The 144179-nt window shown below is 42.4% G+C and overlaps 5 protein-coding genes, 1 non-coding gene and 1 pseudogene across 8 annotated transcripts; 2 read left to right on the top strand and 5 right to left on the bottom strand.

Moving 5' to 3' along the window:
* The first annotated feature begins 10600 nt into the window (after window positions 1-10600).
* On the top strand, window positions 10601-15482 carry LOC131309466 (uncharacterized). Its single transcript, XM_058336095.1, has 5 exons — window positions 10601-10687; window positions 11986-12037; window positions 14436-14584; window positions 14676-14907; window positions 14980-15482. Exons 1-5 carry the CDS (start codon window positions 10601-10603, stop codon window positions 15480-15482), a joined length of 1023 nt encoding a protein of 340 aa, XP_058192078.1.
* Window positions 15483-15503: 21 nt separating this feature from the next.
* On the top strand, window positions 15504-17316 carry LOC131309467 (uncharacterized). Its single transcript, XM_058336096.1, has 4 exons — window positions 15504-15859; window positions 15970-16149; window positions 16353-16448; window positions 16536-17316. Exons 1-4 carry the CDS (start codon window positions 15504-15506, stop codon window positions 17314-17316), a joined length of 1413 nt encoding a protein of 470 aa, XP_058192079.1.
* A 22207-nt stretch (window positions 17317-39523) lies between these two features.
* Window positions 39524-39631, bottom strand: LOC131312252 (small nucleolar RNA snoR100). Its single transcript, XR_009195819.1, has one exon. It is a non-coding gene; the product is annotated as a small nucleolar RNA snoR100 (small nucleolar RNA).
* An 11040-nt stretch (window positions 39632-50671) lies between these two features.
* LOC131310870 (transcription elongation factor SPT4 homolog 2) lies at window positions 50672-64588 on the bottom strand. Of its 3 annotated transcripts, none has more exons than XM_058338116.1 (5): window positions 64353-64588; window positions 63842-63933; window positions 63647-63702; window positions 51476-51537; window positions 50672-50902 (listed from the first exon to the last, which is right to left on the bottom strand). In XM_058338116.1, the coding sequence occupies exons 1-5, from the start codon at window positions 64443-64445 to the stop codon at window positions 50852-50854; spliced, it is 354 nt and encodes a 117-aa protein (XP_058194099.1). In that variant the 5' UTR covers window positions 64446-64588; the 3' UTR covers window positions 50672-50851. The 3 variants fall into 3 exon arrangements, with proteins under 3 accessions (XP_058194099.1, XP_058194100.1, XP_058194098.1); XM_058338117.1 differs by having other exon boundaries at window positions 51476-51553; window positions 64353-64561; XM_058338115.1 differs by lacking the exons at window positions 50672-50902; window positions 51476-51537 and having other exon boundaries at window positions 62983-63702; window positions 64353-64568.
* Window positions 55512-59063, bottom strand: LOC131310869 (uncharacterized). Its single transcript, XM_058338114.1, has 3 exons — window positions 57741-59063; window positions 57534-57652; window positions 55512-57448 (listed from the first exon to the last, which is right to left on the bottom strand). Exons 1-3 carry the CDS (start codon window positions 58489-58491, stop codon window positions 57155-57157), a joined length of 1164 nt encoding a protein of 387 aa, XP_058194097.1. The 5' UTR covers window positions 58492-59063; the 3' UTR covers window positions 55512-57154.
* A 24198-nt stretch (window positions 64589-88786) lies between the features above and the next one.
* LOC131311257 (NAD(P)H-quinone oxidoreductase subunit 5, chloroplastic-like) lies at window positions 88787-90384 on the bottom strand (annotated as a pseudogene).
* Window positions 90385-94692: 4308 nt separating this feature from the next.
* On the bottom strand, window positions 94693-95178 carry LOC131309468 (uncharacterized). Its single transcript, XM_058336097.1, has 2 exons — window positions 94989-95178; window positions 94693-94892 (listed from the first exon to the last, which is right to left on the bottom strand). Exons 1-2 carry the CDS (start codon window positions 95176-95178, stop codon window positions 94693-94695), a joined length of 390 nt encoding a protein of 129 aa, XP_058192080.1.
* Between the last annotated feature and the right edge of the window lie 49001 nt (window positions 95179-144179).

The raw sequence follows: 144179 nt of genomic DNA on the forward strand, positions 1-144179 counted from the left end.
GAGAAGGAGAAAGAAGAAGGATTGATGTGTACCTTGACATTGGTCTTCCAATGTACTTTAAATCTTTGGTGATTTCTCTTCCTAGCCAAATCTTAACTCCATTGTCCTCCCTTGTACATCTTTCAATTGTTTAACACAAGAATCTTGTACCATTGTCTCCAAATCTTCCAACAAATCTTCCAAAATCCCATCCAAGGACTAACCTAGCCATGCAAGCCTACCAATTAGCCTCCAACCTTTCATTCGACCTTGACATGTGAAAGAAAAGTGAGACTTAGAGAGAGAGAGAGGGGGGCTGGCCAAAGGAGAGAGAGAGAGAGAGTTTGCCTATAAATAGAAGCTCACTCCAAGCTTTTAACTCACACCTCCAACCATTGTTCTTCCTTCTCTCTAGAGATTCTAAGTGTTCTTGCTTCCAAAGTTCTAGTTTTCTTGTGTTCTTGAAAGTTCTTGAGAGAAACCACCAAACCGCTTTCAAAACCACTTCTAGATCCTTAAAGTAGCTTAGTTAAAGTTAGTAAGTTGTTTCTAGGAAAAGAAAGTACAACTTTTTTCCTTTCGAAACAAACCGACGCCGTTACGCCGCCGAATTCCAAAATCGACGACCAAATCTTCATAGCCGACTACTACCGCCAAGAAGCAAGGTAGGATCTCCTTATCTTCCATCCCAAGTAGTTATCCTTACCTACCTTCCCAAGTATAGTCTTGTACCTAAATATAAGTTCATTAGGAAGTAACTTTAATCATTTCATTTAAAGTAGATAATGTTATCTTTTGTTGGAAACGTATGAAATGCATGATGTTCATTATTAAGTGATTCAAGCATGTCAAGTAGTTTAAAATGGATGATCTTGTTAGATTGCATATTACAATGAATGATATATCGTATGTGAAAAGTCTCACCGCGGAGTCTATGCATGAGAAACGAGACACGGAAATCGAGGAAGTAGAAACATGACACCTAGGGTGTGGTTTATGAAAGGGCGTGTTTTGAAAGTGTGAAATGTTTTGGAAACCCCAATGTGGCCGGACGTAGTAGCCCATTATGTGGTGTGTGTTTTGTGTGCCAATGGGAACCCGGGACGGCGGAACCATTGTGAGGATACTCTGGAGACCGGAACGGCGGAACCGAGGTTGGGTGTGTGGCTTGGTTATCCGCATTACGGAGCCAATGCAATGTGTGCCAATGGGAGCCCAGGACGGCGGAACCATTGTGAGGATACTCGGGAGACCGGAACGGCGGAACCGAGGTTGGGTGTGTTAAAAATGAGTTTTTGAAAAGGTGTTACGTTTATAAAATATGGAAAATGTTGACACGGTCTACGAGGAGTCACAAATCTTGGACACCAACGTTGATTGTTTATCGTATACGAATGTGTTGTTGTTAGTTAGACTGGCTAGATAAGCATGCTATGAAGAATACTTTGACTATGTGTTGTATCGTTGTAAGTTAAGGGTTAGAGGGTTTGGATTATTTCTATTGAGCGTTGTAGCTCACGGTGTTGCCTTTTTGGTGACCCTGACCTATTATATTGGTGGCGACGCCGGTATAATATGTCAGACCTCATAGATGAACAGGGTGAACTTTACACCTTGGAGGCCTTTGGAGCCGAAGAGCTAGCCCGGATGGAGGAACAAGCGGAGCAGTAGTTAGGAACCTTAGTTCCCTTCTGTTTGTAATAAAAGTACTTCTTTTAAGCTTTGTTGTAATAAAGAGACTGACTCAGTTTATTTTTCAATAAAATTACTTATTTAACGTACCGAAAATTCGGGGCGTTACGCTAACTTACAAGCCTAGATCTTGGACTAGATCAAGGCTTGGGGGGGCATTGTTTACACCTGTTTTTGGCACCCAATCCTGGGCAAGCGTTGGAGGGCCATTTAATTATCTTTTAATTAAATTGGGCCGTGAATAAAGATGTTTGGGTTTCAAATTAATGGGCCAAGATAATATTATATGGGCCTAATTAATTTTAGTTCAATTGGGTCATGGGATAAAAGCTTTATGGGCTCAAGTATTTTGATGGAAATAGAAAGGCCCATAGCCCATGGAAGTTGATAATGTCTCTGGAAGCATTTTGTGGGTTAAACATATAAGTAGGCCATTTAATTTAATTAAATGGCCCATTGCCCGTAAATCCCATGAAAAGTGGAAGGTGGGTAAGTGCCTGTTGTTGTGGTCAAATGGCTGGTAGTTTTTTAACCCACGAAAAAAGGGAATGTGGTGGCCCATTACTTGTCAACTGCCCATGGAAATAGGAAATGGAGGAGGCCCATTATCTTTCTAACTGCCCATGATCAAGAATAAAACACATGGGTAATAAATGGAATTTCGGGTAGCTACCCATGATCCCATGAAGTGGAAGTTACAAGGGACACATGGCGCCACGAGAAAAGGACAGCAAACCCCTTGCATGCAGAAAAATCGAAGACCCTTGGCCTATAAATACTAGTTCACAAGACGGAAAAAGGGTCCACACACCAATCAAGTTCAACGCTTAAAAACCAAAGCCTTCCTTGCAAAGCAATTATCTCACTTCTGTCTCATTTCTATCTCTCTTGTACCCCCAACTTTACTATTACGATATAGTAAAGTTATTCTGTCTCTCTTGTATCCTTAACTTTATTATTACGACATAATAAAGTTATTCTACGTTGTTACTTCTTTTCCTACGCTGTTAGGAAATTATTAAGTTCTCGCTCGTAGAGGCAAAACCACGAACCAACACTGCAATCTGGCCCTTAGGTTTGCAGCACTTTCGCCCTCACGGTTAAGAAGTCAGAAAAGGGGCACTCAGTCCTTTACGTTGGACGCGACAAGTCCTGGCATGCCCGCTCAGTCCTTGAGCCATTTCGGAGCCGAAACAGTTTGTCAACAAAGAGTTCATCTTATCTTTCATGGCCAACTCCCACTTGACTAAACTCTCATTCTGCAAAGCCTCATCATAATACTCTGGTTCACCAACATCAGTGAGCAATATGTAGTACAAAGATGGTGAACAACGCTGTGGTGGTTTGCTAACCCTGGAAGACAACCTTCTAACACCACTAGTTGGCGTACTCTGTCTCTCTTGCGAAATAATAATCTCTTCATCTTCTTGGTTGTTGTCTGGTACAAAATCCTCAGATAGCTCATCCAAATCGACCACATCCTTTTTCTCAATCTCTGGCACAGAATCAACCTGTTCTATCCTATCACGATCCTTGTACATAACCTGCTCATTGAATATCACATTCCGGCTTCTTACAATCTTTCGATTTTACGCATCCCAAAATCGATAGCCAAATTTATCATCGCCATAGCCAATAAAAAAACATTTATTAGACTTAGCTTCCAATTTATTACAAGCACTAGAATCAATATGAACATATGAAACACAGCCAAAAACTTTAAGAAACGAAAAGTTTACCTCCTTTCCGCTCCAAACCTCCTCGGGCAATCTGAAATTCAAAGGAACCGATGGTTCTCGATTTATCAAGTAAGCCACAGTGCTCACTGCATCAGCCCAAAAAGTTTCTGGCAACCCAGCATGCAGCCTCATGCTTCTTGCTCGCTCATTCAAGGTCTTGTTCATGCGCTCAGCCACACCATTCTGTTGTGGTGTCCCCGGATTGGTCTTCTCCATCCTAATCTCGTTGACAGCACAATATTTCGTAAACTTTTTGTCCTCATACTCACCTCCATTATCTGACCTTAGACATTTCAATCTTACGCCCGCTTCATTCTCCACCAAAGCTCTCTACTTCTTAAAAGTTTCAAAGGCATCAGATTTATTTCTCAAAAAATAAACCCATACCTTCCTGCTTGAGTCATCGACGAAACTCATGTAGTATCTTGACCTACCAAGCGATTAAACAGGAGCGGGACCCCACAAATCTATGTAGACCAACTCCATCTTCCTTGACCTTGGAGTCCTACCATTTTTCAGAAAGCTAACCTTCTTCTGCTTCTCGAAAACACAACTCTCGCACAAGTCAAACTGAACCGACTTCAACACTGGAAGTTTACCCTTGTAAAGAAGTACCTTCATGCCCTTTTCACTCATGTGACCCAATCTTTGGTGCCAAAAGTTTGCATCACAACTTGTATAATAGCAACTGCAACTGTATCCCTTGTGCTCTGCGTCATGTACAACGTCCCTGTCTTGACCCCACGAGCCATAACCAATGCTCCCTTTGTAATCTTCCATTGATCATTGAAGAATGAGATTGAATGACCCTCTGTATCTAGCTGTCCCACAGAAATCAAATTTCTCATCAAATTCAGAACATGTCTGACTTTCTATAGCGACCATGAAGACCTATTCGGCAATCTGATTCGAACATCTCCCATACCCACAATATCCAATGCTTCACCGTCAGCCAAATACACCTTCCCAAAATTACCAGCAACATAGTTCTCAATAATTTACCGGTGTGCAGTGGTATGAAACGAAGCTCCTGAGTCTAACACCCTAGAGTCTATCGGACTGTCAACTGAAAAAAGCAAAGCATCATGATTTTCAATAGCAACAACATTAGCAAAATAGTTATTTTGCTTTTTCGGCTCCCTACAGTTTCTCCTATAGTGGCCCATCTTATTATAGTTCCAACACTAAACCTCATGCAGAGGGGTCCTTGACCCACTCATTCCCTTCCGCGACCTCGACCTACCTCTGTTAGAACCTCCAGTCTGGCTCCTACCCCTCGTCTCGGTATTCAAAGCATAACCTAAACTAGACGGATAAGATTCTCCTGCATCTCTCCTACGAACCTCCTCACTCAAGATTAAATCTCGAATGTCATCGTATTTGAGTTTCTCCTTGCTAACGGAGTTACTAATAGCCATTCTCATAGCCTCCCAACTATTGGGTAACAAGGCCAAAACAATCAAGGCGCATATCTCATCATTAAATTCAATTGAAACAGTAGACAATTGATTTGTAATAATATTAAACTCATTAAGATGGTTGGCAACTGCGGCACCTTCCGACATCTTAAGATTAAATAACTTCTTCATGAGATGTACTTTATTGTTCGCCGAGGGTCTCTCATACATACTTGACAAGACCGCCATCATATCCGCAATAGTCTTCTCTTTCGCGACGTTGTAGGCCACCTATTTTGTCAACGTCAAACGAATAATCCCCAAAACTCTCCGGTCTAGGGTTTTCTAGTCTTCATTTTTCATCCCTTCCAGTTTCTTCCCTTCCAACGGTGCGTTCAAGCTTTTTCCATACAGATAATCCTCCATCTGCATCTTCCAATATCCGTAGTCTAAACCATCGAACTTTTCAATTTCGTTTACTTCTTCTCTTGCTATTGATGCTCCCACTTAACCTGGGTGCTCTGATACCAGTTGTTAGGGCAAGAGAGTGCAAACGAACAATAAATAAGCAATCAAAAGAACAAGACACGCGATGTACGTGGTTTCGACTTATGCAATTTGCTTAATCATACTCCACGGTGTGTTGGGGGCTTTCACTATGATGAGAAAATGAACAACGTTACTATGGGAGGCAACCCTAACTTTGCTTTTATAGTCCAAGCAAGTTAGCACACCAAAAAAACCCTAAAAAAAGGCATTTCTTGTGTCCCGTTGGTCCGGACCAGCTTTACCTTTGGTCCGGACCAAAATTCTAGTAGCTTCAAAACTGAATCCTGTTCGCGGTGGTTTGGACCAGCCCCATGGTGGTCCGGATCAAGATCACAAAAACTTATCGTCTTCACATTCTAACACTCCATGCCTTTCATTCCATTGCACTTGTCTTCATATTTGTATATAAAATTGGTAGAAGATTTTCCTACTGGCTAGTGTAGCTCAACCCTTCATCATTTTCAGGTACAAATCCCGGTCAATAGCCCGCATGCATTGAGTGCTTGGATGAAGAAGAAAACTTTTTGGAAGCTAACTTGTTTAGTTACTTAATCATCTTGTAATGACTTTCTTTTGGGTTAAAGATGCTTTTATAACTAATTTCTACAAATTTCCTTTTGACTGAAATAGTTGTAACCTCTAAACTTATTCGTACTCGTACTTAAGTAAATTTGGGCCTGAGTGCCACTGATGTAATCTCTCTAAACTTTGAAATTGGATTTGTATGTGGAACTTATGGGAACTATGCACTCTTTAGGGTATTATGCTAAGAAAATGCGAGTTTCTCCTTTTCAAAGGCTTATTTATTTATGTTAAAAATCGAGGGCGTGACAAGTAATGCAAGTGCTTTATTTTTTAAAAGCTTATTTAATTATGTTGAAAATCGAGGGCATGACATGGCCAAACCACCATGTCCGAGCCTAAAGAGAGCTTGAGTGTCAACCTCAACATAGGCCAATCGTTCGTACTTGCTTGTCCGAACGCCGTTTGTGCCGAACCAAGCTGAACCGAATCTAGCAACCCGGTCAATGCCTCAATCGGATCAAATAGAATCGAGGAGTTTAACACAGCCTTTCGCTGAGCGTAGTGACCGTTGCCGAACTAGCATATCCAGCCCACTGCAATAGTCCTTCAACTTCTTCTTGTACATTATTGGACAAAAGGAGTTCATTATGAGTTTGGCTGAATATTAGTGGCTGAACCGCCACATCCGAATCATGGAAGATTTTTGAAACCCTGGCATGGATTGACCGTTTGAACGTGCTTGTCCGAACGTTAGTGATGGCGAACAGATCTGGACCGAGCCTAGCAACCCGGTCAATGCTTTGATATGGAATCGATGGGCTCGTCCCGTACTTCTGTCGAGCTTCCGCCAAAGTGATTTTTCTAACGTTACGTGGGTACGGACTGAACATTTGCCGATCGCACCTTCAAAAGTCCTAGACCTTCTTTGTTCGGACGAACGCCTTGTGGTTCCTCCGAAAGCCTTGTCGTGAGAGAGTGTGGCTAACTGACAGGAAAGTCTTGATGGCAAAAGCGCCGAATGCCAATGGACCGTATCACCGAAGTGCGGTAGCCCCGGACCAACTTTGTCCAAGCAAACGCCTTGTGGGCTCCAAAAAGCGTTTGACCGTATTGTCGAAGAGAGAGTGTGGCTATCCGATACAAAAGTCTTCGTGGCGCAAGCACTACACGCTTACCAACCGTCAAAGCTTGTAACTTGTAGCTCCGGACCATCTTTGTCCAAGCGAACGCCATGTGGACTCTAAAAAGCCACGGCGTGAGAGAGTGCAGTAAGCCGAAGTGAAAACCTTGATGGCGCAAGCACCGAACTGAATGCCATATGACTCTATCGTCGAAGTGCGGCATGGCAAACCAAAGCGAAAGACTTGATGCTATCTGACCGTATTGTCGAAGCGTGGGGCAGTTAACCGAAGCAAAAGCCTTGATGGCGCAAGCGCCGCACGCTATCCAACCGTATTGTTGAAGCGTGAGAGCCTAGACCATCTTTGTCTGAGTGAATGCCATGTGGACTCTAAAAAGCCTTGACGTGAGTGAGTACGGCTTAACAAAGCGAAAGCCTTTATGGCGCAAGCGTCACATGCTCTCCGACTGTATCACTGAAGAGGGAGTGTGACTAACTGATACGAAAGCCTTAACACTCTCTGACCGTATCGCCGAAGAGGGAGAGTGGCTAACCGATACGAAAGCCTTGATGGTGCAAGCGCCGAATGCTTTTGACTATATCACGGAAGAGAGAGAGTGGTTAACCGATACAAAAGCTTTAATGGCGCAAGCGCCGAATGCTCTCTGACTGTATCGCCGAGGAGGGAGTATGGCTAACCGATACGAAAGCCTTGATGGTGCAAGCACCGAACGCTCTTCGTCCATATCGTCGAAGAGGGAGTGTTGCTAACCGATACGAAAGCCTTAAAGGCGTAAGCGCCGAACGCTCTCCGATCATATCGTCGAAGAGGGAGTGTGGCTAACAGATACTCGAAAGCCTTAATGGAGCAAGTGCCAAATGCTCTCCGACCGTATCGCCAAAGAGGGGTAGCTCCGCCAAACTTCACTTCCTTTTTGTGGATATGATCTAGTGGGCTTGAGCTTTTTCTTGACACTTGGCATGATTTTTGTCCTTGGATTTTTCTTAGCAATAGCTTGGTTCCTTCCTTTGCCGATTGTTAGTGTGAGCCTCACATTGAGCCTCGTGTGGCTCGGTTGTGTGCTCCACCACTTCATGGTCCGCATTGTCATGGTGTATGTTGCCTATCTTTTGCCGAACGTAGAAGGTGTACATTGTCTATGAACAATGACCTTCCCTGAACAACCATCTTCAACTAAAGGTGCGAGCCAATCTTTCGCCGAACGTAGAACACATTGTTTGTAAACAACGACCTTCCATGAACGACGATCTTCAACCGAAGGAGTGAGCCGATCTTTCGCCAAAAATAGGAGGTGCACTTTGTCTGTAACCAATGACCTTCCCTGAATGGCAATCTTCAACCGAAGGACTGAGCCGATCTTTCGCCAAACATAGGAGGTGCACTTTGTTCATAAACAATGACCTTCCCTGAACGACGATCTTCAACTGAAGGAATGAGACGATCTTTCGTCGAACGTAGAAGGTGTACGTTGTCTATAAATAACATTCTTTGCCGAACATCCATCTTTAACTGGAGGGAAGGGCCAATCTTTCGCCTAACATCGGTAGGTATGATCTTCAGGGAGATGGTGTATTGGAGGAGGCCGCCTTTCATGCCGCCTTTTGCCTCTGTTGAATCTTTAAGTTGATAAGGAGGTTTTGGGGACTGCCTCTTTGAGCCTTGCCATCTCCACCTTGAGGAGGGCCATATTCGTGCCGCGTTCGTCTAGTTGCTAGAGTAGCGACTAGACCTAAGCCATTTTTACATCTGAGGTGGGGGAGAGCCCCACGATAGGAGGGATGGAGACAAAGATATAGTCGCCGACCAAACGAGGAGTTGGTACCATTGAGACCAGAGACACCACCATCATTCTGTTCGCCATCCATTTCGCCGAACTTAAAGGTCGATCCAAACGAAGAAAGGAGGTTTCAGAAGGATGTGATTGGAACCACCGAGGATATGGTTTCTTTTCACGTCGGGTTCATCAATTGTGGGGTTGTCAATCAAGATCGATTAACCTTGCTTAAACCTCCTAGTTCAACGAGTGAGTTCGCCTAGCCCTTTGCCTGAGCCTCCTGGTCAACGACTAGGTTTGCCTAGCCCTTTGCCTGACCTGCACAAGCAAGCACGATTAACTGGAGGGACCCCAGAATGGTCCTCCAGCGTGAGAGAGATAATGCAGAGCAAGAAGGTAAAGCACTAGGGTTTTGAGGGTAGGTGACAATGTACCTCTTTAGGGTTGCTTAGCTTCCTTTATATAGAGCATCCTTGCTCCCCAAGTACTAGCATGTTCTAGGCATGCTTCGGCTCAGGTCGCCTGACATAACAAATAAGGTTGCCAACAACCTTACGAATGAGCTGGCAACCGCTCGGATGATGTCACCTTCCTCATACCAGATAAGATGGTTATATGCACATGAATGAGTTGGCATAATGTTCACCACCGTACCTAGTGTCCGAGCACTAGATCGATCGTAGTAATGTTCATCGCTGTGCCTAGTGTCTGAGTAGTAGACCGATCATAGCGACTCTATGTCTATTTCTGAAGGACTAGCAATCCTTAGTTGCCTACCTAAGCATCATCATTGTCGAACCATAATGTCCAAACCATAGAGAAGAGCATCGACCTCAGCATAGTTGGCCGAACCTTAATGTCCGAACCATAAAGGAGCATTGGCCGAACCATAATGTTCGAACCATAGTGAGAAGTGTCAACCTCGGTATGAGTTGGCCGAACCTTAGGAGCACCGACCTCAGTATGAGTTGGCAGTTGGATACTCCATATCCAAATGTTGCTGCCGCCGAGCCTATCTACCTGAACCTAAGAGTTCGATACTCGACCCGACCTTATTGCAAGTTGGCCGAACCACCATGTCCGATCCTAAAGAGAGCTTGAGTGTCAACCTCAGTATAGGCCAATCGTTCGACTTACTTGTTCGAATGTCATTTGTGCCGAACCGAGCCCGACCAGACCTAGCAACCTGGTCAATGCCTCGATCAGATCAAATAGAATTGAGGAGTTTAACCCAGCCTTTCGCTGAATGTAGTGACCATGGCCGAACCAACATATCCGGCCCACTACAAAAATAATGAAAGAATATATCAACGTTTTAAGCTTCAAAATCATCATTATGCTGCTCATTTATTCAATCCACCGTTGGTATCAGATCAAGCTAATTTTTGGAAGGGTAGCTTTGTCAACGAGAGCCAGGTTCTGATCATTATCACGGTTCAACACTTGACCAAAAAACTGGAGGAGATGGAGACTGGATGGGAACTGAGTTCGTGAAACGGATTATTATCACAAATGACAATGTGGGATTTTCTTACTAAATTTTTTTTCGTACCAAATTCAAAGATGTTATGGCAGTGATTGTTTTTAGTCGTTGGAATTAGTCTGGTTGGTCCATGTTCGAGTATACACCAATAGCCTTCTATTAGTCCAGCTTGTTGAAAAATGGAGGTGTTTGAGTTTTTTGGGATTTTGACCCCAAAATGAAGTGGGGTCTAAACACCGATTAAGGTGGGTCCAATTGGATTTAGATACTCCTAAGTAGGGGTTTAAACCATTGAAAGAATTTTTAAATTCTATTTAGAGATGAATGTGAAATTGTCTCTCAAAGGGGATATGATTGAAAAGGTGAAGACTCACCTCCATCCCACGATGCACAAAGATGAAAATAAAGTAAGTAAAACCCAAGTTGGACATAAAGGGCTGGTCCATTGAGGCACCCAAGTTTTTATAGAGGGGAGAGAGCAAGGAAAAAGTGGGCTTTGACCAATGGACTGTCCTTTCTATCACTTGCGCTTGCTTTTCACTTTCAAGAAAATGGTCTCTCTCTTCTACTTAAGGGAAGCAATTTCTTTCTGCTTCCCAACTCCATGAATATATTGAGAGTCAGAGAAAAATTTCATGTGCCAATATATCTCTCGGTAACAAAAAGGTGTTCGGGGAAGGATGAATTTCTCCCAAAACGGAATCTAGTAATTCTCTACCAATTGGTTGGACCATAGGTGCGGTGATTTGCTTCACTAGATTGTTTGGGTAAAACACACACACACAAACATACAGTCCGTTTCAAATGAGGACTCACTCATTTTAGTTAAAATGCGGACCTCTCTATTTGTCCTCTTTTCCGATCGAATTTCGATGATCCAAGCCACTCAATGTGATCAAAACGTGATTTTAACGGTACCTGCGAGAAATCAGCAAAAGAGAAAAAATAGCTGGGAAGGGTTTCATCCGAACAGTTTTTTAAAACTACTCAAATCAAGCCCTTCCCGGTCAATTTTTTTGCCAATTTCTAGCTAATACCCTTAAAATCACGTTCTGAACACATTGAGCAACTCAGATCATCAAAATTTGATCGGAAAAGAGGAGTCCGCATAAATGAGGTGGTCCTCATTTTAGTTAAAATGCGGACTTCCCAATTTTTCCCCTTTTCCGATTGAATATCTATCATCCGAGCCGCTCAATGTGATCAGAACATGATTTTAAGGGTACCCGCGAAAAATCAACAAAAAAAATGACCAAGAAGGACTTCACCCAAACAGTTTTTTATTGAACGGTTAAAAATAAACTACTCTAATAAAACCCTTCCCGGTCATTTTTTTAACGATTTCTTGTGGGTACCTTTAAAATCACGTTCTGAACTACTCTAATAAGCTTCCATTGATATTCGAAGTGACATCTCTGACATTCGCGCATGCATTCTGCTAGAGGAACAACTTATTTAATGATCCTGACACATGACATCATCCGAGCGGTACGGCGTGCGTGGGAGGCATGACCTACTTATCAACACTTCAAGCTTTGCCTATAAATATGGAACTATGGCCTTTAGGTGCAGGGGTTTGAAAAAAATCCCTAAGAACACTCTTGTTTCTCTCCTCTCTTTCTCATTAAACCTCTTTTTCCTCCTCCATTTACTGACTTGTTCGTCAGAGCTTCTACCTGGAGGAACATCCCCTTCCGGTTTGCAGGTGCACGACTCGCCATTCTACTCCATCGTTCAGAGGGAAGGAAAGGGTCCAAGTTTGCTTCAGCCCCCACAATATCATTTAAACTTTCTCTAAGAAATTTTTGAATATGTAGTTCTTCACCTTTACGACAAAAATTGAAGTATCTTCAATGTAATTTTTTTTTTAAAAAGAATATCATACTCCGTCTATCATTTGAATTTTCTAATTATAAGAATTCTTAACTATCATGGAATCTAGGAATATATCGTTCTTTGAACATGTATTGCCTGCCGCATAGATTCAAAGAAGAGTCAAGTTTTGTCAAGCCAACTTAGGAGATTGCTTGAAAGCAGTTGAGACCAAGAAAAGGAAGTTGATGATAAACCTAGACGTAGCAAAAGGTCTAATGCGTCAACATCTTTTGGTCCGGACTTCCTTACGTATCTGTTAGAAAATGAGCCTCAAACCTTCAAGGAAATTGTAAGCTCTCTAAAGGTCTTTATGAAAGGAGGTGATTAAGTTAGATTGACTTCATTCTGCATAACCATACCGAGAACAATTGGATCTTCCTCCGAGTGGTAAGCCTCTAGCTACAAATGGATCTTCAAGAGGAAGATAAAGGCATATGGGAAGAGGGGGCTTGTTGTCCAAGGATATAGACAAAAGGAAGGCCTAGACTACTTTGATACTTATTCACCACTCACAAAGATCACATCGATCCATTCAGCCGATTATTGCGATCGCAACATTGTGAAATCTTGAGATACATCAAATGGATGTCAAGAGTCAACAGACTCAAGACAGCTTTCCTGAATGGAGATTTGAATGAAGAAATCTACATAGAACAACCTGAAGGATTTCCTACTCCGGGAGGCTAGAACGAAAAGCTTGTAGGCTTGTTAGATCATTGTATGGTCTACAAGAAGCACCTAAATAGTGGAATGAGAAATTTGAGAGTTCTATGTTGTCAAGTGGATTTAAGATTAACTAGTGTTACAAGTGTCATTATGTCAAAGTACGCTAACAATGGGTATGCCATTTTGTGTATATGCATGTAATGATAAGAGTATCAAATGCACCAAGAGAATGTTGAACTTGAAGTTTAAATATCTATTGCATTTTAAATGTCTCGCTTTCTATTTTGGGATGACCCAAAATAATTGTCCCCTTTCCATAATCAACCAGCAAATTAGGAGAAACTTTCAATTTTGCCATTTAACTTTTGAATGGCAATATCAAGTAAATTGCTATTCCCCCCCACACCCCCACCCCCCCCCCCCCCCCCCTCCCTTAAAACATCCGGCCCCCCCTCCCCTTTTAAAACACCCCCACTTTTTAAATTTTGTTTTTATTTAATTAATTTTATCTTATTTGTTTAATTTCTACAAATACACTGGGGCGAAAATCGTATTTTTTTATCATTTTATTTTAAATGGCCATAATGAATTTTTTGCTCTAAGACCTTTCAACAAACACCCTAAAACTCATTATTTAGTTTCAAGACTCTCTTAGGGTGTTCATTGAAAGGCCTTGGAGGCAAAAATTTATTACGACCATTTAGGATGAAATGATCAGAAAAATAACATCTTTGCACCAGTTCAAACGGATTGAAAATTGAAACATTTATTTTTATAACTATATTTTTATTAAACTTGAACCTAGAATTAGACTTCAACCATGGAGCAAATATGGGGGGGGGGGGGGGGGGCAATATGGGGTGGGGAGAGAGGTCCTCATTTTTCTATAAATAGAACCCTTTGTGAAGCCATTCAATTCACACCTTGAATCTTTCCAACTTTTCTCTCTAGAAACCTTGTGTTTGTTCTTTGTTCTTACTTTGTTCTTGGTATTATTGAGTTTCTTCTTGAGTTCTTCAAGAAACTCTACCCAAGGCCGCCACCAAACCACCACCCGACTAGCCTCTCAATCCAAAAAGTTTAGTAGTTTAATCAATATTTATTTTCGAGAGAAAAAGAAAGTCTTTTCTTTTCTCTTTCGAAGCTACTGTAAGCTTACCATAAGAAGTCACTTCGTTCGATAGCCACATTCACCTTCCGTAGGCTACTGTAACCTTCTGTTATATTTTATTTTTGTGTTTAAAAATGTATATTAAGTAAAAGTACTAAAAATAGCTAGCAAACTTATTCTACTAAAATTACTAGTCTAAAGCATAAGTGGTTTCCACTCCAAAGGTGTCCGTCCATGTGGCACTATGCTTTATGATCGTTTTTACAACTGTGGAGTAATCTAAGGCTAACACCCTCAAAAGTTTGTCAACAAGTCTGGCTTCGTACCAACTAAGGAAGGAATGGTGATTCTAACTGGACTCGTCCGACCATCCGACCTGGGACTTTCCTGGTTATTTCTATGTCAAACATAATCCACAAAATTTAGAATAATGATTTTCGGTGAAAATTTAGCATGGTCACTTAGGCTTTCCTCACAGACTGTGTATCTGTCAAATTTTTTAGGAACGCCACAGCAGAAAATTCAGGACGGAACAATGGATGACTACAACTTTTCAATTTCAGATTGTTGGTCATTTGAGAATGATGTTCGTAGTGAGGAGAGCGTCTCCCATAATAGTCGCGATTATACACCAGAATTTACCACCAACCAAGTTAGTTGTTACTGTTATTGTTTTGCATATTCGTTATTTATGTTAAGACTGGTTAATATTGTATTTATACATATTCATTTTTTTTATATAGATTTTTGAAAGTAGAGAAGATATGTTAGCTTGGGCGCGGAGCGTTGGTCTAAAATATGGTATTGTGGTGGTTATTTTAAATTCTGCTAAGTTAAAAGGTGGCAAACTGACGAAGTGCATTCTTGGTTGTGAAAGAGGAGGAAAGTACGAAACGCCACGGTATCTGGTTGAAGGGCAATCCTTGCAAAGAAACACTGGGACTAGAAAATGCAATTGCCCATTTCAACTGCGAGGTATATCACAACATCCATACAGTATCAGGTGGGGTTTAGAGGTTATTAGTGGTGTCCATAACCATTAAATAGAAAAACATATTGAGGGCCACGAGTACCCGTCAAGGCTAAAACCAATACAGAAACAATTTGTGGTCGACATGGCCAACAGCACCGCTCCTCGTGAGATTCTTAATATTTTGAAGCAAAAAGACCCGTCAAACAATACGGGAATCAAGAGCGTTTATAATACCATTTTAGCAAACAAAGCAGCCAAACTGGACGGTCTAACTCCTATTCAGTATGTCATACGTCAATTACTTAAGAAAGATTACCTTCATCAATTTCTTACAAATCTAGATACTAACGAAATCACAGATATTATTTGGGTTCATCCTATGAGTCTAGAGCTATCTGTCAACTTTCTGTCCGTACTGATCATTGACGCCACGTACAAGACCAATGAGTATCGAAAGCCACTATTGGAGGTTGTGGGTATCACATCCACATGGCGAACTTACTCGCTTATGTTCGCTTATCTTAGTAATGAGAGAGAAGAGACACTGACATGGGCATTGGATAACTTAAAAAACTAGATGCTTCAAAAGGGGGCATCGATGCCATTGGTGTTTGTTTCAGATCGGGATTTAGCGCTTATGAACGCCATTGAAGCATGTTTCCCTACAGCACGTCACATCCTGTGTATTTGGCACATAAATCAGTGCGTCATGAAGAACTGCAGCCGTGTGCTTGGTCCGGAGTGGAAGCGCTTCATCACGTCATGGCACTCGCTTATCAATTCATCTACACCTTCGTCTTTCGAACAAAAGTGGCAAGCCATGTGCGACGATTTTCGCCAGTTCCCGTATGTCATAACTTACCTATGGCAAACATGGTTAAGGTCATACAAAGAGCGGTTTGTTTCAGCATGGACAGATACATGTATGCACCTCGGAAGCAATTCAAGTCAAAGGTATAATCACTTTTTGACTTTACTATTAAAATTTTGTGCATTTCTCTACTACACTAAGGAATATTTTTTGATACTTTCCTATTTAAACACATTGCATTATTCTATTACAGGACAGAGTCTGCACATGCGAGGCTAAAGCTATATTTGGGGGATACCATGTCATCGCTACAAACATCTTTTGATAAAATAGAAAATATGTTGAAAAATCAGTTCGGGGAAATTAAGAAGTCGTTCGAGAAATCATTGAACATTCCACGCCACAAACAATTACATGACGACATTTTGATCAGGTAAGGTGTTGCATTTCATTAGAGGCAATGGAGTTCATACATGATCAGCTAGAAACCGCTTTAGAAGTATCCCCCCACATTGTTGGCTATTGCAACTGTACGATCAAAATCACACATGGATTGCCATGCATGCACGATCTTGCATATTATCGCTCCATTTCCACTCCAATTCCGCTATGGAGTATCCATGCTCATTGGACTAGGTTGTCTATGCACGCAACCGAGTTTAATGAGAAAGGAACACGACCTGACAGGACATCTCAGGTCGTTGAGATATTAGATGGGATGGATCCACCTATGTGAGAGCATATCATAGACAGGATTATCGATATGGCAGATCCATCTCGTAGCACAGTTTGACCTCCATCGTACAACACAAAACATAGAGGTCAACCTGCACGTAGAGATGAGCAAAGTACACGTCACATACCTTTTTTCTCAGAAGCATCTACTTCAGGATCAAGGATTCCAACATCGCGAGTGAGAGGGAGAGGGAGACGTGGGAGGGGTTCGGGGGTTCGCAACACTCAATTTATAGTTCCACCCATCCCTAATCGCTCCATTCAGCGATTACCTCAAGCTTATCAGCGTTATATTTCCCACACTGTTGACGTGCTTGGTGATGGTCATTGTGTATTCAGAGCGATAGCTGCACTAATCGGGTATAGTGAAAATGATTGGAGTCGAGTACGAGAGGAGCTTATTGAAGAGATTCGACAAAATTGTTATCTATATAGTGTGATTTATCCAGTACATGATTGGGCAAAGCATCTACTAATTTTACTGAATTGGTTCGAGCCTACGGCACCAAAGGAATATTGGATGGAGGCTATGACTTTGGGAGTTGTCATCGCAACAAGGTACAACCTTGTACTGCATACATTTGATAAGGATGTTTACGGTTGTTTTACTCATTTGCCATTGAGGTCCCCTCCAGTTCTAGTCAAATACCGCCAGGAAATTGCTATTGCCCGTGTTAACAACAATCACTTTATGCAAGTTTTCTTAGACCTCATTACCCTGTACCACCCATCCCAACATGGTGGGAGGAGAATGCATCGGACGAAGCTAAAAAGGATGGGCTGCAAGTTATGGAACACGTTTGCAATTGTGGTACGAAATAATGGGTATAAGCACGCCGGGAGCAGCATTTGGAGGAGATATTGATTAGAATTTTTGTTTTTATGTATTTTCATATTTTGACAATATGTACTCAATTATAATAAAATAAAATTTTATTTCAATTTATTATTGTTCATTACAAGTTATTTTTATTATTCATTGTTAAGACTAATTAATTAAAATAATATAAATTTATTAAGTATAAAGTCAATTTTAATTGAAAATAGAATTTGAGTTAACCAAAAAAAGAAGAAGAAGGGAGGTAAATGGGAAAAGAAACAAATAAAGAAAATAGAAAAGATTATAAAAAAAATAAAAAATAAAAAGATTCAAAGTGGAAGGAAAGAAAAGGAAATAAAGAGAAATAAAGAGAAAAAAAACAAGAAAAAAAAATTCTAACAGAAAAAAGACAAAAGGAAATAAAGAGGAAAAAAGAAGGGAAAAAAAATATAAATGGGCGGAGGGGGGAAGCAGGAGCTGTGGGGGGTGGGGGGGTGTAAGATGGGAAATGGGGTGGGGGGAAGCAGGCCTCAATAATCAATCCAAATCAAATACAAAACCAAACAAAAACGTTGTTGAACTGAATTCCAAAGTACTAGTAGGTATATTAATTACACCATGTTCAAACAATACATATAATGTTCAAATACATCAAAATTAATCCACCTTCAACTTTTTCCGTCACAGCCTCTTGGTAAATTCAAAAACACGATGAATTCTTTGACCAATGCCATCAAAGAAGTCGAAAAGAACTAGAGGGCCTTCAAAAAAGATTCACCCAAAACTAGTTTTTTTTTTTTTTTTTTTTTGTTTTTGAAGAGGTAACCTACTATAGTTAACTCATATATGGGCGCCGCATTTTCAACGGGTCGTCCACAATGAATTTGAGAAGGAAGATTACCTACTGTATCTCATTAATTGGTTTTTTCCCAACTGCGGCAACTTGTTCGTTGTTTCCTCCATAAACCTTTAACAAGTCTGAATAGTTCGAAAAAACCCGAGATCGAGAACATTCGTATCCAACTGTTTGGAGGTTGACAAGACAGAAGAATATCAAACCTACCTTGCATCGTCTGGCTGAATACAGATAGTCTCCATTTGGAAATATCGTGGCCACTTAATTTGAATCGAAGGCAATACCTTCTCAATCATGCCTATGCGTTTAATGCCCTTTAGTCTCCGATGTTATTGCTTTCGTCTCTAGTGTACATGCAGAACGATTTTTACTACTCCGTTTAGTGTTCTATGTGGATGGGAAATTTCCTATCTTCGCGGAAAATACTTCATTTTTGTGAGCATCCAACCGTGGCCATGGCTAGCCAGCTGACCTGCTAACCATTCGCCTAACCACATGGCTCAAAAGGTTAACCTCAAGTTATACAGTAGCTGGTCGCCCTTTATTTATTAACCCATATATTACTTCATCCCTTTTCCCGTGTGGGATTGTGCCCGTGGATGGGCTCTTACATTCTATATATCTTTATCTGGTTCCATAGTGTAGTAGAAAGTAAATCTTTTCCTTTTATCTAGTTTAAAGAGCTTCTATTCTAGATGTTCAATCTTAAAGTTGCGGTGGCCACTCGCACTACAAATTGAATATCTAGAAATAGATTCTAAGTCTGAGAAAAGCAAGTTTCACATTTGTTATATACATTCACGTTTAGCAATCAACATTTCACTTAGCATTCACATATTGGATGCACCATAAGTTCCAGATTTACGATAACACAACAAAATCAATCATTACACTCTACTCTCTTATTTCCACACTAGATGTTCCTATAATACGACACACAAGGAGATCGGATAATTTTAAAAGGTCAAGTAGTTCGGTTAAGAGCTGAATAGTAGCAAGAACATATGCAAAGACAACACCATATCTAATTACCAGGTGCATTGGTAAAACATGCGTACTTCCCTTAAATTTCCCCATGTACATCTCTTAAAACCAAGATGCACATTTAACCCTTCATATATCCACCACATACATTCTATAGCCATAATTCATGGATTTTAAAATTTGGGCGCTGCTATTCGCAGCCCTTTATTTTCTCTCATAGCCCACTACATTTCGGTAAATGGTTGTTGAAAATCATACATAACATTTCGGTAAATAGCTGTTGAAAATAAGATTATATTTCGGTAACTACATGTCAAAAATATGTTCAACTTTCGGTAAACAACTGCCGAACATACATTTTCGATAAATAATTGTTGAAAAAAATATTATATTTCGGTAATTGGATGCTGAAAATATATCTCAATTTCGATAACTAACTGTCAAGTATATTTGAAAATTTTTAACGGACTATGAGAGAAAATAAAGGACTGCGAATAGCAGCATCCAAAATTTGTATCACACCAATAATCGCTCCTCTCCTCTCCGTACTACCAGTACTATGCACCTGTAATTTTGGTTCAACATCTTTGTACCTCTAATTATCACAATTTTCTCATAGAGCACACCTCAACGCATAAATTTCCACAAATACACATATTCGCAAAGCATGAAATTTCTAGTTACTACAATAGTTAAACAACGGAAACTACCAACCACCACATCACTATGAGGTCTGCCTCCAATTATATACACATTAACACCAAAAATTGTCCACATCATTATATACACATTTAAAGAACTCAATCACATATCAAAAATTGAAATTAAAGAAATGAATTATGGGTCTCTACAGACGTCATGTTTGACTCATCTGGATAAAGCAGCTAACCACACGTGGGTGCAAGGACGGAACCAAAATTTTACCCTAGCAGTGGCGAAATATATACTAAAAAACTAAAAAGATGCATTACAATATTAATAGTCATCGACCCCAGAAAAAATTAAATAACATAATAAAAACTATAGTAAATGATATTATTCATTTGCACGGAGTACCAAAAAAGACTAATTTTAATTTTGGGCATCGATAATGCCACTCCAACAACAATAACAGTAGAACCCATGTAGTCCCCAATCATTGGGGGTATGAGCGGGAGAGGATTGAAGACAGACCTAACTTTTGACAATATGTACAAAGTAGCTGATCTCAGAATACTACTTAAACAGTAGCCTCCCTATATGTGTTTTGTGTGGGGCTCCATTCCGAATGGTTTATGCTTTCTGACTGTGGTTTCGAGATCTGCTCCTAATCTCTTTCTTCACCCTGCAAAAATGAAGCACGACTAAAGACCACACCGGAGGTTCTCCGGGATGGCCCTCCGGTGCAAGAGTCAGTTCACTTGCAGAGAGAAAATGGAAATTAGGAGTTAGGGTTTTTTCTGTGCGTACCTCTAACAAGAAGGCATAATGGGATATTTATAGAGAACCTCTTAGCTTGATCCCCAAGATTGCACCAACGCTTGACACGCGTCAGCTAACGTCACTCTTACGTCACGTTTAGGGTTTTGTAACCGTTTGTAGGATGAGCTGGCACCTTCACGTGCCCCCTATCCTTATCCTGATAACCGCTCGGATGACGTCACGAACGTCACCACAACCAAGGTTGCTGTTCCCATGCAGGTGAAAATTATTATGTTTTACTATTGTTAGTCTTGATATTTGGTTGTACGTAGTTTGACAATCTTCAGTAGCTTTAGGCTTTAGTCTAAAAGTGTATAGTAGTTTGTCTGTAAACTACTGTAGCAATTATATGTGTGTTACTGTGTTGTGATGCGTGCAGTGATGTAAGCAGATGTCTTGGCTGCCTATATATAGCTGAGCTTCTCGCCGTTGTAAGTAAGTTAGGGAGATATCAGTTCAAGTTAATAATATCAGTGTACTCCTCATACAACTCTACTCTAGTATTCTCTCTCTCGTGATCCTAACCTACTTTGTGTTTGTACCCACTTAGTGTCTGAAAACTTGGTATCAGAGCCATGTCTTCCATTCTAGCTTAAACCCTGTTCTGGGAACTTCTTTTCCAAAACTACTTCAAATATTTTCTAAAAGAAAAACTTGAAGCGTATGCTCTGTGGTTGCCTTCACAGGATCCTCCACATCAGAAACTTCATCAACTATTTTGGTTAAAAGAATTTTGTATCGGTGGGTTAAAGTACCTTGAGACTTTTGGCTATTGAGCAGTGTGTCTCGGTTTATCTACCCTGGTATACAAAATTTTATTGATCAAAATTTGGTTGAAGTCTTTTACGTTGAAAAAGAAAAGGTTTGTTGTACTGAGGAAAAAGGAGAACCCAGAATTCTACTCTTAAGAATGAATCACCTGTTTACCACCCACTCCTCTGCTTCGTCATCCTTGGTCCCTTCATCTTCCTCCACTAGTAGAAATTCCTCATCTTCTTCTTCTAATCTAGAATATTTGTATGAGTTTGAATACCTACCTGATGAAAGTAAGGTTCCTCTTACTGATCTTCCTTTCCTAAATCCCTATAATGCTTTTGTCAGACCACAAACTTCTGTAAAAAAGACCGTCACCCAACTTTTCTCCACAAAGCGCCCAACCTCCATAAAAGAGTATGTTCAAGCCTCTAAATTTGATCAGTGCTTCATAGCAGCCACTGAAGCTGAACAACTTTTACCCTTGGAAATCCCGATTGATTTGCCTCGTCTTTGGCAACAACAAGGATTTACCCATCTTCACTTTGGAGCAATCCGACTTGCTGTCACTTTCCATGGTAGAAAAGGTTTGCCTGTTACGTCCAGACTTGCTCTGGTCGATACCCGATTTTTACAGTATCAGCACGCATGCATCGCTACAGTTCAAACCACTCTAAATGCTGGAACTGTGATTTTTACCTTCTACCCCAATTTCAACATGCCATTAGCAGATCCTCATCTGCTATCCGCCTTGAAGGTCCAAGTTCAAATTGGTGGTGCCTCCCAAATCTCCTCCACATATGCAGCCACCCTTCACTACCAAATGGCCTACCGTCTCCAAAACCATGCTTTTGACATGTCCTTACCATCCTCCACAGATGAAGCCCTTTTTCTCACCATAAACGCACCTCACCAAGCTTCTTGTGTCCATGTACCCCGACAAATTTCCCGTCCTGAGCTTCTCAAGCTTCTCCCAGAATCTTGGGTTACAGCTTATGAGAAAAACCAAAACAAGCCCATACCTGTCCAAACATCCAACCCAACTTTCATCACCAAACCTGATGGTACCGTGGAAATTACTTTTCCAAAAGAAACCCCTGCCTCATCTTCAACCCATCCTGTTATTTTTCCTTCGAGAATTAACATGTTTGTGGATGGTTCTAGGCCTGGTCCTCCAATTAAATATTTTGATCCCAGTGGCCTTCCAGTCTTCTATTTCAAAAATCCAGAAACAGGTCATTGTTATTTTGATACCTGTGACTGTGATGATTGTCTAGAAGACAGTCTCTTAGAAGATGACGAGGATTTTGAAGATCCAAGTCCCATATGTCCTTCTTCACCTCCCACTCCTTGTAAATCTCCACCTCTTCCTCAACCTCCATCTGATGATGGTTCGTCGAGTCAACCGAGTGGATGTTTCATGTTCACCTCATCCCCTTCCTGGACAGAAGCAGATTTTCCTCCTTTGGAATTTCATAATTCCCAAGAAAGAACGACCCATCGGCATAAAATTCCAGATTCTACTACTGTAGGGGGATGAAAACAATTGGTACTTCGAATCAACTGGATCGCAACGGCTTATTCGTGCCTCTTCACCGGAACCCTAGCTCGACGTCTGAACCCTAATCTGCAAAATAGACAGGGGGTGAGTGCACCTTTGCCTCTCGTGGCAAAGGCCCTCCGATGCTTTTGTTAGTATCACGTACTAGAAAACTCAGCCCTAATTATCAGTAGGAAAGCAATAGTAATGCAATATTGCGTACCTCTCACCTCTAGGTTTTCCTCATATTTATAGATTCATGGATGCTTGCTGTCCAAGCATCCTTATTGCCATAGGATTCCTAACTCGTATAGGAAACCCAGGATATCAAGGAGTCTCGTTTCCTTTATCAGTTTATGGAAAAGAGTCCTTTTAGGATTCTTTTCCTTTAAGAGCCGAACATCCCATACTCGTTGGGTATCTTTCTCAGATCCTATATTCTTGGGATCTTTATCCCTATATGAGACATGACTATTCTGGAATCTTCCAGAGTATTCTCTCTGCTCCTTCTCTCGATTGGAGTTCCATCTTTGTTCGGCCGTCTCATAGCCGAACAGACGGCTTGGACCAGTTACCTCACATATAACTGGTCCTTGAGCCCGTACAACCTTCCTGGACCATTGACTTCTCATGTCACTGGTCCATATTGCCGAACACTTGTTTAGCATGATGACTGTCCTGTCTATATTCAAACTATGGTCCTACGTACCATTTATTCGGATATCGATTGCATTGTTTTCAACCCGTGATCACTCGTATCACGTGCTAGGTTTTTTACTACATCTGTTCGGCTGTATCATAACCGAACAGTCTGCTTGAAGCCATGACTTCTCATATCACTGGTCCATATCGCTGTTCACCGAACTGCCCGGCGATAAGTCCAGTCGTATTTACCTCGTGTTCCCAAACATCACGTGTTTGGTAACTAAATGTATCTGCTCGGGAATACCTCCCTACAATTGCTCCCCAGCTTCATGTATTTACCACTGTTCGGGGGTAATATATGACGCTTAGAAACAGAATTCTATCAAGACCAAACTCTTTTGATCCCGTGCAGTCATAATTTCAATACTTCATTGATGCCTTTTGGCGCCTATGTCATTATACCATTTCGGGGTAAACGACTCCACGTGGCACGTTTTCGTATGCCTAGCATTAACTTCGAACTGACGTTCTATGAAACGGCGTCAGAACGGTTTCTGCTTTCCGTTACTTTTTCCTGTAACGGTGTGAGAGGAGACGTTTCGTCTCCGTCTCTTACCCTTAAACCCCTGAAAGGGCTCTCTTTGGTTTTTCATCCAAAACATTCAAACTTTCAGTTTTTCTCTTTAAAGCTTTCCGCCATTGCCGCCGCCTGCAAACTCGATTGCACTCCAGGGAATCGTCACAATATTCTCGTAAGATTCTTGCTCTCATTCCCCTTCTTCTTCTTAGGTTTCTATCTGAGATCTCATTCTCAGATTTGGTGGGTCATTTCTAGGGTTTCAATTCGTACCCATTTCCATCTTTTCTTCTTTTCTAAATATACTCATGGCGGACGACAACCCTCCTAGACCCAGTAAGTTTAGGAAACTTTGTGATACCCCTGCTGCCATGGCGGCATTTAGAGAGAAATACAATATCCCTGAAAACGTAGGGCTTGAACTCGCTCCATTAGAAGCGGATAGGGTTGCTGGATCGTGGGATAGAATGTGTATCCCAATCGTGTCCGTTGTCGAAGGCGGGGTCCGTTTCCCCCTTCATCCACTCCTCCGCCAGATTTTAAGCTGGTACCGTCTTACACCCATGCAAGTTTTACTTCAAAGTTAGGAGGGCAGAGAAGCGCTTCGTGCTCAATCTGCCAGATTCTGCTCGTGACCATGAGATCGACTTCCTCTATGTAACTGGAGCATTCGAGCCTTTAGGGGAAGATGGCCAAGTGCTGGGGCTCCATTGCCCCCACATATGGGGCTATCCACGTATGCTCTTGATTTTCCTCTTTTACAATTCTTCATTTACTGCTTTCTCGTAGCTTTTCGCATGGACTAAATTTGGTTTTTCAATTTGAATTTTGCAGCTGAAAACGTTAATCATCGTCCCAGACGTACACCAAGCAACATCCGAACAGAGGACATTAACAAAGTTCTGAAATATAAAGGCGTGCCTGGTACCCGAACAGCTGGTCGGGGTCGTGACGCTGACGTACTTCTGGGATACGATCCTGCATACAGAGGTGTCATCGACAGGAGGCTCGCTCATCCTAGCACCAGCGCTGCCTTTACATCGACTGCTCCTCAGCCTAGGAGCACAAGAGCTAACGCAGGAGTAACTGTAGCTGGTCAATTGGGTGAAATCCCTATTTCCGAAGGTGTTCCATTACCTCGAGTTAGAGTTCGAAGATCCAGACAGGTCATTCCTCTTCAACCCGAACAGCCAGTATTGAATCTTGACACCAGTCAATCATCCTCTTCAGGTTATTCTCAATTTTCTCCTAACTCAAGCACCATGACACGTCAGCCTTTAAACCTCAGCTCCCTCCTCACCGTCTCTTCTCGGGGACGGGGATCTGGTCGGGTAGCTTCCACAGGGAACGCCCCCCCTGCACCCCGTCGCAACAGAGGAGGTTCGAACCGCTCCACTTCATCTCGTGAAGTGGAGACTACCATAGAGGCCAGTGATGCTCACAGAGACAAACGGCCCAGATCAGAAGACCCAACTGGTACTGCGTCTCCAGCAGATACCGAAACACATCGCCCCGTTTCACCAACTACCCAAGTACTTCCTCAAACATGGACTCCTCTATTCACTAGAGGAGACCGTCCCGTTCACGTCGGGGACAGTGCTAGTTCGTCGGAAACAGCACTTGCTCTGGCCCAAGGATTGTTACTCCCTGTTGACTTACAGAAAGAGTCTTCGTCTCCCCCTGATCGGCTTGTGTCCACTGGTCTCGTCAGTGGAATCAAGGTAATAGAAACTTCTCTTCTTTAAAGCTTCATCTTTATAAGTTTTAAGAAAAAAGTTACTCACGTTCTGGTATTTGCTATAGTTTATCCAAAAAAATGGTCGTACTGGGCCAAAAATTCCAGGAAGCTGAAGCCGAGAGGATCAGGCTTTTAAATGACAACACCAGGTTGATCCGAACAGTCACGAGATTAGAGAGAGAGATAAAGCTAAAGCTGACTTGTCTGAGACAAAGGGCAAGCTTGTGACCACGGAGGAGAGTCTGCATCAAGTCTTGGCCGAGATGGACAGCACCAAAAAGGCATCCTTTGAAGATGGTTATCAGAAGGGGTTTGACGCCACAACATCAAGTTATGTCGAGCAGATGTCTGATATTCAAGACCAAATCTGGGTTGCTTGCTGGGAGGCGTGCCTTACAAAGGCAGGAGTTGCTGAGGATTCTCCCCTATGGGTTGAGAATGATCTGCTAAGTCGCCAAGTTGCAGCTCCAGCAGACGACGTTGATCAACAGATTGATGATTTTGCAGATGTTGATGAAGAAATGCAAGTTGAAGCACAAAATGACGTTGTGCGATCATCTGTTCTGGAAGTGACCACTGAGATCGTTATCCCAGAGGTACAAACTGCTACTGCTGTTGCTGAGGCTGATGTCCCTTCTGAGGTTCAGAACCTGGATTAAGATAGTAAACAGGTAGTTTTTTTTTTTAAAATCATCTGGCTGGTCTTGCATGACCATAGCCTTTTTCACCCTGCGTGGTACCAGTACTATCAATACTTTACTTTTAAAACAGGTATTCGGCCCTTCGTGGCATAACTTTTATGTTTTGCTCGGCGTCCATGTTTGCTGCATCTGTTCGTATGCAATTTTCAATCTAAGTAGTTCGTACTGTTTAAGCATCATTTGATTGCATAAGTATTTCGTACTTTTAGCAAATCTTTCACACAAGATTTGCTGTTCTGAATTCTAAGTTTCACGTACTAAAAAGCGTTCCACCTTGAATGGTTTTTAAGGCATATAAGTGTGCTCGCACTTAATCACACAAGTGTTTCATACTTGTGTTTAAGTGTCACGTACTCAACCGTTTGGAAATCACACAAGTGTTTCATACTTGTGTTTAAGTATCACGTACTTAATGTTTTTAAGTTTCTCGTACTTGAACATAAAGGTTTTCCTCAAGTTTCACATACTTAGGAACATCAGTTTCACGTACTTAAATGTGGCTTACATATAAGTCAAGCCAATATAGTTTCTCAAGTATCACGTACTTAAAATACCATATAAGTATCTCGTACTTTGAACGTCCATACAAGTATTTCGTACTTGTACTTTTTAAAAGAAAACATACAAGTGTTTTCATACTTGTGTTTAAATGTATACCCAAGTTTCACATACTTGAAATTCTATACAAGTGTTTCGTACTTGTATTCGTTAAGTGTCACGTACTTAAAAATGTATAATGCTTTTAAGTTTCACATACTCAAAAGGTATACCCTGCTCCCCAATACGAATAAGGAGAACCAAACTCGTAGTTCGTATTTAAATACCACAACAGTTTTTCGAAAGAAGTGATTGTATTCATAATCTGTAAAACGCAAGAGAGCGTTACTCGTACCCTTTGCAAAAATAATCAAAACTAGAACAAAGGAATTATATTCGTAATTCCCACACAATCACGTAGTGTAAATCCAAAACAGAATTTAATACTTCTAAACAAAGAACTTTCGTAAATTATGAACATTCCAAGGCCTCGGAATTGGATCACCATCCAGATCAGCCAATCGATAGGCTCCGATGCCCACGATCTCAGTTACTCTATACGGGCCTTCCCAGTTGGCCCCCAGTTTGCCCTCGTTAGCCACCTTGGTGTTGCCGAGCACTTTTCGTAGCACGAGGTCCCCAACACCAAATTCTCGAGGGTGAACATGCTTGTTGCAGCTTTTCATCAGTTGTTCTTGGTAAGAAGCAAGATGTACCAAGGCTTTTTCTCTCCTCTCCTCGGCAAGGTCAAGCTCGATTTCAAGGGCCCTGTCATTGCCTCCACTTTCAACCAAAGCTGTCCTGTTGGTCGGCAGACCCACTTCCAGAGGTATAACAGCCTCTGTTCCAAATGCCAACGAATAGGGGGTCTCTCCCGTAGACCTCCTAGGCGTTGTTCGGTGAGCCCACAAAACTAATGGTAACTCATCAGGCCATTTGCCCTTAGCTTTGTCCAGTCTTTTCTTGATTCCATCAAGGATAGTTTTATTAGATGCCTCTGCTTGCCCATTACTCTGAGGGTAAGCTGGGGTGGAATAATAATTTCTTATTCCATACTGGGCACAAAAAGTCTTGAATTTCTTCTGAAATTGGGATCCATTGTCCGTAATCAATGAATAAGGGACCCCAAAACGAGTGATGATGTTTTTCCACACGAACCTTTCTATCATAGGTTCAGTGATTTTGGCCAGTGGTTCTGCCTCAATCCACTTTGTAAAATAGTCAGTTGCAACAAGCAGGAATTTTCGATTCCCAGTTGCTTTGTGCAATGGACCCACGATATCCATCCCCCATTGAGCAAAAGGCCAGGGACTTGTTAATGGCACCAGATCTTCAGCGGGTGTTCGAATCATTGGTGAGAACTTTTGACACTTCTCACAAATCTTTACATACACCTTTGCATCTTCTTGCATGTGTGGCCACCAGTAGCCTTGAGTAATTGCTCGGTGGGCAATAGATCTGCCTCCAGCATGGCTCCCACATGTTCCCTCGTGGATTTCATGAAGGAACTTCTGTACCATCTCAGGATGTACACATAGCAAATAGGGACCCGTAAAGGATTTCCTATACAACTTACCCTCTGGGGACAGCCAAAACCTAGCAGATTTGACTCTTATCTTGTGGGCCTCTTTTTTATCAGAAGGGAGTATCTCGTCTCGTAAGAACTCCATTATTGGGTCCATCCAACTTGGTCCTTGGTTCACGTCCAAGACCAAGTCTACACTCCTCCCAATGCTCGGCTCGTTGAGGTATTCTACTGCCACCCTTCTTTTAAACTCTGTTGGTACTGCTGCAGCCAACCAAGCTAAAGAATCTGCATGAGCATTCTGTCCAGAACTTATTTGCTCAATATATACCCTCTCGAAAGTATCAAGCAAGTCTTTTGCTGCCTGCACGTAGGCTACCATCTTTTCATTCCGAGTCTCGTACTCTCCGGACAGCTGATTCACAACAAGCTGGGAATCACAATACACCCTGACCCGTTCTGCTTTAAGGGTCTTTGCACTTCTTAACCCAGCCAAGAGTGCTTCATATTCAGCCACATTATTCGATGCACTGAATCCAAGCCGAACAGAGAGTTCAATGAGAACTCCTTGAGGAGGAAAGAGGACAACTCCAATTCCAGAACCAGTATTGCACGCTGATCCATCAACGAATAACTTCCATTCTTTGGGATCCTGTTCGGCTACGGGTTGATCCTTCAAGGATGATGTCTTAGCTGCCTGTTCCTTTCTCGTAGGAGGCAAAGGAGCAACAGTGGGGGAAAACTCTGCCACAAAATCGGCCAACACTTGGCCTTTAATTGCTGTGCGTGGCTGATACTCGAGATCATACTGACTTAACTCTACGGACCATGTCGAGATCCGTCCTGAGAAATCCGCCTTTCGAAGCAATGATTTTAATGGATACTCAGTATAAACCACAACCTTATGGCTTTGGAAGTAGTGTGGCAATTTCCTGGTTGCTGTCCTAAGTGCCAGGACAAGTTTTTCTAATGGCAGATATCTCGTCTCTGCATCCAATAATGTCTTGCTAACATAATAAATGGGGATTTGCTCGATCCCCAAATCCCTCAATAAGACTGCACTAACTGCGTGCTCGGAAACAGCCAAATACAGAATTAAGGACTCACCTGGCTGTGGAGTTGACAATAATGGGGGTTCGGCCAAGTACTTTTTCAGGTCTTGGAAGGCCTGCTCACATTCAGCTCCCCATTCAAATCCCTCCCTCTTTTTCAGTAACTGAAAAAAGGGTCTGCACTTGTCACTTGACCTGCTGATGAATCTGTTCAATGCTGCTGCCATTCCTGTCAGCCTCTGGACTTCCTTGGTAGTTTTGGGACTCTGTAATCTCTGCAAAGCATCAATTTGTTCGGGATTTGCCTCTATCCCCCTTATGGTTACCAAATGGCCCAAGAACTTTCCTGAACCAACTCCGAACGCACACTTCGAGGCGTTGAGTTTCAACTTGTATTTCCTCAAAATGTCAAAGACTTCTCTTAAATCAGTGATATGCCCTCCTTTTTCTCGACTTTTCACCACCATATCGTCAATGTAAACTTCTAAAGTTTTCCCAATGAGATTTTTGAACATGATGGTTGCAAGTCTTTGGTATGTAGCCCCAGCATTCTTCAGTCCAAACGGCATGACACTGTAGCAGTATAATCCTCGAGGTGTGATGAAGGAAGTCTTCTCTTGATCAGGTTCAAACATAGCAATCTGATGATATCCTCGATATGCATCGAGAAAACTCATTCGCTCGTAACCAGAGGTTGCATCAACCAACTGGTCAATCCTGGGCAAAGGAAAACTATCCTTAGGACACGCTTTGTTTAGGTCTGTGAAGTCCACACAGACACGCCACTTTCCATTCTTCTTCTTTACTACAACAGTGTTGGATAACCACTCGGGGTAATAGACTTCTCGTATTGCTTTGGCTTCCAACAAACGATCTACCTCCTCAATCACTGCATCTACATGCTGCACGGCTGCCCTTCGTTTCTTCTGAATGATCGGCTTGTGTTGAGGGTCAATGTTTAAATGATGACAGATCACGTCTGCATCCACCCCGGGCATTTCCTCTGGCACTCATGCAAAAACATCAATATATTCCTTTAGAAATCTTATTGACTCAGCTTTTTCGTTTGCTGATAATGATTTCCCAATCAAAAAATATCTTTCAGGATCAATCTCGTTGATCTGAATCTTCTCCAGGCCCTCAACCACTTTTTCAGCCGGGCTTCTCCCAACATCCTCGATGGTTGGTTGATCTGGTACTTCTAGTGTGAGAACATGGTGGACCTTTGGGGTTGTTTTGATGATGGAAATCAAGCATTGCTGTGCTACCTTCTGGTTTCCTTTAAGGACTTCAATCCCATTTGATCCTGGAAATTTCACCATCTGGTGATATGTCGAGGAGACTGCTCTCATTTTGTGCAACCATGTCCTCCCTATAATCGCGTTATAGGAAGATGGGACATCGACTACCAAAAAGTCTGTCTTTAACACCACAGATCCAGCCCGAACAGGTAAAGTCACCTTTCCTAGGGGCCAAACTGCTCCTGCACCGAACCCAATTAGAGGTGTTGTTGATTGTTCTAAGTCTGATTGGGCCAGGCCCAGCTTCTTGAATGCATCATAGTACAACACCTCTGTACAGCTCCCCGAGTCCACTAGAATTCTTTCGATGTCGTATTCCCCAACTCGTAGGGTTACGACCAACGCATCATTGTGGGGTATTTGGACCTCCGCCAAATCATCGTCACTGAATGCCATGCTCTCGTTGCATGCATTAGTCTCTCGCCCTCTCTTGTTTCCCAACCGCATCACGTGCTGATCATGCTTGACCTGTCTTTGCAACAGCCTCACCTCACTCCTCGTATAAGGTGCAGCCAACCCATGTATCATATGGATCACGCCTTTAGGGTGTTGCTCGTAACCCAGTTCCATGGCCTTCCCTTTCTCTTTAGGGTCCTCCTGGATAAACTCTTTGAGATAGCCCCGAGAGACCAAATCATCAAGGTGCCTCTTGTATACCTCACAATCCTCGGTCATATGGCCCCAATCTTTGTGATAACTGCAGTGCTGATTCGTAGCACGCTTTGCATCTTTGTCTCCGCCTAGACTTGGGGGCCATTTGAAATATGGCTGATTCTTTATTCGATAAAGAATCCTGTATATTGGCTCCTTCCAAACCGTAGTGATAGAGAAGAAGGACTTGGGGTCAGGAGCTTGCTTGTCCTTGTATGGCTCTTTCTTAGCCTGCCCGTACTCCCTTCTGTCTTTGTAAGACTTGGGTTCAGGCTTATCCACCTTTTTGGCAGGTGCCTTCTGCTGTTCGGCAACCGTCCTGCCATCCTCACGGAGTATGTCATCCTCCATTCTGGCATGTTGCTCTATCCGTTCCATCAATTTAGCCAAGGTGGCTACTGGATGTTTATTCAATGAACGGCGCAGCTCTCCCCGAACAGGCAGACCAGTTTTGAACGTAGCAATTGCATACTCTTCACTGCAACTTTCAATTTCGTTAAAAGTTTCCCAGTACTTCTTTGCATAATCCCTGATCTGCTCGTTCTCCTCCTGCTTCATGGTGGAAAGACTCTCAAAAGTCTTTGGGGCCTTTCTGCTCGTTAAGAACCGAGCAGTGAATTCTTCTGCCAACTGCCTCCATCCTCGTATGGATTGTGGGGCCAACTTATGAAACCAAGATAAAGCCACCTTGCCAAGACTGGAGGGAAACATCTTGCACAAGATGGAATCATCCCCCTCATGCATAAACATGGCCTGTTGGTAATGCTGTATGTGAGCTACGGGATCCGTATTTGTCTCGTAAAGTACGAACGCACCGTGCTTCACTCTGCTCGGCAACTTTGCTTCTTGCAGCCTCTTTGTAAAGGGAGAGGCTGCAATATTACTCAGGGCCTTGCGTGCTGCTTCTCGTGCGGTCACTGTCCCATCCTCTTGCTCCTTTGACTTGTGGGCCGAAGCCTTGACCCAATCAGCATCAGGTCTCTCGTACCTGTCTCGATGATGCTTTCTCGTGTCCTCTTCCTCGGGGGTAGAACTCCGGTCTCTGCTCCTCCTTTTTCGTGAAGAAGTCTTTCTCTCCGGTGTTCGGCTTCTACTTGTTCTGCCCTTTTTTCGTGGAGAAGCTTCGTGACGCCTTCTAACAGGACTTCTGCTCCTTCTTCCTCGTGAAGGATCTTTTCTGTATTGTACCATAGCATACCTACTGCCTCTAGAATTTCCTCGAAACAGGCCAGAATCCTCCGGATGCTCCCTAATTCTTTCCAATTCTCTGATCTCATGCTCTCGTTTTTTAATCAGACGAGCATATTCCTCGACTTCTTGCCTCTTCCTATCAAGAACGTCGTCACTATGGTGCACACTCCTGGAGTGCGTGATTGATTCATCCCTTTGATGGGATTTACTCCTTCTCGTGGATCTTGAAGCCGTCTCTCCATCTCCTCTATTTTTGGAGTTATGATGCACGGTAAGGGGGCGGTCCTTACTCGTGTTCCTTCTGTGCCCACCCTGGGGCTTTCTCGGAGCCCCGGGTGGTGATTTGTCCCTTCCCTCGTCTAACACATCTTTTGGTTAATGCGGCGTTGCTGGAGTTACTTCCACCATGGTCGTATTTCAAAAGGGAATTCCTTCGTTTCCCACAGACGGCGCCAATTGTAGGGGGATGAAAACAATTGGTACTTCGAATCAACTGGATCGCAACGGCTTATTCGTGCCTCTTCACCGGAACCCTAGCTCGACGTCTGAACCCTAATCTGCAAAATAGACAGGGGGTGAGTGCACCTTTGCCTCTCGTGGCAAAGGCCCTCCGATGCTTTTGTTAGTATCACGTACTAGAAAACTCAGCCCTAATTATCAGTAGGAAAGCAATAGTAATGCAATATTGCGTACCTCTCACCTCTAGGTTTTCCTCATATTTATAGATTCATGGATGCTTGCTGTCCAAGCATCCTTATTGCCATAGGATTCCTAACTCGTATAGGAAACCCAGGATATCAAGGAGTCTCGTTTCCTTTATCAGTTTATGGAAAAGAGTCCTTTTAGGATTCTTTTCCTTTAAGAGCCGAACATCCCATACTCGTTGGGTATCTTTCTCAGATCCTATATTCTTGGGATCTTTATCCCTATATGAGACATGACTATTCTGGAATCTTCCAGAGTATTCTCTCTGCTCCTTCTCTCGATTGGAGTTCCATCTTTGTTCGGCCGTCTCATAGCCGAACAGACGGCTTGGACCAGTTACCTCACATATAACTGGTCCTTGAGCCCGTACAACCTTCCTGGACCATTGACTTCTCATGTCACTGGTCCATATTGCCGAACACTTGTTTAGCATGATGACTGTCCTGTCTATATTCAAACTATGGTCCTACGTACCATTTATTCGGATATCGATTGCATTGTTTTCAACCCGTGATCACTCGTATCACGTGCTAGGTTTTTTACTACATCTGTTCGGCTGTATCATAACCGAACAGTCTGCTTGAAGCCATGACTTCTCATATCACTGGTCCATATCGCTGTTCACCGAACTGCCCAGCGATAAGTCCAGTCGTATTTACCTCGTGTTCCCAAACATCACGTGTTTGGTAACTAAATGTATCTGCTCGGGAATACCTCCCTACAACTACCATTCTCCCTGATGGTAGTACCAAAGCAGTGTCAGCAGCAGAAGCAGCCATAAATTGGCAATCAGCAAATTCTCTGGCTCAAAACAAAATTCTCCAAAGGATTTCTCTCTCTCAGCAAAATTTGGAAAATGTTGTCCATAAGAAGTTATCAACCTTGGAACTTCTTATCAGAGATTTGCAGCAGAAAATTCAACAGGTTCACCAAGAACTTCTTCAGATGGCTTACGCCAACCAAGCATTCTCAGCAGCTTTTTCCCATAAGGATGCTGAAATGAGGCATCTCAAGAACCAGCTTCACTCACTTCAGGCTCAGCAGTATTCTCAACAGAAAAATCCATTTGATATGGTCTCAGCTTATCCCCAACAAAGTTTCTCTGGGTATCCTCAAATGTCTCAACCCTTACCATTAAATCCTACCTCAATATTTGGTGATTCAAGCCCCAGTCTCTTTGGAAACCCGTCGGCTTTCCTTCCTCCACCAAAAAGACCATCTCCACCAAAACTTCCTTTCCCAAAGCCCCAGATAAAACCTACCCAACCTCCGGTAGTCATGTTTCCACCATCTACCTCTACTACGGCACCAGATACCTTCACTTCTTCTAAACCATCAGATCCACCATCTGACCCAAATTCCAAATTACCCCAATTAATGGTTCAACCAACATCTAGCCCTGCTAAAAATCCAATCTCCACTCTCCTACATACCTTAGCCACTATACCTGAAACCCCATTTCCTGAACCAACCATTGAGTTTGATTCAGATACTGAATCCACAGACTCTATGCCCATTCCTCATGTTTTCATGATGAACCCTGAAAACCCAGAAGAAGATGTCGAAGACCCTATCATTGAAGAAGGTCCTGAGTTTGAAATACCTCCTGAAATTCCAACCTTTGATTCCTTCTCCCATGCCAATATTCATACCCAAGGATTCTCTTTTGATACCATTCCCCCATCAAAATGGTTGGATAAACTTTATGCGATTCATGCTTGGTGCACAGCTGCTATGCTCTCTCCTAATGCTACACTCAGTGATGTCATTACTAAGTGTACAGCAAAATTTCTTGGCCGTCTCCGTCAGTGGTTCTTAGCTCTCGGTGAATACCGACAGTTACAGCTCAAACAGCTGCCAACTCTTGATCAATTCATCTCAGTTCTGCATACTGAGTTTCTTGGAGACCACAATAACACAAAGGAATTCGTTCGAGAAGAATATCTCAGCATGAGATGCTGTTCATTTAAAAGGAAAGATCTCGAGACTCACTATGACCGTATGTCTCAGAGATTTTATCTTCTCAACGGAATGGATGATGTCAATCTCAAGCAAGCTTTTCTCAATTCCCTTCCTGAACCATTGGGAAATGAGACAACAAGGCTCCTCCAGACAAAAGGATTGACGCTGAACTCAACCTCTCTTGGCGGTATATATCAGCACTCTTTGATTGCTTTGGAAAAATTGTGCAATCACCAGAAATTCCTCAAAACTCTTGAAGAACAGGGAAAACTTCTTGGTAAAGCATGTGATCGTCCTGACCTATCTATAAAATGCAAAGACAAGAAGTGCACTTGCCGTCCTTCATACCGGAAGTCTAAACACTTTCAGAAATGGAAGTTTCAATCTCCTGGCAAGTTTTCAAAGTTTCCAAAATCTGGCAAGTTCCCACGCCGGAGAAAATGGAAATTTTTCAAGAAGAAAAAGTTCAGAGGGCAGCGAAAGTCTGATCGCTGCTACATATGCGGAAAGAAAGGGCACTATGCAAAACAGTGTCCAAATAAGGCAGCAAGAGACAAAATGGTGAACTCTTTGGCTCTCATTGATGATGATCTTGAAGATGCTGATGTAGAATCACTATTTTCTATCGACAATGAAGCAACAGATGAAGCAGTTCTTGCATTTACCTTTGATGATTCAGACGATTCCTCAGAATCAGGTGACTCTTCTGATGATCCTGACTTATTCCCTTATGAAGTCCAAACAATTGGGTTCCCCAACATCATGTTGGCTCAACCTTTAGCCAAGGTCAAAATCTTGCTTGGAAAATATGAGAAACCCATACCAGTTATCGCTTTCTTTGATACTGGTGCAGCAGCCTCCATTCTCAACCCAGCAATCCTTCCCAGGTCCTACTGGCAGTCTTGTTTCAGACCCTTTACAGCAGCCAATGGAGAAACATTTGTTATCACTCTGATAAGTAAGCCTATTATCATTCAACTCTTCCCTGGATACACCATAAAACATCAAGTCTATGGTTCTGATCTCCCAGGAAAAGATTTATTGTTAGGCTTTGATATTCTCCAAAATCTCAGCAAAGTTTCTTGGCTCAAAAAAGGATTGAAATACAAAAACTACTTGTTACCCTGGACCACTCAACCAAACCTTTTCAGCATAGAAACCTTTTCCTCAGTAAAAGAAGCCATAATCAAAACCTCTTGTGCTGAATCCCATTCCCTGTTCCTAACCAAATGTTCCAACCCGCTTTGGAAAAATCCAGATTTCTTCATTTCTCTTCCCTTTAAGAAAAATGAAAACATTAACCCCACCAAAGCTACCCATCATGGAATGAACCCAGAACACTACCAGCTTGCTTTTCAAGAACTTCAGCAACTTCAATCAGAAGGTTTGATTGAGCCCACAACCTCTCAGTGGGCATGTGAAGCATTTTATGTCAACAAAAGGACAGAGCAGATAAGAGGAAAGCTTCGTCTGGTTATCAATTACCAGCCTCTTAATCATTTTTTGCAGGATAATAAGTTCCCTCTTCCTCGAAGAAGTGTTCTTTTTGCAAACTTGCCTAAAGCTCAGATTTTCTCCAAATTTGATCTGAAAGCAGGTTTCTGGCAACTTGGCATTCATCCCGATGATCGTCCCAAAACTGGATTTTGCATTCCAGATCACCACTTTCAGTGGACAGTCATGCCCTTTGGTCTCAAGACAGCTCCATCATTATTTCAAAAGGCCATGATTCGGGTATTTGCTCCTATATTATCCACAGCTCTTGTCTACATTGATGATATCTTACTCTTCTCCCCAGATATTCAATCCCATGTTGTTTTACTACAACTTTTCCATTCCCTTGTCCAAACCCATGGCATTATGCTCTCAGAAAAAAAGATGCTTTTGGCCCAACCTGAAATTGATTTTTTAGGGATGCATATCTCTAAAGGTCAATATACCCTCCAGCCTCATATAGCCTCCCAGCTTGACCACTTTTCAGATGAAAACCTCACAGTCAAACAAGTTCAGCAATTTCTTGGAATTGTTAACTATATGGCTGATTTCATCCCCAACCTTGCTCAATACCGTACCCCTCTCTCAGCTCTACTAAAGAAAATTCCTCCTCCCTGGTCAACCCACTGCACTAAAGCCGTCAAAGACCTCAAAACCATAGCCAAAACCCTTCCACCATTAACCATACCTTCAGAAGGAAAGAGAGTACTTCAGACAGATGCCTCTGATCTGTATTGGGGAGCAGTTCTTTTGGAAGAAGATACAGAACAAAAACGCAGAATTTGTGGTTACAAGAGTGGTGCTTTCTCTCCAGCAGAACTTCATTACCACTCCACTTACAAAGAAATTCTGGCCATCAAGAAGAGCATTGAAAAGTTTGAGTTTCATCTAATCGGTCATCATTTCCTCATTGAGACTGATATGATGAGCTTTCCCAACATGCTCAAGTTCAAACAGAAACACCTTCCAAAGGCACAGTTACTCAGATGGGCAAATTGGTTTTCCAATTGGAGTTTTGATGCTGTTCACATAAAAGGAAAAACAAATGTCCTCCCTGATTTTTTATCAAGGCTCAAAAAAGAAATCAACCAGTTTTCAAAAACAAAACCACATTTCTTTGTTCCTAGTTGTTTTCCCATGATTTCCTGTTTCCATCCGGTCGATTTTCCTATCCACCTTCAGTGTCATCTTTTAGAGTTAACCCTCCTTTCTAGATGTGTTCAAATGTGTCAAAACCTTCAACATCTCTGTATTTTCAAGTATGGTCTTGATGAGTGTCCCATAAAAGGTCTACCTTTTCATCCTGTCTATCCTTTCCTTACTCCGTTTGAGATCTCCTACCATAATGTTTTTCATTTTAAGAAAGAAGCTTATCTTCTCTTGTGGTATTTAGTTGATGTCTATACTATAAGTATCTTTTTTAATAAATCAGCAGTCTTGGTATATCTGGCTCATGCGGCGTTCAGTCAAGTCCATCCTCCAGAAGATTACTTCCTGAAATTTCTTTTGCTCTTTGGAAGCATACCATTCTGGCAAAAGAAGTTCAGGAGCACCCCCAGCAATCCAGATGAAGATCTCCAGTTTGCTTTTTGGACAAGTCGCAACAACAGGAGTCACCCTAATTCAGATGGTTCTATCACCTGGCGAAAGGCATATCACACTATATTCCTTTCAACATATCCAGTGACCCAAGGAAAGTGGATCGACAGTGGAAATTATCTTGTCATAACCCAAACACTGTGTTCACTCAATGGATTGGCACTCACAGACGTTCCCTCATCTCTCCTCCATTATGAGTCTGCAAATTGGAAGTTCAATGATACTTATCCGGAAGAATGGCGCCAAAATATCCGCTATCTTTTAGATCAGTATCACCTTGCAGACAGGACCGAAGACTCTTTTGGAAATAGTGAATCAGAATAACACCAATGTGTTCAAGCCAGCTGTCCCTTTTGCGTTCTATAAAGTTTCAGCCTTTTCTGAACAGGGTGAAATTATTATGTTTTACTATTGTTAGTCTTGATATTTGGTTGTACGTAGTTTGACAATCTTCAGTAGCTTTAGGCTTTAGTCTAAAAGTGTATAGTAGTTTGTCTGTAAACTACTGTAGCAATTATATGTGTGTTACTGTGTTGTGATGCGTGCAGTGATGTAAGCAGATGTCTTGGCTGCCTATATATAGCTGAGCTTCTCGCCGTTGTAAGTAAGTTAGGGAGATATCAGTTCAAGTTAATAATATCAGTGTACTCCTCATACAACTCTACTCTAGTATTCTCTCTCTCGTGATCCTAACCTACTTTGTGTTTGTACCCACTTAGTGTCTGAAAACTGAAATAGAATGTTGGCTACGCTCGTTCGGCACCGAGCGTGTTATGCAATCATCGGAGGATCTCCAACCGAACGTGTTTCCCGTTCGTATGGGTGTTGGAGACTGAGGCGATTAAGCGAGTCGTAATTAACAGGACCCTCGGCTACGGAGGCCTTCGGCATTCCGAACGTCGAAGGTAAAATGACTTGGAGTTGATCGGGATAATGGATCACGTTCAGAAGTGGCACAAGCCATACTGCTCGGCCTGCTACATTTTGCTGCGGAACCATGCCCCCAAATCAAAGCCAAATGGCATCAGAGATGGCAGGCCTAGAGACCGAATTCAATTTATGTGCACATTACCATGCTTCCTTCATTGATAGTCTAGAGCATCGGTATGCACAAAGATAATGTCACTCCCCAAATTTATAATGTTACTCCCCAGATCCCTCCATGGATTTCCCAAATTGATAACCGCACTCCCTTTTGGGAGTGACATTATAAATTTAAGGAGTGACAGTATAATTAAATTCCCTTAATTTTTTAGGTTAAGTTATTTTAGGGTTAGAATTAATGTGGAGTTTTTTTTTTCTTAATTACACATCATCATTTATATTATTTCACTTTGGCCCATTGAATTTAGTTTTAGAATACTTTTTTGGGTTTACTTTCTTGAAAAAAAAAATAGAAGGTTTATGACTAGTGTAGTGGTCTGAATATTCTGGTTCGGCCACAATCGCTACATTCGGCGGAAGGCCACAAGGCTCAGCCATTTCTTCTATTAGAGCTCATCCACAAAGCTCGGCTCGGCCCGGAGCTAGGCAACTGGGCTCGGCCATGTTTCCCATGATAGCTCCCACGAAGTTCGGCTCGGCCCGGAGCTAGGCAACTAGGCTCGGCCATGTCTCCCTCGATGCTCCCTCGAAGCTCAGGCTCGGCCCAAAGCTAAGCAACTGGGCTCGGCCATGTCTCCCACGATGCTCCCTTGAAGCTCAGGCTCGGCCATGTCTCCCTTGATGCTCCCTCGAAGCTCAGGCTCGGCCCAGAGCTAAGCAACTGGGCTCGGCCATGTCTCCCACGATGTTCCCTTGAAGTTTAGGCTCGGCCATGTCTCCCTCGATGCTCAGGCTCGGCCCAAAGCTAAGCAACTGGGCTCGGCCACCATTTGGGGGCTGCTACGCAGACGACGTTCGCCTAGCTCGAATTCCCTTCCGGCTCGGCTTCCCTTTAGGCTCGGCTACCCTTCAGGCACGGCTACCCCCGCGATCTTACGGGCTCGGCCACCTGCACACTCACGTGTCGCCCCGCGTGCTGAGGCGGTTACACCAAAGGATAATCATGAGCGCACGTGGAATGTGCCAGCTCACACCAAAACGGTTACCAGATTCATCCGGTGACATCATGACGACGCCGCCTGGCCCGTGCACGGCACGTGCCCGTGCTTGGAGAGCAAGTCAGGGAGGCTCTATAAGTACCAAAGGATAACGCTTCTGGGAAGGTACGCGCTCATATACGCGACTACCCACTCAAACCCTAGTCTCTTCCCTTTCTTCCTGCACATACTTATCCTCTCGCCAGAGGGCCTTGCCGGGCAACCCCCGGCCAGGTCTTAGTCGTGCGCTCTTTGTGCAGGCTGCATGGGGAAAGATAGGAAGCCACTGAACCAGCGGAGGAGGGACTCAAACCAGATGTCACGGGCCACACAATTGGTGAACCCGACGTGAAACGCTTCTGATTCAAACGGCTTTTACATCCTCAAAACCTCCTCACTCCTTCGTAAAACAACGACCGAACCACTCACCATGGGCGGAGATCTGACGGACGCAGCCATTTCGGGGGCCAAAGACGCTAATGGAAATGTCATCTCCCTAACACCCCACGAAAGGCATATGTCCTTCTCCCTCGCCCCTGGATCCGGACTCTCACCAGTTTCAAACGACGTGACGGCGGCCTACATCCGTCTACTACAGCGTCGCGACGACGAACGCGACAACGAGCTGGCTGCGTTAAGGGCGGAGGTGGCCCAAATGAAGCAACACATGCAGCAAGACGCTACCCCAGCCACATCAAGATCTGGCGGGGGTAGGGGAAGACAAACACCACCTGCACCACCACCACAAGGGCGTCAGAACGAGGGAGGCCAGCGCGGATCTGTAAAAGATCGCCTAGGCTTCACCCCGGCTGTAACGACCCTGAATTTTGGTCAGTAAAAATTTCGTTAAAAATTTGAATTTTATTTAAATTACTTATTTTCTCTTGAATGGCTATATGATTCTTGTTATTTTCCGTCGTAGTTAGATTTCGGTCGTTGGTTAAACTCTCGACTAGAAACCCTACGTGACCAATTTAGTTAGTTTCCAACCGACTACTTGGAGGAACCAAGCAACCGACTTACCTAGTTACTAGATGAACCTTTTGGACCTTTTGAAACTTTTGAACCTTTTGCTTTTACCCATTGGTCCATAATGGTTAGGGTAATCTTTATCCATTGGACAATAGGCTTCCTATTAAAATATTTTGGTAAGTACAAGATATAGTATTTTAATGGTTTATAAAAACATGTGCAAAGTACATTTATTCTTTGTTTATTGGGGATTCTCCAACCCCTCCATTATCCATTGGTTAATAACCACAAGGGTAATTTTTGTCCATTGGATAATAAACTTTTTATTATAAAAGTACATGTAGTCTTTCAAAATCTTATTTTAAAATAAATGGTACTTGTACTCTTTTGTCCAATGGTTATTAACCGCAAGGGAAATTATTATCCATTGGGTAATAACCGCTAGGAAAGTTAGTAACCCTTGGGTAATGAAGTCTTTTGACCAAATAAAGTACCGATGTGACAAGGGAACCTTCCAATAAAGTTGATTTGACTTGTACTTTATTATTATTTAAATGGGGAGAATCCTAGCCTTTTTATTTTGGGGTACTTGGTACCACACCTATATTTAATATAGGGCTTTTGTCACATGCTTAAAAGTACTCTTTGATTATTTTACTATAAAAGTTCCCTAGTTATTATTGTCCATTGGATAATAAATGTTAGGGTATTTATTATCCATTGGGTAATAGAGTTATTCTTTCACCAAGTACATGGGCTTATTAAACTAGTCCTTTTTCCTAATTGCCCATGTGTTGAAGTACCAAAATTTTATTTTGAAAGTACTTAGTAGCCCTTGTAGCCTTTAAGGCCTAAGTTTTCCTAAGTACCCTTTTATTATTTTGTATTGGGGTTTTGTACCCAATTGGATTAACTTATATGGGAGGTGTGATCTACCTAGATTACAAAGTACCCTAGTTTATTTATTTAATCAACATGTGCCTAAATTGGATTTCTTTAATAGGATTTGGATTTAGAAAATCTTGTACCTTTGTACCTTTCTTATTCTTTCTTGCATTTATATATATATGTGTGTGTGTGTAGTGTACTAGGAGAGAGAGAGAGAGAGAGAGAGAGAGAGAGAGAGAGAGAGAGAGAAAGAGAGAGAGAGAGAGAGAGGTGCCGAGAGAGAGGAGGAAAGTGAGAGGAAGATTGGTTGATCTTCCATTGTCCTTTCAAATCCTTGGGTAAATCTTTTCCCTAACCAAACTTAACTCCCCAGTTGTACCTCCATGCTTTGTTTAGAACCAAATCTTGTACCATTGTCTCCTTGTTTCCAACAAATCTCCCATAGTCCAATCCAAGGACTAATCTTAGCCATGCAAGCCTACCATTTAGCCTAACCTAGCCTTGCAAGCTACCATAATAGGCCTAAGTCTATTTTGCCTAATGACAACCTATGATGGGCCATTATCCTAGCCTTTATTAGCCTAAGATCTTGACTACAAGCTAGACCTAGGTTATAATTACCTAGAAAGCTAAAGATCTTAGTTGGTTTCATAGCCTTACACCTAAGATTTGGCCTAAGATTGGAGAAAGGGCTATGACTTGGTTGAAAGGTTGATTTGATGACTTAATGGAACAAATCCATGGGAGATATAGAGAGAGAGAGGGCCGGCCTTAGAGAGGGGGAGAGAGCCAAGAGTTTTGCCTATAAATAGCACCCCATGCTTCTCATTCAACTCACACCTTCACCTACCAACTTCTCTCTCTAGAAAAATTGTATTCTTTCTTTGTTCTTTCTTTTGTTCTTCATGTTCTTGGGTAGTTCTTGAGTTCTTCAAGAAACTCAACCTAAGCCGCCACAAGACCGCCACTCGACCACCCTCTCGATCCAAAAGTAGTAGTAGTAATAGTCAAGTACAAGTTTCGAGAGAAACCTTTCTCTTTCGAAGCTCCCGAAGGCATGCCGTAGGAAGTTACTCCGCCCGACCACCGACGTACTTTCCGACCACCGACTAACCTTCCGTAGCCGACTACCGCCAAGAAGTAAGGTAGAATACCTCTACTCACTTCCCTACGTATAAAGTAGAATCCCTTGTCCACTATCTCTAAGTATATGTAGAACCCCTTGTTCCTTAACTCTACGTATAGAACCGTATGTTAGAAAATAAGGAAATCCTTACTTACTTCCTATTTATTTACTTACTCAAGTATAAAGTAGGTTATCTTTATTTACGTACTTATCGTTTGATTAGAAGTATTCGTATTTTGATCTTTAAGATAGTTATGAGTATGCGTATATGAGTTTCTTGTATTACTTGTGGTATGTGATAAAGCATAAGTGATTTCACTCCAAAGACATCTGTACATGTGGCGTTGTGCTTTGAATAAAGCATAAGTGATACACTCCAAAGGCGTCCGTACATGTGGCGTTATGCTATAAGTAGTAATTGAGCGTGATGAGTAATATAGAATTGGATGATCTTGTTAGGATGATTCTTGCTTACGTTTGTCCTACCGCGGAGTCTTTACATGTAAACGAGACACGAGAACCGAGAAAGTAGAAACATGACACCTAGGGTGTGGTTAATTAAAAGAAATGTTTTCCGAGGAAGGAAATATTTTGAAACAACATAATGACCGGTTTTGGGTGGCATTATGTGAGTTGTGTGCGTGTGTAAAAGAAACATTTGAAAAGGTTGAAATGTTTTGGAAACCACAATGTGGCCGGACGTGGTAGCCCATCGTGTGGATTTTGAAAACCGCAACGCGGCCGGACTTGGTAGCCCGTTGTGTGTATGAAAACTCGTAATGTGGCCGGACTTGGTAGCCCATTGCGTGGATTGTGAAAACCGCAACGTGGCCGGACTTGGTAGCCCGTTGTGTGTATGAAAACTCGTAATGTGGCCGGACTTGGTAGCCCATTGTGAAGATTGCCAATGCGGCCGGACATGGTAGCCTCATTGGTAATATGGCTTGGTTATCCGCGGAGAGGAGCCAATGCAAGTTTTGTGTGCCAATGGGAATCCGGGACGACAGAACCATTGTGAGGATACTCGGGAGTCCGAAACGGCGGAACCGAGGTTGGGTGTGTAGCTTGGTTATCCGCGTTTTGGAGCCAATGCAAATAGTTTTGTGTGCCAATGGGAACCCGGGACGGTGGAACCATTGTGAGGATACTCGGGAGTCCGGAACGGCGGAACCGAGGTTGGGTGTGTAGCTTGGTTATCCGCGATACGGAGTCAATGCAAATATTTTTTTGTGTGCCAATGGGAAACCGGGATGGCGGAACCATTGTGAGGATACTCGGGAGTCCAGAACGGCAGAACCGAGGTTGGGTGTGTAGCTTGGTTATCCGCGGTACGGAGCCAATGCAAAATGTTTTGTGTTAAACAAATGATTTTTTTTAAAGGTTGGGAAAAATTGAGTTTTTGAAAAAGTGATACGTTTATGAAATATGGAAAATGTTGACACAGTCTACGATGAGTCGCGTAGGAGAAACACGAAACTCTTGAACACCAACGATTGTTGATTAACGAATGTGGATGTGTCATTGTTAGCTGTGTATATATGTATCATGTGGAAATCGATGTGTCATTTCCTGTTGTTTATAAGTTATGGGTTAGCGGGTATGGGATTGTCCTGCTGAGCTTTTGTAGCTCACGCTGTTGCCTTTTTGGTGACCCTGACATATTATATCGGTGGCGACGCTGGTATAATGTGTCAGGTTTTGTAGATGATCAGGGTAAGCAGATCACCGTGGAGGCTTTTGGAGATGAGGAGCTGGCAAGAATGGAGGAGCTGAGGAGCTGTAGTTAGGAACCTTAGAACCCCCTTCATTTGTGTAAATATTGAACTCTTGTGAGAGTATTTGTTGTAATAAGAGTCAGACTCCATTTGATGTTATCAATAAAATGTCCTTTTAACGTACCCAAAATTCGGGGCGTTACACCGGCACCGGGCGACGCCAGAGAAATAATCCTCTACAAGCAACCCACCGCATCTGGAACACACCGTTCTAGAAGCCATCACGAGCGGACCATGTCGAGGGATACCGAGTCATTTACAAGTACGTACTCAACTGGTCGTGCAGAATTCTCTCGCACAACAGTCTCACACCATAGCCGAGATTCCGCACGGACTAGACCCCATGTCTCTGAACGTCTAGGGAACATTCCGCCTGAGGATCTAGACGAAAAACACCATGCACGGCGAAACGGGAAAGCCGTACGCACCGAAGGTGCGAACGAAGACAATAGAACCCGCCGTAACAAAGACAAAACCGTCGACGGCCCACGCCGAACAACGACTGACCTTCGAGACAAGCTTCGGCGCAGGGACGCCGAGAAGGCGTCAGCAAAGGAGAACCAGGAAAGGGTTTCAAAGAGAACAAAACTGACGAGCACGGCAAACCGCCGCGCCCAGGATTTGAAAGACAACTGAAGGACCTCGGCGTCTCTCCCTTCACCTCCCACATCATCAACACGGCGCCGGAATCAACTTTCCATCTGCCCAAATTTACTAAGTTCGACCCAGCAACCTGCGAGGCCTACACTCACCTAATCCACTTCCGGCAGACAATTGAGCTCTGCACACTAAAGGATGAAGTAAAATGTAAGGCGTTCCCGTCCAACCTCAGCTCCCTAGGACTCCAGTGGTTCAACAAGTTGCCCGTTGGATCCATACGGAATTTGGCCGACCATGAACGTGCCTTCAACACACGCTTCATCACGAGCAAAAAAACGGCCAAAGAGCCTGAGTCCTTATCTCAGATGAGGAAACTCCCATCCGAAACTCTCAGGCAATATGCTGAGCGCTATTGGCAACTGTTCAACGAAATTCCAGGAATCGATGAATATTGGGCTGCGCGCACTTTCAAAAACGATCTGGAAACCGGCAGCAAGATCCTAGACGAACTCGCCATCCGCCCACCGCACGGCATGGGAGAGTTGATGCGCGTCGTGGAGAGATTCCGTGCTCTTGAAGAGTTTTATGCTGACCGTGCGGCCCAGGGAATCCCGAGCTTGACAGCATCCTTCACCTCGGCCGCACCCCAACTGCCGGCACCAGTAATCACCCAGCACTTGCAAACCAAGAAGCACCCCAAGACATACAATTATGCCAAACCTAAACCCCACACTACGGTTGGGGCTTATGCTTTGGCTCGGATTGAGCAGTTTTACGTTAGAACCTACGATCCGGAATCAACACAAAGGTTGATCCAACGGTTGGCACTTTCTCCATCAAAGGCCTTCATATCCGTCCGCCAACTCTCTGTGTTTAAGGCTACCGCACTTCGGCGACATAGCCGTTAGGTCCACAAGAGAAACTAAGTTTTATCTGACACGATCAAGGCACTGACCGAGTTTGCCAGGTTTGGTCATGTTTGGTTCGGCGCAGACGACATTCATGCGAATGGTTACAAGCTATCGACCTATGCTGAAGTTGACGTTCCTCTCTACGGCTGAGTACAACCACAATTTCAATCCAAGTATTCCTCCACACCGGCATAGGCCGAGCATCTAAACGATGACTTCGGTCACACCTATACAAACGGCGTTTGCGCCATCAACGGCCTTCGGCCAACTCTCAACCGTCGGGGCTTTTTAGAGTCTAATCGACTGTTCGGTGCTTGCGCCATCAATGGCCTTCGGTCAACCCTCAACCGTCGGGGCTTTTTAGAGTCCAATCAACTGTTCGGCGCTTGCGCCATCAACGGCCTTCGGCCAACACTCAACCGTAGGGGCATTTTAGAGGCTTATGCCATCAACGACCTTCGTATCAAGTTGGCTAACTCTCAAAACCGTTTGGGCTTTTTAGATTCCACATGACATTCAGCGCTTGCCCCATCGAAGACCTCATAGCGGTCGGCCAACTTTCTCACGCCAAGGGGCTTTCTAGAGTCTGCGCGACATTTGGCCCTTGCACCAGCAAAGGCTCTCATCACGGTTAGGCCATTGATATTCGGCCAGACTCATTGTCAACTTCTCCTGTACTCTATTTGCACCAGAAGAAGTTGAGGGGCTATTGTAGTGGTCTGAATATTCTGGTTCGGCCACAATCGCTACATTCGGCGGAAGGCCACGAGGCTCAGCCATTTCTTCTATTAGAGCTCATCCACAAAGCTCGGCTCGGCCCGGAGCTAGGCAACTGGGCTCGGCCATGTTTCCCATGATAGCTCCCACGAAGCTCGGCTCGGCCCGGAGCTAGGCAACTAGGCTCGGCCATGTCTCCCTCGATGCTCCCTCGAAGCTCAGGCTCGGCCCAGAGCTAAGCAACTGGGCTCGGCCCAGAGCTAAGCAACTGGGCTCGGCCATGTCTCCCACGATGCTCCCTTGAAGCTCAGGCTCGGCCATGTCTCCCTCGATGCTCCCTTGAAGCTCAGGCTCGGCCATGTCTCCCTCGATGCTCCCTCGAAGCTCAGGCTCGACCCAGAGCTAAGCAACTGGGCTCGGCCATGTCTACCACGATGTTCCCGAAGTTTAGGCTCGGCCATGTCTCCCTCGATGCTCAGGCTCGGCCCAGAGCTAAGCAACTGGGCTCGGCCACCATTTGGGGGCTGGTACGCAGACGATGTTCGCCTAGCCCGAATTCCCTTCTGGCTCGGCTTCCCTTTAGGCTCGGCTACCCTTCAGGCTCGGCTACCCCCGCGATCTTACGGGCTCGGCCACCTGCACACTCACGTGTCGCCCCGCGTGCTGAGGCGGTTACACCAAAGGATATCATGAGCGCACGTGGAATGTGCCAGCTCACACCAAAACGGTTACCAGATTCATCCGGTGACATCACGACGACGCCGCCTGGCCCGCGCAAGGCACGTGCTCGTGCTTGGAGAGCAAGTCAGGGAGGCTCTATAAGTACCAAAGGATAACGATTCTGGAAAGGTACGCGCTCATATACGCGACTACTCACTCAAACCCTAGTCTTTTCCCTTTCTTCCTGCACATACTTATCCTCTCGCCGGAGGGCCTTGCCGGGCAACCCCCGGCCAGGTCTTAGTCGTGCGCTCTTTGTGCAGGCTGCGTGGGGAAAGATAGGAAGCCACTGAACCAGCGGAGGAGGGACTCAAACCAGATGTCACGGGCCACACAACTAGTATATAATAAAAAATAAGAAAAAAATTTAGTAGTGGTGAGACTATATAAGTTGGTGATAATTTTTTTTTTTCACATATAATAATTGCGTTTTCTAAAATTCTTGTCGTGGCAGCCGCCGCCACTAAACCCCCCTGGTCCCATCCTTACGTGGGTGAGCTACCATGAGTCAGTTAACCGAACTGCTTGGCCGAGCCTCGGCATCCGACAAACGGGAAGTTCGTCAATCCCAGTATGGATCGAATCCTATGGATCTGCATATCTGAGCGTGATGACGAACAAGGTTCGGCCGAACCTAAAAGTATGGCCACTTTCCAGACCAAGCTGGACAGAATAAAGGGACCTAACCCAACCTTCAGCTAAGCATAGTGACCGTGGCCAAACCATCACATCCAACCCACTGTACAATCAATCCACATTAATCAATTGTATTGATCCCACTGTCAACTCGCATCCCTATTAGTTATAAGTTATAACGTTTGCAAATTATATGATATTTGATCCATTGAAACAGATTGATCGATTGATTTTTAATCAGATGAATCGATCTACTAGAATAAATTATATCAATCATTCATGCAGTTGTCACTCTGACAATAATCGATTTACTAATTTGTATCAACCACCATTAATAAAAAATCAGCATTTTTAGACATTATATCAGGTCGAACGAATGAAATGACTCTATTATCTGTTAGGTATCTAAATCAAAATGAACATTTCAAAATGATCCAAATCATTTTTCTTTGTTATTCAGATATCAAAATTTTAAACTACTCCTACATTTATATTCCCACCCCAATTTTTAGGTTCTCCAATGCACAATGTCTTCTGAAAAGAGACAAATTATACTCTCCGTTCCAAATTGCTCGTCCCTTAAACTATTTTGGGATGTTCCAAATTATTTGTCCTCTTTGAAAATTCAAAACAAAATGCATTCAATCTTCCCAAATAGTCCATTTAACAAGAACAATGATTTCATTCAAAAGTTGAAATATAAAGGCATTATTAGAAAAACATATCTATTTAAGTGTGAATGCATTTATTGCATGTTTCCTTAAAATTGAAATTCTCATTAGGGACCAGCAATTTGGAATAGTCCACATAGCTCAAAGTGGTGTGCGTTTAGAAACTCCCAAGATTTTTAAAAATTTTGGTTGGTCTTCTACCTCACTTTCCGATAGATGTAAAGTGTTATTTCGGGAACCATAAATGGACATACATGTATCATGGTAAGAGCGGCCGTAGTAGATGGTAACTACAGTAAGTTTTTGTCGTAAATAAACTGGCAATTTTTTTGCGAGAAAATCACAAAACCATCTTGTTTTTAGCAAATTTACCCTACTTTTGTAAGTAATTTGATCAAATGGTTGTGATTTGGGGCATTGACGCCCGAAAAACACTATGGGGCATCATGAAAAGTTTTCAATCCTTGCTAGGGCTACAAGCAAGCCAAGCTTTAGGTTGCTCGAGCCTAGCTCTCAAGAGAAGAGGTCGAGCTCAGCTCGAAACTTTATATCTCGGCTCGAGCTTTGTTTGCTTGAGCTCGGTTTATCGTTCAAGTGGGAAACCACTTTAAGAAGTTGAGGCCTGCTGCTGAACTCATAGAGAATACTGTGTACCAGGTTAAACTTTGAATCTGGGACTAAATCGACTGAGGAACTTTCATTTGCCTTTACTTTCGCTTGTCCCACATCAAAAAAACCCAAAGACCCACCACGCATTCCTTTCGCTATAAATGCTCTCACCGCCCTCTCTTGTGCGCTGATTGGGCTTGCACCAGCATCTAACTGATGCCAGCTGTACACATCATATTAAATATAGTAGTCATGGCTTGGCTCCTCATTCGAGCCGAGCTCTAAGTAGCTCGAGCTTGGCTTGTCTTCCAAACGAGCTGAGAAATCTGGCTCGAGCTCGCTCATTTATACACCACCGAGCATGAACGAGCCCACGAGCAGCTTGGCTGATTTGAAGCCCTAATCCGTGCCCATTTTGAGAATGCTAGGAAAATCCCATAATATAAATAACATCAGAGTTGAGCCTCGCACACACTTGAGGTTCAAAGAAAGTTCAACTGGTCCCAATTTAAACAACCTTTTAAGCTACCAGTGAGAATTTGCTGACACTGAAATGGTTAACCTTAATAGCTAAGAGGTGCAACGTTCAACCATTCATTCCATCAAACACGTTTTGGTGGAACATATTGGACACGCTCATCTTCACAAAGATTCTGCAAAATAATGCAGATATCAACCCAGATCAGTTTCCATATTGCATCAAACAATATTAAAAGAAAAATTATAACAGAATTTAAAGAAAATTTGTGTAATCAAGCATGTTTCGTCTCACATTAGCTAGGGATAAGCTTAGTTCTGTGAGTGCTTTGTCCTTACACTCTTATGCTATGTGCCAAAAAGTATTGAGATCAATCCAGGCTGTTGCCTGTTGTGAGTCCCGGAGAAGACCATCACTAATATTGTGCACTGTCAAGATATGCTTTGGCGTTCACAAGCAGTTTGTTTATACTTCTAGGTGCATATATTCCTAAAAAATATCCGTTACAGTAGCAAGAAAAATTGGGTCATTCCCTCTACAGCCACCAACAAAGGACAGAAACTGAACAGAATGAATCCATGTCTTCAAACAAAGCCTCTGAAAGTTGAATTGTTACATGAGCCATCAAAAATTTGCCAGTTCATAATTGTAATCGGTGAAGGTAAGTAAGAAAAATTCACAGAACAACATAATAATGCCACCTGAAGGAACAAATTTCTTAAATAGCAGTAAGTGCGAAAATGCAAACCTGAAGATCCTCTGGAAGTGCCTCTGAGACTGCAAGCGTGTAACAACCAGGGGCAAATCTTCCTGCAAAAGGTTTCATCTAAAGTCAAAGTCAACCCATAAATTTCCTCAGAAATAAACAATCTAAGGGCTCTGGAAAACATAATACTAATCATTAAGTATATCAGAAATAGCTTCACGTCTTCCATACAATAAATAGAGACTGGCCACTTTCATCAAGTGCACGGTTTTGAGATGATCATTATTTTTCTAAACTTCCAGTTTTTTCGAGTGGGTTATCTCATCTCCAAGAGTTTTCTCCCTTCCCCACATCCTCTCGCCCACTCATAAAGATAAGAATGAATAGAAACAGCAGCACCTGCAATAATAGAAAGGGTAAAAACCGTAGATTGGTAAACCCCCCTTAAACTATAACCCGTTTTGGACTTTGCCTCTTAAATGTTTTAACACTCGACTTTAACCCCCTTTGACTATAGATTGCAATCGGGTGGATGCTTTAATGGAAGTATCAGTTACAGTTACTTTTTTGGTATTCAATAATTCCTACCATTGTCTTCTTCAAGCCCATTCAATCTCTTTCTCCCTCACGCAGACACTAAGCCACCACCAGCTCTCAACCCCAACTCAGTGTGCTAAAAGTTGCTAGGGCTAGTCGGCCGGCTAGGCATGGGCACCGCCTAGCATTTAGGCTGATTAATCGGTGCCTAGAGATTAATTGGTTTTTCATTTCTTTCATTTTTTCAAAAATATTCTCCTCCCCCCTCGTGTTTTGATTAAGTAGAACAAAATATTATTTCATTTTATTTCACAACAAACAGAACCTAGATACAAACAGAGCCAACGTACACATAATTTCACTTTATTTTCCAGCAAACAAAGGGAAAAAAAAAAAACACAGAGCCTACATGCAAACAGAGACGCGCAGCAGAGAGAGGGAGAGACGGACGACAGAGAAAGAGACCACACAGAGAGATGAGAGAGGAGGAGGAGCTTACCATCTGTCCTTTTCAGCAGCAGAGGAGACGAGGGGATCAATTAGATTTAGATTTGGGTGTGTTCTACTAACTAAAATAAGTACTTATTTTTCAAGTACTTATTGTAAAGCAAGAAATAAGTACTTAAACAATAAGAACCTTGCTGAACGGAGCCTTAGATCATTAACACTGTATAGTGCATATGTATATATTATATTAAAACTACCCTAAAAATCTAATAGTATATTACCACAACATTTAACCCCTTAGATTTGCAAATTTGCGTACTTTTCTGCCAATTAATCCCGCCTAGCCACCTAATTCTTGTAGGGAGGTATTCCCAAATAGACACAATTAGTACCCGAGCACGTGGTACAAGGAACACATGATAAATAAAACGTATCACACCACCGATGAGAGTGGCGGTCGGCAATAAGGATAGATGACATGAGAGGTCATTGGAGTAAGCAGTTCGGCAACGAGATGGCTGAACAGAGGAAGAACTCTTGTAAATACTGCCTTAAGTGATAAAGCGGTAGGAATATTCCAAAAGGTACCAGTACAGTTGTACTCCGTAAAAGAATAGGATCCCGCGAATAAAGGATCTGCATGAATCTCCTAATGAAAGTAGGATGTTCGGCTAGTTATGGAAAGAAGTCCTAAAAGGACTAAAGAAGTGATTTGAGAAGGGAACGAGAATCCGGAGTATCCTGAGTTTCCTATATGAGATAGGAAACCTAGGGCAACAAGGATGCTTGGGCAGCAAGCATACGTATATCTATAAATACGAGGTAAACCTAGAAGAAAGAGGTACTCAATACACTGCAATTATACGGTTTTCCTATTGATAATTAGGGTTTTTCTGTACGTGATACTAACTTTGCCATCGGAGGGCCTTTGCCGACGAGATGCATAGGTGGGCTTACCCTTGTCCGTTTTGCAGATTAGGGTTCCGGCATGAAGCTAGGGTTCCGGTAAAGAGGCACGTGAAGCCGTTCCACCAACGTGCTTCTACTAGCACCAAGCAATTTTTGTCCACCTGTAATTCAAAGGTTAATCTTGCCTAGCCGCACAATCCAATTAGTCACCAATTGTTCCCAGATTCCTACCTAGCAGCCGCCTAATCGTCTCGCGGCCTAATTCAACGCTTATGCCCCTAGATGAGGCGGCCAATTTTTCAAGCACTGCCCCCACTACCTCCAATTCATCCAATTTCCTCCTTATGGGAGCACCTTATATTCACTATAGATAATCTTCCAAAACATAGGCGCTGAATGGGTGCTCTGTTAAGAGAAGTCCCACATCTCTTGGGTAGCAAAGAAATATGAATAATATAAGCGTAAGGGCACCCTCACTTCATGAGCTAGCTTTTGGGGTGAGTTCTACCAAGACTGTGTAACATGGTATCAGAGCCGGGTATGCCAAAGATGGGTAGGGTGCGTGTCCCTGACCTGCATGCTGCAGGTGTGGCCGAGTGAGCACGCTGGGCATGAGGGAGGGTGTTAAGCGAAGTCCCACATCGCTTGGGTACCAAAGAAATATGAAGAATATAAGCGTGAGGGCGCCCTTACTTCAATAGCTAGCTTTAGGATAGCTAGCTTTAGGGGTGAATTCTACCCAAGACCGTGTAACACATGTTTGAGAGATGGAGAGTCAGTGGTGCTTTTGTTCATTTGTTGTCTGGTTGCACAGGATCTTTGGAATGTGGTTCTTGCTTCGTGGGGTATGTCGTGGGTTTTCTCTGCACGAGTGGTGGAGAATATTCAAGAATGGCATGGGGCTAGTCGGCTAGAGTGGGTAGAAGTAGACATAAGCTATGGATCTTGATCCCACTGTACTTCATGTGGTTAATTTGGAGAGAGTAATTGAAGATATTTTGACGGGGATGATAAGCCTTTGTTCAAAATAAAGAGTTCTTTTTCTTTCTACTTTGTTTAGTTGGGAGTCGAGGGAGTGCAACCTTCCATTGGATCAATTATTTGACATGTTAAATATTTTTGGACTCTTCAATTCCATCCTCTATCAAATATGAGAAGGGTGAGATGTGGATGTCCAGAAATATAAACAAAGACAATGTCATCTTTTGAAATAGCTTCTTTTTTTTTGGGTTTAGTTCCATTTTTATAGACAAAAGATTGGTTTGTTTTGTAGTTGTCTCAGCAACACACCTAGAAATTAGAGACGTACTATGTGCACAACTAACACATGACGAAATGCTTTGTCCCACTTCACAGTTGGACAAGCACATAGTGAATAACTATTGAATTGCTGAACAGATATTACTATATTAGGCTTCGGAAAAGGAAAGGTTATGCATCAAATCATAAGCAAAGACCGTTTTGGCAGAAAAGAAACCAACCACAGTCCACGGTAGTAAGAATGCTACTTTGTAAAATACAGCTGCTTGTTCTATTATTATTACGAATCAACCATACTGCACAATTTGTTTCTGATAGTCATTTCCGCCCAAAGGTGCCCTACGAGGGCTGGTCACCGGGGATGAAGTCAACTTGCTTTTGATTGAGCATGAAAGTCTGCCATTTTGATGAATGGGAGTGATTCTCTTCTCCGATGTCATATGCTTAATGCATTGAAGTTGTACGGTGTTTTCCATGAAGCGCTGGCACTATAAGGTCGGTTACTTTTTTGAGGGAAGCTTGTGAAGAAACAAATTTATCCCCACCCTAGATTAAGCTATAGTATTGGGCTATGTTACATGGACTTAGGCAGTGTTCTAAATAACGGAATTCCTCGACGAGTACTCGTTACTCGGTGCCTGGTCGAGGCGACTAAGGGCAAGTCAGCGGGCATTAGTCGGCCAGACGATTAATCAAGCATTAGTCTGCGAGTAATTGGTGAGTCGGGATAACTCGATGAGTCAAAAAGTCGGGAAAAAATTGGGAAAAAACAAAAAAATAGGGGTAGAATACAGCATATGCTAATTTCAGGGGGCTTTAGTGTAATTTTAGGGTTAGTTTTATACTTACCCTAAATCGATATGTTCCTCCTCTTCTACGACTGCTGTTCCTCTTCGACGACGACTGGTAAGCTTCTCTCTCTCTCTCTCTCTCTCTCTACTTGTGTTGTACAATTAATATCAAGATCTTTTGAACCCAATAGCTGGCAGTGTTCTAAAAGGCGGCCTAGGCAGCGGGTTGCCGCCAAGATTTTCCCCTAGGCGGTTTGTTTAGGCACTTGGCGGGGCTGGGCAGCTAGGGGCTGGGCAGACCTAGGGTATAGAAACTCCAAAAAAATAATAATAATAATTGCAAGGCGGCGTCTAGGCGGCCTAGGCGCTAGGCAGTGGGTTGCCGCCCGACTAGCTCCTAGCGCCTAGCGCCTTTTAGAACACTGATAGTTGTTGTAGTTTAGATTTTGATGTACACAAGATGTCTGCAAATCTCCATGAGAAATTATAGCAAGAGTTGACAAAATCCACTTAACAAAGGATTTGGTTTATTATTATTGTTAATATACTGTTATAGATGTATAATGTGTTAGGGTTTACTTCTATAGTGTTACTGTATTAAAGTGTTAGGGTTTACTTCTATAGTATTACTGTGTTACTATGTTAGTGTTATGGGTTTACTTCTATAGGGTTATTGTGTTATTGTGTTTTTTCCTTCCTGTTTCTTCCATGTCAAGCTTGTTTGGGAGAGAGTTCCTTCTCTTATTGATTCTTTCCTTAAAAGGAATTTTGTCCATTTTCTTCTTTCCTCGGGATTCAACGGCAAAAAGTCGACATGAGGCACAATTAGAGTCGACGGACTCTTCTATTCTAGTCTCCCAGGTGACAACACACACAATTACGTCTTCCCGCTCCGCCCGCAGAGCTTGCTGCCTCTCCTCCAAACCCTCTATGCGCTCTCTGGTAACCCGAATGTGCGCTTCTTTCCTTGCAGGATCCATTGTTCTAACACTTCTCAAAAGGAAGTTTAGCACTCTACGGTGCTCTTGAATTTCATTTTGTAGTTGCTCCACTTCGGTAGCAATTGCAAAAAGCCAAAAATATTAGAAGCCAGTATTAGAAGTCTCCACTATTAATCAATATTCTAAATGAAGTATTTAATTTTGTCATTTGGGGAAAAATAAAAAAAATCCGAGTAATTGCTAGGCGCCGAGTACTCGGCCTTGAAGGTGGGAGGTGGTCAATCGCTCACCTAACACCTAGCGAGTTTTAGAACATTGGACTCAGGTATGTGTGTCGAGTGCAGGTATGTTTCCAAGCATCGGACCATAGTTGTCACGAGCGAAAAGTGCACCGAGGCGCAAAGTCCTGTTGGGCTTGAGGCGAGAGGCGAGCCTTTTTGAAGCGAGGCGCACATATGCGGAAAAAAATAGAAAAAAATAGCACACACTAATATTTCAAGCAATAAGCACTAAGCCAATGAGTTTACCATCCAAAAGATACATAAAAATATTAATGAAATGTCAAATAGCTACCGATCTCGTATAGAGACAAACTAAAACGTCAAAATCAATAAAAGACAAGCATCCAAGTACTTTTCCTAGTTGCACTTCAATCATCCTAAGGAGGATATAGTTTACTAATCATCGTCCATATCAACACCAAGAAAATCGTCATCATCTTCTTCTTCTTCACCAACGGATTTGTATCCCTCGTCATCTTCCTCTTCTTCCGTCTCTTCGGAACCTGCCTTTTCTTCATCTACCAAATCAATTGGATTGGATGTGGCACTCCTTGCTCATGCTCTTGACGTTGTAACTCTAGTTACATTGGAACTCTCTAACGCTCCAGAAGCTCTAGCAACATCACCCCACGTTAAACTATCATCACCAAACACCTGCTCATTATCTTCATCAGATTCTCCATCCATCCTCCCACGCAACCACTCATTGCTTTCATCAACATTTGTCAAAGAAATGGGATCAATTGTATCTAGCATATTATAGCGACGTTTTAGTGCCCTGTTATACTTGACAAACACCAAGTCATTGAGGCGTTTTTCCTGGAGCCTATTTCTTTTTTTGCTATGGAGCTGCAAGAATCAAAAGAACTTCCATTTTATACAAGGAGGTGAAAACAATTAATAGTTGTATATGTTATTTGACGTAGATACTTACATGTTCAAATACACTCCAATTCCGTTCACAACCGGAAGAACTACATGTAAGGCTAAGAACTCTTATCGCAAACTTTTGCAAATTAGGCGTCGTAGAACCATATGCAACCCACCAATCAGCTATGCATTTGAAATTTTGAACTAATTAGCCATCAAGTTATGGTAAAAATAAATTATGAATAGAATATACCGTGGAATTGTAAATTACCTGGTGCCCTTGTATTTCTTTGCCTAATTGCTAGTGGCAGTCCAAAAAGTCCCTCAGCTTTCATGTAAACAGTCATCTCAGAAGTGATTTTATTTTGTATCTCTTCATCTGCAATCAACTTTGTTATGCAATCGTAAATCCCTGTCATAACCTCAACATCTTGCTCAACTTGTGGGTTTGAGTAAAAGAACTCCGGATTCAAAAAATGTCCCGCAGCATGCAAAGGACGATGCAATTCGATTGCCCACCTATTGTCAATAATAGCATAGATGTCTTGATATTTTTCAACCTTTTCACCAAATGATTTGGCTATGGCTTCTTTTGCCCTATCCATAGCCTCATAGATGTATCCCATGGGAGGCTTTCTCTCGGTATCAACCAATCTCAACACCTTCACAAGAGGACCAGAGACCTTAAGAGCATAGACAATATTATTCCAAAAAGAAGCCATCATAACATATCTTGCCACTTCTTTGCCTAACTGCTCCTTTGCCCATTTGCTAGATGTCCATTCTTCTGAAATGAACATCTTCCTCAAATTGTTCTTTTGTTGATGAATCCTAGATAAAGTGAGGAAAGCAGTTGCGAATCTTATTTTTGCATGCCTCACCATTTCCTTTTCTCCGGTAAATCGCCTGATTCGCCTCATCATATTAATTACGCCTGGACGGGCATAAATATAACCATTAAACCTAATGGCCTTTTCAAAAACCGCCTTAAGATGTGGTATCTTGAAAATATCTTCCAACATCAAGTCAATGCAATGGGCCGCACATGGTGTCCAATAAAGATTGGTCGCTTTCTTTGCAAAAACTTTCCTATTAGATGTTGAAACAAAAAAGAAAGTATTACTATAAAGTACAATCTACAAATGTTTAACACTTAGTATGAAATATAATAGATAAAATTCTTATCAGCCGATACATTAGCCGAGGCACTATCTGTGACAATTTGGACTACATTGGGTTCACCGACGAGTTCCACATACTTGTCAAAAAGTTCAAACAACCTTTTTCCATCCTTAGAATAGCTTGAGGTATCGATGGACTCGATAAACATTGTGCCCTTTGGACAATTCACCAAAATATTGATTAAGCTCCTCTGATTCCTATCATTCCATCCATCCACCATTATAGAGCATATCCATATTTCACCCAATCCTCTTTGTGATCCTTCATCAAAGTATTTACATTAATCACCTCCTTCTTCAAATAGGTGACCCGTGTCTCATGGTAACTTGGTGGTTTCATGCCCGGGCCATATTGCCCAATAGATTCAATCGCGGGCCCAAAACTCGGATATTTAACTGCATTAAAAGCAATACCGGCATCATACATCCACCTTGCGAATCTCGTTACCGCACGATCTCTTAATTCTTTCTTGTATGGGTCATTCGCATCAATTGTTGGTTGTTTCCCTTTCCTATTTTTCACCACAACATCTGGATTAGGTGTGAAGAATACATCTATAGGCCCTTTAGTCTTCGGCTTTTTTGGCATAGGTTAGAAACGGAGCCTTGACTGCTTCCAACGGATTTACCTCCAGCAGATTTACCTCGCCCAATGGCCCTAACCGGAATCTCCATAACATCATCTTCATCATCATCCTCCATACCATAACCATAATCATCAATATCCGGTATCATTTGCATTTGCTCTTTCAATGTTTTCTTTTTTCCCATATACTCTTGAATCTCTAGTATTACCTCGGGTGGGCATCTTGGACAACCTGACACGTCCCTATAACCTCCCGCAAGGTGTTTTTTTGCCCGAAAAACCCCGCCATTTGTTATTTTGCCACAAAAATTACACTTAAATTTATTAGTGTTCGCGGGATCTACCAAACTGTGATACTTCCATGGAGGATCAGTTCTATTCGTAGTTTTTTCGCTTGACATCTAAAAGTAAAAAAAAAAAGTTCAATTTACATTAGGTAAACCCCTGACATTGGTAAAAATCAACCACAAATACATACGTATTTCTTATTTTTATCGGGAAAAAACAGCCATCTGTTTTCTATTCTCCTATTTTTATTTTTTCCTTTCTCTGTCATATACTAATAGCATATATATATATATAAACAGAGATCCGGCTATATATATATATATATATATATATATATATATATATATATATATATATATATATATATATATATATATATTAGAATAGATATACGTATGAGAAGAGAGAGACAGAGAGAGAAGAGAGGGGAGAATACCTCTGGTTCTGGTCAGGAGAGAGACGAGAGACAAAGAGATGGACGAAGCAGGTAGCAGAGACAGAGAGATCGAAGACAGCAGCAGCGAGAGATCGACGACAGCAGCAGTGAGAGATCGTCGGCAGTTCATCGGCTGTGAGAGGTCGTCGGCAGTGAGAGAAGAGAGATCGAGAGATCGAGAGCAGTGAGAGATGAGAGATCAAGTGAGAGAGGCGAGAGATCGACTGAGAAAGGATCTCAGCTGCAACCCTTTTGTGTTTTTTTTTGTTTCAAATCTAACGGTGGGGGTTAGATCTTCAAAATCCTAGGGCTGAGATTAAATTTTAAAAGAAGCGCGCTTTTCATGCGCCTCTCGCCTTGTCGCCTTTTATCGCCTCCTGTGCCTAAGCTGCGCCTTATTGAAGCCACTGCGCCTGGGCTACCCCAAGGTGCAATACGTGCGCCTCGCCTCGCCTGGCGCACTTTTTACAACTATGCATCGGACGCGTCTAATTCACATCTCCAGGAGATGGGGACATGGCAATTCATATTCCTCAATATGAAACGTTTGTTTTCAAGGGAAATGGTTTTTACTAGGTGGGTTAGGGCATTTCATGCATGTTATGGGAGTTTTATGCACAGTGTTCTAAATGGCGCTTGGAGGTAGTCGGGCGGCGACCACCTCCAAGCGCCTAGGCGCTGCCGAGGAGTTTGGCGGTTTTTGTTTTTTTTTTGGTATTTTTTTGATATTTTTCATGTTTTTAGTGTATATTATGGTATTAATATATACTAAAAGGACTTTTTTGTAATTTACCATAACACACACATATATATAATACTATATACATATTCAGTACACCATTTTCAGATCTAGAGAGGATCGAGAAACCCACCATCGTCGGTTCGCCTGCTTCACGCCGATCGTCGTCGCCGGTCACCGATTGTCGTCCGTTATGTCTCGTCTCTCTCTCTCTCTCATCTCTATCTCTATCTCTATCTCTATCTCTGTCGCGTCTCTTTCTGCTCTCTCCCTCCTCTCTCTCTTTCTGCTCTCTCCCTCTGTCTCTCGTCTCTCACGCTATCGTATCTTAATCTCTATCTCTGTCACGTCTTTCTCCCTCTCTCGTCGTCTCTCTTTCTGCTCTCCCTCTCTCTCGTCTCTCGTCTCTCACGCTATCGTTTTGCCGCCAAAGTCCGTCAAGGGTCCCTGGCCGCCGAACAAAACGCCAAGGGGGGTAGTCGTGGCGCTGACCCACCGCCTAGCGCCTAGGCGCCGCCTAGGCCGCCATTTAGAACACTGTTTATGCAAAGTTCATTATAAGTTCAAATTAAAAAGCTTGTTTTCTAGGTGAGTGTCCAACTAAATATAGCGGACATGGATCCCATGCCTATGTCGAATGTGCAACATGGGTACTTTATAGTTTTAGATGAGTCCATGTAACATAGGTATTGAGTAATCGGATATGTTTTTGTCCTGCCAAAAATAGATTCAGCCTCCAGTATTTCCAATTATGAAGTTCTAGTCCTTGGTGGCGTCGAAGGTGTTCTAAATTATTCAAAGCCGCCAAACAAACACTATTTGGCCTCTAGTTGTTTCTTATCCCTCTTCTTAGATGGGTTGGAAACAACCGGTAGCAATATATTTAGCTTTCATGTAGCTGTTTGGCGGAGGTATGTTCTTTCTTTCATTTCTTTTGTTTTCCTCCTCGGGTATGCCCATACTAGGCTGTATATTTGGTTAGCGTTTTTTCTATTTCAAGCTGATTTACCCACATACACACACACACACAAAACACTATTTGGCAATTGGCACTACCAAAGAATATTCAGTCGCATCAATCCATCCACTTACATTATCCTCAACTATCATGCAAACATATTTGGCGAGTGCCTACTCCCGAGAATGAAGTTTTATCTTCAGCTACTAGGCCATGACAGTTTGCCCACAGCTTGTTTTTTGAAATCTGAGACAAGTTAATCCTGACCAAATGTTTACTATGCTCTAACCACGAAGAGACTTTACATGATTTCTCTTCCAGATATCTAGCTTTGAGCTTTTTTTCTTCTTTTTTTATCGGTAAATCAAGCTTTGATCTTCTTTGAGATTCTTCACCCTTCTGTCAAGGGTCAAATAGTAACTAAAATTCGGTAAATGTGGATTGAGGCTTTGTTAAAAAACAAAGAATTCATGCTCCTAAAACCAAGACCAATATTCAGCTTGATTTGGATCAACAAGAAAACTTGTCCTCATGCTAAGAGTGGAAATTCAAAGCTCTGTTCAATAATTAAGTGGGAGCGTAAATCTCGACGTCAATGTGTCGTCCGACAGAAATCCAGGTATAGAAGATTGGTGGCAATTCAGAGCCTGTCAAACCAGTTTTCTGCAAGCCAGCCCCACGGATATTACAACTAAGAATGTGGTAGAGGTCTGGGCTGCCAAGCATGCTTTACGACTGGCCGCCCAAGAGGGTTATCAGAATTTGGTTATTGAGTCTTATTCCTTGCAAACACCAAATGTTATTTGGACGCAGGGAATGGGCAGGAGAATGAACAACCAGCGTCTGCAAGACTGCCTCCACCTTCTAAATAGCTTAAGCTCAGTTATGGTTTCTTTTGCATACGGAGAACTTAACCAAATAGCAATATTTTGACTCAACATGAAGCTACTTTCTTTCAAAAGGAATGCCAATCACATGAAGTCCCTTCTCTTCAGAATAGCCATCTACTTAGGGATATGATGGGTCCACGTTTGTCAAGTTGGCTAAAAATGTATCGTACGTCCTTTTGCTTAATACGAGCCATGGTAAACGTCCAAAATGGGAAAACATTATTTCATCCCCAAAATCTAAGTATAGTGAGCCATACTAAACACCCTTTTCCAGTAACACCTGCCCTTCAACTTCAAAATCAAACCAATAATATAGAGTCTCTATAAAGTATAAGGCATGCTGAGTATCATCCCTGGAACAGATGAATGTCCTTCATTTAATGACCAATAGATAGAAGACCTCACATTGGATCTTTCAGAGTTTAGGCTTCAATCTTCCGTGGAAATCAAACAACCTCTATTGCTCATATCTAGTCACTGCTAAGGAGGGGTATGTTCCATCTTGTCTTTTCAATAGAGTTTCTAAACTAGCCACTACCTTGTGACCTTGTCCTAATTCAATGGACCCCACCCATGTTAATATATAACCCTAAATGTTAGCCACCACATGCATATCAATATGCACCACAACACACGAATGTCCTGAACGTGTCCGCACTCCAAATGGTCTTGGAGACATACATTCTTGTCAACATACAACCCCTGAATATAATGATGTTCCTATTCTAGATATTCATTGGGAAAAGAAAGAGGCAAAAGGAAAGAAGGTGTGTTCAACGAAGAAGAACACAAGGAACCAATTTAACACAATGTCCTTGCTTTGCCCACCACACACAGCAATAAATTTAACTTATTAACCTTCAATTACTGTTACAGTTAAGACCAAGAGACAATCCTTGAATTCAGTGACTTTCTGCATTAAAGGCTAAATAAACAAGAGGTTCATAATGTAAACCAGAGCCCAAAACGGAGAAAATTATGATCAAGACTAGCTCGCTCATTCGGCAAATACAGCATAAATGAATCATAGTGTAAGTGGTAAACCCTAGATGCTTCCAAGATAACCACACAAAAATAGGAGGTAAAAAGCTACACATACCAATACGAAGCCACCGAGCAGCCCAACTTCTGCTTGGATCCATGACTGAGATAATCCTGCAGAAACAACTCACCAAAAATTTATACTAAGGTAGAAGGTAATTATTTATGAGATCATGAAAGACCCAAAACTAAAGACGATGACAGTACAAGAAATTACAAGGGCTAGTGATATTATGTAGAAAGATGTTATTACCCGTTAAAATTAGGAGTGGTGCAATCGACAACACGCTCATGATCTTCATCCATCTTAAAGAAAGGGCAGTTCTCGCATCCTGATTCCCTAAACTGTTTATCACACAGCCAATTGAATTAGTATTCAAAGCGTAAATTCCAAATCCGTGAATAAAACCCAAATATAACTGTCTTTTGACAAGTTTTTTTTTTTTCTTGCTTTTGGTCATAGTTTTTTTTAAACTGATTTTTAGACTGTGTTCGCCTAGAGACAATGATTGATCTAAAACATATAAGGGGAATATAAAAAATTTAGAAAACACTGAACAAAAATACCAAGAGAATGTTAGGAAGAAATTAAGAAACAGCAACACAAAACAAGCCTAAAAGAAAGAAACAAGTAGATGCAGAGAAAACTAATCCATCGAGTATGAAATTTACAGAAGCATATATAAAAGTACACACACACGCATATATATATATATATATATATAGAGAGAGAGAGAGAGAGAGAGAGAGAGAGAGAGAGAGACCTGGTCGTAGGTCTTGACAAGTCTGCAGCGGAGGCATGCCCTAAGCTCATGACCGAAGCTCGTTGGTATCTGCGCTGCTGCTGCGCTTCGCATTTTTCTCTCTTTTCTCTCTTTTCTCTCTCCTGGTATCAAAGACTGCTGTGAAGGGCGACCGGGAACAGATATAGGAGACAGGATCACACTGCTGAAAACCTGTGCGATGTGGGGAGGGTTTTCGACTTTTAAATTTAAAACATAAAAAAATTGTGCAATTCAATGGCTGAAAAACCTATTATTACAAATGCACTCTCCGTTTCGGAACGTAAAATTAATACTTATTTTTTAAAAAATCAATTTCAAGCTAAAAAATGATGGGTTTATTGAAATCTAAAAATATGTAATATGAATCTTGTTTGAAAAATCTCATCGAGATCTTTAATACGGTGCAAAAAAAATCAAAAAATTATTTTTCATTTACATTATTTTTTAGTTTGAAAATGTGAAATAAGTACTTATTTTTTAAGAACGGCCTCTGGAACGGGCGGAAAGGAAGGGAAAATGAAAGAAGGGGCCGATTCCGGAGACCACCAAACAAACACCCCATTTCAGCCCTCCATTTCAAGGGCTTAGATTAAATCCCACCACATCCTTAAAACCTGACTACGCCTTCCCCCATCTACTACTCTCACGTCCCTTTTTCTCCCTTCCCGTTCTACACTTATGCTTCTGCACGAGACACCCCTCCACCTCCTTCCATTCTGACCGATGAGCTCTGACCAACGAGCCCCAGCCGTCGATGACCCACCACCTCTCTCTCTCTCTCTCTCTCTCTCTCTCTCTCTCTCTCACGTCAGAGAGACCCACCCCTCGCTGCCCGACCTCTCCATCTCCCTCCACTTCGACCGACGAGCCCAGCCGCCGCCGACGCTCTCCCTCTTTCCATGGTGTACTATTGGAATCAAACGGTTTTATTCTTCAATTCCTTCACATTCATGATCGGTAAAATGTTTAGTTGTATTTGCCTAACTGATTGGAACCCAGTGGATTTAGGATTGTTGAAAAAGGTTTGGACCGATTTTTGTGGGTCCTATTGTTCTGATTCTAGGGTTTATACTATAATGTCTGAATTGTGTTTCTTGGGTTCATACATTAGCTCATTTTGAGAACCTCGGGCATTTCCCCAAAAGTGCTCAAATTTGGATACTTCGAAAAAAGAAAATAGAGTAAAAGTCGTAATTTTTTAGCTATCCGATTCTTTTTCGTCGAGATGAACCAACAATCTACAAAAGTTTGACGTTGCAAAAAAAAATTTGAATAAGGTCATTGCATCAATATCACCCTTTTTTGGATTTTCTTAACTTAACCTGGTCTTGATTTCTTTTGTCGACATTGTCTATGTCTACTTGTTCTTTTTTTGGAAAAAGGTCTTGTAACGACCCTGATTTTTGGTAAATAAAAATTTCGCTAAATATTTAAATTTTATTTTAATTACTTGGATTGCTTTTGAAATTTCTTTTTAATTTCTAATAATCCGTCATAATTAGATTTGAGACTTATAAAATTATATCTTTTCGCACCAAACAATCTAGTCATTTTCTAAAGACAAGTATGCTTATAAAAGCACTTGTATATTTTCCTAATGAGTAAAATAAAATCTTTAAATTATATTTCTTGACTAGAAATCCTACTTGGCAAGTAAAATTAGCTTCCAACCAATTGGTTAGAAAAACCTAGTTACCAATTCACTTAGTTACTTTCTCCTAACCCTAAATGAACCTTTTAACCTTTACCCATTGGTTAATAAACGTTAGAAAAACTTTTATCCCTTGGATAATCCTAGACCTATAGCCCTAAGTCTAAAGTTCCCACCAAAGTCAACTTTCTAGATTTTCTAAGTACCCATATATGATTATATATAAATATATGTACTACTTAGGAATCCTAGACCATATTATTATATTAGATTTTCTAAGTAATATCTATTATTATATTTCTAAGGAATCCTAGACTATACTTATAACCTTTGCCCATTGGACAATAAAAGTTAGGAAAATGTTTATCCATTGGACAATAGAAAATCTAGATTTTCCACCAAAGGTATCATCCTAGATTGTTTTAAGTACATATATAAGATTATATATAGCCCTATGTACTTCATAGATTATTATAAGCATGCTTAAAGGACTTATAGTCATTTTTAGGTATTATTCAAGTATATATTATCTCACCTCTTTAACCACTGGTCAATAAATGCTAGGGAAAACTTTACCCCTTGGGTAATAAGGTTAGTTTACCAACAAGTACTAGGATTTTATTAAATAATCACTTCTTAGATTTTTCATGTGATTATATCTTTAAAAATATGTATATGTACCTTATAAATCTATTGCCCTAGATTTTCTAAAGATATTGTACTTTTATATAATAGTGTAATAGGAACATGTGCTTATTAAATTAGTTTATTAGGAAATATTGAACTTATAATTTTTTATTGGATACTTGGAAATCTTAGTAAATTACATAGTACATTATGTACTTCTTTATTTATATATATACTCACACCTAGTACTAGAGAGAGAGAGAGAGAGAGAGGAGCCGAGAGAGGGAGAAGGAGAGAGAGCGAGAAGAGAGAGAAAAGTAAGGGAGAGATTTGAAGTGTACCTTGTCTTGATCTTCCATAATCTTCTTACACCCTTACATTCTATGGTTATACACTTCTCCAAGCAAAATCTATCTCCCATTGTCCTTATATGTTCTTTTAATCACTAAATCTTTGTACAAACCCTACTTTCTTCCACAAGATCTTTCCAAACCAACCCTAGAAGTACTAAATCTAGCCATACAAGCCTGGAACTAGGTGGGAGATGTACAAGCAACCCTTAACCTAACCTATCAAGCTTTCAATCAAGCTTGACAAGTGAAAAAAATCAAAGAGAGAGAGAGAGAGAGAGATTTCGGGTGGGAGAGGGAGAGAGGAGAGCCTTGGCCTATAAATAGCAAGCTCGCCCAAGTCATTTCACACACCTTCACTCCTTGCTCCAACTTCTCTATAGAAATTCTATGTTCCAAAGTTCAAGTTTCTTTAAGTTCTTGAAGTTCTTGAGAGCTACCACTAAACCACCTCCAAAAACCACCCCTAGATCTCTAAAGTAGCCTAGTTTAGTTAGCAAAGTTCTTTCTAGGAAGAGAAAATTCATCTCTCTTCCTTTTGAAGCACTTCAAAGCCGTTACGCCGCCGATTCACAAAACCGACGACCTATTCTCAAAACCGACCAACCGCCAAGAAGAAAGGTAGAGTCCCTTGTCCACTAACTCAACATATAGCGTAGAACCGTATGTTGGAAAGTATAACGTAGAATCTTCTTATCCCCTATCTCTAAGTATAAGTAGAATGTCCTTACTCTCTAGTTCTAAGTATAATGTAGATTATCCTTAAACCGCTTTTCCTTAGTATATAAGGTTATCTATCACTTATAATGTTTGGAATGCATGATAGTTAACAAACTTATTTTTGCTAATGGAAGTATGAGCATGTCGGAATAATTGATTTATACTCTAATAAATATATGTTGTATTGAACTTCCCACAAAGGAAGAAAGAACGATTTTCGAAAGATAAAACTTTATCGTTTGATAGAAGTATTCGTATTTTGATCTTTAGAATGGTTATAAGCATGTATACATGAATTGCTTGCATTACTTGTCTTGTTGTAAAGCATAAGTGATTTTCACTCCAAAGGCGTCAGTACCTGTGGCGTTATGCTTTAAGTGGTGATTTGAGCATGATTAGTAATATAGAGTTGGATGATCTTGCTAGTTTAGTTTCAAGATTACAACGAATGATTTATGATTACGTATGTGAATAGTCCTACCGCGAAGTCATTGCATGAAAACGAGACACAGAAATTGAGAAAGTAGAAACATGACACATAGGGTATGGTTAATGGAATGATGTGATTTTTAAAAGAGAAATGTTTTGGAAACAGCAATGTGGCCGAACTTGGTAGCCCATTGTGAGGAGTGCGTGTAAAGTATTTTTGAAAAACCAAATGGGAACCCGGAGCGGCGGAACCGAGGGTTTTGAATTGTGGATTGGTTATCCATGGAGAGGAGCCAATGCCAAATTCAATGTTTTTGTGTGCCAATAGGAACCCGGCGCAGCAGAACCATTGTGAGGATACTCGGGAGACCAGCGTGGCGGAACTGAGGTTGGGTGTGTTAAAAACGATTTTGAAAACGTTGATATGGTTATGAAATGTGGAAATTGGTGACACGGTCTATGAGGAGTCGCGTAGGAGAAACCTGAAAAATCATGGACACCAATGTTAGTTGAATAGTGAATGCGGATGTGTCATTGTTAACTGTTTTGTCGAATATGTATGAACTATGTGCAAAGCATTGAATTTATGATCGTTTGCTCGTAAGTTAAGGGCTAATGGGTATGGGTTACTCTATTGAGCTTTTGTAGCTCACGGTGTTACCTTTGGTGACCCTGACATATTATATTGGTGGCGACGCTGGTATAATATGTCAGATCTTATTGATGAATAGGGTGAACTTTACACCTTGGAAGCCGAGGAGCCGACCAGGATGGAGGAACAGGCGGCGCAGTAGATAGGAACCCTAGTTCCCTCCCTTATTTGAATAAAAGTACTCTTTTGAGATCTATGTTGTAATATTGAGCCAGACTCTATTTAGATTCTCAATGAAATTTCCTATTTAACGTTCCCAAAATTCGGAGCGTTACAAGTCTTGTTATCCAATTGTGGTTAGTTACTAATCTTATTTTTTTTAATTGTCAATTTTATTCAATAGGCTTTGAAGAGGACGCGGAAGGCTCAAATAGTGACCAAGAGGATGGCTCAAATTGCTCCGAATGATCTTGGAGTACTTTGGCTTGTTGGCTTTGTTTTGTAATGATCTATTCTTAGGTTAAGTGAAAGTTCTTTGTATGGATCAATTTTTGAGATGGAATCGAATGTAAGAATGATTGAATCTTTAAACTTGTATACATAAGAGAGAGAAGATGAATGAGAGAACTTGTTTTTTTCGTGCAGGAAGTTGAGGAAGTTAAAATTGAAATTGCAGATGACACTTGTTTTGTGGGTTATTGTATCAAACTCAAACTATGTACACCAAGAGTTTTGTTCATAGAATACTTGTTATGTTCATAGAGTATGCACAATTATGTTCATAGAATAGTAGCTACTACTCCTTGATGAGAATAGCAAATTGAGAGAACGTGCTTGTTTAGGTATTAGTGTGCCAGAGCCTGTGGCAAGTTAGAAAAATCAACATATTTAGTTATTAGTGTCCTTGTGTCGTGTCCGTTCACAAAGGAAGGTTTTGAAATAATTTCGACAGAGTATCCCCTATTTTTGGACCTAGCGCGACGTCTCGCATCTCAATCAATACAACAAAATAACAACAGGAACCACATCAGCAAAAATTTGGATTCACAAACACCATTGGAACAGTAACAGCCAAACAGGAATTCAAAAGGGGCATCTATATTTTCACCCATTCATTACTAATGGTAGCATGACATTACTAATGCTAGCATCACCTTTTAGTCCACAGAAAAGAGAAGAAATCATACTATTGATACATGGCTTCGAAAAAGAGAAAACTTCCACTAAACTTCCATTACATAGCTCTAACATAGATACAATTAAGATAATTCATTTTCTGTTGATCTCTAATCTGTTACATCCAAGAGTACATTACAACCAGATGGATTGAGATAATTCATTTTTGAAGAGTTGCATGAGGAAATTGTCCTCATATGAATTGATGTCCTCTTTTGCTTGCAGCATCTTTAAACAGCCTCTTCGCTTTTTTTTATCTGAACAGCTTCTTTGCTTGCTACAGTAACTTCACCTTTTCTTTACTATTTCTTGGTCGTAGTCATGTCCGCTTTAACTTCTCCTGCATGCTCAAGAAACTGGTTTTTCAGAAGTCCAACTATATCAGGAAGCCTTTATACAACAGTAATGTGGCAAGCCTCTGTATTTGTATAGATAAGGATGTACTTGGAAATGAGGGTTTACTGAACCAACACGGAGTTATTGAGCAAGTAGATATTTTCAAGTTCTTCACTTCTAGTTTAGAATGGCAAGAAGTCTTAAAGTTGTAAAAATAAATTTTGTTGGACACTTTGGGCCAGCTTCAATTATGGGGAATAAGTGGTCTCCCTTCATATGATAAAGAATTCACGACAACACAAGCAGATGACCGCTTAAAACAACTGTAGAACTTGAGTAGTAAGTGACCGGGCATCAGCTACCAATGGAACAAAGATGGCAATGCAAGATGCCATTGGACTTGAAAACGACAAAGAAAAGTACGAGGGTACCATCGACAAATGACTTTATTGAGAAGCAAAACACTGAAAATGGGAGAATACACTGAAACAGAAGCAAAACACAACCCAAAATGATCAAACAAGATAGGTGACAATATCCCCTTAAAGCTCTTAGCATAAGCCTTTGTAAAGTGGGATGAACGATGAACATAACAAAATGTAGCATGTAAAACTCCATTATGCCACTTAAGCAAGACTTGGACACAAGTTACTAAATCATTACAATCAAACCATCATATTTCACCTTTCTTGAATGGAAAAACACTACATCAATACAAAAATTGGAGCCTATAAAAAGAACATGACACACAATCCTCATACCCCAATATCATGCTCAGGTTGGATGTACTTGAAATAGAAAAGCAGCTGTCATTGATTTGTCCTCCCACAAGCTTCTCCCAGACTCCAATGAATGAATTTGTTTCACATATCTATTTTTATGCTCAAATTTCCCACACACCGAAGTTTATACAGATTACTTCAGATTTTAACTTAGACAAATTCAAGCCTCCTTACTCCAGCTATATGATCTTTTGAACCATTAACAGTTATTACCCACCCACTAAGGATAGAATATAGGACTCAAAACAACAAAGCCTCAAATCCAACCCACTAAAAGCAATCTGCCCAAGGAGGGCTACCTAGTCTACTCTAATGCTAGGCTAGGTGATTCCTCTCTATCAATGATTGAAGCAACATCCACAGAGAGAGAGCTCACTATACCACTAGTTCTAGAATCCTCTCTCATTGCCAGTACGACTAATCAAAATGATTGGGCCATAATCCCTTAAATCTTGTGAAGGCGTTAAGTCTAAGAAAATCAGAAGAATGCCAGAAAGGTTTCCTGCCCCCTTTCTCATTACCCAGCTTTCTTGAGTTGAACCTCCTTGCCTTCTTGTCTTCGGTAGGTATGGAGTTTAGGGCATAACGGGACAGCTACTCGTATTTGGCTGCGTACTGGGTGACGGTCAGTGTTCCTGCTTCAGATTCAGGAACTCCTACTCCTTGGCTAGGCGAAGAGGCGTGGGAAAGTACTTATCGAGAAACAGGGTTTCGAACTCGGCAAAGGTCATGGTGGCTATGGCATGGGTTGCTTCCATCAGGTCCCACCAATAACGAGCTTCTCCTTTCAATTGGTATGTGGCCAAGGCCACCCGGTCTTCGTCCTGGGTAATTCCTAAGGTTCTGAGGATCATTTTGACTTCATTTAGCCATGTCTCGGCTATGACGGGGTTGGTGTCGCCGTGAAAGGTTGGGGGTCGGCGTTTGCAGAACTCGTTCATTGCTTGAGTTCGGGTCATGGGTCCGTCGTTGTGGTTTTGGTTTTGGCGAGTGGCATTCAAGGCGGTTATGAATGCTTGCATGATCTGGGCTAGGTTAGGGTTTGCGTTTGAGGATTCTCCGGTTTCGTATCCTAATCCACTGCGTCGGTTTACCATCTACAAGGGGAAATCTAAAGGGGGAGGTTTTAGTCTACCTTAACAATTTTCTTTTTGCAAATGGTAATCCCTTCTAAGGTTTCAAGTATATCAAGTAGTATGCCACAGTACTCTTTTAAATAAGGCAAGCTTTTCATAGATAAGAAAAATACAATCATAAGCATATAGTTCCACTATAATAGCAAGTAGGGACAAGGATAAGCGTATACATGATAGTGATGAAAAACATATAAGAATAAGTAATAACTGAAATAAGCCTTTTTATTAACAAACATAGCATGAGTACAACCTAGGAAAAACAGACAACGGTGATTCTAGTCTTCAACATCCTATATCCCGAAGGATTACAACTGCTACTGGATTTATTCGAGTGCACCTAGGTGGTCCCTTTGGCCTTCACGGGTCTTCTAGGGCCTCGTCTTCCTCGAGATTCCCTTCATCCGCAAGGTTTTCCTCCTTAGTCACCTCATTGGCATCCTTATTGCCATTGACTTCCCTCTCCTCATTTCCAATCTCAAAGTTTTGCATCGGGGGTAGGACACTGAAAAAATCATGGAATGCATACAGGATAGGAAACATTCCAGGAAGTCAGGGGTCTTCTTCAACGAGAATAGGGGTATTCTGCTGTATTCTCTTGAAATCTCATTTTCTGCGAGTACAGCGGCAATAAAGTCATGATCTTCCACTAGCCGAGTCGTCATGGTTTCTATGGTGTTCCTGAGTTGGTAGGCTTCGACTAACAGATCAACTGGATGGCTCATCTACAAGGAAAAGTTTAAACCTCAATTAGAAACGTTTTTAGACAAAACACCAAAAATGCTTTCAAGTTTCTAAGTTCCGCATTCGATTCTTGATTTAAGTCATCATCCAATTGTTTGGGAATTTCCAGCTCAGTGGTACTGCCAATTTCCACACCTTGCTTCAATCCGGAGATTGTGCTGTCAAAATTCCACCCAACTTGGGATGGTACACTTAAACTCAATTCACGTTTGTGCAACGGTCAAACTATCTTATGGTTCTACCCATTCTACCCATGTCCGAGGTTTTGAACCTAGAGCTCTGATACAAAGTTGTAACGCCCCTAATTTTGGGTACGTTAAATAGACAATTTTATTGAAACTTCAAAATAGAGTCTGGCTCATTATGACATCACAACCTCCATAAGAGTACTTTCATTACAAAAGGGAGGAAAACTAGGGTTCCTAACTACAGCTCCGCCTGCTCCTCCATTCTAGCCAACTCTTCAGCTCCAAAGGCCTCCAAGATGTACAACTCACCTTGATCATCTACAAAGTCTGACACATTATACCAGCGTAGCCACCAGTATAATATGTAGGGTCACCAAAGGTAACACCATGAGCTACGAGAGCTCAATAGAATAATCCATACCCACTAACCCTTTAATTACAAACATTAGATCATATCAATTTCCACATAGTACATGCATATCTAACAAAACAGTTCACAATGACACATCCACATTCACTATTCAAACTAACGTTGGTGTCCATGATTTTTTGAGTTTCTCCTACGTGACTCATCGTGGACCGTGTCTCCATTTATCACTTACCAAATTAACATTTCCAAAATCGTTTTAACACACCCAATCTCGGTACCGCCGTTCCGGTCTCCCAGGTATCCTCACAATGGTTCCGCCGCACCGGGTTCCCATTGGCACACAAAAACATTGAATTTGGCATTGGCTCCTCTCCACGGTTATAATCCACAATTCAAAACCCTCGGTTCCGCCGCTCCGGGTTCTCGAGTATCCCACAATGGTTCCGTCGGTCCGGGTTCCCATGTGGGTTTTCGAAAATCATTAAACCAATTGCGTTAGCTCCTCTCCGCGGATAACCAAACCACAATTCATCCCTCGGTTCTGCCGCTACGGGTTCCCGAGTATACCACAATGGTTCCGCCGCTCCGGGTTCCCATTGGGTTTTCAAAAATAGTTTACACATGCACTCCTCACAATGGGCTAACAAGTCCAGCCACATTGCAGTTTCCAAAATATTTCTCTTTTGCAAATCACATCATTCCATTAACCATACCCTAGGTGTCATGTTTCTACTTTCTCGATCTTTGTGTCTCGTTTTCATGCAAGGCTCCGCTGTAAGACTTTTCACATACGTAATCATAAATCATTCATTATAATCTTGAAACTATACTAGCAAGACTATCCAACTCTATATTACTAATCATGCTCAAATCACCACTTAAAGCATAACACCACATGTACGGACGCCTTTGGAGTGAAAATCACTTATGCTTTATTACACAACAAGTAATACAAACAATTCATGTATACATGCTCATAATTATTCTAAAGATTAAAATACGAATACTTCTAATCAAACGTTAAATTCCTATTTTTCAAAATCCGTTCTTTCTTCCATTGTGGGTAGTTCAAAACAACATATGTTTATTGAAGTAAAGGTCGATTATTCAACATGTTCATATATCCTTTAGCAAAATAAGTATAATAGCTATCTTTATTCATGCTTTTCAAATTATACAAACAATATACAAACTCCGATTATACTTAGAGAAGAGAATAGAAATATTCTACCGTTCTTCTTAGCGGTAGGACGGCTACAGAAAAGTAAGTCGGCTATCGGACGGAGTACTTCCTACGGTAAGCTTCCGGTTAGTTTTGAAAGAGAAAGGTTTCTCTCGAAACTAGATCTTGACTACACTACTAAACTTTTTGGATCGAAAGGGTGGTCGAGTGGTGGTTTAGTGGCGGCCTAGGATGAGTTTCTTGAAGAACTCAAGAACAACTCAAGAACAATGGAGAACAAGGCAAGAACAAAATAAGAACACAAGATTTCTAGAGAGAGAAGTTGAAGGTGTTAGTTGAATGGTAGGAAAGGGGGGGGGGGGGGGGGGGCGGGTATTTATAGCAAAAATCTTGGCTTTCATTGGCAAGACTAACTTCTATTACCCAAGGAATAAAATTTTCCCTAGCAATTATTGTCCAATGGGTAAAGGGGCAATTATGATAGGTATGGCCTTGTCTTGTCCTAGGAGGGTTTGCTTGCAAGAAAGAACAAAATAAAAGGCTAGGATTGTGTTTAAAGAAGCCTAGAAATGAGTTGTCAAGCTTGAGTGTGAAGTTGGCTAAAAGGGTTGTTTGCTAGAGTGAAAAATCACATGCACACGCTTACACACTTTCTCTCTCTCTCTCTCTCTCTCTCTCTCTCTCTCTCTCTCTCTCTCTCTCTCTCTTTCTCTCTCTCTAGTACTAGGAGTATATATATACACTTATATATACCTAGGGAAAAATCTAGGAAAGTTGTCCTTGAAGAAAAATTAGGTTCAAGGCTATTATTCTAGGCTTGCATGCATGACAAGTCTAGGACATGATGAAGGGTTCCAATGATTTGTCAAATCTATGTACTTATGGGATTTTGGCAAGTTTTATTCCTATTACTCAAAGGATAAAGATTACCCTACAAATTATTACCCAATGGGTAATGAGATAAGGATATACTTGGAAGATGTAATAAAGTTTTGAAAGGACTAGTCATGGGAGTGAAATGATTTCCTAGTCTAGGGTTGAAGAGGTTCAATTAGGGTGTAGAAAGGTTCACAAGGTTCTTCTAGGGTTAGGAGAATGTAACTAAGTTGAAATGGTAACTAGGTTTCTCTAACTAATTGGTTGGAAGCTAATTCTACTTGCCATGTAGGATTTCTAGCCAAGTAATATATGTAGGGAGGTATTACTGAACAGGTACAAAACGGGCCCGAGCACGGTCAAAGAAAAGGTCAACACGCTATGGACCAATGACATGAGAAGTCAATGGTCCAGAGAGGTTGCACGATTCTCGGTGCAATAACACGAGATGTTATTGGACCAAAATACAAGGAAAGTGACATGTGATGCCACTGTTCAGATACATTGTTCGGCAAAGAGCAGAACAATGAGGAAAGCATATGGTCTCCATTGTTTCTTAAGGACCAGTTACATGTGAAGTAACTGGTCCAGGCCATCTGTTCGGCCATGAGATGGCCGAACAAAGAGAGAAGTCCTATTGAAGGGAACATTCTAGAAGGGTCCAGAATCACCGGTATTCCGTTAAAGGGTGAGATCCCAAGAATATAGGATCTAAGAAAGATACCCAACGAGTATGGGATGATTGGCTTGTTATGGAAAGAGTCCTACAAGGATTAAGGAAATAAACTGATAAAGGAAACGAGAATCCTTGATATCCTGGGTTTCCTATTCGAGTTAGGAATCCTAGGGCAACACGGATGCTTGGCCAGCAAGCATATGCAAATCTATAAATATGAGGTAAACCTAGAGGCAAAAGGTACGCAATTCATTGCATTATTCGATATTTACCTACTGATAATTAGGGCTCCATTAGTACGAAATACTAACAAAGGCATCGGAGGGCCTTTGCCACGAGAGGTAAAGGTGCACTCACTCCTTGTCTGTTTTGCAGGACGAGGGTTTCATTGACAAACTAGGGTTCCGTTCGAGAGGCACGTGAAGCCATTGCATTCCAGTGCTATTCAGAGCACTACTTGAATTTGTCCACCTACACTTATAAAATTATATCTTTTCGCACCGAGCAATCTAGTCCTTTTCCAAAGACAAGTTTACTTGTAGAAGCACTTGTATATTTTCCTAGCGAGTTAAATAAAATCTTTAAATTATATTTATTGGCTAAAAATCCTACTTGGCAAGTAGAATTAACTTCCAACCAAGTAGTTAGTATAAACCTAGTTACCATTCAACTTAGTTACCTTTCCCTAACATTTAAGGACCATTGGACCAAAGGTAGTCATCATTATGCTACCAAAAGTAGTAATCATTATGCATGCCATGCATGCAAACCTAAGGTTTATAGCCTTAAATGTAATAACCCACCAAAGTCACTTTCCTAGATTTCCTAAATACTTATATATATACATATATATAGGTATATATACCTCATAGGCTTATTTAAGCATACCTATATATGTCTATATATACATATATGTACTTTCTACGAAAATATTACCCAATGGACAATGTTCTTGTCATTGGAAGCCACCTTTAATCATTACCCTTTCCCTCTTAGGCCTAATAGGGCTAATTAGTACCTAAGTATTCTTAGCTATGTATGTGTGTGTGTGTGTGTGTGTGTGTTTATATATATATATATATATATATATATATATATATATAGACATATACCCTTTCTAGGGGAAGTATTGACAAATGGGTATTATCTAGCACTTGAAAACCTTGACTATCATCATTACTCTCCCTTAGATTCATAAAGCTACTTGAACCTACACATGATTAGTCTTACACACACACACACACACATAGATATATATATATATATATATCCATACATAGTATGAGAGAGAGAGAGAGAGAGAGAGAGAGAGAGAAGTGTGTAGACACCCTATTTTGGATTGTCCAGATTAGTTTACTTACGGTCTTTGATTCCCCGATGATGATTAAGGTCAAGAACATCTTGAGACTGTCGGTGTGTTTGAGCTTTGAGCATTCCGAACCTCATTCAAACCGTCGTCGAAACTCTTTCAAACCCTTCGAGCCAGAACCAAATGGCCGCAACAAAACCCTATTAGCTTACGCTGGTGCTGTGCTGGCGTGCGCTAGTAAACTGACACGTGTCAGTCATCGGTCGTTGACCCAATTCCTACCGGCCCACGCACGTACAAAGCTGGCGTACGCCAGTCAAAGCTAGTCAAATCGTCACTATTCAACCACGTGCTCGAGACTTTTGTGGCCACCCAGTTCGATGAACAACCCCCCTGATGATTGCAAACCAGCAGGGCCGTTCCCCTTTCTCTCCTACAACATCCATCACCTAGTCCCATGCATTTAATGCATGGGAGGCTCCTTCACTAACCTAACCACCCCCTAACCCAACTAATCACCCCTATCTTTAGTCCACTTTTGGCCTATAAATACCCCTTTGCATTCATATGCAAGGGGTTACACTCATTAAGAACCCAAGTTCTTTTCTTTTTTTCTCTCTCTCTCTCAAGTTCTTTGCTTCCTTTTTACCCTTTGAAAGAGCAAGCAAGGAACACACTTTCATATACCACAGCATCCTTTCCCCATTTCATCATCCATCCCTCCAACCAAAAGCTCAAGCTCTAAATACATCATCAACTTCTAAACTAAAGGTATACCACCTTTTGTAAACTTTATGTTCTGACCCCTGAGGGGGCTGGCAGGGTCAAGGCTGGTAATCAATATCAGTCCTGACCCTAAAGCTGGCAAAGTTGTAAAGATCGTGTGTGATCATCAATGGCACGTGCCAGTTTCATAGAGTTGTACACCAGTTATGGCGTTACGTGCATATTGGCGTGGGGATCATTGATCATCCATTTCATGCTTGTTTTCTCATTTTGACACCTTAATGCATGATAAAAACCAGTTTACAGCCTTTCTGTATTTTAGAGCTATGTAGTTGTAGTGTTGAATATTTGTTCATATCTGCTTCAGAAGGCCTCTGGGGTTCTTCTGGTCATGTTCCAGAGCCCAGATGATGCAAAGCCAAGCATTGAATAAATGATGTAATTGGCGTACGGTCTTTAATGACTGGCGTATGGCAATTATGTCAAAATCCGGTGGCTAGCCCTTGCATGGTAGTTAAGCCTTGGTCTCCATTTATTTCCCCACACTGTTTATGGGGTGTTTTGTTCATTTTATTTCTTTAGATCCATTTCTGTTGTCTCTGTTCGTATATATCCTGTTCATAGATTGTGTGGTTTGTTCTGGGTGTGCATTGGTCCTTTCCAGAGCTTAGAGGGTTGAAAGCATAAGCTGTGAATTTAGATCTACCAACGCACGCCAGTCGTGGAGTGAAGTACGCAGGTCATCCTTGCATGCAGTGGCATCGCCAGTGCATGCAGGTTTCCTCCTGTGTGCATCATTTCAAATTTGTGTGCTCCAGTTTGTTTAAAACACTCACAGGTTCTTATTCTCAATCTATTTTTACTTATTTCAATAAAGCAAATCATCCATCACATGTTGCCATATAAATATAACTTGTTATAGTTTTAATCCCCCCTTAACTGTTCCCCCACCCTAATTGGCTAAAAAATGATTAATGAGAGAAAAATGAAAACGTTTTATAAAATCCCCGAGTAGAGACCGATCTTCGGATTGGGCAAGAGGGGTGCCATAAAATCCTTCCCCTCTCATAACCTGGCTCCCGAACCTCAGATATCGAAGGTGACAACGAACTAGTCTATGCCTTTTCAAAATCAAACACATAGCAAACGTTTCAAGTTTGGTTCCTTGGGTATTTCACTGCTAAAACCCGAGAGGCGACTCTAAATCGAAGTGTTTCACAGTGCTTTTCAAAAAGGGCGCACCCGATTTTATACCTAAATAAGATTTTTCGGGGCGTGTGCCCACAAAATGTGTGTGTGTGCCTATTTTCTCCTAGAAAGCTATGCTTTAGCCCTTAAGCCTAATGACCATTAACAACCCATTCTTAGACTACTCCAAGCACACCAAATCTAGCCTTTAATCATCCTAGAACCTAGCCTTTAATTACCCTAGATTTTGACTACAACCTAGACCTAGGATTGACTAAACATGGAAGGCTAACCTCTTAGACTTATAAGTATTGCATCCTAGACTATAATTACCTAGGATTTACTTACAAGCCTTATAAAATCTCCATGATTACCTAGTCTTACACCTAAGTTGGAAAAGACAAGTCATGGCATGCTTGGAAGGCTTGATTGGACAAGACAATAGAGCAAATCCATGAGAGATAAAGAGAGAGAGAGGGAGGCCGACCAAGAGGGGAGAGAGAGAGCCAAGTTTTTGCTATAAATAGGACCCCCCCCCCCTCATGCCATTCAACTCACACCTTCCATCCTTCAACTTCTCTCTCTAGAAATCCTTGTGTTCTTGCTTTGTTCTTACTTGTTCTTCCTTGTTCTTGAGTTCTTCAAGAAACTCATCCAAGGCTGCCATTAAACCACCACTCTTCCACCCTCTCGATCCAAAAAGTTTAGTAGTTTAGCCAAGAACTAGTTTCGAGAGAAACCTTTCTCTTTCGAAACTACCGAAAGCTTACGATAGGAAGTCTCTCCATCCGATAGTCAACTTACCTTTTCGTAGCCGCCCTACCGCTAAGAAGAACGGTAGAGTCCCGTATACACTATCTCTAAGTATAAATAAAAATGTGTACATTGTTTGTATTGTTTAAAATGTATGAGAACTTGAAAAAGTGTTTTACTAAAGGTTTGAAAAGAAATATGACTTATTGAATAACTCGACTTTATTCTCTGGAAAAACATATGTTGTTTTGAACTTCCCTAAAAGAAAGAAGGAACGGATTTTCGAAAATATAAACTTGATCGAAAGTATTCGTATTTTGATCTTAGGATGGTTATGAGCATGTAAACGTGATTACTTGGATTACTTGTTTGATGTGTGATAAAGCATAAGTGGTTTTCCACTCCAAAGGTGTCCATCCATGTGACACTATGCTTTAAGTTATATGCCAAATGTTTGAGCATGATTACGTGATAGTAAGAACGTGATAAGTAATGTAGAGTTGGATGATCTTGCTAGTTAAGTTTCAAGATTACAATGAATGATTTATGTGTACTTACGTGAAAAGTCCTGCCGCGGAGTCATTGTATGAAAACGAGACACAAAAATGGAGGAAGTTAGAAACATGATACCTAGGGTGTGGTTAATGAAAAGAAGTGTTTTAAAACCGCAATGTGGCTGGACATGGTAGCCCATTGTGTGGTGTGTGTTGCCAATGGGACCGAATGTGGTAGCCTCATTGGAGGTGTGACTTGGTTATCCGCAGAAAGGAGCCAAGAAAACCGCAATGTGGCCAGATGTGGTAGCCCATTGTGTGTATGTATTCTTGAAACCGCAATGTGGCCGGACGTGGTAGCTCATTGTGTATATGGATTTTTAAACCACAATGTGGCCGGACTTGGTAGCCCATTATGTGTGATGCCAATGGAGCCGGACGTGATAGCTACATTGGTAACATGTTCAAAAAGTATTTTGAAAATGTTGATTTGGTAAATGGAAATGAGACACACTCAACGATGAGTTCCCTTGGCCGGTGAATGGATGTCACGGCTGAGGAATACTTCTGGATCGATGTACCAACCGAAGGATTGAAGACCGAGCCGATGTTCTTCGTCACACCAGACTTAAACGATTAACAGAAAATCAAAATACTATGATTAAAGTACAAAAACGTAAAAGAGATCAAAACGTAGGCCCCTGGGCCTCACCACCTTGATCCCTCGGTTGCTTGATTGCTTCGGACTAGGGATGATTGACTGACTTTACTTCTTGAAACCCTAGGTTTAGGGTTTGTACTTCGGGGTTTGATCATCGAATCGCAGCTGCCTTTGGAGGTTTAGGGCTTTTGTAGAGGGAGTATGAGAGAGTACATGTGCAGAGTTTTGTGGCTAGAAAGAGTGAGTGAACATATTAATTTTGGAGCCCAAAGGCTTCTTTATATAGGCATAGGGATGACACACCTCAACCAATCAAAATCGAACGATTGAATTGGAGTTATAAGGCAACACGAACTCCTTATGGTAATCCTCTAACGTAGCCCGAACTCATCGGGATATGGCTGCTAGGATTTTTTGAACAGATCAAACGATTGATAGAACATTCCAGAATCTGGAAAATAGACGATCTGGTGGCCGAGCCATCAATCAGGCGGTCGAGGAATAGATTGGGTAGCCAAGGAATGGACCTGGCAGCCGAGTGATTGATCTCTCAGGGAGATTTTCAAGCAATGGGCTTCACGAGTGAAGAATTGATGTTAAGGCCATGAGATCGATGTTACAGCCGACAGATGGATTCTCCTGGGATACTGTAATTCTGTCTGGAAGGCTATATGGCTCTAGATTGGGTCCTGTAAGTGGCTAGAAGTTCTCACCATAAGTCCTAAGGTTTACAAGAAGTCAATCAGCAATCACTGTATCCATATCAACATCGGGATGGTCCCCAAGGTGGGACTTCAAATAATTGTTAGGCCAAATTGGGGTGTCTATAGATGCCCCTCTTTGACTGAACTTAAACGGATCGCGAGACATGTTTTAGTAAGAGTCAAAGCTGTAACAACAACTCAATTTGGTCCAACCACTATTCCAAGAGTTTTTTGAAAAAGGTTTTTGTTATGGTCGAGCCAGAAGGCTGCCTATGTATTCCACAGGGGAAATTCAGACCAACCGTAGTTCGGAGGGGCAATAAAGAAAAGTAAAGTAAAAAAAAGTTTAGAGGATTAGGGACAGAAGTCGTAGTGCAACGTACCTGGGTTATGCCAGAATTTTGGCGGAGAGTAGTTGAAGGAGCGTGGGGCTGCTGGGGAAGTATTGGTGGAGAGCATCCTCAGTATTTTGGGGTAGACCAGTACACGGCGGGTGAATCGATTGCTTTTCATGATCATCCTTACTTCAACTGAGGGGAGCTTGGTTGGGTAGCCTATCCTTGCGAACGAGCTTGATGGAGTTGATGTAATTGGGTTGAATCCAAACCATCTTCCAGAGACGATCAGACGCTGGTTTTGAGATGTGGTGGCACGAGGCATGGGACTGGAGTGCGGAGCTCGAAGTGATAAAACCGAGGTGTGGAGCCGGTTGTATGCAGGATTGACCTGTTTCATGAGTGAGAGAGATGCAAAACATAGTATGTGCATGATGATGGTTAGATATGATAATGGTGATGCAGACTTTAATGATGACAATGGTGATGCAAATGATGCTTATGTGCACGGGCCCGTGTGTGTGTGTTGTTTTAAGCATAGAGCTTCTTTCAAAGCCTAGACTTGAGCATTCAGAGCATAGAGCTCGAGCATTTGGAGGGTAGAGTTCGAGCATTCAAAGTACATGCTTTGAGCATCCAGTACACAGTGGTTGGGCATTCAGAGCGTAGAGCATGAGCATTTAAGGTATAAACCTTAAGCATTCGAACATAGAGTTCGAGCATCCAGTACGCAGTGGTTGGGCATTCAAACGTAGAGCTTGAGCATTCAAGTGTGGAACTTGAGAGCAAGTGATATATTGTTGTATGGAGCTGCTGAGCAGTGAGTTTGTAGAACTGCTGAGATTAGAGCTGTTAAGTATTCCATCTTCCGTCTTCCACGGGGTTTGATTTGTTCCTCATGCTTGGGATGCTTCCAAGGCTAGTTTCCACATGCTTGGGATGTTTCCAAGGCTAGTTCTGAGTATGCTCTGGATTGTCCCCAAGGCTTTCCACATGCTCGGGATTGTCCCTAAGCCTAGTTCTGAGTATATTCCACATGCTTGGGATTGTCCCCAAGGCTAGATTCCATATGCTTGGGATTGTCCCCAAGGCTAGTTCTTGACCATATTCCACTTGCTTGGGAGTGCCACCAAGGCTAATTCTGACTATATGCCATAAGACTTGTTAAATGCTTTGGGCAAAATTTGTTGGTTGTTATTGCCTTTGGAGATTTCCATCGCCTCTTCAAACTTGGTGTTTTAAGCAAAGTTCCATTGCCTCCACTGACGGAGTGATTCATACGTGCACTCTAGGAGATTCCCACTGCCTCTTTTTGTTAGGGAGATTTCCATCACCTCCACTGCTGGGAGTGCCTTCCGGAGGCTGAACGCTTTCTAGCGACACAAACGTCTTCTGGTGGCTAAATGCTTTTTGCAAGCTGGCAACACAAATGCCTTCTGGAGGTTGAACGCTTTCTGGAGGGCTTTAGTAACACGGATGCCCTTTTTGGAGGATTTTAGCCATATAGATGCCTTCTGAAGGGTTGAAGTGTGCACTAGGTTATTGCAAGCTTTAGATAGGTGCTTTTTCTTATTGGCTGTTCACTCAATGCATTAATTGGAAGCCGCAGGATTGTTTCGCTGGCCTGGAAGTGGCGAGGCTACTTAGCTTCAAGATGTGAGCTCAGGGCAGCTAAAGTAAGCACTGCACTGTTGAGATGGAACCTGCTGAGCACAAGGCTGTGCATATGGTGAGGCCTAAATGTGGAGTTGGTCGGAGTTCTTGAACAACAAAAAGCTAGATAAGGCTACGAATATGATAAGGCATGTGCATGGTGCTACTAAAGAACAAGTGTGAGGCTTCTGAGTTATGAAGGCAAAACTGCTAACATGGAGATGAAAGCGCGAAGCAAGGAGCTATGGAGATGTGAAATGCGAAGCCACTTTCATGCTGCTCACATGGTGCCAATTGTAGAGTTTGCTTAGGACTAGTTACGAGGCTATCTTCCACATTCTTTGACTTAACTCTGTCGGTCATAGACACAAAGCTTGATGTGGTTGGTCCTAATAATTTCAAGGACCGAAATCCAAAAGAATCCTGCAATCCACATTTGAATAGTTTAGAAAACAGCAATGGATAGGAAAACAACATGCAACAGGCTTGGAGTCGACCACGGGTTGAAGTCCTTTTATGATGACTGTTAGGGGCAAGACCACCACACTTAAAGAACCCTAGTTCAAGAGCTTGAACGATTGCAATGCAACACATATGCATATTAATCTGAGTATTTAAGAAGAAACGCAAGCCCCCTATTTGGGCCATGAATGCTTGATCCTAGCCCAACCGTGCATGATGACAACGATCTAATTGCTCCTAGCATAGAAACATGCGATGTAAATAGCAATGAATGCGAGTGCAATGTTTCTCTTTCTGTTCAACAGAGATCTTAGCATGCTTTTGACAATGTTGTGTGACAGCATGTTAGGGGCAGGACCACCACACTTAAAGAACCCTAGTTCAAGAGCTTGAACGATTGCAATGCAACACATATGCATATTAATCTGAGTATTTAAGAAGAAACGCAAGCCCCCTATTTGGGCCATGAATGCTTGATCCTAGCCCAACCGTGCATGATGACAACGATCTAATTGCTCCTAGCATAGAAACATGCGATGTAAATAGCAATGAATGCGAGTGCAATGTTTCTCTTTCTGTTCAACAGAGATCTTAGCATGCTCTTGACAATGTTGTGTGGCAGCATTCCACAAAAGAGTTGAGGTGTTCTCACAGGATATGACGCTCTTTAGGCTGAGCTTTCTTCTTTTTGAAGGCTTAGTGTGTTGGCGGGGAGGTAGACTTTACATTGCATCCCTTTGTTGCCTTTGCAAAATTGTTAGTAAACTCAACAATGAAGGCGAGGCGGATTGGCTGTCGCAGGGAGCTTGCCCAATTGGGTCCACGGCTCACTTTACTCCTTGCATAGAGACGATGGTCATGATGCCTTGATGAACCTGCCTTGTTTGAGCATAAGAACACCTCATATTTGGAGTTAGCTCGTGCAACCAAGACAACTACTTCCATTAAGCAGCCATAATGATATACACATGAAATACTAGGATCAATAGATCAATGCAAAAGGCAGGGTGATACTGATATGCATGTAAATCTGCAATGTATTCTGGACATCTCAACTTTCGTGTATTTGATCCAATGCTTCCCCTTGCCGTAGGGAGGCTGACAATGACTTATTGCATACACTAGCCAGGTGATTTGAAAGATCGCAATACTCTAGCGGCACCGCTAAAAATATTGTTTGGCTAAAAGACCATATTGCTGCACTCTTCATGAAATGAAAGACCCATGTTATTTCCTCAGAGATTTGCAAAAAGTGAATGCGCTTGTATTTGTTGTGTTAAGAATGCTTAGGATAAAATCAACTTTGAAAACTTTTCCTCGTGGATTTCAAAATCATATCATTTCATCTATATGTTCCACACTCACATCATTCAATCATTAAAGGACACAGAACTATTTTGTATGCCCTAAGACAATTAGGTGAGTTTGTTGCTTCGAGTTTGATTTGGTTGACTTGAGTTGGATGGATAAGCGCCTACTGAGACCCACATAAGAGGTTGGATACTTTCAAGAGAAGCATAAAGGGGGACATAGTCGTGCCCCTTGTCTCACATAACTCTCCATGTTGTGTGATTTGCCAAGATGATGCAAACTCCAGGATTCTTGCCCTTTGTGTTAAGTCCCACATTGGTGATGCCCATCGTGTAGAGACTCATAATTATTTTTTTCAAATTTTAAATGTTTAATATGTATTTGGATTATCAAAGTTGGGATAACAATGTAGATATGAGTTGGGTCAATGTGAGATGACTTGTAAGTTGTGGGAGTTGACGTAATACAATAGGAGTGAAAGGGTGTAAGTGTTATTTATGCTATATAAGTCAAAAAAATGGGGCAGGAAACCACTTTCACTTTCCCTTTTCTTTTTTTTCTCTTCTCCGGCGTCTCTCTCTCTCGGCTCTCACCCCTCTCACCTTTTCTCTTCAATTTCATCTCCTACGAGTGAGATTTTTGAAAAATCCCAAGCACTAAAGTTGTTCTACGCGATGAGAGCTTTCTATTCATCCAAGAAAATTCGTGATCGGAGCACTTCGAAATTTCCTCCATGTTCGGGCTTGCTTCTAACCTTCGAGGTAGGGATCTCCTACCTTTCTTTACATGTTTAAGTGTTAGTTGGATGTACAAGAATCAAGTTTGATCATCTATTTTGAGTCTTGAATAAATCTTGAGCATGCTGAAAATTTCGTGGGTTTTGGTAATCTGTCTTTTGGGAGCCCTTCTGCTAGGAACCAATTTTTGGTATCTTCATAACAGTTAAAGTACGTTTCAATACGAAGATTTCGGTACCAAGATCATGCAAAACCGATAATCACACAATTAGTTATGAATTTTTGAATGCTGACTGTTTGCTGGATGTACGAATCTGTGCGTGACTGTCTTCTTTTAACTTTCTGGGCATGATGAACACTTTGGGTGGCTATGGGTCTTTTACAGGAGTTGCATATTTAAGTTAAGAAGAGATTGGCGTTGGAATCAAGTAATTTGGTCAAGTATACAATTTTTGGTGAATTTCTAAAGCAGGGTTGGTTGACTGGTGCAAAAATGGTTGCGAATCAGTTTTTCTTTTGATTGTTGGGTTAACCCCTCTTTCGTTTCTGAACCCGCAGATTTTATTGAGTGTAGTGCTTGTAGTGGTGCAACGTTTGGCGTTGGTTTCAATATTTTGGGTTTGGGATGGAAGGGTTATGATTTTTCTAAGAGAGTATGGTAAATTTACTCAAGGAAATTGGTGTTGCCTTGTGTATCGAGACCTTTGGGATTTTGGAGGAACTTAGTTTTAATCTAGGGAGTTCTAACTTTCAATATATGTTTGTGGCTTGTTTCTATTGCCTTGGTTTGTGCCATTGATTGTTGTTGTGATTGTTGATGCTGTTGTTGTTGAAAACCCCATGAAAATTTGCTGAGAATCTGCTCGAACAATGATGTTATCAACACCCTCTGCCTCTGTTATCGCTACCATTGCGTCTGGAATGACATTGAACCCAATGTTATCGATACCTTCTCTCATGGTATCGATAACATCGCGTTTTGACTGATCTCGACCCATTGTTATCGATACCATTATTCATGGATATCGATAACACCATGTATTTGGACAATTTTGCTGATTTTGGTCCCTCCTCCACTATCTTGGGTTCTGGTTACTTCTAATCTATTCCGAACACTTCCCAAATGATTCCTAACATGGTCCTCCGTACTTAGCGGCACCATTGAACGTATCCATGGTTTTTAATGCTTAATTCGATATGATTTCATAAGAATTATTTTGTGAGTCGTCGTTGGAATTGAATGGTACGAACTTGTTGGAAAAAGAATTTTGAAACTTTACGAACAAAACGAGAATATTTCAGGACATCCCGAAAGGGTAAAGAGCCTGGCAGAGGACATTGGGGTCCTTTAATTGGCCCAGGGAGAGCTATTTGCTCATATTCGATACTTCAGGACATCCCGAAAGGGTAAAGAGCCTGGCAGAGGACATTGGGGTTCTTTAATTGGCCCAGGATGAGCTATAAGCTCATATTTGATACTTCAGGACATCCCAAATGGGTAAAGAGCCTGGCAGAGGACATTGGGGTCCTTTAATTGGCCCAGTAAGAGCTTCGGCTCTGACACATGATATGAAATTGGTTTATGAAGTTGATGAAAGAGATTTTGGGTTTTGTTAAAGGATTTTGATAATAATAATCATAATAATAATAAAAAGAATCTTTGGCATTCTGAGCGGTCTCCGGTGTTAGGCATAAATCAACGGACTATGATATTCAAGCTCGAAACGACAAAGTTTTACCTGTGCTAGCTTGGGTGTTCATCCACACTACCTTACAATCAAAATGAAAGCTTGTATGAAATCGGTTTGATAATCGATGAGGTGGATCTTTTTTCTAGGCATTTTACCTGTACTTTGAAAAAATGAAAAAATTGTGGTCAGGAAGGTTAGAGTAGCCAACGACATTGGAATTTTGATTTTATACATTGAAAAAATCCGTTTTGTTATTAATAGACTAAGGAGGGGTAAAAGAATAACCAAACGAAAGGAAATCCATTAGTTATTCCTCAAAGTTTCATTTATTCAATGACCAAAACTTGCCGGGGATATATAGCTTGGAGACGTAGAACAAAAATGCGTTCATTTGCAGTAGGATGGGCTCGGGCTCTTACTGGAATGAGTCTTCAATATCAAATAAAAGCTTTGTATTCGGCTCATCGGGATAGAGGTAGGCAAAAGAGAAATTCACTTTTGTTAATAAGTTTCGAGCATCCTTTGCACCATAGAGATATTGAGTCGAATGGAATTCTTTTTCTGCTACTATAATTTTGAAAATAAGCGTTGAAATACCCCTCAAAAGTAAGTAAATAGATCTGAAACATATAAAATGAAGTTAATCCTGTTGTCAACCAAGCTATTATTTCAAAAATTGATGAATATAACCAACTATCATTAAGAATCTCATCCTTGGACCAAAAACAAGCAAGGGGTGGAATACTACAAAGAGAAAATGTACCTAATAAAAAAGAAATTTTTATAATTGGTAAGTGTTTTTGTTAAACCCCCCATCAGAACTAGATTCTGACTTTTTTTAGGTGAATATCCAACAACTGTTTCCATTGAATGAATAACTGACCCAGATGCTAAGAACAATAATGCTTTTGAATAAGCATGAGTAATGAAATGAAATAAAGCAGTTCGATAAGACCCCATACCAAGAGCTAAGATGATATATCCCAATTGTGATATTGTAGAATAGGCTAAACCCCTCTTAATAGCTTTTTGAGCAATAGCTAAAGTAGCTCCTAAAAAAACTGTTATTATACCAATGAAAGAGATAAAATTCATTACATAAGGTATGACTATGAAAAGAGGAAGAAGCCGAGCTACAAGAAAAATACTCGCTGCTACCATGGTAGCAACATGGATAAGAGCTGAAATAGGAGTAGGTCCTTCTATGGCATCAGGTAACCATACATGAAGAGGAAATTGTGCAGGTTTAGCCGCTGCACCAGTAAATAATAGAATGACACACAAAATAACAAATAAAACATTGATCTCATTATTATAAATCAAGTTATTGAATATTTCAAATAAATCCTGAAATTTGAAACTCTCTATTGTCCAATAAAAACCTAAAATTCATAATAATAACCCAAAATCTCCGATTCGATTAGTTATAAATGCTTTTTGACAAGCATTTGCGGCAACAGGCCGTGTAAACCAAAACCCGATTAATAAATACGAACACATTCCAACTAATTCCAAGAAAATATACATTTCTATTAAATTAGAGCTTATAACTAATCCCAACATGGAAGCACTTAAAAAACTCATATAAGCAAAAAATCGCAAATATCCTTGATCATGAAACAGATAATTATCACTATAAATAAGAACCAAAACTCCAACACTAGTGATTAATACTAACATAATAGAAGTAAGTGGATCGATCAAATATCCAAATTCAAAAGAAAAATCATTATTGATAATCCAAGACCATATATATTGATAGATAGAACTGCTATTTATTTCCTGAATAGACAGATCAATCGACAAAATCATGACTATACTTAACAATAAAACGCTTTGAAAAGCCCACATACGACGAAGGTTTTTAGTTGCCCTTGGGAAAAGAAGAAGGCCCGCTCCTATTAACACAGGAATGAAAAGTGGAACAAAAGGTATGATCCACGCATATTGATATGTATGTTCCATAAAAAAGCTTTTTATTAGAAATTATTTTCAATTCACCAGATCTTAGCTTTTTCAAAAAGGTTAATAAAAAAGTGATGACTTAGTTATAAAAGTTATAACATAAGAAATTTAGAAAGATGCCAAATAAATAAGATGACAAATAAATTTTAGTATTATTACTCTTCTAGTAAGTTAGTGTACACAGAATAGATAAGAATTATATATTATTATATTAATATTAAAAATAGTAAAGGAGCATTGTACCATGAATGGAATCAAATATGCAGTATTTACAAACAAAAGTATTCGGTTATTCGAGAAAAATAATAATACTATTAATGTCAAATCAGGATTAACTAATATATTTTATATAAATATAAAAAACTATTCCACTAAAATAGAAGGGGGGGGGGGGGGGGGGGGGGAAAATATAAAAGAATTTTTTTTATAAACTACTTAACACAATACTCAATTCTTTTATGGGGTCTGGACTTTTTTGTGGATTTATAACCGCATCCACCGTAGGTCTCGGATATTTTTTCGTTGTATCCAGCTTCTTCAAAAAAGACATCCAGAAATGGGTAGCAGCAATGACTGGTTTTCTTATGGGACAGTTCGTGATGTTCACATTGATCTATGATGGGTCGCTACATCAAGTATTGGTTCAACCTCATAACCTAATTATGTTATTTCTAATCTCATTTTTCGTTCAGCTCTTCTGGACCAATCTACAAACTTTGCTCAACACGGAGTTTTTGCATCCTGAAGATGCTATCATTAAAAGAAGGTGCGTGCTTTGCCTTCAATTGGAATTTATACTGAATTTCTTTGTGCAATTATGCAACCCCTACCTTGAACCTGATTCAATGGTACCCAAATTAGTCAGCATTTTTCTCTACAACAACGAAAATAAGATCTTATTTGTAATATATAGTTTTGTTGGTTGGTTAATTGGTCATGTTTTCTTCATGATTTTGTTTATGAAATTGTAACAATTCATAATAGATTGGGTACGTAATCATTTTTTTGAATCTTAAATTAAATAAGTGAAATAGAGAAAGCTTTCTCTATTTCACTTATTCGACTGGATCTTACGGAGCCTGCTCATGTACGCCATGATTCGGATCTGATCATAGAAAAGATTCTCTTCAAGTGAACCAGCCTATCTTTTGTATGGCGCTTGCATGGTGGTTGGAACAAAGACACATTTGATTGTTAATTCCAATGTGGCAGATAGATAAAGGCATCTATCTGCACGGACGAATCAATCGTTCAAGTCATAATCAAAAAATGAAATTATGAAAAACCCTTTGCTTGGTTATATTCTTTTTCTACGAGATGGCGGGAATTCCTTCTACCGACCGCATTCCTAGTCATAGTATGTAGATTGTGAAGAAGACTATTTGAATTTAAATCTTCTTTGTTTTTTTTACCAAAAATTGGGGTGGTGTGACTATGTAACTCGTGTCAGATTTAAATGACATAAAATGCATCAATAGTTTTTATTACGATAGAATCAAATTCGACTAGATACTAAACATAAATTAGCGGAAAATAGAAATGATAAATAGGGGAACAAATAATTCTAGGAGGGATTATTTGTCTTCCTAGTCTTCCGCATCAGAAAAGGAATTTGCCACATCCCTTTCTTGTGTCGAGATAATAACGATTCCATATTCTCTTTGGGAAAGATTCCCATTCTTTGTTTCTATTTTTTCCAGATGTATTAGAACTCCTTTCTATATGTATTATAATATATTTAAATATAATATATATAATATCAAACTAGTGGACAAACAAAAAAAGATAGGAAAATTATTTAAGTAAATAGAACTTCTTCACTGAAGTTTGAAAAAAAAAATTAAAATTTGATGAGATATTAAAAAATAGAGTAAAGTTCTATTACTATAGAAAAAAATATTCTCATTATTCTTAAGAACTGAACGGGTCCTTCCCCCTTGAATCAGATAAAGAAAGAAGGGAATCCCATTGAGCTCTTTTTCATGTTTACAACTCAATTCATCCGATTACTACTGGGATGAACCCAATCCGGAATATGAACCATAAAAGAAAAGACCTAGTAAACCAATCACAAGAATACCAGTTACAGTACCTATTAGCCAAAGAGGAATCCTTCCAGTAGTATCGGCCATTTAACCCACTTCCCTCCGCATTTCATCAAATGGTCATGCTAGAGACATAAACAATCATAGATAATTATGCGATGAGACCCTTCCGAATGGGCTAAGAGAATTACTAGAGTTATTATTCTCTTTTGTTTACTTAATTGAAGAAATAATTGGAAAATAAAACAGCAAGTACAAAAATGAGCAATAACCCCCAGTAGAGACCGGTACGATTCAATTCAACATTTTGTTCGTTTGGGTTTGATTGTGTCATAGTTCTCTAATTCGGATTAGGTTTATCGTTGGATAAATTGCATTGCTGATACTGAACCTAAAAAAGAAACAGTATGTACAACAAGTCCGTGAACAACCAACCATCGCACTATAAAAATTGGATAGGTTCAATCTATGGTCATTGGGACCTCCTAAAAGGATCTACTAAATTCATCGAGTTGTTCCAAAGGATCAAAACTGCTAGTTATTAATGGAACTCCTTGTCGACTCTCTGTGAAATATTCGTTTGGCCGAGGGCTTCCAAAGACATCGTAAGCTAAGCCCGTGCTGATGAATAACCAATCGGCAATGAATAGGGAAGGTATCGTAATACTATGAATGATCCAGTATCGGAATACTGGTAATAATATCAGCAAAAGAACGTTCTCCTGTGCTTCCAGACATGCTGAACTCCATATATTCTTGTACAGTCAAAAGGGGGCCGATTCCGTAAAAGATGGGATCAGTAAATGAAAATTTACTGAAAGGTAATCTTTGTGAGATCATCAATATAGTACCGAGGGTATCTTTAGAGTATACCGAATTAGTATAGCTATCCTTCTTCTGACACAGCAAGGCAATTTTAATCAATAGTGAAAGAAAGTGCTAGATAATTTCGTTCTTCCTTTACTTGTAACTTGTCGATCTAAAACGATGTCCCACTCAATAGAAAATTCTTAAAAACTGTCTATTTTTCTCCATTATTAGTTTCATGCTAGAAATGGAAGATCAAAAAAAAGTGAATCTGACAAGTCGGTTTCTAATACGAGATTATTCTATTCCATTCCCACAATTTAAGTAGGATGCGAGATCTAGAAATCTTCTTTTGGTAGTAGAAGCGTTTTTTGCTTTGTTGTAATCCTTTTTTGTTTTAAGGAATTGGTTAGTCATCCAGTAACAAGTAAGATCAGTAAGAAGCAACAATAGTAGATAGTATTAAAGGAAAGAAAAAGAACAAAGAATAAAAGAATTGTAATCAATATTTGTGATGCATCTATTCTTGGATTAGATCGAGATTCAAAGGCTCTTTCTTGACCTAACTACAAAGATCAGGCTTTATAATATCGAACGAGAAATGTAGAACCTATAAAAAAAGAAAAGATAATAAGAATTACTAGTCTTGAAATCGAGTTTTAGACCAATTTCGAATGATCGCGGAATAACCTTTTTCTTCTCATTCATTCAAGAGATTATGTGAATGAACCTACTATTGAATTGAATGAGTTAAAATTAACGTAAAATCAAAAGTTTTATAAAGTCATTGTTTATTTTCAAATCGAAAATGGATTCGACCCAATTCTAAAAAAAAAAAGAAACGATTAAAGAAAATAGAAAGAATTTTCCAATTTTATAGCGATTCCAAAAGAGTTTCATTTTTGAATAAAGTTACATTCACTACACTTATTCTTATTTTCTAGGTTACTCAAAAGTTGTTCAAATCTGTTGATTGGAATTTAAGGTCATAGGTAGATATCATAAATGCTGAATCAATTTCTTTTTATACCCCTGCCACTTTATCTTTTCTTTTTTAATACTGTCTATATGGATAGAGAAATCAAAAATGTTCAATCGCATTTTTTTTTCAATGGGTCTTTTTGATTATCATCTCCTATCTTGCAAAAACGGAAACTAACTTAAGCAAGTGCTTTTAGAAACATATGCATAATAACGAATATATTTCAGTTAGCTCCTTCATGCCTATCATTGGAAGTCAAAATCAAGCATCGATATTTTTTTTCAACTTTTACTTTATTTTTTTTGTTTCTTTTATTAGAGAAAAAAAAGAGTTAACTATGGAGTCTATGCACAGAACAGGCACAAATAATAGGTGAACCCTCCCCCAAACCTAAATATGACAATGTCCTCAATGTCATGAATGTAAGAGCTTACAAAATAGACTGTAACATAAAAGTGAGAGAGGATAGGATACACCTGATAAGCACAATAAGACTGAACTATGTGACTCCTGCAAAAGAAATTATGGGAACACAAGAAAAGAAAATAATGCCTACAAATATTGAATGAGGAAAAAATAAATAAATAAAAATAAGAGAAGAGAAAATACTAATCTCGTCGAGTAATGTACAGTAGCATACAAAGATCACCAGTTTTGGATAGACTAAATGGTTAAATCTTGATAAACAGGATCCTCTAAAAGGATTTCCTCTACTTCTGGGGTTTTCAATTCTATAAACAGTTTCAACCGCTGCCCATTCACTTTAGACACGGAACCATCTTTAGGATTCTCAATTTCAACTACCCCATGCGGATTGCTAGTGCGAATGATAAAAGGGCCGGACCATCGAGAACAAAGTTTGCCTGGGAATAAATGCAAACGAGAATTATAAAGAAGGACTTTTTGACCAGAAGTGAAAGATTTTCTTAAAATGTTTTGATCATGAACCCTTTTCATACAGTCCTTGTACGATTTGGCACAGTCGTAAGCATCATCCCGAATTTCCTCTAGCTCAAGAAGTTGAAGCTTTCTGCGAACACCTGCCTTGTCAAGATCAAAATTGAGTTTTTTGGCAGCCCAATATGCCTTGTGTTCTAGTTCTATAGGTAAGTGACATGCCTTGCCATAGACAAGTCGGTAAGGAGACATTCCAATGGGAGTTTTAAAATGCCGTACAGTAAGCCCATAATGCGTCATTAAGGCATAAAGACCAATCTTTCCTATTAGGGTTCACTATTTTTTCTGGTATATTTTTAATCTCCCTATTAGATATCTCAACTTGACCACTGGTCTGGGGGTGATAAGCAGTTGCAACTTTATGCGTTATGATATATTTTTTCATTAAATGCTCAAATACTCGATTGAAAAAATGCTTACCGCCATCGCTAATAATAGCACGTGGTGTCCCAAAATGAGCAAACACATTATCTTTTAAAAACTGGACCACCACTTTGTGATCATTAGTTTTACATGCAATGGCTTCAACCCACTTAGAAACATAATCAACAGCGACAAGGATATATAAATTACCAAAGGAATTAGGAAATGGACCCATAAAATCAATGCCCCATACATCAAATATATCTACAATCAGAATAGGGTTAAGAGGCATCATATTTCTCCTTGTAATACGACCTAACTTTTGACAACGCTCACAAGCTATACAGTATGCATGTGAATCTTGAAAAATAGAAGGCCAATAAAATCCACACTGCAAAATTTTTGCAGCCGTCTTTTTAGCACTAAAATGGCCTCCACATGCATAATCATGACAAAAAGAAATGATACTTCGTTGGTCACTTTCAGGAATGCACCTTCTAATAATCTGGTCTGGGCAATATTTAAACAAGTATGGATCATCCCAAAAGAAGTACTTAACCTTAGATAAAAATTTAGATTTATCATGTTTGGGCCAATGCAAAGGTATCTCTCCAGTTACAAGATAATTTACAATATCTGCAAACCAAGGTGAAGACAATTGAGACACATGCATCAATTGTTCATCAGGAAAAGTTTCAGAGATGGGCAATGAATTCTCGGTGAACTCTACAATTAATCTAGACAGATGGTCAGCTACCACATTCTCGGAGCCTTTTTTACCTCGAATCTCAATATCAAATTCTTGCAGTAACAAAATCCATCGAATTAATCTAGATTTAGCATCTTTTTAAGACAACAGATACTTCAATGCAGCATGATCCGAATAGACTACGACCTTAGAACCCAATAAATAAGCTCTAAACTTATCAAGTGCAAAAACAACTGCTAGTAACTCCTTTTCTGTTGTGGAATAGTTTAGTTGTGCATCGTTTAAAGTCTTACTAGCATAATAAATTACATGAGGGAGCTTATCGACACGTTTTCCTAAAATAGCGCCTACTGCGTAATCTGAGGCATCACACATAATTTCAAAAGGGACATTCCAATTGGGTGGTCGAATTATAGGGGCAGAGGTCAACTCACTTTTTAATCTCTCAAAAGCATGAAGGCACTCCTCGTTGAACACAAATGGGGCATCTTGGGCCAGCAAATTACACAGAGGTTTAGCAATTTTACTAAAGTCTTTAATGAACCTCCTATAAAAGCCCGCATGACCCAAAAATGATATAATCTCCTTTACAGTACGTGGGGGTCGAAGGTTAGATATCAAATCAATTTTAGCTTTATCCACTTCAATACCTTTATGCGAGATGATATCCCTAATACAATTCCTTGCTTAACCATAAAGTGACATTTTTTCCAATTAAGCACAAGACTTTTTTCTTTACATCGCACTAACACTAGGGTCAAATGGTGTAAGCATTCATCAAAAGAAGATCCAAAAACTGAAAAATCATCCATAAACACTTCCAAAAAACGTTCTACCATGTCAGAAAAAATACTAACCATGCATCGCTGAAAGGTGGCTGGTGCATTGCATAGTCCAAATGGCATGCGGCGGTAAGCAAAAGTTCCATAAGGGCATGTGAACGTAGTCTTTTCTTGGTCTACCGGTGCAATGGAAATTTGATTATAACCAGAATAACCATTGAGAAAGCAATAATACTCATGTCCCGCTAACCTTTCTAACATTTGGTCAATAAATGGTAAAGGAAAATGATCTTTTCGTGTCATGGAATTTAATTTTCGATAGTCTATGCAAACACGCCAACCTGTTTGAACACGAGTCGGAACTAATTCATTATCTTCATTTTTTACTATCGTCACACCCGATTTCTTAGGAACAACTTGAACAGGACTCACCCAATTGCTATCAGAGATTGGATAAATAACGCCAGCATCTAAAAGCTTAAGAATTTCTACTCTAACTACTTCTTGCATTGCAGGATTTAGACGCCTTTGTGGCTCACGTGAAGTTTTAGCATTTTCCTCTAAATGGATTTTATGCATGACCAACGAAGGACTAATTCCCTTGATATCATTTATGGACCACCCTATTGCTTCCTTGTGCTCTTTTAAGACATTCAACAATTTTTGTTCTTGTGTATCATCTAAATCAGAGGCTATGATTACTGGTAAAGACTCACAAGGGCCAAGGAATTGTATTTGAGAGTGTTTGGCAATGGTTTGAGTTCTAACTTAGGTGGCTCCACTATAGATGGAAGTGCTGGTGATGTAGACAGTGAATGAGGAACCATTTTTGGTTGCCATTCATCAATGCTCATTAACGGGGCAGCATCTAATAAAGCATTAACCTGCTAAATTGATTCATCTATGTTAAATTCACACCCAAAATGCGCTAGACAAGCTTTTAAGGGATCTTCATAACTTGACTGGACAAAAGTATTTTCAACCAAAATGTCTATCATACAAACTGTACTAACCTCATCTTCATCTAGTGGTTGCTTGCTTGTATTAAAAATATTTAGCTCGACTATCTGAACCTGAGTTATTTGGTACTCAGAGAGATGGCCTCTGTTCTTCAGGATAATAATAAGGCTTTACCTTATGGTGCTTTGCTCACTAAACTGTTTTTGAGTGCCAAAGTAAGGATTAAGGGAGAGCAGTCTGAGAAAAATGACCCCGGGCCTATTAAAGATTATATGTTCACTAGGGGGCATATTGGTGATGATGAGGTAGGTAATCCTCAAGCCAATGTTGAGCAAAGACAAGAGGACATTACAGGACAGCAGGGAGAGCATTTGACACAACCACCAGTTGGAGGAGATTTTTCTCAGCAAATGTTCTCTAGGTTTGATGCGTTGCAAGCCTCGCAAAATCAAATGTTGGTAGAATTCCAACAGTTCGCCATTGCTCAGAATAGTCGTTTTGATAGAGTGGAGCATAGAATGGATCACATTGTTCAAGCTCAGCAGCACTACTTCAGCCATTACCATCAGCAGTACCCTGCCTTCGTGCCTTACCCACCTTATCACCCTCCCTCGCCACCGCAGTAACTTTCCTACCTTCCCACTTTAGCCTTTGTTGATGATGTCAAGGGGGAGAAAAAGTCTTGTTTTTTTTTTTGTTATTTATGCTTTAACTCTTGGCTTTATGTTATTTATGCTTTAACTCGTACTTGGCTCCTTAGTCGTACTTTCTAAGTTTGAACTTACTCTTTAAGTAGTTTGATCTCTGTTTATGAGCTACATCGGTTTTAACCTTGATCGTCGAACCTATGGTTGAGACTTATTCAAGCTTTCGCATTGCTAACTCTGATTTATTAAGTCTGTTACACTTAGTTTGTATGAACTTCATGGCTTAGTGCTTAATTGCTTCTTATATAATTCGCCGATATGAATTTCTTGTCACTAAGCTTGCAGGGATCACCTATGTGATAATCATTCTCGGTAACACCCCTCGTATTCCTTAAAAGCTCTTTTTTAGGGGGAGCATGTATTAAGGGGGAGATTGGCATAAATTTTTCTTGCATAAAAACTATCATTTTGGGGAGATTGTTGAAAAATGTATGCATTATAATTTGTGAAAAATTATATGCATCTCTATTAATTATTTTGATGATTAATTCAATGATATTTTTATTCGGCAAATACAAAATTATCGAAAAGTCCTTTCACGAACTAAATATTCTCGTGACCTTGAAATATAGCATAAAGTCTCTTGGATTCATGATTTATATTTACAAAGACTTTATTGAGCTCAATATATGCCTTAATGGATTTATTTAGATAATTTTATGAGCTACCGGTTGACGAACCGGCTGACAGGCCGGCTGTCAGACCAGAGGAGTGTGTCTGCCGGAGGGCACCGGACGACCGCCCGGACGACCGGTCAAAGCAAATCTCGCCCAGCTGTGCCGATCCAGATCTAAATCCAACGGCTCAAATTAAACTCCAACGGCAGGATTTGAGCACAACGGCTAAAGAGCAGAACATGGGGTCTTAAAGCACTAGTCTTTTATTATTGATTCATCACAACAAAAAGCTCTTACACTTTCCAAGCAAAAAGATATTGCTCTTCTCTCCTAGATCCAAGAACAATACACTTATTCTCTTCCATTGTCATATTTATTGTTGTGAGAAAACTTTATTGTTGTTGTGAGAGCTTTCATCTTCTCATCATCCTTCACAATTTGTATTCCTAAGTGAGTGATTGAGAGAGATCACTTGTAAACCTTAGAAGACCAAAATCTGACAGATTTTGGGTGTTTGTTTTTGAGAGACTTTTCGGAGAAAACTCTTGCGGTTGTGCTAGCTCCTCGAGAAAGCTAGAGGCATTCGGTTTTTGTAAGCACCCGCAAGACTTACAAGTTGTAATCTTTTAAAGATTAGTGGAACCTTCAAGTAATTGCTTGAGGAGAAGTGGAGTAGGGCCGGACCGTGGACAAATCCGGACCGAACCACTATAAACGGGTTCTATCGCTCTATTTGATTGCATACTTATTGTTTGCATATATTGTTAGAGATAAATTTTTATCGGTGATTATTACTAGCAATCCTATTCACCCCCCCCCCCCTCTAGGTTGCATAATTTGGGTAACACTTACGTTTGTCCTACCACGGAGTCTTTACATGTAAACGAGACACGAGAACCGAGAAAGTAGAAACATGACACCTAGGGTGTGGTAAATGAAAGGAAATGTTTTTCAAAGAGAAAATATTTTGAAACTACATAATGACCGGTTTTGGGTGGCATTATGTGAGTTGTGTGTGTGCGTGTATAAAAGAAATATTTGAAAAGAGTGAAAAGTTTTGGAATCTGCAATGTGGCCGGACTTGCCCATTGTGTGAGGTGTGAGTGTGTGTTCCAATGGGAATCCGGGAAAAGCGGAACCATTGTGAGGTTGTGTGTGTTCCAATGGGAATCCGGGAAAAAGCGGAACCATTGTGAGGTTATGTGTGTTCCAATGGGAATCCGGGAAAAGCGGAACCATTGTGAGGTTGTGTGTGTCCAAGATTTGTGAGTTTCTCCTACGTGACTCCTCGTAGACCGTGTCGACATTTTCCATATTTCATAAACGTATCACTTTTTCAAAAACTCAATTTTTAACACACCCAACCTCGGTTCCGCCGTTCCGGACTCCCGAGTATCCTCACAATGGTTCCGCCGTCCCGAGCTCCTATTGGCACACATTGCATTGGCTCTGTAACGCGGATAACCAAGCACACACCCAACCTCGGTTCCGCCGTTCCGGACTCCCGAGTATCCTCACAATGGTTCCGCCGTCCCGGTCTCCCATTGGCACACAAAACACACACCACACAATGGGCTACAACGTCCGGCCACATTGCGGTTTCCAAAATATTTCACACTTTTCAAAGCACGCCCTTTTCATAAACCACAACCTAAGTGTCATGTTTCTACTTTCTCGATTTCTGTGTCTCGTTTCTCATGCATAGACTCCGCGGTGGAACTTTTCACATACGATATCATTCATTGTATTATTCAATCTAACAAGATCATACATTTCAAACTACTTGACATGCTTGAATCACTTAATAACAACCATCATGCATTTCATACACTTCCAACAAAAGATAACATTATCTACTTTAAATGACATGTTTAAAGTTTCTCCCTAATGAACTTATTTTTTTGTACAAGACTATGTTTGGGAAAGTAAGTAAGGATAACTACTTGGGATGGAAGTTAAGGAGATCCTACCTTGCTTCTTGGCGGTAGTAGTCGGCTAAGAAGATTTGGTCGTCGGTTTTGGATTTCGGCGGCGTAACGGCGTCGGTTTTGCTTCGAAAGGAAAAGAGTTGTACTTTCTTTTCCTAGAAACAACTTTCTAACTAACTAAGCTACTTTAAAAGATCTAACGGTGGTTTTGGGAGGTGGTTTGGTGGTTTCTCTCAAGAACACTCAAGAACGTAAGAAAACTAGAACTTTGAAAGCAAGAACTTTTGGAATTTCTAGAGAGAAGTTGGAGCAATGGTTGAAGGTGTGAGTTTAAGCTTGGAGTGAGCTTCTATTTATAGGCAAAGGCTTCTCCTCTCCCTCTCTCAACCGAATCTCTCTCTCTCTCTCTCTACATCTTTGATTTCTTTTACTTGTCAAGCTTGATTGAAAGCTTGATGGGTGAAGTAAAGGCTTGGTTGGAAGATCAATGGCTAAATGATAGGCTTTCATGGCTACTTTGGTCCTTGGATTTGATCTTTGGAAGATATGTTGGAAAGGAGGAGACATGGGTACAAGATTCTTGGTTAAACAATTTGAAAGTTGTACAATGGAGGACAATGGAGTTAAGATTTGGCTAGGAAAAGAAATCACCAAAGATTGGAAGTACTTTGGAAGACTAATGTCAAAGTACACATCAAATCTTTCTTCTTCTTCCTTCTTCTTTCCTTCTCTCTCTCTCCCTCTCCCTCTTTCTCTCTCTCGGCCTCTCTCCTCTCTCTCTCCCTCACGGCTCTCTCTCTCCTCTCTCCTCTCTCTCTCTCTCTCTCCCATGTACTAGCCATATACATATGTATATATATGTACTACAATGCAAGAATACAAATAAACAATAGGTACTTTTGTACAAAAGGGCAATTTAGTCTTTAAAGGGTCAAGATTTCCCCAATAAACAATTAAAAGGTACGAGTACTTTAATTAATATAATAATGTACTTTTGTACTCCCGGGAATCTTAACAAAATATTATTTTAATGGGTTAAGTACTTTGTTTGAAAGATGAGCCTATTACCCAATGGATAATAACATCCCTAACGGTTATTATCCAAAGGATAATAAGGTACGGTTACTTTAAATACTAAACTAAGTTTTTGGAAAAGACTACATGTCCTTTTTGAAAATACACATGTGTTATATATCTATGTACTTACCAAATAAAATAAAGAAAAGGCTTTTGTCCAATGGGTAAAGATTACCCTAACGGTTATTGTCCAATGGTCCATAGTTACATGGGTACTTTTATTAGAAAAAAATATTCAAAAGTACTTTTCAAATGTCATTTCTTTAAAAGATCAAAGTACTTGTTCAAATCTTTCAAAATCCTTTTAATATAAAGAAATGGGTTTCTTTTATCCAATGGATAATAGTTCCCCTAACATTTATCGTCCAATGGATAAAGAATAAAACCAAAACAATAAAAGAAAATAATTAAACAATTTCTAGTCTAGGGTTCAAAAGGTTCAAAAGGTTCAAGATGGGCAAAATGGTCCATCTACGGTTAGGGAAACGTAACTAGGTGACTTCCTAGTTTGGTTACTCCATCAAGCCGGTTAGAAGCTAACCAAGCTTGCTAAGTAGGGCTTAAAAGTCAAGAAACGATCCTTGAGGGTCCAAAGTGCGATTAGGGTTTCTAGTCGGGAAATACGATGATAAGGCGATCGATTGCTTATATACAAACCACAAGGAAATCAAATAAGAAAATCAACGAGCAATTAAGAGAAATTAAGAAATTTCAAATAACAACGAGATTTTTATTGAACGAAAAATCGGAGTTGTTACAATAACCTAGAAGAGGGACAGTACAAGGGCCTCGAATCCGTTCGCCATTAACAGTGCATTACCACCGAATCATCTGGCAACCCATCAATAGTGCAAAATCACTAAATCATCTGGTTTCAAACTGAGGCACACAAAACTGCTGAAGGAACCAAACTATCCTTTTCAATCAGTGAATCAACACTAATCTAGTAAGGATAGGCACGGTCACAGCCCAACTATATTCGAACTACGGCCAAGAGAAGTAATGAAACTTGGATTGTGAACAAGCCTAGCATAAGTGCTAAAACCTTAGCCCCAGAATTAGGCACCCCTTTACCACAAGTGCACGCCACAAATAGAGAATTAACTCGATCACAGTCCAGCAGATGATTGCCCATTGAGGTTCAAAAAATGAATGTACAAGTCACTCAAATCATTACCAACTGATCATACCTTCAGAGTAATGCAGTCCTCCATGTAGGTTAGCCCCTACGTCCATGCCACTGCCGGAGCAAAACCAAGCTCCGATCCATTAGGCCCTGAACTCAGAGCTATGGCTAGGATTGACCTTGTGCAGCACCGACCTTGGAATGATGCCCACCCGGCATGTTTGGCGAGCCACCGCCGACAGTTCAAAACTTCGGTCTTGGCTGACCCTGAGCAGCATTGACTTGGGAACGATTGCCCAACCGGCAAGTCCAGTGAGCCCCCATCCTCCACCTAGTAAGAGTATAAAACTGGCTGTGGTTGCTTCCTTGGCCTACCTATCGTGCCTGCTTAAAAATAGAATACCTGCAAGTTAGTACTTGGCGTATAGGGTTAGAATTTGGGCTGAAAATCTCAACCCTTCTGCATAGAAAGAAATGTTACAACAATAATTTATATAGGGTGTGAGGAAGAACATCAAAGTTAAATGCATGTAAATTCCCTAACCTGCGGGTCCCTGTCTTATTTTGATAAGTTCTACAGCTTTCTAATCATGTGTATGAGTTAGGTAGTTTTAAGGGTGCTCCATTGTCAAAGGGCACCGGTCCTCTCACTAGCCCATCATAGGTGGCAATCAGATGATCCCCTTTTTGATATACCACTAGGTACAAGTGACTGTGAAGTTTGCTGGAACCCCTAACATAGCCCGTGACATGCCGAGGTATTAGGTGAACTCAATGAGATTGCCCGCTCGATGCATATGATACAAGAATTAAATAAAGCAAGTATTAATCCTATGTCGAATTTTCTGGTTATGGCTCTCAATTCCCCAGCGGAGTCGCCAAAAACTGTAGACACCTCCCAAACGGGGCATCGCCATACAGATATCCTCTTCCCTTAATTCCACTTCATAAACCAGAATCGTGAATATTCTCATGGCTAGGAATATCTCCACACGATAGCGGTTATCATCAAAATAGAGTCGCCACCTAGTTTATAAAAACTAGGAAAAATAGGTAGAGATTCCGGGTATGAGAGCCAAAAGTACAATAAGGGGAAGGTATTAGGCACCCTTCTTTGCCCGGTCGTGAGACCGGCCCATAATCATTCAACATAGACTTAGCGCTTGCCTTATTTAATCCCAAACAACTATTCTGATTATTAGACTTTAATACAATTGATAAGGTGAGCCATGACGGTAAGTAAAGCATGTATCAAAGACAAACAGGAAACGACAGGCTGTCCCATAAGATGGATTCCACGGCCGATGAATGGATGTCACGGCCATGGGATCCTACTGTATCTACGTACCGGCCGCGGAAACGATGTCCCAACCGATGTTCCTCCTCACACCAGAATGAACAGTTTAACAGAAAAATAAAGAATTAAAGCATGCATCGAATTTAAAGTATAGATGAACCATAGGCCCTTAGGCCTCACCACCTTAATCCCTCAATGCTTGATTGCTTCGGATTGAGGGTAATTGATTGATTTGCTTCTCGAAACCCTAGGGTTAGGGTTTATACTTCGGGGTTTTGATTGCTTAGACCGCGGCTACCTATGAATGATTAGGGCTTTTGTAGGGAGGGTTTATGAGATAGTTTTTGCAAAGTATCGTGGCTAGAAAGGAAGTATTGAGTTGTTAATTTTGAACCCTAACTGCCACTTTATATCGGCAATTGGTGACTAACTCCGGCTAATCAAATGGCGTGAATCGAAATGGAATTATTGGGTTAGAAGATCTCTGCTCAGAATCTTTTTCATAGCCCTAAAGAATCGTAGTTTGACAGCTAGGGTTTTGTGCGTCAATCAAACGAGTGACAGAACATTTCAGAATTCTGGAAAAAGACGATTTGGCGGCCACCAGATCAGAAGAATCTGGCAGTCGAGGAATGCATCTCGTGGGTGAGGTATTGATCTCTCTGGGAGAATTTCAAACACCATATTCCACAGGTGAAAGAAAGAAGTGGGGGCCATGAGATAGATCTTGCGGCCGATAGATGTATTTTCCTAGGATGTTGTATTTCTGTCTGAAAGGCTGTTTGGCTCTGAATTGGGTCCTCTAAGTGGCTAAAAGTACTCACCAAAGTCCTTAGGTTTACGAGAAGTCAATCATCAATCAATGTATCCATTCATCATCGGGATGGTCCCCAAGGTGGGACTTGAATAATTGTTAGGCCAAATTGGGGTGTCTACACCCTCAGCACTAGCTTGGAGTCGTAGCCATCCCGCTGCGGCAAGTAGTGCTCAAAACCCGACAGAACGAACACGTGCGGCTCCGGTGGAGTATAAGTCTCCACTACAAACTCCGCACGCTTCTCCTGAGTCCTTGTGTTGGACATTGCAACTACCGTCTGCCGCGCCCATGCCTCATCAAACTGGGCTCTCTTCCGCCTCGACCTCCTTTGCAAACTCCTGCTCATCGGCCCTCGCCCTCTCGACCTCGGCACTCAACCGCTCTTCCTCTTGGGCTAGCTCAACAGCCCTTTGCCTTTTCTCCCGGGCAGTCAAAACTGCCTTAACTACCATTGGGTTATCCCGGAGCAAATGGTCAAGCACGGCCTCATCTACGAACTCCGCAAAGTCACCCCGTGTAATGGGACTGTGCCACGAGGACCCGCCACTGGCCGAAACTCAACCCACTCAACTGGCACCTCTTCGGTGGTCTCCTCCTCAACCACCAAGCTTTTACCTCTTGCCAAATCCCTTGGCGAAGGCTCGTCACCACCGCCACTGGCACTGCAGCTACCGCCGACACCACCAAGCTTTTATAGTGCCCTCAACTGCGGTACTCGGGTCCAACGGCCGAACAGAGGGCCCCGCTGCCACCGAGGACACAGGCTTGCACTCATTGCCCCCAGCGCGCGTGGTCGACATCGCTACCAACCTCTTGCGATTGACCACTGGCGTCATCCCCACTGCTCACCGCTGCTGCACCTGTGCTCGCCGTGGTCTCCTCCGTTGATTGATTGTCGATTTGAGGCCTCGTCCCTTGGCCCATCACCTCTATTACTACCACCTCCATTGCCGCCACTACCTTTCGCCATGGTATATGGGTGTGGGTTTCCTTGGTTTTGAAAAAGAACCGAATAGGAAGAATAAGGGAGAGAGAAAAAGAGTTCGCAGGAGAGAGGAGAGAAGTTTTGAAACCTTCGAATGGTGGTTCCTCTGTCATTCGTGGAAGACAAGGAAGAAGAAAGGGTTTCGGCCGATCTGGGCCAGTTTTGAACTAAGGCCCATGATTCTTACTAGCGCGCGCAGCTCCATCACTCACGTGCGCGGGTCCTTTTGGGCCTGAGGCCAACTCAGCAGTTTGCCCCAAATTTCTCCCTAGCTGCAGTCCATTTTGCCACCATCCATGCTGTACAACATCTTGGGTTAGCAGAACTTGGCCCAATTCAATCAACGACAGGCTGTTTTGTTCAAATCAACAACAGTCTGTCCTATCCAATTCAACAATAGCCTATCCTATCCAATTCAACGACGGCCCGTCCCTTCCAAATCAAAATTAATGATAGCCTGTCCTGTCCAATTCAACAATAGCCTGTCTTGTCTAAATCAATGACGGCCTATCCCGTCCAAATCCAACAATGGTCCGATCATTCCGAATAATGATTTGCCTGTCCAAATCCAAGATGGTCTGATCATTCTGAATAATGATCTTGTCCAAATCCAACGATGGTCTGATCATTCTGAATAATGATCCGCCAGTTCAACTCAGCAGTGACCCATCCCATGCAACTCAACAATAGACTGATCATTTTGAATAATGATCTGCCCATCCAAATCAACAACGGCCCATCCTGTCCAATCAATTCACAATGACTGTCTGCCCATCTAGTTAATCCACAATGACGGTCCGCCTGTCCTAATCTAAATCGGTCTAACCATTAGTGAATCTTCCAGCAGCCTTATTGCTCTATCTCAGATGGTCTTTGATAAGGAGATTAGCTCTGATTCCCAACAAATGGAATTTAACTTATCTGACACAACCTACCTGTGGTTGTTGGAACGACATGCGCCATGTCTGGTTTGATCCCCAGTAATGATGGTCCACCCATTCTTATCTATTCAATCCACAATGACATTCCGTCCACCTCAATCAACAAGCGGCGACCTGTTCTGCCCACCTTAATCAAACAAGCAGTGGTTTGTTCATCCAATTCCACCTTTACCCCTAGCGAGGGTCCGCCTGTCCAATTCAATCCATCAATTAGGTTCCTTAAGTTTATATGTCCACTTTGCTAGTCGGCTCTATTTTGGATAGACTTGAGGGGTGTCTAAAAATCTTTGACGTTACTTGTACCAAGTCAATGGTGCTCTAAGTTTTGTCAAAGAGGGGCTACTGTAGACATCCCATTCTGGGTTTCCAGATTAGTTTACTTTCAATTTTTGATTCCTCAATGATGAAATAGATCAAGAACACCCCGGGAATATTATTAGTATAATTGAGCTTTGAGTGTTGGATACCCTTTCAAACCTAGCCATAATTCAAAAGCCAGAACCCTACCTGCACGGGTTGGTCCAAACCTAGCGCACGCTGGTTAAAGTGCCATGTGTTGGTCAACAGTCAAAGTTTGACCATTGACCAACAGAGTGTTGCTCGGACCCGCGCACGTAGGTCATTTACCCGTGCGTGCTGGTCAAACCCCTGTCCCATCACCTTTTCCAGCCATGATAACAGGACTTTTGGGGCATTTTGGAACCTTCTTATTCGTCTGAGAGACTATCTCAAGGCAGAGGATGTGCCCTTACACCCTCTCACACACCTCCCATCAACTTTCCCTCTTATTTATGAAAGGGAGACTTTCCCTCCAAGCCAACCAGCCATTACTTAGCTGGTTACACCCTCTCCTACACTCCTTCATCCTCTACATATACCCCCCATGCACCTCATGCCAAAGGGTTACTAATTTGCTTACAAAATTACAAGCACAAAACTCATTTCCTAACCTCTCTTTTTTTGGGGTAAATTAGATTGAAATTAAAAGAGGTTTACTGAATGTACAGCCTACAAGGGGCGTACCCCAGGAGGAAAATAAGAGGAAAAAAAAGTGAAAAAAAAAGTGCGATAAACCATGCACAACCCACATGGAGAGTAAGGTAGATTAAAGTAAATAACAAAGTGCAATTTGATTTTTTATCATAATCCGTTGTACTATCCATCAGGAAGAAAGCAAATCGGGGTATGGTACAAAAGTAATACAAGATAAAGTTGTCACGGTCGAATAACGACCATCTGATGAACCATCACTGAGGAGCTGCCGCAACACAGTAACTCAACAACGAGGGGAGGCTGAACAACTACTACAGAGAAACTAGGTACAGATAAGAGGCTCGATCCGGGGATGAAGGCATCCGATGGGGGCCCAACCCTGCACACCACTCCCAATCCAACCAATCTATTACTTCCTCGACCCCATTCCCAAGGCTCGCGAGAAACAACCCGCCCTCAGCCAAAAACTAGTCACCACAGTCGCCAAAGATGGGATATGAAGACCAAGATTCTAAAACTCCAATCTAACCCAGTGAAATGAACGCAATACCCACCTCTAAGACAACAACTACTACAGAAGAACTAGGCTCCAAGAAGAGCCTTGAACTGGAGATGTCTGCATCCGACAAGGCTACCCCCTCAAATACCCTACACACCATGCCCAATCTTACCAGACTACTACTCCCTCAACCTAATCCCCTAGGCTCGCTATAAACTAAAAGCGAGACAGTACAAAAGCCTCAAATCTGACCTCCATTAACAGTGCAAGACCACCGAATCATTTGGCTCAACCATTAACCGTGCATAACCACCGAATCATTAGGCATGAAAAAAGGACACAAAACACTGCAGGAGAACCAAAGCTACCCTTTTCAATCAGAGCCCAAGCACCAAACTAGTCAATGACAGCCACGAAGGCTACCCCTTTCAACCAATGCAAGCCCCCAATCTAATCAACGATAGCCACGGATACATCCATACTATGCACAACCATTAGGCTATAGAAGCAAACAAACTAGGAATGTAAATACTCTCAACAAAGAGCTAAAATCCAAACGATTAACCCGATCTTAGTCCAACAGATGACTGCCCAACGAGGTTCTCAATTTGAATCTAAATGTCTGAAAAAAGTAATAGTCTAATGGGAACTAGTCCATAAGCAGTTTTTGAGCTCAACGCTCAAATTAACAATGGCGACCTAGACAATCAGATCTGTTTTTTATTTTCTTTTGGGTAATTGGAAAAGTAATAGCTTAGCAGCCAATTAAGACTGCCCAATACACAAATCACTACAAAATGATCATACCTCTGACGTGCCACTGCCAGAGCACAAGCCAAGGAATGATGACTGCCAAAACTCAAAGCTACTGCCAAGAACCCTATGTAGCTCAGACCTGGGAATTATGCCTGCCCACTCGGCGTGTCCGGCGAGCCACCGCCGTCCGTTCAAAACTATGTCCATGGCTGACCTTGTGCATCTCCGATTTGGGATTGATAGCCCAACCGGCTTGCCCAGCAAGCCACCAACCTCTGCCAAGTACCCCAATCGAGTAGCCATGGATAGGATCTGATGAATAACATTACCCACTGGCAACAGGCGCCGTGGGTTGCTGGTGGTTGATTCAACAGCCAACTTTACCGGTGCCTTCAAAGACGAGCTGAGAAGGACCATACTGTCCGTCTAACACTATTTCTGGAGAAATTGACAGGCTCTGACCATTCCTAGAGTGGAGCTCGAAGTTGCGATTGTAAATCCCAGCTATGTGAGCTCGAAGGTTCCAAGAAAATTGGTTCAGGTGCCGACTGGAACCCACACGAGAACCCAGTTCAACCTTACTGCTGATAGACTGGTGTGGGAGATCCCATTTCTCTAATTAAATGGGAGATCCCCTTTTTGGGTTAAATCAATCCAACCCAGTTGTTGTTGAACGATGCAATAGCTGGAAAATCTTGGATTTTTAGTGTTGAGATTGGATCTCCAGTTGGTTGACCAGGTGTATAGAAACCTCCGAAGCAGGGATTAGAGATTAGAGAGGTGACTCTCATCTGGTTACTGGAGAAGTGAGGAGAGCTTGGGGGGAGGAGGAAGAGGCCCCCCCCCCCCCCCCCCCCCCCCCCCCCCTCGCGCGATTGAATCGGCTTGTGAATAGACTGAAATCGCCTATTTTTCCCATGCGCTTGTTTTTGCTCAGGGACAATCTCATTTCCTAACCTTTTGTTCATCCATTTCTTGCAAAAGAAAGACATCAACAGGCAAACAACACACTACTCATCCTCATCTACCAATACTACTCATTCATTCATTCCTTAAGCTCAAAGCTCAAACCACCTTTCAAACCCAAAAACCAAAGGTATAAAACCTTTGTACTACTTTCTGTTCTGATTCCTGAGGGGGGATAGCAGTATCAAGGCTGGTAATCAATACCAGTCTTGGCCCTAACGCTGGCATGGTTTCAAAATTCGTAGTGGTGGGGACCAGCGCATGCCGGTCATCAGTACGCGCGGGCTACTCTTTGGCTGCGTGCGCAGATCTTGCGTGGGACCTAGGGTCTTATTGTTTTATGTTCTCCTTTACATATACATCACTACAAGCATTATAAAAACTAGTCTACTGCTTTCCTTGGTTAAAACTGCTAGTTTTAGTTCAATATTCTTACCTACTGCAATGGAATACCTTTGGGGCCTTTCTGGACATGTCCTAGAACCCAGAAACATGTAAAACCAAGCACTGGTTTAAAGGGTTAAACTTGCGTACGACTGTGGATGACCCGCGCGTTCAGGTCCATTCTTGACCAGTGGCTAGCCTTTGCATGGGTAACTAGGCTTTGGCCTTTGTTTCATCCCCACACTATTTATGGGGTGCTTATTCTTTTGGTGGCCTCTGAGCCTATTCAAATTGTCTTTAACTATATTATTACTTCCATATGAACTGCATGGTTTGTCCTGGGTGTGCATAGGTCATTTCTAGATCCTAGAGGGTTGAAGAAAGAGTTGTGGGCTTAAGCCTACTGGCGCGCACACGTAGCGATGTAGCGCGCGCAGGTCAGGCATGCATGCAGTGGCTTGATCAGTGCATGTTGGTTTCTTCCTATGCACAACACTCCAAAACAACTGCCTTCCAGTCTGTTTAAACTCCCACAGGAGTCTGCTTTCATCCTATTCTAATTGTTTCAATAAACGAGCATGCCATTCATCACATCCTGCAAATCTGTTACAGTTTTAATCCCCTTAAACTGTTCCTCCACTCTAATTGGCTAAAAGTTGATTAATGAGAAAGAATCACAAACGTTTTTACAAATGCCCGAGTAGAGACCGATCTCCAGATTGGGCGAGAGAGGTGCCTTAAAATCATTTTCCTCTCGTAACCTGGCTCCTGAACCTAAGATATCAAGGTGATGACGGACTGGTCTGTAAGCCTTTTTCAAATCAAACAACTTAGAGCAGCGTTTCAAGTTCGATTCCTTAGGTGGCGGACCTTCAAACCCAAGTGGCGACTCTGAATTGAGCATTTCGCCGCGCACTAAAAAGGGGCGCACCCGCTTATATCGTGACGATTTTTGGGACGTGTGCCCACAAGAGCTTGCTAGGGAACAAGGCCTAGTCATTGGCCTAAAAGTCTCCCTAAACACAGTAGGAGTAGAAAGACCTTCTCATGAGACACCTCGAAATGTCCAAAGAGGACAGTCAAGTGACCAAAGTCATGACAAATAGGAAGTTTTCAAAGAAATGATGATTGATTTAAAAGAAATGGCTCAAACTCAGAGAGCATGATCAAAAGTATGAAAAACAAACTGCCTAGTCAAGAGCAAGTATTGCACAGTCCATAAAATATTGGACTTAGCAATCATACTAACTCAAGCACTCACCAAGGCCCTTTCAAAGGAGGGTTTGAAGAGGATATTAGACAAGGAAGAATGAAATCTAGGCCAGGAAAAGAGGTAATTAATGCACCAACCTGAGATACCTTAGTCTTGGTATGAGTCTGTGAGGCCAAGAAATCTTGTTGGTGGTACCTCAAATGAACCTTTTGCTAACCCTGGAACTCAAAGGAGGACTAGGGAGACACAAAGCATGAATCCTCTCTTCAAACCTACACTCGGGGGGTGGGAGGATGTCATTGTGTTAGAACAAGGGTACAAACCAAATGAGGGAATAATTATCCTCATAATCACTCTTAAAGAATGCCTGCTACTAGGATTCATCAACCAGTTTATGGAGACAATCCTAGAAACGAAGCTGTAAGGGGATGAAAACTATTGATGCTCAGAACAACACCAATATGCAATGGCTACTCGTGCCTTCTCACCTAAACCCTAATTCGTCTTCGGAACCCTAATCTACAAAATAGACAAGGGGTGAGCGCACCTTTGCCACTCATGGCAAAAACCCTCTGATGCCTAAGTTAATATCACGTACTCAAGAAAACCATAATTATCAATAGGCGAATAATATGAATGCAGAGTATTGCGTACCTTTTGCCTCTAGGTTTACCTGGTATTTATAGATGCATAGGTGCTTGCTTCCCAAGCATCCTTGTTGCCCTAGGATTCCAATCTCGTATGGGAAACCCAGGATATCTTGGATTCTTGTTCCCTTATCAGTTTATTACCTTAATCCTTTTAGGACTCTTTTCCATAAAAGGCCGAACATCCCATTCCCGTTGGGTATCTTTCTTAGACCCTACATTCTCAGAATCTCACTCCTTAATGGAATATGTCTGCTCTGGAACCTTCCAAAGTGTTCCTTGCACCTGAGGCTGCTTTCCTCAGAATTCTCCTCGTGTTCGTCCCTCTCGTTGCCGAACAGACTATTTGGACCAGTAACTCCGCGTGTTACTGCTCCTCTCTATTTATTGGTCCAATAACTTCTCATGTTCATTGGACCTTGACCCTGTACAGTCTTCCTGGACCAATGGCTTCTGATGTCACTGACCCATGTCCGCCCACCGTCTTGCACAGAGACTACCCCAATCGTACTTATCTCATGGTCCCTCTCATCACATGTTCAGGCCCTACCTGTACCTGTTCGGGAATACCTCCCTACAATTGCTCCCCAGCTTTACTTGTTATTTCTGCCCAAATAGCGAGCAAAGCTTCCTTGAACCGAGCAAATTCGTTCCACAAAAATTGGTGCAAGTTCCATCATTAATCCAGTTCAAACGCCTCGTCGTTTGGGCTGGATAGGCTTTTCCTATCCTTAGCTTTATACGTGGCGAAGTTCGTACCGCCCATATTGAATGTGAATAGACATCCTTCGGGGGACGGAACGCCCAAAACGGCATTTGGGGTGACGTTCCACATACACCACCCTACTTATTAGGGCATATTTGGGTTTTCATCCCATTTTCAAAACCCCATTCTCTCTCTAGACTCCCTCTGCAAAAGAAAGTTCATGCATACCCGCCATTGGAGCTCTATTCATCATCTCGAGGCCCCTTCTTTTATGCTTTAGGGATTCCATCCATTGATTCGTAAGTCATCATTCCTCTCTTTGCTCCATTTCCTTCGTTGATTTAGGGTTTCTACAGTCGTTTTAGGGTTTCTTCGTTCCCTTTTTTCATTTGAAAAACCCAAACTTTTGGTCATGGGGAGGTTTTGTAGGCATTGTAACACTCCTCAGGCCATGGCCAATTTCAGATTTCGTTACGAGATTCCTGATAATGTGGCCACTGCTCTGGCCCCTGAGGATGCTATCTGTGAAAGTTTTGACTTCGACACCCTTTATATTCCTGTCATTGCCGTCGTCAAGGGTGGAGTTAGGTTTCCTTTGGCTCCCCTACTTCGTCAGGTCCTGGCCTACTATAGGCTTTCCCCAATGCAGGTTTCAGCCAATTTTTTCCACGTGGTTATGGGTATAAATGTCTTAAATCAAATGTTAGGCACGTCTTTAGGTTTACATGACATCCACCATTTATACAGCATCTCCAGAACCGGTGACGCCCTCACATATTACTTAAAGAGTAAGGATTCTAGAAAGAAACTCGTCCTTGAACTCCCTGATTTCGCTCGAGGGGATGACGATGATTTTCTGATTGTTACGGGCAACTTCGAACCCAGAGATGAGGACGGCCAAGTGATTGGTTTTCATGCTCCTCACATAATCGGGAGCCCACGTTAGTGCTTTCCTCCTGATCCATGTGTTTTTCTTTCAGTCAAAGCCTTTTCATGCTTTTACTTAATGTTGTGTATTGCATATGTTACAGCTACGAACATCAATCAGGGTCACAACATCATAACCCCACAGGTCCATGTAGCGGATATCAGGCGTGCACTAGCTTTCAACGGTGAAGGAACATACCTCTCAGGCCGAGCAAGAGCAGCACAGGTGCTCCTTAGCTATAGAGCTTCGTATGGTGGTTTTATTGATTGGCGTACCCGTGCAGCCAACAATCCTATATAGTTGGTCCATCTAGTTTGATCCCCGAATAAGAAGAAAGGCGTTTTCAAACACCACCAATCCCCAATGAGCCAATTCCTCTTGTCGAGGAAGCTTCTAGTTCTACATCTAGCAGCTACACCCCTTTTCCTCCACCTCCAGAGATGAACCGACCAATCGACCTGGGGAGCCTTCTCACTATTCCCGGCACCGGTCGGGGTTGTAGTGTTGCGCGGAGCCAAAGTGGTTCTCAAGGCCACAGTCGTCGTGCCCATATCCAGCCTGACACTCCTCCAGGGTTCTCCCCAGAAGAAATTGAAGCTAGCCACCGGGATAAACGTCAGTGGGTGGAATCATCACAGGAAAGGCCCATTCAATCCTCATCATCTCCAGCTCCTATATGGGCTCCCCCATTTGCCCAGGGAAATCAGCCTATCTCTGCTCGAGACAATGTAGAATCTGAGGGGACAGCCCTTGCTCTGTCCCAGGCCTTTTGTGGCACACGCCCCAAAATTTTCAATTTTCGTCTTAAAAATCGGGTGCGTCCTCTTTCGGGAAGCGCGACGAAACGCTTACAATTCAGAGTCGCCACTCGGGTTTTGCTGTGAAACACCCAAGGAATCGAACTTGAAACGCTTGCTACGTTGTTTGATTTTGAAAAGGCGTAGACCGGTCCGTCGTCACCTTCGATATCTGAGGTTCGAGAGCCAGGTTACGAGAGGGGAAGGGTTTTATGGCACTCCTCTCGCCCAATCCGAGGATCGGTCTCTACTCAGGCATTTTGTAAAATATTTGCGTTTTTCTCTCATTAATCATTTTCAACAAATTAGGGCGAGGGAACAGTTAAAGGGGGATTTAAAACTGTGACAAGTTGCAATTATGTGACAAAATGTAATGAATGATGCTTGTTGAAACAGATAATAATAGATTGAGAACAAGCACCTGTGAGTATTTCAAACAAACTGGAGCACGCTGTCCCAGAATGAGACACGCAAAGGGAGGCTACATGCACTGGCCAAACCACTGCATGTAGGGCCTACTTGCGTGCGCCACTCGTATACTGGCGTGCGCCAATAAATTTAAACTCATAGCTCCTTTTTCCCAACCCTTTGGGCTCTGGAAGAACCAGTGCACACCCAGGACAAACCACACAGTTAATATGGCAGAATAAATGCAGTTACAGGCAGCAGAGATGGCTTTACAGCAATAAAATGAACAGAACGCCCCATAAACAGTGTGGGGAACATAAACAGAGGCCGAGATTCAACTGCCATGCAAAGGCCAGCCACTGGATCCATTGGAACTATTGTACGGCAGTCCATAGACCCCGTACGCCAGTTGCAATATTTGGTCAGTGCTTGGCTTCACATGATCTGGGCTCTGGAACACGACCAGAAGGATCCCAGAGGCCCTCCAAAGTAAATGAAAGCAAAGATTGATATGTACAACTACGCAGCTCTAGAGTACAGAAGGTAGTAAACTGGTTATTAGCATGCAAAAAGGTGATGAAACGAAAAGATAAACAGTAAATGGGTGATCGATGGTCCCCACGCCAGTTGTGCTCATGCTGCCATAACTGGCGTACGGCTTATGGTTACTGGCGCGCGCCACTTATCATCACACCCGATCATTGAACCTTTGCCAGCTTCGGGGCCAAGACTGGTATTGATTACCAGCCTTGACCCTGCTAGTACCCCTCAGGGGTTAGAACAAGACACAGAAACAAAGGTGGTATACCTTTAAAAAGAGGGCTTGATGATGGGTTTGAGCTTTACACTTAGGGGTTTGGTGGATGCATGAAAGATGAGGGGTGTAATCGGTGTATAGAGAAGTGTTTGCTTCCTCTTTCAACTGATGGGGGAAGTGAGAAAGCAAAACAAAGGGGAGAAAGAGAGCTTGAATGCCCTTTGTGAGTCTCAACCTTGTGAACCCCTTACATATAAATGCAAGGGGGGTATTTATAGCCAAAGAATGACTGAGAGAGGGCCAGTAACTTGCTGGTTAAGGGCTGGTTGGGTTAAGAGGTGAGCCTCCCATGCATTAAATGCAGGAGACTTGGGTTGAAAGGTGGTGTAGGAGAGAGGGGGAGCCGACAGCACTGGGGTAATCATCAGAGGACTGTAGACTACATCAGGGTGGCCACAAAAGTCTTGAGCACGTGGTTGAATAGTGATGTTTGACCGACTTTTGACCGGCGTGTGCCTATAATATACCGGCGTGTGCCTATAATATACCGGCGTGCGCCGGTGGCAACTAAGTCAACAGTCGATGACTGACACGTAGCAGTTGACCAGCGCACGCCAGCATAATACTGGAGTAAGCAAGTATGGTTTTGCTAAGGCCATTTGGTTTTGGCTTGAAGGGTCTGGGCAGGGCTCGACAAAGGTTTGAACGAGGTTTAGGACGCTCAAAGCTCAAACACAACATTAGCCTCGGGGTGTTCTTGACCATAATCATCATTGGGGAATCAAAACTCGTAAGTAAGCTGGTCTGGACAGTCCAAAATAGGGTGTCTACAGTAGCCCCCCTTTGACGGCACTTGAAACACCATTGATTTAGTACAAGTAACGTCAAAGGTTTTCTAGACACCCCTCCAGGCTATCCAGAACAGGGCATACATGAACTTTAAAGAACCTACTTGGTTGAATTTGGATGAGCGGGTGCCGCTGCTGGGGATGATATGGACAACGTGAATCGCCACTTGATTGAATCGAAAAGGACAGATCAGGCCGTCGCAGAGGAAAGGGGAATCTCCTGGGGAAACAACCCGTTGCGGATGGATCGACTCTATTGGGGAAAGAAATTATTGGACGGGCGGACCGTCGTTGATTTGGAATTGGACAGGTGGACCGTCGTTGATTTGAAATTGGACGGGTCTCTGCTTGGGAAAATTTTACCTCGGGCCGCATTGCTACGAAGCCATCTATGCTTCCAGTGGTGAATGGATTTCAACTCAGGGAGTGATTTGGGCCTAAGGCCCAAATATTACTAGCGTACGGCGCTTGATGACTGGCGTACACCGTAAATTTAATTGACCCGAGCCCAGACCTAGCCCAGATCCGGCCCAATGTTGTTCATTCGACATATAAGCTTCTGTAGGCATTAGAAACCGCCATACTTCGGTTTCAAACTCCAAAAATCCTTCGAACCCTCCCAAATCCTTCAATGTCTTCCTCATTCTTCATCCTACTTCCAAAACCCACTCATCCACACTCTCCCATGGCCGAAAGTGGTGGTAGAGGCAGCAATGACGGCGACAAAGATGAGGATCGGTCGAGAGTTGGTGGGGATGAGACCGAGAGGTCCCAAATCGACGATCAATCGACGGGCGAAGCTTCGACGAGCGTCGGTGTAGCGGTTTCAGGTAATGGCAGTGGCAGTGGCGACGGTGGCCATGCAACGGAGGTAGGTGGTGGTGATGATCGGCGTACGCCAGGAGAGATGGGGCGTATGCTAGCTATGGTCGGATCAGAAGGCCCACAGGTTCATCGATTGGATTCAAGGAGTGGTGTAGAGGGCTTGGTGATCACTAGTTTGGGCTCGATTGGAGCCGGCATCGACAGCAGTGGTAGTGGTGGCGGTAATGATCGACCAGAGACACCACCGAGAGACCCGGCAAGGGGTAAGGATCCAATGGTTGCAGAAGGGATATTCGAGGAGGTACCTGTAGAGAAGGTTGAGTTTTGGCCTACAGTGGGGTCTTCGGCGCACGTTCCTATTACGCGCGGAGACTTTGCTGAGTTTGTGACAGAGGAGGAACTAGGCCGATTGCTCCGCGAGAATCCGGGGGTGGTGGCTGTAGTGATAGTAGCACGAGAGGATCGGCTCCGATAGATTGAGAGAGCTCAGGAGGAAGAGCGCTTGAGAGCAGAGACTTAGAGATCCAGGGCCGAGGAAGAGGCTTTTGCGCGCGAGACCGAGACAGCCGAGGAATCTTAGGGGGAGGTATGGTCGTTCGAGCGCGCAGTGACACTTGCTGAGTCCTTACGACAGGCACCCGTGCTAGGTTTGTTGCAGACACTTACGTTTTACCAGAGCCACACCTGTTCATACCATCCGGGGTTGAAAGTTACACGCCCCTGCGAGATAGCTATGACGCAGAGGTCATACTGAGGGACCCAGAGAGACACCTATCCATGGCTTGGGCGCAGATATATTTTTGGACTTGCTTTGATATTCATGTTACGTCATTGTAACTGTACGTAGCTTGAATTGGCGTAACATAGCTTGCAATGCATGTAGGTTAAGACCTCGAACTGTAACTCGACTTAGTAAGCAGAACTTGGTAGCATACTTCGACCTTGGAACATGATTCGACTGATAAAACATTTGTCATAGAGCGAGAACGTAGAGCACCTATAACTTCGACGAAAATTGCTAGGGTCAAACCTGAATCAACCGTAGGTTGCCACGACTGATGACCCAATCCTTCGAGCTTGAATTTGATTGAGTAGAATGCCATGATGGCGCGTCCAGTAGGTTGAATCAACTAGTTGATGAACGAAACACCTTTGAAATCGACTGAAAAGTGTACCCTGATGAAAATAATGCCTTGTAGTTCGGAACTTGACTGAGAGATGCCTTTGATTTGATTCGACCAATAGTAGAATTGGATAAAATAATACAAGCACCTTGTAGCTTTGATCGACTCCTATACTGCTTGTCTCGACCGTAGAATTACTTTTGAGTTTCTGAATTTGATTGACTATTGGATTTGAATTGCATTTACTGATGAACCTCTTTAGTTACTTGTCTTTGTACGCAGAGAGGAGCAGCCAGCACTCGAGGTCACGGCAGTCCTGCGAGCTCGCTTGAGCTGTACAGGGGGTTGCCGAAGTGAGTCAGGGCTTTGGTGGATGCTGCAGGGTTCCGACCGTTCATCCTCACTTTGACGGCGGTGAAGAGTGGCCACGCCCTGCTTACTGCACTAGCTGCGATGTGGTTGGACTCCTCAAATACCTTCCACTTTCCGATCGAGGAGATGACGGTGACCCCGTCAGACTTTGCAGCTCTTATTGGTTTGAGAGTAGGAGGAGAGCCTATCCCCTTTGACTCAGAGATCCATAGAGATACCGGGGCACTGGAGTGGTTCTTGGGGCAGGCACCGGCAGGTGAAGCGGAGACCATCCATTATGATCAATTCAAGAGGCATTTACAGGGGAGGGTACCGGACTCGGAGCAGGAGGTGGAGCAGATGGCGAGGGCCTACTTGTTGTACTTGTTCGGGGCTACGCTGTACCCGAACAAGCGAGCTACAGTGCATCTGTCTTACTTGCCTGCTCTCTGCGACTTACGTGCAGCTTCACGCTTTGACTGGGGAGGAGCAACTCTGGGGAATTGCTACGACTTTATAGAGGAGTTCTCGCGAGGGAAGAAGGCAACTGCTGGCTATTGGAGGGTGTGGGAGGTAAGAAATAAAACTTTGTAATTCATTCCCTATTTCCTTTCTTGCACTTGTCCTTAATTTGCATATGAACTGTATTTTGATGCTTTGATTGTCTAAACACTTACAGCTGTGGGCCTACGAAGTGCTGAAGATGTGCCCACCGGAGAATAAGTGTTCGAACTTGAGGATGCTCCCACGTGCCATGATCTGGGGGCCTCTGTATAGTGGCAAGAAGAAGTCGAGGGCGAGCCTCTTAGCCTTCAGGTCATACCTTGACGAGTTGTCGGGTACGCAGGTAAGCAACACGTCAATCAACCATTTTGCTTTTAGAATTGCTTTAATGCTATCGCTGATGCCAATCTGACTTTGAACCTTTGTGGCTTCGCAGGTGGAGTGGGACCCATGGAGTAATGCAGAGCCCGAGCCTGAGTACTTAGCAAGGAGCAGGGTGGTGACAGCGAGCCGAGTGTTACTGGAGTCGGCCTTTGGGTGGCGGTGGTACTTAGGTGACCAGGTGACGCGACAGTCACTTGGCTTTCTCGAGTACTAGGTTCCTGGGCCACTTCTGCCTCACGCTTCACATACAGACAGGTACAATCTGGCTGAGCTGCAACGCTTCACTGTTCCGGTCGGCCTTGCTGCTTTCTTGAGGCCTGAGCGTGACTACGCCGTTTACCGGAGGCAATGCCTGGCGAGGCCACTTGGGGTGTTGGAGCACATTGCCGTGCAGGGTGAGGCGCTGGACGCTGGTGCGGAGAGGCGGAGACAGGGGAGCTCGCTCGAGGGAGAGAAGTGATTATGCCACAGCGACTGGGCTACCTCGGCTTTCTTGGACCTTAGCAGTGCGAGACGTGCAAGGGGAGGCTGCCATAGTTCAGTTCAAGCCCGCTAGGACAGAGCCAGCGGCTATCACAGGGCTGGTATGATTTGCTTTCTGTTATGCTCGTTATCCTCATACTATGCTTGAGCTGCTTTTGAAACTGACTTGATGTGGATCCCAAAATGAAACACAGGCGCCAATGGAATGGGTGCGAGAGGCCATTCGCCTGATGCCGGCCATGGAGAAGGAATTCCACAAGATAGCAGGCGGCGCTTGTCTGTAGCTGCGCTACCCACCGGTGGATCCGGCTCCTGCTGTACAGCCCCAAGTATATCCCAAATTCAGCTCTTATCATTGCGTTCGATACTTAGATAGGCCATATGCTTGATAGAACTGCTCTTTGACACTTCCTGCGTTCAGCATTTCAATATATACAATATGCACAATGTCCGCTAAATGTTTAATGACTATGACCATGCAGGGACAGGCTAGGGCGGCTCCTAGGAGAAAGAGCGTGCGGCCTCCTCCACAGAAGAAGATAGCTGGATGCTCTTCCGCTCCGGCCATTACACTGAGGCAGGCCAGCTCTACACGGCCAGGGACTAGAGTAGTCGAGATCGCCTCCGAGAGCGACGAGCCACAGTTCCGCAGAGAGCTGAGGAAGAGGCCCACAGAGTAGAGGCCAGCTGAGGGGCCATCACAGAAGAAGAGAAGAGAAGAGGAGGAGGTGTACTCGCCCTTCAGCAGCGGTTCCGACGACACTGCCGACGATCATGGGTTCAGGATAGACCCGAGGGAGAGAGATGACGACGAGGAAGACGACGACGAGGAGGACCTTTTTGACGACTGAGGGCTATCACCGAGCTTCAGTTACTTTGCTGTCTTTTGACTTTGATGTTTGATATTTCATTTTGGAGATGGGGGCCTGCGTCCCTTTTGACTTTTTGGGCGGATGTGCCTAGTACATATTGTTGCTTGTTTCGCTCGGGTCATTGTGCCATTTCAGTACATTCCCACCTTTTGCTTTGTAGACATCGACTTACTAGCATATAATAATTGTATTTTCTATTTATTGATCTCCTTTTGATGGGCATTTGGCAGAAGAAAGAATAAACCGTCCACTAATACCAAACATGCATCGATAAATGATCTAAATCGACAAATTGACACTCGCATATGTGCATGACTGACCTAGATCAGAAGAAAAGGATAGGAAAGCCCCAGGATACGGCACGTACCCTAAGACACACAGAAAACAATGAAATTTTGGGCATTAATGGGCCAAAACTCAAAATTCTCCTGAACAAGGGCAGCTGACACTTTGATAAGACCCCATAGGTGCTCAATGACTTGTACAAATTGACAAAACTGGCAAAGAATGCCCCGAGGCGAGGGATACACCGAAAAAAAATGCTAAAAATGTCGTAAAAACAGACATAAAACACAAAGGATGACTCGATTTAGTCTCGGACCGAAACCGACACCCCCGTACAGTCACATTAGGCTCACATGACGCGCACGGTATGACAAAACTTGGCAAAAGTCCATGGAACGGATTTTGACTTCCCGAAACCTTAATTTGAACTTGAAACAAGCCGCCGGATGCCCAAAATTTTCGTTAGACGTGACGTTTGGTATCCGGCGCTTTGACATAGTCCCATATACCATTCATGACTTGTGTGGATCACCATACTTGCAAAACAAGCTTCGGGATCGAAAATGCACACTCGACGACAGTAGCTGCTGCAGAACTTGTTTCTGGTATTTTGACTGGCGTGCGCCACGATTGGAATGGCGTACGCTAAGATCGAGGGACACGTATACACCAGTAAATAACTGGTGTGCGCCAGTCAGGTCTAATGCAGATCCACTTGTCTGACCAACTGTCCTTTTTTTGGGAGCCCCTTGTCTTCATTTTCACACGTTTTGAACACGGTTTCTAGGCTTTCAAGAGGCAGAGTCCTTGCTTGTAAGGATGTTTGGACCTTTAGTGGTTGGCACAGGAAACAATATGATTCATTGGCCAATAAACAGGAGATGCATGCATTGCTCCGTCCACACATCATACCCACTTCAATATTCTGTATCTCACTGCATTTCCAAATGGAAAACCCACTGCCAACCTTGCTCAGGCCTTGGCTAGCGCAATTTCTGAGCATTGACTGGCTAAACTTCCATTACCACGGCCTTGCCTCGTTCCGATATCTTCGACATGTGCCACTCCGGCCAGCACTTTTGAGGGCTACTCTCCGATTTTGGGATCCTGACGTCCATGTATTCCGTTTTGGCGATGATGAGATATGTTCGACCGTTAAGGAATTTCAGGCGTATATCCGGACGTTTGTGTCTGCGACACTCGTCGTTCCTCCTTATCAGGTTAGCATGCCAGGGCTATTGGCGTCCTCGCTCAACATTTCCAGGGATTTGGCCAACACTTTGCTTGAGGGTGGTCAAATCAATATCATGCGCTTGATTGAGCGCTACAATCCAGATGGCAATTTGGATGACAATGCTGCGTAGGCTCGACGCCGATTTGCCTTGGTAATCTGCTTACTAGCTGCTTACCTACTTATTCCTGCCGATGGGCGAGTGTGCCCTTCGTTGGTGAGCGTCGCTGCTCAAATGGGGGCGCGAAGGAACATGGTGCCCTTTGTCTTAGCAGAAATGCTCCTCGGTTTGGACTTGGTGTATACGGGTCAGACCAACACCTTTAGCGGGAGTCCACTTCTGCTTCAGGTAAGCTCACTCAGCTCACCTTTTTCCTGTTTTTCTCACCTTCTCATTTTACCTCGATGCTTGGCTTAGGTTGCTCCCTAGTTCTTGCTTGTTTTTCCGCTCAGGCTATATCTGGCTTCTTACTTGTCTTTTCGCTCATGCAGCTATAGCTATCGGACAAGCTTGGGTTGCTTCACCCACCGGTGGAAGGTTGGAATCTTTTTCCAAAAAGGATTCATCAAAGGGAGATGCGGTACCCCGACATGGACATAGAAGGCTGGTATGAATTCATGCAGCAAATGCAGCCTGACGAGATTGCCTGGAGGTGCCCCTGGCTGGACCTCCCAGATATGGTTGTTCATTCCAATGGATTCGATAGGATGGTGATTGGAGGATTGGCGAGCTTCACTTTCTACATTCCCGGTCGCATCCTTCGCCAACTGGGCGTCTCTCAGGAGAATCACCGTATTAGTACAGGGGACTTCCGCGTCCCTAATTTCAATGCCCAAACACTCAACGGTTATCAGGGGCGCTGGGGCCTCAGAGCCCTTTAGGCAAAAGTGCCAGATTTTACCACTGGGCTGAGGAATCGCTACAGACAGTGGTTGAGAGCGGACATAAACGCAAGGGAAAACATTGACTGACTCCGGACCACTTTGCTATGCTTAGAATAAGCTGTGAGCCGTTTAGGCTTCTCAAGCATTTTGATATGTTTTTCATGCTTTAACTGTTTTAAGGCTTTTATGCTCAGCTTATGTATCAGAAGTAGTAATTTGAAACAAAATCGAAAGACGATGGGTTCCCCCCTTTTCTGATTTCCTTCAGTGCGGCCTTGACTTGTGTTTGACCTCCTCAACTTGTGATGTGGACCCAAAAATGTCAACCCTGGATCAAGTTTTTGATAGAATATGACCGAATCTTAAGGCGAGATTGCCTACATATCCCTTTTCAAGGAATCAGGTTAGAACGTAGTTCAGGCAAAGGTTTGCTCGTGTATTTTACCTCTCCTTTTACGCTCTAACTTTTGCCTAGAACTGCCTTTTCAGGTTTGCAGTCTAGCGAGCTTTCAACTTTTGGCCTATTTATTTTTGCCTAAACCACCTCCTTAGGTTTCCGGTCTAGTAGGCTGCCCTAATTTTGCTTAGAATCGCCCACCCTTGTGGTTTTCGATCCAACGAGCATCTCTCAGGGATAGTAACGCTTGAGTTGATCCAGGTTGACCAAGGTGTTGAATTCATTGCCGTCGAGGTCGATGAGCTTAGCAGCACCCCTGGATAGGATGGTCTTGATGATGTAAGGCCCAGATCGCTTCGGTCTGAACTTCCCGCGAGCATCAAACACTGGGGTGCGGATTTCCTTTGTAACCATGTCTCCTTCGACTAAGCCTCTGGATTTCACTTTTTTGTTGAATGCGCGAGCAATTTGACGCTGATACCCTTGAACGTGATACAAAGCTCGAAGTCTCCTCTCATCAAAGAGCATTAGTTCGAAAAACCGGCCACTTAACCATTCTGATTCCTCAAGACCACTTTCAGCCATGATTCTCAGCAACGGGACCTCAAGCTCGATAGGAAGCACTGCCTCCATCCCATAGACCAAGGAAAAAGGAATTGCACCAGTTGACGTGCGGATCGACGTTCGGTATCCCCACAGGGCGAGAGGCAGCCGCTCGTGCCAGTCCCTTACAGACTCGACAGTTTTTTTGATGATCATTTCGACATTCTTGTTTGCGGCCTCGACTGCTCCATTTATTTGTGGACGATAGGTCGTTGAATGATGGATCTCAATGCCGAATTCCTCAAAGAGCTCCAGAACCCTCCCTTTGAAATGACTTCCGTTATCCGATACAAATGCCTGAGGAACACCGTACCGATAGATGATGTTCTTTCGAATGAATTGTGCAACTTGAACCGTTGTCAGGGTTTTGTAGGATTCAGCCTCAACCCACTTGGTGAAGTAGTCTATCGCCACCAGTATGAACTTATGGCCATTCAAAGTAGACGGTCTGATCATTCCGATAACATCGATGCCCCAAACAGAGAAAGGTCATGGTGAGGTCATGCCATACAATTTAGATGGAGGAACATGCTGCAGATTTGCATGGATTTGACATTTGTAACAGCGCCGCACGTAGTCGATACACTGTGATTCCATCGTGGACCAATAATATCCTTGCCTGAGGATTTTCCTAGCGAGCATGACGCCACTCATGTGAGGTCCGCAGACTCCTTCATGAACCTCTTCCATTATCCTTGTTGCTTCAGCACCGTTCACGCAGAGCTTGTGCATCCCACAGTGAGACCTTCGATACAGTTTCCCTCCACAGATGATGTACTGAGAAGCTAACTTTTGCAGAGCGATCCGATCTTTCTTCGTGGCCTCGACAGGAAACTCCCCGTGCTCCACAAAGTTTCAAATGTCATGGTACCAGGGTAGGCCATCATTGACATCATCAATGGCGTTGACGTACTTGTAGGCGGGCAAATCCCTCTGCTCAATCACAATCGGCTGCAACTTAACACCTATTGGAAGTTCGATCATTGAAGCCAAGGTCGCCAAAGCATCGACGAACTGATTCTTCAAGCGTGGGACATGGGTGAAAGTCACCTTATTGAAGCGAGGAATCAGTTCTTCCAAATCTTGGTGATAAGGCTTCAACTTTTCCTCACGAACCTTCCAATCTCCATTGGCTTGGGATACCACCAGGTTTGAATCTCCGATTACTTCGAGCTTCTCGACCCCTAAAGCAATAGCAGCTTCCATTCCGACAATCCAAGCCTTGTACTCAGCTTGATTATTGGTAACATCGAAATTCAACTTGAAAGCAAGCGGAATGTGAGCGCCGGCAGGCGTGATCAACAACACTCCAATCCCGAACCCTTTTTGGTTAGCAGCTCCATCGAAATAGAGCGTCCATATTTCCTCGACTACTGTCAGCACCTCCTTGTCAGGGAAAGTGAAGTCCACATCCTCCGGGCCGTCGATTGGGTGACCAGCCAAGAATTCGGCCATAGCACGGTCCTTTACAGACTTTCTCGTGACGTGTTGGAGTTTGAACTCAGCCAGCAGAAACAACCAACGTGCTAGCTTATGGGTGAGCGCGGGTTTCTCGAACAAATACTTAATAGGATCCATCCGAGAAATCAGTTTCACCGAATAGGCTAGCATGTAGTGTCTAAGCTTTTTAGTAGCCCAAACCAGTGACCAACACGTCTTTTCCAGAGGGGTATAGCGCTCTTCAGACCCCACCATTTTCTTGCTCAGATAGTAAACAGCTTTCTTGACCCCATTGCTCCCCTCTTGCGCCAATAGACATCCCATGGTCGTTGGAGTGACCGACAGGTAAAGAATCAACGGTTGACCAAGTGTAGGTGGCATCAATACTAGCGGGTTCTGCAAATACCTCTGAATAGATTTGAAGGCGGCTTGGCATTTATCTGTCCATTCGAACAGGACCCCCTTTTTGAGCAAGCAGAACAGCGGTTTGCAAGTTAAGGTTAGCTTGGCGATGAATCTGCTGATAAACTGGACCTTCCCCAGAAAGCTTCGCACACCCTTCTCGGACCTCGGTGGCTCCATCTGGAGAATCGCCTTGATTTTGGATGGATCTACTTCGATTCCCCTCGCAGTGATCAGAAATCCCAACATTTTGCCTGTCGTAACCCCAAATGTGCACTTTTGTGGGTTCAAACATACGTTGTATTTGCGAAGCCTTTCAAGAAACTATCTGAGTGAAGGAAGATAGTCCTTTTCCTCCTTTGCCTTCACAATCATTTCGTCGACGTAGATCTCAATGGTCTTATGGATAAAGTCATGAAACAAGGTCATCTGGGCCCTTTGAAAAGTGCAGCCGGCGTTCTTCAGCCCAAACGGCATCTTCACATAGCAATAAGTGCCCCATTCTGTGACAAACGTCGTTTTCTCTTGGTCCTCGGGTGCCACAGAGATCTGGTTGTATCCTGAGAATCCGTCGACGAAAGAGAGCAAGGCATGCCCCCCCGTGTTGTCCACAAGCACATCGATATGTGACAAGGGAAAACTGTCTTTGGGGCTTGTCTTGTTCAAATCCCTAAAGTTGACGCAAACTCGGATTCTTCCATCCTTCTTAGGAACGGGCACAATGTTGGCGACCCACTTGGGGTACTCTGCGACCCTCAAGAACCCTGCGTCAATCTGCTTGGTGACCTCTTCTTTGATTTTCTGAACCCAATTTGGCCTCATCCTACGAAGTTTCTGTTTGACAGGGACAGCCCCGGCCTCTAACGGAATTTGATGCTGTACTATTTCGGGATCGATACCGGGCATATCCTTGTGAGACCATGCGAAGACCTCGGAGAATTTTTTGAGTAGCTCGATTGTTCCAGCATGATTTTTCGGGGACAGATTTGCGCCAATTTGCATCATGCGGGGGTCATCCTCATCTTTCAAGTTTATAAAAATTACTTCTTCTTTTAGAGGCTGAGCATGCCTTTCGTCTTCCCTTTCGATGAGGGAACGCAACTCAGCCGTGATGTTCCCGTCGAAGTCTGCTCCTTCATCGTTAGGGTCGACACAGTTTATATAGAAGCTAACAATGTAACGCCCCGAATTTTGGGTACGTCAAAAAGACATTTTATTCATAAAATCAAATGGAGTCTGGCTCGTTATTACAATAAAACTCCCACAAGAGTTCAATATTTACACAAATGGAGGGGGTTCTAGGGTTCCTAACTACAACTCCTCCTGATCCTCCATTCTTGCCAGCTCCAAAAGCCTCCACGGTGATCTGCTTACCCTGATCATCTACAAAATCTGACACATTATACCGGCGTCGCCACCCATATAATATGTCAGGGTCACCAAAGGGTAACACCGTGAGCTACAAAAGCTCAGCAGAAAAATCCCATACCCGCTAACCCATAACTTACAAACAACAGGTTATAATAAAACATCGATTTCCACATGATACGTATATACAGCTAACAATGACACATCCACATTCGTTAATCAACTATCGTTGGTGTCCAAGATTTTCTGAGTTTCTCCTACGTGACTCGTCGTAGACCGTGTCAACATTTTCCACATTTCATAAGCGTATCACCTTTTCAAAAATCGTTTTTTTAACACACCCAACCTCGGTTCCGCCGTTCCGGGTTCCCGAGTATCCTCACAATGGTTCCGTCGTCCCGGGTTCCCATTGGTGTAAGTGGATAAATTCAAGTAGTGCTTTGAACAGCACTGGAATGCAGCGGCTCCACGTGCCTCTTGAACGTAACCCTAATTCGTCAGAGAAACCCTTATCCTGCAAAACAGACAAGGAGTGAGCGCACCTTTGCCTCTCGTGGCAAAGGCCCTCCGATGCCTTTGTTAGTATTTCGTACTAATGATCAAACCCTAATTATCAGTAGGAAAGCAATAAGAATGCAGTGTATTGCGTACCTTTCACCTCTAGGTTTACCTCATATTTATAGATTTATGGATGCTTGCTGTCCAAGCATCCATGTTGCCATAGGATTCCTAACTCGTATAGGAAACCCAGGATATCAAGGAGTCTCGTTTCCTTTATCAGTTTATGGAAAAGAGTCCTTTTAGGAATCTTTTCCTTTAAGAGCCGAACATCCCATATTCGTTGGGTATCTTTCTCAGATCCTATATTCTTGGGATCTTTATTCCTTTATGGGACATGACTACTCTGGAACCTCCCAGAATGTTCCCTCAAATAGTACTTCTCTCTCTGTTCGGCCATCTCATGGCCGAACAGATGGCCTGGACCAATTACCTCACGTGTTACTGGTCCTAAGGAAACAATTTGAACCATATCCTTTGTAAGGAGCTCTCCTCCTGTTTGGCTCTCTCTTGCCGAACAAGTTTCTATGAACAGTGGCATCTCATGTCACTTTCCTTGTATTTGGTCCTAATAACGTCTCATGTTATTGTACCGAGAATCGTACAACCTCTCTGGACTATTGACTTCTCATATCAGTGGTCCACAGTGCGTTGACCCTTAGTTGACCATGCTCGGGCTCATTTTGCACCTGTTCGGGAATACCTCCCTACAATTGCTCCCCAGCTTTGCTCGTTTATATTTTACTCAGATGACGAGTAAAGCTTTTAAGCGAACAAATTCACTTTGTTTCTGCACCTTATTTCACATATTGGTGCAATATTTCATCACTTTGCTTAAGAAAAAATCATCTTTTCTTGTGGCCGTCACAGGCTTTTAGCCCTAACCTTTACACGCGTCGATCATCGTATTGCGTTCCATTAAATACGAGCTGACGTGTTTATGGGAAAACGGAACGCTCAAACGGCGTCTGGTATGACGTTTCACGTACGCCACCCACTTTTGGGGTATTTTTGGGTTTTCGTCCCATTTTTCAAAACACCCCAATCTTCCCCTTAGACTCCCTCTGCAGAAGAAAAAACTGTTCAAGCGTTCGCCCGCCATTGAAGCTCTGTTCATCGTCTCAAGACCTCTCCTTTTAAGGATTCCATCGACTATTCTCGTAAGTCATCATTTCTTCTTCTTACAACTCCATTTCTCTAGTGGATTGTTTTCAACCGCAGTTTAGGGTTTCATTGTCCCCATTGTTTTACACTTCGTAGAATTCCAAAATCCTATCTGGTAATGGGTAGATTTCGTAGGCACTGTAATACTCCTCAAGCCATGGCTAGTTTCAGATCTCGATATGGGATTCCTGACAACGTAGCTACTGTTTTGGCTCCCGAGGATGCCATTCGTGAAAGCTTCGATTTTGACACCCTTCATATTCCAGTAGTAGCCGTCGTTGAAGGCGGAGTTAGGTTTCCCCTAGCCCCTCTGCTCCGCCAAGTCTTAGCGTATCACAGGCTTTCGCCAATGCAGGTTTCTGCTAATTTCTTCAGGGTAGTTATGGGCATAAATACCTTAAACCAAATGTTAGGGACTTCGCTAGGCCTGTATGATATTCACCATCTATACAGTATTTCCAGAACTGGGGATGCCCTTACTTATTATCTAAAAAGTAGGGATTCTAGAAAAAAGCTAGTCCTTGAACTCCCTAACTCTGCTCGAGGGGATGACGACGACTTCCTGATTGTCACGGGCAACTTCGAACCCAGAGATGAGGACGGCCAAGTGATTGGTTTTCACGCTCCTCATGTATTCGGGAGCCCACGTTAGTGCTTTCCCCTAATTTCAAATTCTTGTCCTTTTTCATAGGAAAAGCTTTTTCATGCTTTCTAATTATTTATGCTTTGCTCGGCTGCAGCTTCGAACATTAACCGGGGTTATAATATCATAACCCCTCAAGTGCACGTAGCTGATATCAAGCGAGCACTTGCTTTCAACGGCGAAGGGACTTACCTTGCTGGCCGAGCAAGAGCGGCTCAGGTTCTGCTGAGTTACAAAGCGTCATACGGGGGGTTTATTGATCGGCGTACCCGAGCAGCGGACAACCTTGCAGCGGCTGGTCCTTCAAGACCTGTTCCCGAAGAGAGGCGTTCTCGGACACCCCCAATCTCCGACGAACCAATTCCCCTTGCCGAAGAAGCCTTCAGTCCCACATCAAGTTCTTCTTCCAGCGGTTACACGTCTTCACCTCCAACAATGAACCAGCCAATTAATTTAGGGAGTCTTCTCACCTTACCTGGTCGAGGCCGTGGCGCTGCTCGGGGCCAAGGTGGCCAAGGTCGTGGCCGCCGTATTCAGACTCAGACGGATGCTCCTCCCGGCTTTTCCCTAGAAGAAATCGAGGCCATCCACAGAGAGAAACGTCAACGGGTGGAACAGCCTCAAGAAAGACCCCCACCTTCCTCCTCGTCTCCTGCTCCAATATGGGCTCCCTCCTTCTCTCATGGGAACCGAGCTATCACTGCTCGGGACACTGTCGAGACCGAAGGGACTGCCCTTGCATTGTCCCAGGCCTTTTTGTTGCCTGGGGACATGCAAAAAGAAGTTGCAATGTCTCCAGACAATCTTCTCAGTTCCTTCATGTCCCACAATGCCAAGGTAAAATTCCTTTTTGTGATCATAGTGTACACAGAACTTAACAGTTATGTTCATCACAATTGTTTTGAATGTTTCCAGGTGATGCAAAAAATGGTGGCCATGGCTCAAAAACTTAGCCAATCAGAGCCCCAACGAACAAAACTTGTCAGTGAAAACGCCAAGCTCCAACGTACCATCATCAGGCTTGAGAGAGAAAGGAACCAGGCCCAGGGGGTTGCAGATGGACTGAAGGGACAATTGAAGGGGACTGAGGACAGTCTTGCCCAGACCTTGAAGGAGCTCGAGACGTCCCAGAATGAAGCCAAGGCTGCCTTTGAAAAGGGATATAACGAAGGAATCAAAGTTGCCACAGAGAGCTACACAAACCAGATGCCTGGAATTCAGGATCAAGTTTGGGTGGCATCTTGGAGGGCCTGCCTTGAAAAAGCAGAGATTCCTGAGTCCTCTCCACTTTGGACCAACATTGAGCTTCCAAGCGCAGCAGCTGATGATCAGGAGGAGGATATTGCAGAGGAGATGATTGAGGAACAGGTGGTGAACATGTCGGCTGAGCAACCTGTTCCTGAAGTGGAGCCTCAGATTGACATGACCAATCCTGGCCAGAAGGAAGCCAGTGGTGGTCCTAGTCCTATTGAAGATGAAAATCCCACAGAAGAGCTGGCTGCTCCAGTAGTTCCTACAATTACTCCTGCAGCTATCCAAGATATCACAGAAGATGAATGAGCTCTGTCGCTCTGTACATCTTATTTTTAAAGTACTCCTGTCAAGATACCTTGTCCACATGTTTCTGATATGGATGTTTTAAGATGTTTTAAGTATTTCGAACTTAATTCGTTTCACGTATTTAAAATTTTCACGTACTTTTATGCATATATGCGTATGCTTCCAAGTTTGTGCATATTCTCGTAGAGTTTAAGTTTCACGTACTTTAAACGTTTAAGTTTCACGTACTTATATGTTTGAAATTTACACAAGTATTTCGAACTTGTGTTTCAACTTTTAAGTGTCACGTACTTTAAAGTATCACGTACTTAGAACAATCTCTCAAGTATTTCGTACTTGTTCGTACTTGCGTTCTTTCAAGTGTCACGTACTTTAAAGTATCACGTACTTAGAACAATCTCTCAAGTATTTCGTACTTGTTTGAAGTTCACACAAGTGTTTCGAACTTGTGTTCAAGTATCACGTACTTAAAAGGATATCCTATACCCTGCTCCCCAATACGAATGAGGGAAACCAATGTCGTGATTTCGTATTCAAAACAAATACCAAGAAAACAGCAGTCTAGACAAAAAACGTAACTTCATTCATAAACTGTAAAACCCAAGAGGGCGTTACTCGTATCCTTTGTAAAAATAACAAAACTAGAACACAAGAGAGTTTTATTCGTAACTCCCACACAATCACGATGTGCATAAAGAAAAATTATATAAAAAACTTTCTTAGATTATGGACATTCCAAGGTCTTGGCACTGGGTTCCCATCCAAGTCTGCCAATCGATAAGCCCCAATGCCTGCGATTTCTGTAACTCGATATGGGCCTTCCCAATTTGCCCCCAGCTTTCCCTCATTAGCCACTTTAGTATTGCCGAGCACTTTTCGTAGCACAAGGTCTCCAACACCAAACTCTCGTGGGTGTACATTCTTGTTATAACCTTTGATGAGCTGCTCTTGGTATGAGGCCAAGTGCACCAAGGCCCGTTCTCGTCGTTCCTCGGCAAAGTCTAGCTCAATCTCCAAGGCTTTGTCATTTCCTCCACTTTCAACCAAAGTGGTCCTGTTGGTCGGCAGACCTATTTCTAATGGAATAACAGCCTCTGTTCCATATGCTAATGAATAGGGGGTCTCTCCCGTAGACCGCCTAGGCGTTGTTCGGTATGCCCATAGGACCAATGGCAATTCATCGGGCCATTTCCCCTTTGCTTTATCCAAACGTTTCTTAATCCCATCAAGGATTGTTTTGTTCGAAGCCTCTGCTTGTCCGTTGCTCTGAGGGTAAGCTGGAGTTGAATAATAATTTCTTATCCCATACTGGGCACAGAAAGTTTTGAATTTCCTCTGAAATTGCGATCCATTGTCTGTAATCAACGAATAGGGTACCCCAAAGCGAGTTATGATGCTTTTCCACACAAACCTTTCTATCATAGGTTCAGTAATCTTGGCCAACGGTTCAGCCTCAATCCATTTAGTGAAGTAATCTGTTGCAACTAATAGGAATTTTCGATTCCCAGTTGCTTTGTGTAGTGGACCCACTATGTCCATTCCCCATTGAGCAAACGGCCAAGGACTTGTCAGTGGCACCAGGTCCTCGGCTGGTGTTCGAATCATTGGTGAAAATTTCTGACACTTCTCACAAATTTTTACGTATACCTTAGCATCTTCTTGCATGTACGGCCACCAATACCCTTGGGTGATTGCTCGGTGGGCTATGGACCGACCACCAGCATGGCTTCCACAAGTCCCCTCGTGAATTTCGTGGAGGAACTTTTGCACCATCTCAGGATGCACACAAAGCAAGTAGGGTCCTGTAAAAGACTTCCTATATAGTTTTCCCTCTGGGGATAACCAGAACCGAGCAGATTTGGTCCTGATTTTATGTGCCTCCTTTTTGTCCAAAGGAAGTACTTCATCTCGTAAAAACTCCACTATTGGGTCCATCCAACTTGGTCCTTGGCTCACGTCCAAGACCATCTCTACACTTCTGCCAATGCTCGGCTCAGCCAAATACTCTACGGCTATTTTTCTTCTAAACTCAGATGGCACAGCTGCAGCTAACCATGCCAATGAATCTGCATGAGCATTCTTTCCAGAACTTATCTGTTCAATATACACTCTTTCGAAGGTATCGAGCAGATCTCTGGTCACCTGTACATATGCCGCCATCTTCTCGTTCCGGGTTTCATATTGCCCGGACAGTTGATGGACCACGAGCTGTGAGTCAGAATACACCCTAACTTGTTTAGCTTTTAGGATTTTTGCACTTCTTAAACCAGCTAAGAGTGCCTCATACTCTGCCACATTATTTGACGCACTGAACCCTAGCCGAACAGATAATTCTAACATTGACCCTTCAGGGGGTAAAAGCACAACTCCAATTCCTGAACCGGTGTTGCAAGCTGATCCATCAACAAACAGCTTCCATTCCTGGGGATCTTGTTCGGCTAATGCCTGTTTCTTCGTTACAGGAGACTTTGCTTCACACTCCTTTCTCGTAGGAGGCAGAGGTGCAACCGCAGGTGAGAACTCTGCCACAAAATCTGCCAACACCTGGCCTTTGATTGCTGTGCGCGGCTGATAGTCGATGTCATACTGGCTCAACTCAACGGACCAAGTTGAGATCCTTCCCGAGAAATCTGCCTTTCGGAGCAGTGATTTTAATGGGAACTCAGTGTAGACCACAACTTTATGGCTCTGGAAATAATGTGGCAATTTTCTAGTTGCTGTCTTTAGTGCTAGGACCAGTTTCTCGAGGGGCAAATACCTTGTTTCGGCATCTAACAAAGTTTTGCTCACATAATAAACTGGGATTTGCTCGGATCCCTTATCTCTTAAAAGTACTGCACTTACAGCATGCTCAGAAACAGCTAAGTATAAAATCAGAGACTCACCTGTTTCTGGAGTCGAAAGAAGGGGAGGAGAGGCCAAATATCCCTTTAGATCCTGAAAGGCTTGTTCACATTCTGCTCCCCATTCGAACCCTTCCCTTTTCTTCAATAACTGAAAGAAAGGTCTGCACTTGTCACTTGATCGGCTAATAAATCGATTAAGAGCTGCTGCCATCCCAGTTAATCGTTGGACTTCTTTCGTTGTCCGAGGGCTTTCTAGATTCTGTAAGGCTTTTATCTGGTCGGGATTTGCCTCTATTCCCCTTAGAGTTACAAGATGGCCCAAAAACTTTCCAGAGCCGACTCCAAACGCACACTTCGAGGCGTTGAGTTTCAACTTGTATTTCCTCAAAATCTCGAAAGCTTCTCTCAAATCTGCTATATGGCCTTGCCCAGATTTACTCTTTACCACCATGTCATCTATGTAAACCTCCATAGTTTTGCCGAGCAATTTTCTAAACATGATGGTCGCCAGTCTCTGATATGTTGCCCCTGCATTCTTCAATCCAAAAGGCATGACATTATAACAGTACAACCCTCGTGGTGTAATGAAAGACGTCTTCTCCTGATCTGGCCCAAACATTGCAATTTGATGGTATCCTCGATATGCATCGAGAAAACTCATCCGTCCATATCCTGCTGTTGCATCAACCAACTGGTCAATCCTTGGAAGAGGAAAACTGTCTTTAGGACACGCCTTATTTAAATCTGTGAAGTCGACACATACGCGCCATTTTCCGTTCTTTTTCTTGACGACAACAGTATTTGATAGCCACTCTGGATAATAAACTTCCCTTATTGCCTTGGCTTCCAACAAGTGATCCACTTCTTCGATTACAGCGTTAACGTGCTGTACGGCTGCCCTTCGTTTCTTTTGAATGACCGGTTTATGCTGTGGATCTATATTCAAGTGATGGCAAATAACATCTGCATTTACCCCAGGCATCTCCTCTGGTGTCCAAGCAAATACATCGACATAAGTTTTCAAGAAACTTATTAATTCATTTTCTTCCCTTTCTGGCAACGATTCCCCAATTAGAAAATACTTATCTGGATCAGTCTCGTTGATCAGTGTTTTCTTCAAATCCTCAACTACCCTCTCGGTTGGGTCTTTTCCAATATCCTCAATGGTCGGCAGATCCGGAATTTCCACGGTATTAACATGGTGGGCATTATGGACTTTTTTAATGATGGAAACCAAACATTGTTGAGCTATCTTTTGGTTACCTTTGATGTGCTCAATCCCATTAGACCCTGGGAACTTTACCGTCTGATGGAAAGTTGAAGAGACTGCCCTCATCTTGTGCAACCATGTCCTTCCTATAATCACGTTATAGGAAGACGGTACATCCACCACTAAGAAGTCGGTTCGCAGCACCACCGTCCCAGCCCGAACAGGCAGAGTTACTTTGCCTAACGGCCAAACTGCTCCTGCTCCAAATCCGACCAATGGAGTTACTGATTGTACCAAATCTTCTTGTGTGAGCCCCAGTTTCTTGAACGCATCGTAGTATAGCACTTCGGTGCAACTTCCTGAATCCACCAGGATTCTCTCCATATCATATTCCCCAACTCGTAGGGTTATGACCAAAGCATCATTGTGAGGTACCTGGACTCCTCCCAGATCTTCATCAGTAAAAACTATGCCTTCGTTGCTTGCCCCTTCGTTGCGACCTCTTTTCTTCCCCAACTGCATTACATGTTGGTTATGTTTTACTTGCCTCTGAAGCAATCTCACCTCATTTCTCGTATAAGGTTCGGCTAATCCATGTATCATATGGATTACCCCTTTTGGGTTTTGTTCGTAATCCAATTCCATTGCCTTGTCTTTATCCTTGGAATCCTCTTGGATAAATTCTTTGAGGTAACCTCGTGAGACCAAATCATCAAGATGTCGTTTAAACATCTCACAGTCCTCTGTCATGTGACCCCAATCCTTATGGTAACTGCAGTGCTGATTCGTAGCACGTTTTGCATCTTTATTCCCACCAAGAGTTGGGGGCCATTTGAAGTATGGTTGATTCTTTATTCGATAAAGAATCCTGTAAATGGGCTCTTTCCAAACCGTGTTTATTGAAAAGAATGACTTGGGATCCGGAGCTTGTTTATCCTTGTACTGCTCTTTCTTCGCCTGCCCATAGTCTTTCCTTTCACGATAAGTTTTGGGTTCTGGTTTGTCAACTTTCTTTATAGGCCCCTTCGCTTGCTCGGCGGCCAACTTTCCATCCTCTCGTAGGATGTCATCCTCGTTCCTGGCGTGCTGCTCAATCCTTTCCATTAATTTTGCCAATGTCTGCACGGGACTCATGTTTAGAGATTTACGCAGTTCCCCCCGAACAGGTAAGCCCGTTTTGAACGTGGCTATAGCGTATTCTTCACTACATCCTTCAATTTCGTTGAAGGTTTCCCAGTACTTCTTTGCATAAGTTCTGATCGGCTCGTCCTCTCCTTGTTTCATAAAAGAAAGACTCTCAAAGGTTTTGGGAGCTTTCCTGCTCGTCAAGAACCGTGCAGTGAATTCCTCGGCCAATTGCACCCATGTTCGGATGGAGCGCGAGCCCAGTTTGTGGAACCAAGACAGAGCAACCTTCCCCAAACTCGACGGGAACATTTTGCACATGATTGCATCATCCCCTTCATGCATAAACATCGCTTGCTGGTAATGCTGTATATGGGCCACGGGATCAGCGTCTGTCTCGTAGAGGATGAATGTCCCGTGCTTTACCCTGGTCGGCAATCTAGCCTCCTGTAACTTTCTTGCAAAAGGGGAGGATGCTATATTCTGCAGTGCTTTCCGTGCTGCTTCCCGTGCAGTCATGGCTTCATCCTCTGGTCCTTTCTTGGATCTAGTTCGTTCCCAATCGGAATCAGGCCTCTCGTACCTGTCCCTATGATGTTTTCTACTCCCTTCTTCTTCGGGGGTAGAACTCCGACCTCTGCTTCTCCTTTTTCTTGGAGATATCCTCCTTCGCTCGGGTGTTCGGATCCTGCTCCTCCCTTTTCGTGGAGAAGTTTTACGTCGCCTCGGGGTCAGACTTCTGCTTCTGCTCCTCCTTCCTCGTGAAGGAGCCTTTTGGTACTGTACCAAAGCGTATTCACTGTCTTTAGAATTTCTTCGAGATAGTCCAGAGTCTTCCGGATGTTCTCTGATTCTCTCTAATTCTCTGATCTCATGTTCTCGTTTTTTGATCAAACGAGCATATTCCTCGATTTCTTGTCTCTTCTTATCAAGAACGTCTTCGCTACGGTATATACTCCTGGAGTGTGCAATCGATTCATCCCCTCGATGGGATTTAGTCCTTCTCGTGGACTTCGATGCCGTCTCTCCATCTCTATTTCTGGAGTTGCCATGGATAGTAAGGGGGTGGCCCTTACTCGTGGTCTTTTTGTGTCCTCCTTCGGGCTTTCTCGGAGCCCCGGGTGGAGACTTATCCCCTCCTCCATTTAGCACATCCTTCGGGTCGTGTGGCGTTGCTGGCTCTACTTCCACCATGGTCGTATTTCAAAGGGAACTCTTTCGTTTCACACGGACGGCGCCAATTGTAAGTGGATAAATTCAAGTAGTGCTTTGAACAGCACTGGAATGCAGCGGCTCCACGTGCCTCTTGAACGTAACCCTAATTCGTCAGAGAAACCCTTATCCTGCAAAACAGACAAGGAGTGAGCGCACCTTTGCCTCTCGTGGCAAAGGCCCTCCGATGCCTTTGTTAGTATTTCGTACTAATGATCAAACCCTAATTATCAGTAGGAAAGCAATAAGAATGCAGTGTATTGCGTACCTTTCACCTCTAGGTTTACCTCATATTTATAGATTTATGGATGCTTGCTGTCCAAGCATCCATGTTGCCATAGGATTCCTAACTCGTATAGGAAACCCAGGATATCAAGGAGTCTCGTTTCCTTTATCAGTTTATGGAAAAGAGTCCTTTTAGGAATCTTTTCCTTTAAGAGCCGAACATCCCATATTCGTTGGGTATCTTTCTCAGATCCTATATTCTTGGGATCTTTATTCCTTTATGGGACATGACTACTCTGGAACCTCCCAGAATGTTCCCTCAAATAGTACTTCTCTCTCTGTTCGGCCATCTCATGGCCGAACAGATGGCCTGGACCAATTACCTCACGTGTTACTGGTCCTAAGGAAACAATTTGAACCATATCCTTTGTAAGGAGCTCTCCTCCTGTTTGGCTCTCTCTTGCCGAACAAGTTTCTATGAACAGTGGCATCTCATGTCACTTTCCTTGTATTTGGTCCTAATAACGTCTCATGTTATTGTACCGAGAATCGTACAACCTCTCTGGACTATTGACTTCTCATATCAGTGGTCCACAGTGCGTTGACCCTTAGTTGACCATGCTCGGGCTCATTTTGCACCTGTTCGGGAATACCTCCCTACAATTGGCACACAATTGCATTGGCTCCATACCGCGGATAACCGAGCCACAATTCAAAACCCTCGGTTCCGCCACTCCGGGTTCCCAAGTCTCCCACAATGGTTCTGCCGCTCCGGGTTCCCATTTGGGGTTTTCGAAAAACTAAACCCTCGGTTCCGCCGCTTTGGGTTCCCGAGTATCCCCACAATGATTCCGCCGCTCCGGGTTCTCATTGGGTTTTTCACAAATCTTACTTTTACACACACACACACACAACTCACATAATGCCACCCAAAACCGGTCATTATGTAGTTTCAAAATATTTCCTTCCTCGGAAAACATTTCCTTTCATTAATCACACCCCAGGTGTCATGTTTCTACTTTCTCGGTTCTCCTGTCTCGTTTACATGCAAAGACTCTGCGGTAGGACAAAAGTATGTATGAAACATTCTAACAAAATCATCCAACTCAATACTACTTATCATGCTCAATCACCACTTATAGCATAACGCCACATGTACGGATGCCCTTGGAGTGTATCACTTATGCTTATTCAAAGCACAACGCCACATATACGGACGCCTTTGGAATGAAATCACTTATGCTTTATCACACCACAAGTAATATAAGCAATTCATATATGCATACTCATAATCATCTTAAAGATCAAAATACAAATACTTCTAAACAAACGATAAGTTCTATCTTTCGAAATCCGTTAAGGATAATCTACTTTCTAACATACGGTTTTATACGTAGAGTTAGGGGCAAGGGGTTCTACATATACTTAGAGATAGTGTATATGGGATTCTACCTTACTTCTTGGCGGTAGGGCGGCTACGGAAAGTACGTCGGTGGTCGGACGGAGTAACTTCCTACGGTATGCCTTCGGGAGCTTCGAAAGAGAAAGGTTTCTCTTAAAACTTCTTCTTGACTAAGACTACTACTACTTTATGGATCGAAGGGTGGTCGGGTGGCGGTTTAGTGGCGGCTTTGGATGAGTTTCTTGAAGAACTCAAGAACAAGAAGAACAAAAGAAAGAACAAAGAAAGAACAAGATTTTTCTAGAGAGAGAAGTTTGCTAGGTGAAGGTGTGAGTTGAATGGCATGGGAATGACTCTATTTATAGGCAAAACCTTGGGCTCTCCCTCCCCTCTCATGGCCGCCCCCCCCCCCCCCCCCCCCCCCCCCCATGCCCCCCCCCCCCCCCCTCTCTCACCATATCTCAAATTTTGACACTTGTCAAGCACTCATGGAAGGTCAAAGTCTAACCCTAGGCTTGCGTGGCTAAATGGTGTACCTTGGATGGATTATGGAAGATTTGTTGGAAACAAGGAGACAATGGTACAAGATTTGGTTTTAAACAATTGAAAGATGTACAAAAGAGGACAATGGGGTTTAAGATTTGGCTAGGAAGAATATTTCCCAAGGATTTGAAGTACAAAGAAGATCAAAGATCAAGGTACACATCAAATCTCCTCTCTCTCTCTCTCCCTCTCCCTCTCTCTCCTCTCTTGGCTCACTCTCTCCTCTCTCTTTCTCTCGACCTCTCTCTCCTCTCTCTCTCTCTCCTCTCTCTCTCTTTCCTAGTACACTACATACATATTTATATATGCATAATAATAATATAAAAGTACAAAGTACAAGATTCACAAAATCAAATACCTAATAAAGAATTACAATTAGGCACATGTCCCATTTAAATAAATAAACTAGTGTACTAATGTACTCTAGGAAGATCAACTCCCCAATAAATTAATCCAATTGGGTACAAAACCCCAATATAAAATAATATAAGAGTACTTAGGAGAATCTTAGGCCTTAAAGGCTATTAAGGCTAATAAGTACTTTAATAATAAAATATATGTACTTCATCACATGGGGTTTAAGAAAAAGACTAGTTTAATAAACCCATGTACTTGGTTGAAAGATGGACCTATTATCCAATGGACAATAAATCTCCTAACTTTTATTGTCCAATGGACAATAGTTATTAGGGAACTTTTATAGTAAAATAATCTAAAAGTACTTTAAAGCATGTGAACAAAAGCCCTATATTTAAATATATGTGTGGTACCAAGTACCCCAATTAAATAATAGGCTAGGATTGTCCCCATTAGTTTATAATAGAGTACAATTACTAGAAAATCTAGGATTTAGATATACCCCAATAGTTTAATGCATAAAAGTACATGAGAATCCAAATCTTGATTATAAAAATAGAACTTTGTACCTTGGTAGGAAGATTTGGGCTATTACCCAATGGATAATAATTTCCCTAGCGGTTAAAGACCAATGGATAAAAGAAGTACAAGTACTTTTATACTTAAAATAAGATTTGAAAAGACTACATGTACTTTTAGTCAAATATTATAATAAGAAGCTTATTGTCCAATAGACAAAAATTACCCTAACAATTATGGACCAATGGATAAAGGCAAAAGGTCCAAAAGGTTCATCTAGTAACTAGGCGAGTTGGTTGCTCGGTTCCTCCAAGTAGTTGGTTAGAAACTAACTAAATTGGTCAAGTAGGATTTCTAGTCGAGAGTTAACCAATGACCAAAATCTAACTACGACGGAAAATAAGAAATCATATAGCCACTCAAGAGAAAATAAGTAATTTAAATAAAATTCAAATATTTAACGAAATTTTTATTGACCAAAATTCAGGGCTGTTACAAGCAAAGTAATCAGAAGCAGGATCATGCATTTTATAAAGCCCCAACAGGGTTGCCAAGTACAAATGACTCGAAGTCAAAGTAAAAGCTATGACGTGGAGGGCCGAGAGGCACGACTCTGAGCTAGACCTAGACTTGACAGACTCTGTGTCAGATTCAGATACATCGTCAATGCATGTTAGGCGTGGAGTGAAAATGCAGTTATTAATACTTCCCTTCGCCTCCACGATGAGAGAGGTAGGATCCTCGAGAATATTCGATGAGTCAGGCCCAAGCATAAGCACTTCAGCCTCTTCGCCCTCGCCAACCAAACCTACCTGGGAGAACAGCATCTCCAAATTTCCCTGATCGAAAGCCTTCAGCCAATAAGCCTTTTCCTTTATCTGAGCCAGCTGTTTCTTGAATTCCCCCTTAGCGAGCTCCTCCTTGGCTATCTCTTCTTCATCATCAGACCAGGTGTCTGTAGCAAAGATTTCGAAACCTGGTAGCCAAGTGCAAGTCTCTGGATCCCAAAACGACTCTATCTGTCCCGAGTAAGCAGAGCCTCCTCCTTCCCGAACAAAATAGCTGTCAGGGTTACCAAAAAGGGTTCCAGATTTTCCCGTATCTTTCCTCTTTTTGGCGCCTTTGGCCGGTGGAGTGTAACCCAAACCAAAGCGGCCTTCGGTGAAAGGAAAGACAGAGAACTCAGCAACCCCTTGTTGGTTGATCCCGAGTCCTAGGCCAGGCATGAATGACATTTTTCTCATCATCTCGAGAATAGTTGAACTTATGGTAAAATCATCATCCATGGCAATGGCGAGGACTAAGCCCGACGTGTCAAAAGAGAAACCTCTAAAATCTGAGTCTTTTTCCCCGTGCATGATCCCCAAAATAGGCGTCCCATCATCTGTGAGCGGGCAGATCCCAGAATCCTTGCAAATTGTCAAAGTTCCAGTAGGGAGCCCCAGCATAACCTTTTGATGTAGAGTTGAAGGCACCGCCATGATGTCGGCCCTATGAAGCCATGGCCTGCCCAGTAGCAGATTGAAGGTAGCAGGGACATCGACTACGTGGAATTCTACGTCCATTTCAAAACCCTCAGCATCGAGTTTCAGAATCAGAGTCCCTTCCACCACACGACGAGTGCTGTCATATGCTTTGACGGCCAGATTAGAAGGCGTTAAATCCTTCTTTGTAAGCCCCAGGCAGTAGGCAACCCTCAATGGCCAAACATTAATGGCAGAACCATTGTCGATTAGCACCATTGGCACCCAATGTCCCCGGCACTTGACAGTGATGTGCAACGGATGGTTATGAGCGGTTCTTTCGACGGGCAGGTCCTTCTCAGTAAATGTGACAGAGTGCTTGGAAAGAAGCGGTAGTACAAGAGCGATCATGGCTTCAGGGGTAATGTCGGTTGGTACTGTGAGCCGGGCCAATGCTGAGGACAGCTTTTCGCGATGCTCCTTTGACGACGATATCAAACCCCAGATAGACACAGCGGCAGGGATCCGTTCGAGCTGTTTCAGAATAGCGTCTTCTTCGGGAACCCCACTTGGAACAAACGGATCATTCCTCTGAGCGGCGGGAGAGTTGGTCTTCTGAGCAAGTGGGTTGGACGAGCTTTCGGCCTGTAGATTAGGTGGCTAGAATACTCGGCCACTCCTCGTGATGTTGGCAACATCCCACTATGAAGACGAGTCAATAAAATCCCATAGATCAGCTGGCACATCCTCCAATTTGCGCTTTCCTTTGTCCATCGATGCAACTGTTGCGGTCAAGTCTGGTCCCAGAGCTTAGCCCCACTCCAAATCCTTCATCATTAATCCCTCCCAAAAAGCGGGATCTTGTGCAGCATCTTCCTCAAAAGGTGCCCCTGGATTGGTGACAAACGGAATGTCCCAAAATCCTCCATCGACAAGGGCGGTGTTGATAGTCCACACTTCGCTTCCCATGTTCAGATCGACAATGTTATCCACATGCCAAA

This window comes from Rhododendron vialii, chromosome 12a (assembly GCF_030253575.1).
Source record: "Rhododendron vialii isolate Sample 1 chromosome 12a, ASM3025357v1".
Taxonomy (NCBI): domain Eukaryota; kingdom Viridiplantae; phylum Streptophyta; class Magnoliopsida; order Ericales; family Ericaceae; genus Rhododendron; species Rhododendron vialii.

Excerpts from the sequence above, each read along its gene's own strand:
- LOC131309466 (XM_058336095.1), top strand. The coding sequence starts at position 10,601 with ATGAATGTGAAATTGTCTCTCAAAGGGGATATGATTGAAAAGGTGAAG. Across the intron at positions 14,585-14,675 it reads CAGAATTTACCACCAACCAA|ATTTTTGAAAGTAGAGAAGA; the intron begins GTTAGTTGTTAC and ends TTTTTTATATAG. Across the intron at positions 14,908-14,979 it reads TTGCCCATTTCAACTGCGAG|AAAAACATATTGAGGGCCAC; the intron begins GTATATCACAAC and ends ACCATTAAATAG.
- LOC131309467 (XM_058336096.1), top strand. The coding sequence starts at position 15,504 with ATGCCATTGGTGTTTGTTTCAGATCGGGATTTAGCGCTTATGAACGCC. Across the intron at positions 15,860-15,969 it reads GGAAGCAATTCAAGTCAAAG|GACAGAGTCTGCACATGCGA; the intron begins GTATAATCACTT and ends ATTCTATTACAG. Across the intron at positions 16,449-16,535 it reads GATGGGATGGATCCACCTAT|AGGTCAACCTGCACGTAGAG; the intron begins GTGAGAGCATAT and ends CACAAAACATAG.
- LOC131310869 (XM_058338114.1), bottom strand. The coding sequence starts at position 58,491 with ATGTTGGAAGATATTTTCAAGATACCACATCTTAAGGCGGTTTTTGAA. Across the intron at positions 57,653-57,740 it reads AAGAAATACAAGGGCACCAG|CTGATTGGTGGGTTGCATAT; the intron begins GTAATTTACAAT and ends TCAAATGCATAG. Across the intron at positions 57,449-57,533 it reads ATTGGAGTGTATTTGAACAT|CTCCATAGCAAAAAAAGAAA; the intron begins GTAAGTATCTAC and ends TGATTCTTGCAG.
- LOC131310870 (XM_058338115.1), bottom strand. The coding sequence starts at position 64,445 with ATGCGAAGCGCAGCAGCAGCGCAGATACCAACGAGCTTCGGTCATGAG. Across the intron at positions 63,934-64,352 it reads TTGTCAAGACCTACGACCAG|TTTAGGGAATCAGGATGCGA; the intron begins GTCTCTCTCTCT and ends TGTGATAAACAG. Across the intron at positions 63,703-63,841 it reads ACCACTCCTAATTTTAACGG|GATTATCTCAGTCATGGATC; the intron begins GTAATAACATCT and ends TTGTTTCTGCAG.
- LOC131309468 (XM_058336097.1), bottom strand. The coding sequence starts at position 95,178 with ATGTCTCCTTACCGACTTGTCTATGGCAAGGCATGTCACTTACCTATA. Across the intron at positions 94,893-94,988 it reads TGCCAAATCGTACAAGGACT|GCAAACTTTGTTCTCGATGG; the intron begins GTATGAAAAGGG and ends ATTTATTCCCAG.